This window comes from Mus musculus, chromosome 15, assembly GCF_000001635.26.
Source record: "Mus musculus strain C57BL/6J chromosome 15, GRCm38.p6 C57BL/6J".
NCBI classification, from domain to species: Eukaryota; Metazoa; Chordata; class Mammalia; order Rodentia; family Muridae; genus Mus; species Mus musculus.
Window position 1 is genome coordinate 80,282,114 of NC_000081.6, and position 140,960 is coordinate 80,423,073.

The following is a 140,960-nucleotide window of genomic DNA, read 5'->3' on the forward strand; positions in this document are numbered from 1 at the left end:
CTGTCTTGAAAAGAAAAAAAAAAGAGAGACACCCAGCAAATATTGAGTGCCTACTGTATGCTGGAGCCTAGGAGACTGTGAGGGAAAAGGGACCGATGCCATCTGTCAACAGTTTCGGGGGATAGTTCTGGTGGTTTTGGAGGACTGTCGGTCTGACAGTCCTTCCCTGTCTTCTTCCTGTCCTTGTGGCAGGTACTGGGTGCCAGGTAGTTCTTTCAGTTATGTCCAGACCGGAGATTTTCGTTCCCACCCAGCAAGTTTCTAGGGTATCCACTGTCACCTATGGCTGAATGTCAGGTGTTTCCCACCTGGCCGGACCTGAGGTCCTTTACAGCTGTTCCCATGTGCCCTCTGCTCCTTCTACCTTGCATCCGGAGGAGGTAGAAGACGGATCTCTCTCCCCAACCCTGCACACACTCACCCTTGCTCACTCTGGCATAGAAACCAGTTTTTGCTGCTCATTAGCGATGTGACTCTGGGCAATCCACTTAATTTCGATGGGCTCCGGCTCTCTCAGTCATATGTGGAGGTTCCCAACCCTGTGACTTGGGTGTGTGCACGTGTGTGTGTGTGTGTGTGTGTGTGTGTGTGTGTGTGTGTGTGTGTAGGGTTAAGTGGACTAATGAAGCAAGTGGGCACCTGCCGAAGGAGAAGGGCATTCCTTACTCCTTAGCTGGATGAGCCAGCTGCATCTCATCTTCTCTGGGCCCTGGCTCTGACTCTTTGCTTCGGCTGGCTGGTTCATTTAGGGGTGGGGTGCACTGGCTGGCTCACCCAGAGCTGTTCTTGGCCATTCCAGCTTGGAGGTGACTTGGGGAAAGCCCCACTAAACAGACCCTTTAAAAGCTCCTTGATCTTTTTGAGACTTTGTGAGACTGGACAAGACTGCAGCTACATAGTTTCAAGGCTCTCATCTGGAGCTTAGAAGCCCTGGGCCCCTTTGGGATTCTCTTTGGATGCACCCCTCTATGTGACCCTGCTTCCTCCATCTTACAGCCTCGTGTCCTCTTTTCCCTCCTGTACTGTTTAGACAGTGGATTTTTTGGCCCCTAGGGCCTCTGTGATCTCCATGAGATGTCAGTTCAGCCTTCCCATCCCACATGGGAAGCCAGTCCCTCCCTCCTTCCCTTTCTCCCTCCCTCCCTCCCTCCTCCCTCAGCATCTTGCTCCTTTTTGTTTCCTGTAGTCAGCAATTCCAGGCTTTTCCCTCTGAAGTGCCCTCTACCCTGGCTCAGGCCCAGAGCCCAGTAGGAACTTTGGGAAGGCTGAAGTTCAGTTTCCAATGTGAATTTCTTCCTGGTCGTTCCTCCTGTGATTAGCTGCTCTCAGGGGCTTGCTCGTGGGCCCCAGAGCTCCTGTCTGCTTCTTGTTCTTCTGTGCCAGGGCAGATCTCTGATTGGAGGATAACTTGGGGGACGAGGACTGAGCAGGCTGGCAAGGACAGCCTGTCTTCACATCTGTGCCCCCTTGGGCCAGCTGTCTCCCTTCTTTAGCTGTCAAAGTCTCTCTTGGTTTGGAGTCTTGGAAACCTTGATTATGGGAGTTTTTGAGTTTTGAAAAGTGCTGTTCCATTTCTATTTGTCTGTTTCCCGGATGTGTGTTGTGTCGCAGCATGTGTGTGGAGGTCAGAGGACAACTTGCGAGACTGGTTCTCCCTTATGCCATATGGGGGCCTGGGGATCGAACTCAGGTTGTCAGAATTGGCAGCAAGTGCGTTCACCTGCTGGGACGTCTTGCTGCTTTTGAGGACTTTAAATTCAGAATTCTAGTTAAGAACACAGATGCTCCAAATTTGAGTCCCAAACGTGACCTCAAACAAGACACCTCACCTCCCTGTGCCAACTGACCCTGACCTGTAAAATAGAAGCAAGGGTTTTATAAGACTTTGGCAAGACTTAAAAGTGTGAGTCCTTGCCAGGGGCTCCCATCAGAGCTAGGCACAGATAGATTAAATGATCTGTGAGTATCTGAGACACAAATCAGCATGATAGTGAGGATATGCCCTTATGATCTTTAAGTCCAGAAAGATCCTAATTTTAGATTCTAGGGTCAGAATTTTGCCCCAGCTTCTTCCAGCCCCAGCTATAGATGGCCCTGCCTCTCTGGTTACTACAATTGTGTGAGAAAGTTCTCTAACAGGGTAATGTGTGTGTGTGTGTGTGTGTGTGTGTGTGTGTGTCTGTGCGCGCGCGCGCACGTATGTGCTCTGTCCAGGGGCACTAGAGTACTGAGAAGGCTGGGCTTTGTCCCTGGAAGCCAGCTTGTGCAGAAGCAATGGGGAGCCTGCTGGCTGTCAGGTGGGTAGGCTGGGGACTCCGGGTCTCCATCTACTTCACCCACCTCCTGGCAGGACTTGGCAGACTCAGTTCCCAGGGCATGGTGGGGTCTAATGAGTGTGTGCGGCTGATGCAGCCTTCTGCAAATACCAGGCACAATATAAATAGCAATAATGAATAAATGAAGCTCCCGCCCGCTCGCAGCTAGCGAGGCCTCTGAGAGGGACCGCCCGCCCCAGCCTTGCTTCTTGTAGAGATACAGGAGTTGCACACCCAGCCTGCAGTAGTTGCTGGTTTCTCTCACTCCTCCTTCCTTCCTTCCTTCGGTGGCCTTTATTTGAATACTCCATTACTCTCTGGCTCACTCACTGTCCTGGGGGTGGGGGGTAGGATGGGCTGGGTGCATTGAAGATCAAAGATGCCCAGGGAAACAAAGGAGTTGCCTGGAAGGAAGAGAGGTGTCACCCTGGGGGATGCATTCTAGGGCTGGGTATCCAGCCTTTCAAAGGACTGTGCTGAGGGCTTAGACCTTCAAGCTCACTACCTGGTAGGTTCTCCAAGTCCTGCAGAGCCTTGGGAATAGCCAGTGTGGTGAGGAGAGAATGGCTGGGGTGTTCTTCCCACCCTGAAGTCTGTCATTCTCCATGCCCTGGTCTTTTTAGCTGTGCAGTCCGCTGGCCAGAGCCGGGCATACCTGCACCTACTCCTGCCTCCTCGGTGTTTGCCCTTTCCCTTGCCCCATACATCTCTGACTCAGTCCTGCATAGCTTCTGTGGTCCAGTTCATGTGTCTCACCTCTGATGAGCCATTCTTGGAACCCACTGTGATCTGAAGCCCTCCTGTCCAACCTGGGGACCTCTGGTTGGCTGGCTGGTTCAATTCACACTACAGGAGGCCTCCTAACTTACCACACATTCCCTGGGAGTCTTTTTATAAAAATTGTCTCACCTCCGCAGTCTGGCCCCTCTGCCAGAACAACTGGTTCCTGGGGCATTTGCTACATTTTTTCCTCCTGGAGCCCAAGCCTCATGAAGAGACCCCACCACACACTCTCCATGGAAGTCGGAAGGGCCAGACAGGGTGGCCCATCTTGCAAGGGGGGTAATGATAGTGGGGAGCTGGTTAGTTTTTGTTAACTATTTTTAAAAAGATTTATTTTATTATTCATTTTATGTATGTGAGTTCACTGTTGCTCTCCTCAGACACAGCAGAAGAGGGCATCGGATCCCATTACAGATGGGTGGGAGCCACCATGTGGTTGCTGGGAATTGAACTCAGGATCTCTGAAGAGCAGTCAGTGCTCTTAATTGTTGAGCCATCTCTCCAACTTGTTTTGTTTGTTTTGTTTTGTTTTGTTTTGTTTTGTTTTGTTTTGTTTTTCAGCTCTCCCCCACCAATCCCCTCCCCTTCTCCCTTTTGCTCTGGCCCCCACTTGCTCTGGCTATCCAGCCTGGTTTTTGTCAACTTGACACAAACTAGAGACACCTAGAAGGAGGAGAGCTCAGGTGAGGAACTGCTTCCTTAGATTGGCCTGCGGACACAGCTGTGGGCTGTTTTCTGGATTAACCGAAACCCGCTGTGGTACCACCCCTGGATAAGTGGTCCTGGGTTGTATAAGAAAGCAAGCTAAGCAAGCCACCAGGAACAAGTCAGGAAGCAGCAGCCCTCTGGTAGCCTCTGCTTCAGTCCCTGCCTCCAGCTTCCTGCATGATGGCTGCTTAAAGCCCAATAAACCCTTTCCTCCCAGAGTTGCTGTTGGTCAATGTCCTACCATTCCAGCAGCAGAAAGCTAAGACAAACTGACAGTGGGTATGGACCGGGGAGCACCCACTTCATACATGGGGCGGCTGCTCTCCAGCAGAGCGACCTCTGGCTTAAGGCTCATCTCTAGTCTCAAGTTTTGTTGACAGCAAAATGAGGTGCCCTGTTCCAGGGTCCCAGGGAAAACAAGCAGTTGATTGGCATTTGGCAGGATCTCGATACCTTTAATCTGCTTATATACATAGGAACCAATGAAAAGGGCTCACAATCCTGCACACTCCTTCCTGGAGTCTATAACCCATGCAGGGGGGAGGTGGGGCTACCTGGTAAGAGGGCTGGGATTGGGGAGTTGGTGCTGCAGAAAACAAGAGAGATGGGTGCCCATTTCATGGTCTCTCAGCTGCCCAGGGGTGAGGTGGAAGATTGACCTTGCAGCTGGGTAAAGATGGGCATCTGCTCACCTCGTGGACGGGAGGGGGGCGTGTAGGTCACTCAGAAGCTTTTAAAAGGAGGTAGGATTTTCCTTTTCTTTTTTTGAGATTGGGTTCTCATTATGTAGGCCTGGAACTGGCTTTATGGACTAAGGATAATCTCGAATTTAAAGGTCTGCCTGCTTCTTCTGGGATTACAGGCATGCAACGGCCACTGCTGGTGGTCTTTTGCGTCCATCTTGAAGGGCAGGAAGAAGTGGGACCAGAATGGGAAGCTTGGTGGGAACTTGGGTTTCTGAACGACCTTTGGAGACCGGTTCGAGCATTATGCTGGTGACCCCCTCATTGGGCAGTGGAGCAAGCACCCCAACAGGAAGCCCAGTGAGAATCCGAAGTGTAACAAGACCAATAAGCGTTAGGCACCTGGGCTGCTCATTCAAAGGCTCTCCCGTTTTTACGCATGATGGACAAAGCCCAGGGCCAAAAGGGTCAGGACCCTCCCCAGCGGTGCGACCCTAAATTGTTAGGAGGTGGCTGCACTCCCGGGGGCTCCCGCCTCTCCGGAGGGGACTCAGTCGCGCCACCGTCACTCAGTCTGTCGCCCGCACACCTCCCCCTCCAGCGCCCCGAGCCTGCAGCTTTCCCCGAAGACATTTGGTGTCAGTATAAGGACGGCTTTTCCTCGCACGCGGCGCGGCTCGGTCTCGCCGCCGCCGCACGTCCCCGCACCGCCTGGCGCTCCGGCTCCTCCGCAGCCCCCGTCGCGCGCAGCCCCTTTGCGCCTCGAGTCCGGGCCGGGGGCGCCAGGGGCGCCGAAGCCGGGGACCCGGGTGACCCGACCCCGCGCTCCGCCGCGCCTGCCGCCCCGCACCTGCCCTGCCGCGGCCCCGCGCCCCCGCCCCCGGCCCGGAGCGCCGCGCGCCCGCCGCCCGCCGCGCGCTCCAACTCCGCGCGGTCCGCCGCTCGTCCGCGCCACCCGCCCCGAGCCGCGGCGACCCGCCCGCCATGGCCCGCGCCCCCGGGCCCGCCACCCTGCGTGCGCCGCCCCCCTCGCCCCGGGGGCGCAGCTGATCCCGGAATCTGAGGCGTGGGGCCGGCGGGGCGCGGGGTCCCTCTCCACGCCGGCTTCGGGGACACGCGTCACCCCCGCATCTCTGCCCGGGACGACCCCGCTGCCCAGCCACGTCCATGCCAAGGTAGGGGAGGCAGTGACGGTGGAGGGGGAAGGAGAGGCTCAGCCCCCAGCTTGGTTTCTTGGCGCGTCGGGCTCTTTCTTTATAGAGGCGTTTTTGTTTGTTTATTTATTTATTTATTATTTCTGGGGACTGATCCCCCTCACCCGCCCGCGCGTACCCATCAGGTGGGCGTCACATCCCTTGCTTGGGGGGTGGGGTGGGGGCCCTGCGTTGGAAGGACAGGGAACTTTGACCGGGGCCCCTCTCCAAGGCCACGAAAGTTCTCTTGGTGCCAATACTGAAACCCAAAGCCGGCTCAACCAGCGCTGCAGAAATTTATTCAACAAGTCAGGCTGCTGGCGGGGGCCCGGGCGGTCTGTCCGTCCGTCCTGCTGTCCCTCTGCTGCGGCTCTGCGACCAGCTGGATCAGAGCTGGTGCCAGTGTCCGGCAGGGCTGAGCTAGGAGCGTTAGCTAGAGACGGAGGACGGCGGGCGGGATTGAGTGAGAGAACCCCGGGCAGGGTTTAACTTTCCTCCAGGCCGGGTGGTGGAGGGCCCTTCCTTCGCCAGTCACCCTAGGCGCCCACCTAGGTCGCGCTGCATGAAGCCAGGTCGGGTTGGAGCGGGCAGTCCAAGGGGCCAAGAGGAGTCCTCAGCTGCCAGGGAGAAGGTTATATAATGAGTGTTTGTGATGATTGGGATTTAATTGTCTGTTGGATGGTGTGTGTGGAGTGAAGGGGCAAGAGGGCTCAGCAGGGGGTGGGTAGATCTCTTTTCTGGGAGGTCAGGAAGCCTGGGGGAGGGGGCTCAGAAATAGGCCCAGCGGAGACAGCGGCCAGCCCCTGTGCTCTGTCCTTTCTCAGCAGGATCTTAGGTTTTTGAGAGGAGATCGGGGTCCAAGGAGAGACCCCTGAATGTATTCTGGCCTGTGGAGTCTGGGTTTTGAGTTGTATGCATGTGTGTAGGTGTGAGTGCATGCGTGTGTGTGTGTGTGTGTGTGTGTGTGTGTATGACAGAAAAAAGGAGAGAGGCAGAGAGAGAGAGAGAGAGAGAGAGAGAGAGAGAGAGAGAGAGCCTGCCTCTCTGTGTCTGCGTAGTGTGACAGGGTCTGCTTCGCATGTGACTGCCGTCCTAGAATGGAGGGCTCAGGCTGGCCTGAGCAGTCCTTTCCTCATTGCTCATTGTGTGGGAGATTTGTCTCTGCAGATTCTACCACTGCCTGCAGACTCAAATGCCACACACAAGGAAGGGTATGGGTCCCAGGGCCAGGCTGGGGAAAAGGTTTGCTGAGGGGGTTCAGGCCTGTCTTCTGGTTCTCACTCACTAAACTGGAATCACTTCGTGAATCAACATCCGGACTCAGCTTCAAGGACTCCTTCAAAACTCTTGTCCACCCCTCGGGACAAACTTTCTGTTTGGGCTCCAAGTCCTGGGCCTGGGCAGTAGTGGTTTCCAGGCACGGGGTATCAGTGGGTGAGATGTCAGGATGGGATAGGAAGATATGAGCTAGAACTAAGCTTGGGGCAGCAGATTAGGGGTGGATGAAGAGACAAGAAGGGGACCCTGCGCTGGCCTGGCACCCAACTGGAGAACCTTCCATAACCGTAGAAGGCCTGAGGGAATCACTACGGCTGCTCAGAGCAGTGCCTGCGAGCAGGAGGCTCCTCAGGCAGCTAGAACAGTTTGGGGGAGGGGCTAAAAGCCTGTCTGGAGGCCCCTCTTTCCCTCGACTGAAGTTCTCTACCCTTCTTACCTGAGTTCCTGTCTAACCTCCTTGTCTGCCTTCCCCACTTGGCTCTTGAATCAATAGCTTCTGCAAGACTGGACCAGTGAGGGTATCTTCTAAGTCCGCCAGGGGGCGCCGGCAAGTCTTTATCCCCGCAGGTTGACTCCCCTTGACCTTGGGCAAGTGGGTGGGGTTTTGCTGTAGGAACCTCCCGCTCACTCCTCCACCCTAGTCGACTCTCCACCATAGAGGACTTGCTTGTCATTCACCCATCCTGGGAAGCGGCTACTGCAAGCGGTACCCTAAAACCTCCAAGTGCTTCTGAACTCAAGAGACGTGCTCAGAACACACAGTCTGGCCACATCTCCTGCTCTGTCCCTACCGTTCATCCCCATACCCCAAGTGCAGCTCCCAGGACAGACTCTGGGCCGTGCCCTTCCCCCACAGAGGCCACCCCCAGCAGATTAGAGCTCTCTTGCCGAGGTGATGATAAAGGCTGGTGCGGTTTCACTGCCTCTCATCATTGTCTTGTTCTCCGACTCCCCAGCACTGCATTTAGGATGCTTCAAAACGGCCTGCAAAGAGTAGATGCTGGGTTGGGGTGTGTGTATGTGTGTGTGTGTGTGTGTGTGTAGGTCTAGAGGAGGGGAGATCAGGGCCCATTTCCCACCCTTGGTTTTGGCTCCTCCATCCCTTCTCCCCCCCCCCCCCTCTTTCCCCCACTTCATCTCTTCCCTCCCTCTCTCCTTTCTGGAGAATATTTTCTACCCACATGTTCCCGGAGTGTGCCTTGTGTAGTGCCCTCTGTTCACCCTGGTGTTAGGTCTGGGCTGGGACTCCACAGCTGTGTGGGCGCAGGCTCCTGTGTGAGCATCTGGGAATCCCTGGTCTGCAGGCCTGTGGGTCCTGAAATCTGAGAGATGCGGGGCAAGCCTTCCTCATCCTAAGCTGCCAGCCAGAGAAGAGAAGAAAAATAAACCTGGATTTCTGATTTAGTAAAGCACCTACTGAGTGCCAGGCCTCATTCTGGTCGCTAGAACCCAGAGGTGAGAGAAGGGAGCAGGCCAAATGGGCCTTCTAGGGGGGCTTCAATGCCTTAGGCAGGGTCTGGTTTCCTTGCTGAGGTCATTGTGGAGACAGAGCTGCACATCTCCATATTCTCCTGTGCTCTGGGTGTGAGAATTGGGCTCTGGATGGCTCACGGGGGTGTTGGACACGTGGTCATTGGGCACCCCTAAGCATGTGCTGGCAACTTGGGGTTCTTGAACAGAAGAGAGGGAGGAGAAGTGTGTACCTGAGAGTACAGGGGCGGGGGCTTGGAGCCAGTGTCTCTTCAGGATTGGGATCAGAAGAGACCTTTATGCCCAGGGTCCTCCCTGAGCTAGCTGTCCCCTTCTGCTGGCCTTGGCTAATGATGCATCCTGAGATGGACATCGGGTTCTTGTCCCACCTCCCTGCTGTGCACCCTGACCTACTGAGCAGCAAGGGCTGGGTTAAGGCCTTAGCCTCTCTCCCTCCAAGCTTTTATCCCAGCCAGGAAAGTCATAAGCAGGCCCTTGATTGGGGGCTGGGAGGGGCAGGCCACTCAGCATGCGGAGCTCAGCTTGTTGTAATTGGGATAATGCTTCCACCTTAAAGGATTTTTTTGCGAGACTTAGAAGTATCTCTGCAGTACCTAGCATGGGGCCTTGGAGGGGGAAGCTGTTTTCCTTTCATTAAAGTACTTTCCAAATCTCTCTCCATTTGTTATCTGCTTTGAGAGGGAGACGGGCAGCATCCTCCTCCGAGTTTTTCACAGGTGGAGATGAAAAGGGCTGTGGGGAAGGGGGCTGGGCTCGGCCTGGACTCTAGGATTCCTGGTCCAGTGGGACCCACCTCACTCCCATCAGTGACCACCTGCCCCCGAGTTGTTATTTCAAATGAGACCCTAAGCCCTAATTACTGCAAAGTGGGTGAAGCGATCAGCAAAGGCACCAGCTGGGAGATGTTCAAATGCCCCGTGGAGATTCAGGAGCAACCTTGCTTGCTCAAACCAGCACAGGGCCAAGGGCCACTGCAAGCAAACAGGATGATATCTGGGGTCAGGGACAGGGACAGGGGGACCTGGCCAACTTGCTAACTCACAATCCGCAGTTGGGCTTCCCAGATCTTCTGCTAAGTGGTCTCTGACCTTGAGAGAAACCCTTCCTCTTCCTATGCCTCCGCTTCCCTCCCTGCAGGAGAGAACAAATACGCGTGATTCTCTGGATTGTGATCGGGTGCCTGGCATGCTGTAAGTGTCCACAAATGATGTGGGCTGTGACACTGTTAGATGTCCTTGGAGGGGTGGCCCAGTCAATTCTCTGTGTGTGCTGCAAAACTGGGAAGGCTGGCTGTCGATTCTGTGATGGAGGAGTTTCGATGTGGGCAGGGTCAGCTAGCCAGGCCAGGGCAACTTTGGTGTGAGTTCATGCGACTGGAGGCCAAAGGTAAGCCTTACCCATTTGAGCAACCACACAGCATCTCAGAAGAAGACCGGAAGCAGGTAGTGACCACTTGAAGTGTAGGCGCTGAGGTCTGGGTTATGTTTGGGCTCTAGAGCTCCAATCTGTCTTTAGAGAGGCCTCACCTACAGCATCAGGCAGGCAACCTGCTACCTCAGTGTGAATCTAGCCCTGTCCCTGCAGAGTATGTTGGGTAGGCTCAAGGAAGACCAACAGGGGGTTCTGGGAGGCAGGTGATTTGGAAATTGTCATTTGAGGAATGGTTGAGGGAGCTGGTGACGAGAGGCCTCGGGCAGACGAGGCCTGGGGGTGGGCGGGCTGTCATCATGCGTCAGTGGGGCTGTCATGCAGAAGAGGGAGCAGACAGGATTCTAGGGGCTCTGAGAGGATGCCTGCAAGACTCTGAAAGGCAGTTTTCCCAAAGCCTCAGTAGGTTTCTCAGTGGCCCCCAAATCAAGCTTTGCCCTAGTTTTATATGCATGAGGGCTGTGTAGTTGTGTGAAGCGCGTATGCATGTGCCTGTGATTTCTCTCTTTCTTCTGCTCCCCACTCCCCCTTTTCAAGGGTTTCTCTGTGTAGCCCTGGCTATTCTAGAACTTTCTCAGTAGTCCAGCCTGGCCTCGAACTAAGAGCTCTGCCTGCCTCTGCCTCCCAAGTGCTGGGATTAAAGACATGTGCCACCACACCTAGGGTGCCTGTGATGTCTCTCTGTGTGTATGTGAGCATGTGTCTGTGAGTGTGTGGTTTATCGGTCTGCATGATCATATGGTCTGTATATCTATGATTCTATGTATATGTTGTGTGTCTGTGGAACACATAACGAATGTATTTGTATCTTATGTACATGTGTGATTTATCTGCACTTTATGGGATGCTTGTATGCATCTCTCTGTGTTACCCATATCTGTGGCTGTGTGTGAAGATATGTCTGTATGTTGTATATACACTATTGTGTGTTTGTGGATTGTATAGTTGATCTCTGTGTGAATATAAGTTATACGTGTGAGTATCTGTACCAGTGGGCATTGTGTGTTCACATTGGAGTGTGTCTTGAGTGTAACAATGAACATATGTGCCTGTGCTGTGTGTGTGTGCGCACAGTAGTGGGTTGGGCCATTTTAAGTTCTGTTGGTTTCCAGAGTGCCCCTCTGGAGACCGTGAAAATGTATGAAATCATGCACTCTTTCCAGGACCCCAGACTCCCAGGTCTATAGAAATCTGTGCCTGATGCTGCTGTAGATGAAGGGATGCTGTAGACGTAGGGATGCTGCTGCCTGGGGTCTCACTGTACATGATGCCTGTACTCTGTGCTTGGTGGGGTCACCCCAGCTCACCCCAGTAGCAGCTCTGCCTCAGAACAATCTTCTCATTTCGTCGGCAGGGAGCAAGCACCACCAGGCTGTCATGTGCCAAGGTGGGCTGGGGTCAGAGCTGGCACTCGAACACAGGTTACAGTTCTGAGCTCTATGCTCCCAAAACACCACACTGAAGGTTCTCATTCCATTACAGTAAGGTGAGCCCTTCTTGTTCTAATGAGAGCAAGAGCCCATGATTTTGAGATTCCCGAACTCTCCTTGTATTCCCTGAATGATTTTTATTGCTTGTTTGAGCAGTGACATTGTCTGCTCTGTGGTTGTTGACTGAAGAACAAATAGATTACTTGATAAAAATGCCCCCCCCCCCATTGGCTGGCCAGGATAGGCCTCAGGTATTTACTAGGGCTGGAGAACCCTTGGTGCTATCTGGAATACTCCAGAAGGTAGGCTTCCTACTGCTTTGGGGGACTGAGGGCCTAGTCTGGACCGGCTGTTGTGTCTCCACTGCCTCTTGAGTCTGCCTGGAGGGGAAACCTGTTTTCACGGCACCCACTAAGTTGTTGCTGCAATAATTTGGGTTTTGGACTTGGGCAGACTTGAGCCAGGACTCATCTCTTCCACCACTGCCCCGTGTCAGCTGGGTGACATTGGGCACTGCTGGACTCCTTTGGGTCCTAATCTTTTCCTCCAAGAAGGAAAATATTCATGAATTGTGGGATTGGCACAGGGCCCTTTGATGGTTGCCTGATGATGATGATGATGATGGTGAGGGTGGTGATAGTGGTGCTGATGTTGATAGTGCTGATGCTGATGTGGTAATGGTGATGTGATAATGGTGGTGGTAAAGTCAGTGAAGTTATTGTTGGTGATAGTGGAGGTGGTGATGGTGATGGTGGTGGTGGTGGTGATTTCGATGACAATGTTGATGGTAGTGGTGATAGCAATGGCAGAGGAAGGGCTGAGGTAGCAGCCCCTACACATGGTACACATGGTACACATGGTCACATGCATGTTTAGACATTTTTCCCCCATGGGTTCCATCATGCCTTCCATCCACAGCGCATTGCTTCTTCACAGGGGCTTGAAGGAAGCAGGAGGGAGGCTGAACTTTGTAGAGAAGCTGAGCCTCCAAGAGACCAGTGGGACCAGGAACCGGAATGGGGTTCCAGACATCGTAGATCTCTGCTACTTCTCTCCTCCTGGTTTACCACACCACCACCTGGAAGGAGAGTGGGGGGAAAGTGTGGGGGGGGAAGGCATCAGATCCACAGAGTGTCAAGAGGGAGGTGCTCTGCGGTGGTGGAGGGACTCTGACTCTGAATCTACTGCCATCTTCGGTGGAGTGGAGTGTGTCTCTGTCGTGGTGAGGCTTGACCTGCAGAGAGGCGAGAGCTCAAGAGCTCAGCTGTTGAGTCCTCTGGGATTTCTAGTTATGGTGCATAGGCAGCTGGGGAAAGGAGTGAGGACACAGGCAGGAAGGAGGGGGCATTTTTGAGCCAGAGATGGGAGCTTTAGGAACGGAGGGTGGGCCAGAGAGTGGAGGCTAGGCAGTCACTGGGGGATTGGGGGGGGGGGTAGGTTAGAGAGTGGATGGGGGCAGTGAGGGTCCCACTGAGGACCAAGTACAAGAAAGGTGGCGGTTGAGGCTGGATGAACCCCGGAGATGAAGTCAAAAGGTGGAGGTTGGGTGGATGCTAGAAGGCAGGCCAGAGGCTGGAGGCTGGGCAGGTGCTGGGGATCAAGTTGAGGATGTAGATTGGGTGAGTGTGCGGAACAGGCCAGAAGTTGGCTGGACTGTTCCAGAGGTGGTGGCCTTAGTGGCAGAGACATCTAGCAGGGGGCTGAGGATGGAGGATGGCAGCTTAGTGTGGCCAAACAGGAGCCAGAGGCCCAAGCAGTGGGTGGATACAAGCTGGAATCAAGAGAAGAAGTCGCTGGTCTAGCTAGCTGTGTGCCTCTCTAAGCCCAGCAGCTCACCCCTCTGTGTGGCTGCAAGGAGGGTTTCCACAATGGGAAGAGGCTGCCATGGGGACGCCAGACCCAGAGCCTTCCTTTGTGTCCACCTAGGGCAATGTCTCCAGCCCTCTTTGCTCTCTCTGCTCCCCAGCTCACCTTCTTGAATCACGCTTACCAGAAGAGGGTGTACCATACAGCTCAGGGCAGGCCAGGTCCCAGCCTAAACCCTCCAGTGACTTCTGTTGCACTTGGAGTCTTCCTTCAAGGGGCTCTCCAGTTTCATTCCCTTCTCTGCCCCATTAGCCACACTGGCCTCATTCCTTTTCTCTCTTCCTTAGACACACTCAGCCACTTCAGTCTCCCAGCCTTTACACATGCCATTTCTCTTGCTCGGAGTGTCCTTTCCCCAGAACATGGCTGGCGGTGCCTTTTGATTCTTACTGTTTTGCTCTTCAATGGCTCTTCCTTAAGAGAAGAACTGATTTATTAGGATTCACACATTATCCCCCTTATTTATTTACTTTTCAATACTTTTTATTTATGTAGCCAACAAATATTTATTGAGCATCTAGTATGTTCCAGGCACTCACTGTTCCAGGAGCTGGGGTTATAGCAGTAAATATAACAGGCCAGTCTGTGCTCTTCAGTTACAGTCTCATTGCAGGCTGGGAAGACAAACCACAGAGATAGAAGAAACAAAAATTGTACGCTATACACTACATTTGGAGGGTGACTGGGGTAGGGAAAAGCCAGAGAGGGAACGGAATTGAGTGTGGATCCTTTTCTTATGCTGGCGCGTGGGCTGAATTAGGGTTCACGGAAATTTACCAGCATAGCTGTGGAGCCCGCACACAGTAGGTGCTCAGGACAATCAGGACAAACAGAGATATGGAGGCCAAGGGAGTATCCTCCCTCCAGTAAGAGTCGGGATAGTGTAAGCTGAGGCCTGGAAGAGGCAGTGCTACCCCCAGGGGCCCAGGAGGTCCCCTTTGGCTGGAGGGATTGCTGGTAAAAGGGAGTGGTGGGTTCCAGAGCTGGCTCAGTGATGGGAAGACCTAGAGCCACCCCAGGGAGGGTGCTGCTCTACCTGGGAGGTTGACGCATGGCCAGCCAAGGTGCTTATGTAAGGCTTGTGCTGTTTTTCTGGAATTGGGAGCAAAACTTGGAGCTCAGGAGAAAACACTGCGGCCCTGACCAGCCGGGCGAAGCGGCAGGAAGTATCAGCTCCTGTCTGTTGCCCGTGGGAGCAGAGAAGTGTCTGGATCCGTCAGCTCAGGGTGGTTCAGTTGATAACTCTGCAGCTGCCAGCAGCAGCCAGGAATGCAGGCTTTCCTACCCTCTCTCTCCCCGTCAAGCCTCGATAAATCTTCAGGGATATGCAGCCCCGAGGGTGAGGTTGTAGGGGGCTGGGCTCTAGGAGAGCCTTCTCTTTCTAGCCTGCCAAGAGGTCAGTCAGGCCAGTTGCCACTTGTCCAAAGTAGATCTGGAAGTTCTGACTTCTCATTTTCTTCTGGTTCTACACAAGCCACTCCTTTTCCTGGGCCTTAGTTTCCCTATGAGGTGGGTGAGTGCATCTTAATAAGGCTAGCCTGTAGCACTGTCCCTGAGCGGAGTTAGGACCAGTGTGTGATTGGCAGGCCAAGCATACTTCAGATCAAGGCTCTTGGCAAAGCATCATGGATTTCAGAGAGGCTGGACAGATCTGGAAGCCATGCGGCTGAGACCCAGCTCTGCTCTTACTTAGCTGTGTATCTCTCCTGGGCCTCAGTTTCTCTACCTGTAGAGCAAAGAGATTAGTCTTGTAGAGCTCTGGGTTCTCATCCTGATGTGTGTGTGTGTGTGTGTGTGAGCATGATGTTCCTGGCCTAAGAGCTCACTGGAGGTCACAAATGTCACTTCCTCAGGGAAACCTCTCCTATTCCCTAACTTGTTCCTCAGTGTCTGATTTCACAGTATCCAACTTCTCCTTTGTGACACAAGGCCCTGGCCCCTGAGCCTGTTCACAGTAACATCCCCTCATTTCCCTAAAATATTATTTACATTTGATGATTCAATGTGTATGTATCTGTGTGTGTCTGTGCGGGTATGTGCATGTGAGTGCAGTTACCTAAGGAGGCCAGAAGGGGGCATCAGATCCATGGAAGCCATAGTTCCAGACAGTTGTGAACTGCCAGATGTGGCTGTTAGGAACTGAACTAGGGTCCTTCAAAGAGCAGCATGAATTTTTTTTTCTTTTCAAATAGAATCCAGTGTAATTCATTTCTAAGTTCATAGTAACATAATTTAATACTGTAAAATTGTTTCCTATCACAGATACAACAAATAATTCCAAAGAACTAGCTTTTGACAGCTACTTTAAATCAACACGACTGAGTCTGTGGGTGCTGGGAACAGAACTCTTATATTTTTGGTTGTGAGCCTAACCTTTAATGGCTGAGCCATCTCTCCGGGCCAGCAGCATGCATTCTTAACTGGTCAGCCATACCTTTTAAATATTTTATTTTATTTTATTTTATTTTATTTTATTTTATTTTATTTTATTTTATTTTATGTTTTGGAGACAGGCTCTCCCAGTTATCCCAGGTTGACGTCAAACAGCCTATGTAGTTGAGGATGCCCTTAAGCTCTGGTCTTTTCCCCCTCTATGTCTCTGTGTAGCTGTGTCACTGTGCCTGCTTTATGTGGTGCTAGAGAGCAAACCTAGGACCCCATGCAAGCTAGGCAAGCATCCTATTACTTGAGCTACATTCAGCCTAGACTTTCATTTTAATAATAATTATTATTTTTGGTAGTACTAGGACTAGCACCGAGACCTATGCACACACTAAGCATACCCTCTATCACATGCCACACTCCCAACCAGAACTCTAGCTCAGCACGAAGAAAAGAAGAAAGACATTATTTACATTCTGAGATTTTATTGTATTTTTTTATAGTTGTCATTTGCCGGAACCCATAGTGACTTGGCTTGCCCAGTTGAGTGATACTGACCTAGGTGCCATCTCTCTCTACTAATGCTCATGACCACAGTGAGGGTGACGGGTGACTTTCAGGACCTGGAGCCAGGCTTTTTGAGCTGTCACCCACCATGAGGGAGGTAGGCTGGGGAATGGGTGCTAAGCCAACTCCCACCGTGTGTCCTTCTTGGCTCCCTAGGGCTCCCTGCTCCACGCTGACATGGCTGACAGCAACTTACCACCCTCATCTTCAGCAGCCCCGGACCCTGAGCCGGGAATCACTGAGCAGCCGGGGCCCCGGAGTCCCCCTCCATCCCCTCCAGGCCTGGAGGAGCCATTGGATGGAACCAACCCTGACGTCCCGCATCCAGACCTGGCACCCGTTGCCTTCTTCTGCCTGCGCCAGACCACGAGCCCACGGAACTGGTGCATCAAGATGGTATGTAACCCATATCCTTTGGAGGCTGGTGTGTCTGTGCCCAGACCAGGGGCCAGCGGGGGAAGGCAGGATGGGTAGAGTTGCTTCCTGGCCTCTGGCCTGCCAACATGGTCCAGCAGAACTGAGGTCTGTAGTGCGCTTCTTGGGTCTTTGTGAGTGGGCACAGTTAGCCATCTAGAGACGTGTCGAGGATGGAGGCTGGACCTAGGGTCTTGCTTCTGGAAGCTACTGATGGCTGCGCATTCTGATTTCCTGCTAAGAACCATTTCCCTCAGTAATAATCTGCATAGGGCTCTGAATCCCTGAGCCCTGCTTGCATCTGAGAAGCCACACCTCTCATCACTGTTGAACTGGGGCAAATATTTCCAGCTCATCAACTTTGGGACATAACATTCAAGATCCTTCACTGATTCCTATTACCCCTAGGTTTCAGAAAAATGTCCTAGCCTAGCCCACCAGACCCTTGGAGCCCTGACCAGCCCCCTTCTCCACCCTCTGCATCCCCTGGGTTCGTCCATTCTCCCGGGCTTCCCATAGACCATTTCCTTTAGCCAAAATGCTTTTTTTTTTTTAAAAATATTTATTTATTTTATGTATATGAATACACTATAGCTGTACAGATGGTTGTGAGCCATCATGTGGTTGCTGGGAATTAAACTCAAGACTTATGCTCGTTCAGGCCCCATGATTTACTTATTATTATCTATGTGAGTACACTGTAGCTGACTTCTGACACACCAGAAGAGGGCATCAGATCTCATTATGGATGGTTGTGACCCATCATGTGGCTGCTCGGATTTGAACTCAGGACTTTCAGAAGAGCAGGTAGTGCTCTTAACCACTGAGCCATCTCTCCAGCCCCCAAAACGCTCTTTCTTTCCTTCTTCTCCTGACCAGATCCGTTGCCATATCCTTCAAATGGCAGCATCAGTGTCATCTCCTCAGGTAGCCCTCGATGTGACCTCACATCAAGCTGGGCATTATTATTATTATTATTATTATTATTATTATTATTTGGATGCAAGAGCTCATATAGCCAAGATTAGCTGTGTAGCTGAGGATGTCCTTGGACTTCTGATCCGTCTGTCTCCACCTCTCGGTACTGTCAGAACTGTAGTGGTTGATTTGGTATGGATGAGCAGTATCCTCAATAAAGAATGAGGTGTCAGGAAGGGCTCAGAAGGAGCTGGGGCCCAGAGAGGGAAAACTAGGGGTGTGGCTGGAGTAGGAGGGCAGAGTGAGCCTGGGGGAACGCTGAAGAGCCACCTTGTGTTCTAGGGGCTACTCTCTCAAACACAGGCTCAGGGCTGAGCTGTAGTGTGGGACTGGGTATCAGGGATCCCAGTTGTGGCTCTGTGACCTATGTCAAAGGCGATAGATCTCTAGGCCACCCAGGGCAGATAGCAGGGCTGAGATCATACCGAGTATTAGAGATGTCTGAGAAGTTGACAAGAGCCATGGTGGAGCCTAGGCCTGCTGCTAACCCTAGCTGAGGGCCTAGGTGATGATTGTCCTGTATCCTCTGAGCTCTTAGAAATCAGTGGGGGGTTTTTACTAGAGGGAGTGGACCCAGAGGATGCCCTTGGCTATGAGAACATGACTATTCATGAGAGATAGCTCAAGGGATTTTGGGTATGGCATGCTCTGAAATTTCTCCTTCTCCTTCTCCTTCTCCTTCTCCTTCTCCTTCTCCTTCTCCTTCTCCTTCTCCTTCTCCTTCTCCTTCTCCTTCTCCTCCCCCTCCTCCTCCCCCTCCTCCTCCTCCTTCTGCTCCTCCTCCTCCTCCTGCTCCTGCTCCTGCTCCTGCTCCTGCCCCTCCTCCTTCTTCTTATCTTTGTCTCTGACCATTTTCACCCCTTTGGGATTTTTGAGATAGGGTCTCTCTACATAGCCCTGACTGTTCTGGAATTTATTATGTAGACCAGGCTAGACTCGAACTCACAGAGATCCACTTGTCTCTGCTTCCTGAGTCCTGGGGTTAAAGTTGTATGTCACCATGCTCACCTCTGCTATGTAATTTCATTCACTGACACTTTGATATTTTCTCTGGGGGACCCAGAGGGAGACAAGACTGTCCCAAGGAGCAGGAACTCCACGTGAACAATTTTAACAAAGCATTGAAGGAAACTTAAGGGGATGCAGCATGTGAGCATATGGGGTCCAGGCTAAAGAAGAGGTGACTGCAGGAGGTTCTTCCCTCCCTCCCTCCCTCCCTCCCTCCCTCCCTCCCTCCCTCCCTCCCTCCCTCCCTCCTTCCCTTCCTCCCTCCCTCCTTCCCTTCCTTTTTTTGAAGAAAAATATTTATTTATTTATTTATTTATGTATATGAGTACACTGTAGCTGTCTTCACACACACCAGAAGAGGATACCGGATCCCATTACAGATGGTTGTGAGCCACCACGTGGTTGTTGGGATCTGAACTCAGGACCTCTAGAAGAGCAGTCAGTACCCTTAACTGCTAAGCCATCTCTCTAGCCTCTCCTTTCTTTCTTTTAAAGACAAGGTCTCTATGTAGCCCTGGCTGTCCTTGAACTCACTATATAGATCAGTCTGGTCCCAGTACTGGGATCAAAAATGTATACCACGATGCCTGGTTGGTATTTGAGGTTGTCCAGGAAGAGAAGGCTAGAGGACCAGGGAGACAGCAGGACAAGGCCAGACGGCTATCTTGGCAGGTGACAGGATGCTGTATGACATTGAGTAAGTCACTGGGCCTCTCTGGGCTTCTATTGGTAGGCTGGTCACCATGGCTCTGGCCCTTGGAACACCTTGGCTCAGAGTCTGATTCTGATAGGCTAATTCCGGTAGGGTTGACTAGGCTGACATGGCAATGCTGTCTCAAGTGCCATGTAGGAGGTGGCCCGTGAGCGTCCTTTGTGTCAGCCCTTTTCTCTGACCCCTAGGGCCTCTGGAGAGGAGGGACTGGTGGGAAGTCCACCTTCCAGCTTTGGCTTCCAGTGTTGGGAGCCAGGCCAACCATGCTCAGCCGGTGGGACAGTGCCTACTGGAACTCAGGCTGTCACCTAACTAGACTGGGCAGGTAACATTGCTGACCTGTTGGGTAAATAGGCCCTCCAGCCACTCTGCCCAGTGACTTCACCCTCCCTGTCTCCTCTGCTCACTGAGTCCAGTTTGAGTAGGACACAACGGGGCTGGCTCAGGAGGAGGGAAGGGGCCTGTGGTAGATCTGAGTGAAGGTGACTGGAAAGATGGCTCAGCACTTAACAGTGTGTATTCTCTTCAGAGGACCCACGGCAGCTCACAGCCACTTCCAGCTCTTCCTGGCTAGATTTTTTTGTCAACTTCACACAAGCTAGCATTTGGGAAGGAGGGGACTCAACTGAGAAAAAAACCTCCATCCAGATTGCCTGTACACAAGCCTGTGGGGGCTTTTTCTTTTCTTCTTCTTCTCCTCTCCTTTATCCTTCTTTCCTTCCTTCCTTTTTTCTTTTGTTTTGAGACAGGGTTTCTATGTGTAGCTCTGCCTATCCTGAAACTTACTCTATAGAGCAGGCTGGCCTTGAACTCAGAGAGCCACCTGCTTCTACTAACTGAGTGCTGGGATTAGAGGTGTGAGGCACTACGCCTGGCTGGCATTTTCTTTTTTTCTTTTCTTTTTCTTTTTGGTTTTTCGAGACAGGGTTTCTCTGTGTAGCCCTGGTTATCCTGGAACTCACTCTGTAGACCAGGTTGGCCTCGAACTTAGAAATCCGCCTGCCTCTGCCTCCCGCGTGCTGGGATTAAAGGCATGCGCCACCACGCCCGGCTGGCATTTTCTTGATTAATGGTTGATGTCAGTGAGCCCAGCCCATAGGGGGTGATGTCATCCTTGGCAGGTGGTCCTGAGTTGTATAAGTCAGCCCTCTTCTCTTCCCTCCATCCTCCATCTTCACCCTTTCTCCATCCTCCTCTCCACCTTGCTTCCTCTTCAACCCCCTTCCCTTCCTTACTTCAACCTTCTTCCACCTTCTGTTCCCCTCTTTCCTTCCTCCTCCTCCATCTTCCATCCTTCCACCCCCATCTCCCACCTCCTCTAGCATCTGCTTTCTACATCTTCTCTCCTCCAACTTCCTTCCACTTCTCCATCCTCTTTCCTCCACAATCCATCCTCCCCTTCCTTCTTCCCGCCCTCCCTCCTTTCCTCTTTCCTCCTCTTCCTTGGGAGAGTCTCCTCAACCCTTACCGTCTGCTGCTGTCAGTGGTAGCATCTGCTGTTCTGTGCTGGGGTGGGGACACTTCAGATCACAGCTGGGGTCACAACTGGGTGGTGTCAAAGCAGAGTGAGGTCAGGGATTCCCATGCTCAGAGACAATTAGTCTAGAAGCTTCAACTGGGTCTAAGAGTTTACAGGTAGGATTTAAGGCTAGGCGACAGGATAGCTGGACACTTCAAGAATCCATATTTTGAAAGATTTATGTTCCAGATGTGTGAACTTGGCAGCTGGGATGTTGCCTGTCTGTGGTCCAGGGACCTGGGACTTTGGGCTGTGATCACAGAGCTGAGGCTGAAGTTTCCTAGTAGACTGGGTGGGTGGGAGCCAGGAGATTGCTGTTATCAACGGGGGACTCTGCCTGCGGGACTTGGGGGACCTCAGAGTAGGTGTCAAGTGCTTAGAGACAGCCTCTCTTGGAGAGTTGGTTTTTATTGGCTGTCGAGGATCTGATATGCTTTCCTAGTTGGAAACATCTCCCTCCCACAGTCGGTGGGGTTAGACAGTGTCAGGCGGTGTCTAACCTAGTCCTCTTCAGCGGGAGGAAATTAGGGTAGTGTTTAAAGTGGTGCTCCTTATTGGGTATGTAGTACTGAACTTAGTTCTCCTTGGTGGGAGGGCACTTGGCAGGGGATGTTTAACCTAGCCCTCATCAGTGCTAATCTAACCCTCCCCCTTAACAGCCCTGCTTGGATTTCAGGCTCTGAGGGTCTGGACAGTGTTGCTTATTTGGGATGTTGGTTATTCCTGACCTTGGGCAGGAAATGCTGGTCTGTCCCTTGGTTACCGTGACTACAAAATATAACCCTTTGCATGTGTCATCTTTGCAGATGGTGGCTCACCTCCCCACTAAAAATCGAACATGAGGGTGAAGGCCTGCAGTGTCAGGTCAGGCAGGTGGGAACTACTCCCTCATAACCAGTCCCAGGCAGGGCAGGGCAAGGGGGCCAGCCCCCGACAGTCCATCCCGAGCACACATCCCTGGCTCCTGGAGCCCTGGCCCAGGGTTCTCTGGACCTGGGCGCTCCTGATTCAGCTTCTTACGCAGCTTAGAGCAAGCAAGGCCTGAGTCACTCACTGTCTGACTCACAGTGAGCCACCAGGTGGTGGGGACCCTCGTAGGCGGGGATCCCGCTCACCCGAGCGTCAGCCCACTCCCTGCCTGGACCGGGCCTGGACCACTTGCTAGCAACTGGGAGGCCTCTGGGTTTGTGATGCCAGGAGAAAGACTGGGCCATTTGGCTCACGGGGAGAGAGGTTTGGCTTGTGGAAGTCGCTGGCTACCTGAGTCACACAGTCTGGGACTGGTTCTCCTGCTCATTGCCGGGCAACCGTGGCCAGTGTCATAACCCCTTCGGTTCCCCTGTGGGTAGTGTCCCCTTCACTACTGAAGGCCAGAGTCAGAGGGGAGGGGGATGTAGCAGTGGCGTGCCACAAATGGGAAGGGCTGATGTTGAGAGTCTCGGGGTGAACGGGCTCTCATGCGTGCACGCACGGCTCTGTGAACACTTTGCCTGCAGGAGATTCAATAAGATGCCAGGCGACAGGTCCTTTAGATGGAACATCACACCTTCAGAGGACATTGTTCCCAGGGAAAATCTGATTCAGTCTCTGTGATTCACACGAATCAGCGTGAGTCTGGCTGCTCATGGCCCAGCCAATGGCAGGGCAGACACTAATTGACCACGGCATCGGCCACCTGCCCCCCTCCCCAAGCCATGACAAATAGGGGTGCCCCTGTTTTACCCCTACTGGACTTTCAAAGCCCCTCTTAGGGATAAGTGATTACATCTGCTTACCTTCATTGCCTGTTCTGGAAACCCACATTTTCATCTCTGCGATAGGGCCATGACAGGATTAGAGTTGGTTCCTGCCAGGCCTCCAGTGTATATCCATATGCCATTGGCTGGCTGCAGGGTTCTATCTGCAGCATTACCTTCAGCCATTCTAGTCATCCTTGGAGACAGGTGTCTTCATAACCCCATTTTACAGATGAGGACAATGAGGCTCCGAGACGTTGAGTTACTTTTATCCAGTCAGGTTACATAGCCAATAGGGAGCAAAGCTGGCACGAACCTGCCACTTCTGTTACCCTCTCCTTCTGCGCCCACCCCCCAGCTTTATCCAGAACTCCCAGATAAAGAACTGCCTGAACCCAGTTCTCCACATCCTGCCTTGGGGGCCAGAGTTTGCTTGGCAGTTCCAGGCAGTAGGGTAGATCAACGTTCCCCAGGTTCTTGGTGTATATCCTCAGAAACTTTCTGGCTGTGGCTAGCTGGGTATCCCATTGAGGCTGGAGGCCCCTCCCCTTCCTGTGTGCTCCTGGGCCAGTGACAGCTAGTACAGAGGAGAGCAAGCACAGTGAGGAAGGAGAGGCAGAGAAGGCCTCATCTTTACTTGGGCTCAGGCAGACAACACCATTGCTAGGTGACCTCGGATAAGTCCCCTCCCTCTGAGACCATTCGATCTCTTCCTGCTGGGGCTGATGAAGTGGCCAGTGGCCGGCTCTGGTTTTTGCCCTGGTTGAGATGGCCCATCTCTGGGTAGGAATGGGGCAGGTTTTGCTGTGGTCACAGCACAGCCCTGGAGGCTTATGCTGCTTATGAGAGAGAGACTCAGAGTATCTATCCATTGAGTATGGGAATGATGGGGCCAAGGTCAGCCACTGAGTGCCAGGTGTCTTGGGTCACACAGTGTCTCGGGTCATGTTGTGGCTCTAGTAGCGAGAACCATGAGACCTACCAGAAGAAGGTGCTTGGGGACCTTGGTGACAAGCAACAGATCCTAGAGTGTGTTTCGGGGTCTAGAGGGTGGGGGGATGGTGGGGATGCTGCAGCCTTTGGTGCTGGTGTTGGGCACAGGTGACTCTGAGGTGATGCCACGGTGTCTGAATCTTGGTGTCTGACTGAAGGGAGACCTGAGCTTGGCTCGATGCCTGAGTGGTCTTGGGTGAGACCCTCCCTTCTCTTGCCGAGCCTCTGCTTGTGTGCCTGTGTAATGGGGCCATGGTGGGGAACACTGGGATGGAATGAGAGTTCCAGGGCCAGCAAACTGCTGAGTGCTGAGTTTTGCTGTACACATCCTGGAGAGGCTGGGAGAGCTCACAGGGCCTGCAGCAGCTGGCTAGCTGAGTACTGGTCTATGATGATGGGCTCAGGAACCCAGGGGAGACAGGTGGGAAGTCTGCTGCTCCAGGGTAAGAGAGAGCATAGTGTGTTTGTGTGTGTGTGTGTGTGTGTGTGTGGCTGGGGCACAGGGTGGGATGGAGACCTAGGAGAGAGTGTGATTTCGTTCAAGGCTACCTGTTGAATGTGAAGAGGTGGCACCTCTTACATATAATTATTATATACTATATATTATAACGTATTATATAGTACAAGCAGGCTGCTTAGTTAGAGCTCAGCACCATGGACCCTCTGTCCAGACTTCCTGGCTCAGCTCCTTCTGAGTAGGAGGGGCTCCCTAAAGGGAGCTGTCCCCTCCTCCTCCAGTCCTGGCCTAATGGGACAGTCCAGACGGTGGCGGGTACTGCTGGGAAGAGCAACACATGCCCGGGAAATTGTCCGTTTCCTCCATCTGGTGTGGAGAAAGTTGTTTTTCTCAGAGATAAAAGTCAGAGTCAAGTACCATCCCCCAAGATGCGACTGGAGGTTGGAGCAGAGGCTGCACGCCAACTGGTGGTCATCAGGGTTCCGAGAGCCTGTTAGAGGAGCCTGACTAGGCTAGGGAGATCCTGGCCCCACTGGGCAGCCTCAGGGTCTGTTTTGGAGAGAGATCTGTGATTTGAGAACTGCTGGTGTGGAGGCTGCCTGTGATGGAGTCCTGGGGTACTGGTGAAGCTTAACTGCAGGAAGGGGTTTTTCCCACTGGGTCTTGCTACATGAGTAGGAGTTTTCCGAACTGTTGAAGTAGTGTGTTCCTGATAGAGGAATAGTGGGAATTTGTGGGACAGGGGCTGGAGAGCAAGGTCTGACATACCAGGGCAGGGCCTGTGCTTGTCACACTGGAAGGTGGGGTTGGGGGGTGACAGGTGACCAGCAGGGATGGACCACGGGCATGCCCACTTTTCCTTGTCTTTCTTTTAATTATTAGTTAATGTATTTGATATGTGTGTGCACGCGCACATGTGCATGTGCCCTGGCATGTGTGTGGAGGGCTTCTGAGGGAGAAACGGAGCCTGCAGCCAGCCAGGAGGTTCCTGCAGTGACATTGCTTGACCGCATCGGTTGTTCATCCCATGAGATTGGAACTTGCTGGCTCGGAATGGAGCTGCCCCATGGCCACCAGGCAAGTCCAGGCACTCAGGGTATCTATAGAGCTGCTGGTCAAATGTAAGAGACAACCGAGTCCCAGCCCGTTTGAAGCAGAGTAGAGGGAGATCTGGGAAGAGGAATCCTGGGGCAAAGGGATGGGGTCATGAGGTCAGCTCCTCCTGACTTAGGAGCCCAGCAGAGTCTCACTGTGTGGAACAGGAGGAGGCCGGGATGCTGTTGCTATGTAGGACCACCCAGCCTGGAGGTGAGGGTGACAGGAGGTGACAAGGGGCGGCACACATGAACATGCTGTGGACTGGCTAGGGACTTGAAGGTGATTGGATTCTAGTTTGCGCTTAGGTTCTGTCTGGGAGCCTCTAAGCTGACTCTGACCTGCCGTCTATCCTCAGACCATCAGGGTTCTGTCGGGAGACAAATGGCTTCATTTGTTTTCCCTCAGGGAGGAATCAATAGTCTTTTTAATCAGTCAGAATGCCTTCTGCTAATCCCCCTTCAAGTTGCTGAGGGGGCAGCCTGTCTTTTGCAGCGCCATTGTGATGGCTAGGAGCTGTGTGGTACTAGGCGGACACCTTAACCTCTCTGGGCTTGGTGTCTGTGTAGGGGTGAAGCTGCAGTGGGAGAGGTTCCTAGACCTACCCGGATCACTGGTGGTGATGAGACCTGATTGTCTGTCCTACAGGTCATGTCTGCTTTCTGGAGGGTACAAGTATGGTGACCCTGAGGGCAAATAACTCTTTCTCTGGGCACCAGTTTCCGGACCCATACAATTGGGAGCTGGAGATTGTTCTCAGGCTAATTTTGCCCACAGGGGACATTTGACAATGTCTGGAGGCACACCTCCTCCCATGCATACAGCAGCCCATTTGGAGAACTGCCTGCCCCCAGATCACTGGGGTGAGGGTAGGAAGCCCAGGTCTTGGTGGGGGGAAGGACAGGAACAGTGTGAACTGGGTCTGGCAGAGCCTGGTGATAGATCTCATATAGGTGGGAGGACTAAGCTGAGTCCCAAGCAAAGGGTTTCATATACCACCCAGGCCTCATTCCCTGGTGGAACTGCCATTGCCTTCAATGTCACATGTCCAGCACTTCCAGGAATCCACCTATCTGTCCTCTGTCCACACACCTACCTAGTAATTCATCATCTGTCCATTCAATCACTCACCCAACTACTCATCTATTCATCCATTTGTCCATCTGTCCATCCATTTGTCCATCTGTCCATCCATCCATCCATCTGTCCATCCATCCAGCCACCCACCCACCCATCTACCCACCCATCCACCCATCCCATCTATCCATCTACTCACCCATCCACCCACCCATCTATCCATCTACCCATCCATCCATCCATCCATCCATCCATCCACCCATCCACCCACCCATCCACCCACCCATCTACCCATCTACCCATCCATCCATCCATTCATCCATCCATCCATCCATCCATCCACCCATCCACCCATCCACCCACCCACCCACCCACCTATCATCCATCTGCCTACACATCTGTCATGATTCATTTCCCCACTCACATATCTACCCATTTATCTACCCACCCACCCACCCATCCTTCTACTCACCCACTCACCATCCATATATTCATATACTCATCCAACCACAGGCCCATCTCTCCATTTGTTTATCCATCATCTATCCGTTCATCCACCCACGAACCCACTTACCTGTCTTCCATCTCTCCATCCGTTCACCTGCTCCCCCATAGCCACCCACAGCCTCTCACATGAGTGCAGCATCTAAATAGATGCTTCTGCTTAACCTTCTACCCGTCTCTCACGTTTCCTCCATGAGGAGGCCCCTCCCTTCCTCCTACCCACACTTGCTTCAGGCCTTCCACTCATCTGATGGCTCATATCTGGTGAATGCTAGTTGGCCATGCCTGTCACCATTTTTAATGTCTCCAGTCACCTGCTCAGTGCCTGGACAAGCCTGTGTTGGACAGTTATTCTCCCCACAGACCCTTTTCAGAGTCTTTGATAGGCAATGTATCACTTCCCTTCTGCTAGTTAGAGATCTTCTTGTATTCAAACTCCATATTCTGTTGATGCCTATTCCTTTTCCAGGCCTGGACCCACATTGATGCACAGGGCTTTTGATGGAGTGCCTCTCGGCAGGCAGGGTGAGGTAGCAGAGGTTGTATGGACAGTGGTGAAGGCCAAGTGTTAAGGACTGAGAAGCAGAGGATGAAGGTAGTGATGGGGCGGTAGGGCATACAAGATTGTGGTTTTGGAAAGCTGCTGGGCCTTGTGTGGATGGTGCATTTTAGTAGGCCAGGCTGAGGGAGGGGGGCTACCCAGAGACTCCTAAGTGGGGTGTGAGGAGTGGGAAGGGAGGATGGCTCTGGTGATGTAATGGACATATTTTCAGGGTCACTAACGTGGAAGGAGGCTCAGGGGGCTGTGGACAGGTCTCTGTGGTGAAAGGAGGCTTCAGAGGCGGCAAGGCTGGTGGAAAGCTGGAGAGACAAAGGAATGTGGTGTACACAGAGGACAGAGTATGACATGTCCTCCTTCATGTGTGATGAACTTGGGGTTGACAGAGATCTTTGGTGCAGAATCTGGGGTTCTTGCTTGGCTGAGAAGAGTACAGTCTTGGGATAACCTTGGATTCTATCCCACAGAAGGTTGTCAGCCCTGAGGTCAGGGAGAGGCCACAGGGCCCAGGGCTGGCACCTGAAAAGACCCAGTATTGGAAGATTAGAGTCCAGGAAGTGGGAGGACCAGACTGGGGACTTGGGGTGACTCCTCTGGCCTGGGGGTTCCTAGAACAGAGGGCTTGTGAGCTCTTTTGGGGACAAATCGAGTTTCATGGACCTGTGGCTGAAATTTAGCATTTCTTTTTATAAAGAGTGAAGATTAAATAAAACAAACAGTGGAATTGCCCCCTCTACTCCACCCCCTCACCCTGCACAGCAATGGTTCCTGTCACCTGGGAGAAGAGTTGTCAGTGTTTCCTGTCACACCGGGGACACTGCAGGGCTCTTGGGTTAGCAGGCACATTCTTGTGCCTCGTGGTGACAGACTGACACATAATCGCCGACCTACCACTGGGCCTTGCTACTTATTGTGTTGATAACAAAACATGTGTATTTAATCAATAAACATATTTTCTTGGTATGGTGGTTCATACCTTCAGTCCAGTCCCTGGAATGCTGAGGCAGGAGGATTTCAAGCTTGGGGCCAGGAGCTAGGTACCTTTCATCCCAGCACTCAGGAGGCAGAGGCAGAGGCAGAGGCAGAGGCAGAGGCAGAGGCAGAGGCAGAGGCAGAGGCAGAGGCAGAGGCAGAGGCAGAGGCAGAGGCAGAGGCAGAGGCAGAGGCAGAGGCAGAGGCAGAGGCAGAGGCAGAGGCAGAGGCAGAGGCAGAGGCAGGTGGATCTCTATAGGTTCAAAACTAGCCTGCTCTATGTAGGGAGTTCTAGGACAGTCAGAGCTACAGACAGAGAGTCTTGTCCCAGAAACAAAAACAAAAATCAGAAAACAAAACAAGAACTGTTAAAAGTGTGGGGGCTAGCCTGGTCTAACAAGTAAGACCGTATTACAATATCTATATATCTATACCTATATCTATATCTTGATATTTTTGATAATTATTTTAGTATAACAGGTTCACTTTCTATTCCTAAGTTTTTAGAAAATTTACAATAAAAACTATTCTTGGAACTGGGTGTGGAGGTGCACTTTTAATTTCAGTACTTGGGAGGCAGAGGCAGCTGGATCTCTGTGAGTTCAAGGCCAGCCTGGTCTATAAAGAGAGTTCTAGGACAGCCAGGGCTATACAGAGGAACCCTGTTTTGAAAAACCAAAAACCAACCAACCAAAAATAAAACAAAAGAACCACCATCACCACCACAGTAACAACAAAAGCAAACTGTTCTGGGCTGGTGAGATGGTTTAACCTACAAGGTACTTGCTGCCAAGCCTGGGGACCTAAGTGCAATCCTTAGGACCCACACTGGTGGAAGGAGAGAAGGGACTCCGATGGGCTGTCCTCTGATCCTCACACATAGGCCATGCCACACACATATGAATAAACAAGTAAAAGAAAAATCCATTATTTCTGTGTTTAAGACAGAAAAGATAAAGAACTTGTGTTCTCAAAGGAGTAGGTCAGGCTCATTGCTACTGGCTGGGAGCAAGGGAGAGATGGTTGTGAGCATACCGTCTCTGTGTGTGTGTGTGTGTGTGTGTGTGTGTGTGTATGTACACATGTATGTATGTGTATATGTATGTGTGTACATATGTGTGTGTATGTATGTGTGTATATGTATGTGTGTATGTGTATATGCATGTGTATGTATGTGTGTATGTGTGTATGTGTGTATGTGTGTGTGTGTATGTATGTGTATATATATATATGTGTGTGTATATGTACATACGTGCATGTATGTGTGTATGCATGTATATGTATGTGTGCATGTGTATGTATGTATGTGTGTATGTGTGTATATATGTATGTGTTTATATGTGTGTATGTACATATGTGCATGTATGTGTGTATGTATGCATGTGTATGTATGTATGTGTGTATGCATGTATATGTATGTTTGTCTGTGTATGTCTGTGTGTATGTGTGTATGTGTGTATATGTGTGTGTGTGTATGTGTGTATATATGTGTGTATATGTGTGTGTATATGTGTGTATATGTACATGTGAGTGTGTGTGTGTATGTGTGTGTTGCTGTGGGAGCACACAGGTGAATATGAACAGGCATGTGTTCTGGGGCAGACATGGTAAAGGACAGGTCACCCGAGGAGGAGCAGCATTGCCTCCCTCTGTCTCTACTGGGTTTCTGGCATCAGGAACCAAGTGTCCTCCGTTCTGGTTTCTAAGCACCAGGCATAGAGGGAAGCCTCAGTAGAGGATGGTTGCAAGAATAACGAGCCATGGATGTAGTAGATGTGACAAAGGAGAAGAGACGGGCGTTCAGGATGGGAAACTACGTTGCAGACTCACCCCTCCCCAGCTCCCCTGGTGATTCCTCAGACCACTGCCGACATCCTGGGTGGCTGTCCCAGGGAAGACTTCCAAGCTTGAAGGATGAGATGACCATTCTTGTTCTGTCACAAGGAGTACAGGGTGGCTGGGATGAGGCACCCAAGGCTAGTGGACCCTAGCAGATGCGTTCACACTTAGCTGCTGAATGTCACGGTGACGTCTCCTGCTCTGTAGGTGCGGTTTCTTCGAGGTAGGCTCCCGAGGCCATGTTTGTCTCTTCGCAGCTGTGGCCTTGGTGTCTGCCCCACCCTTTCTTCCCTAGTAGCCAAGTAGCATATTCTGCAAGTCTTCTTGGTCAGAGCCTCTCTCCTGTGGGCCATGGATCCTGGGTTCTCTTCCAGACTGGCATCTTTGTCTGCTCACTGTTGCCTCCTGCTCTCTGGCTGACTGTGCCACGCATCATTGCTTGCTGGGCATAGGGGAATCAGAGACTGGACACATCCACTGCATTTTCATGGGTGGGGACTCTGAGAGGGGGTCGGGGATGGAAAGGGAGGGAGGCCAATAGAGAGAGAAGAGGATAGAGCAGACTTGTCATTATCTTAAGGGACTTCAGGGCTTGTATGCAGAGTCAACCAGGCATGGCTGTCTGTCCTTCAGGACACTTCCTGTCACTGGGGACATGCAAGCTGAGTAGAACCGGCAGCCTGTATGTCAGTTGGCTTCCTAGAGCAGCTTTCTGCACCAGTTCAACTGCTGTGCCGTTTGTACTGCTGGGCCAGTTGTACAGTCTCTAGATCTTCTCTTCTGTGACTGGAAAGTAAGCATGCCTGTCTCCCTGAGGCACAGTGGGGATGGTGAGGCATGGCAGGTCTACAAACACAACCAGAAGAGGGATTGCATGGGGCCAATCCTAGCTGGTAACTTCCTTCGATAGGACTGCCCAGAAGTCACTGAGCAGAGGTACAAGGGCTGCTGGGAAAATCTCACTGGATGCCAGAGCCAGCGAGTGCCCCAGCATGAAGCTCCTGTGTTTTCTTCATTTATTTTTGAAGGATGGTTTTATATATCCTGCCTGGCCTCGAACTCACTATGTAGTCAATGATGCGCTTCCTTGTGGTCTTCCTCCTGCTGGATCTGCAGGGGTCTATGCTGCAGATAGACTCCAGGGCTTTGAGTATGCTAGGCTATCACTCTACTGCCTGAACCCCAGCCCCCTGTTTGTTTAAGGTTTATTTATTTTTATTTTGTGTATATGAGTGTGCCATCTGCATGTATGTCTATGTACCACATTTGTACTTGATATCCACATAGGCCAGGAGAGGGCATTGGATGCCCTAGGACTGCAGTTGCTGTGAGCTTCCACGTGGGATCTGGGAACAGAACCGTGTTCCTCTGGAAGTACAGCCATTGCTCTTAACGGAGCCTTCTCTCCAGCCCCAGCTGGTGTTTAAATGGTTGTTTTTTTATTTTCCCTTGGAGAAATTGTCCTTTTTTTCTCCCCTCCTTCCTTCCTTTTCTCCTTTCTCTCTCCCTCCCTCCCTCCCTCCCTCCCTCCCTCCCTCCCTCTCTCTCTCTCTCTCTCTCTCTCTCCCTTTCTTTCTTTCTTTCTTTCTTTCTTTCTTTCTTTCTTTCTTTCTTTCTTTCTTTCTTTCTTTCTTTCTTTCTTTCTTTCTTTCTGAGATGGAGTCTCTAACTTGAGATCCTCCTGCCTCAGCTTCCTGAGTGCTAGGATTGCAGCTGTGTGTACCCTCGCCCAGCTTCTGGTTTGCTTTCTGTTGACAGGTGAGCTCACATGCTACAGGGTCTAGACAGTTTCCCACAACTTGTCTTCTGTGGCCACCACTGGGATTGAGACTGTCTCAGTCTTTGGAGGTGACCTGATCCTCTTCATCTGCAGAGATTTCCCCGCCTCACCTCTGTTCTGCGCCCCTTTGCCTCCTTTTGAACTTTATAGACTGGGACTCACATGATCTCAGTGTGTTTGTCTTTTTCACCCAACAGAGATCCCTCCATCCTCTTGTGCATATTAGTTGCTCGTCCTTTTTCCTGACTGTGTAGTACGCCGCCGTAGAAGTATCCAAAGAAAATTCTCAGCCTTGACGTTGTTGACAGTTGGGGCTGACTGTTTCTTTGTGACAGGGATTGTCCTGTGCAATGTCTCTGGATGTCACTGCTTGCCTCCTAAGCCTGAGTCTGTGTCCAACTGCAGTAGACATTGTTAAGCAACTCTTTGGGATGACTGTTGCCCATAAAGATTAGTTGAAGGGATTAATAGATGAACGAATGAATGAATGAATGAATGGTCTTTATTCTTAGGCATTTAAATATGGCAGCCACTGTGGAACAGGTTCACACTCTGGGGACCTCCAGGGAACAAAGTAAACTTTCTTTACCTCAGTACACTAATACACATGTGAGGTACACGGCAGGCGTTCCAGAGATGCTTGTTAACCTGGCCTCAGGGAAACAGAGCTGGCTCAAGATCTGAGGTGCGGGGGGGGGGGGGGTGGTGGTGGTGCGGGGTGCGGGGGGGGGGGGGGGCTGAGCTCTTCGCTGTCCTGGAGACAGAGCAAGAGCTAGACAGGGAGACTGTCTGCTGTGCCTGCTCGGCATCATGGAGGACTTGGCCCCAGCTGCCTTCTTCCACTTGACATATTTAGACAACTGAGTAGAACCCTGGGAAATGGATAGATTTCAGGTTTGACAAAATAAAAACAAACGTGGCCACCCCCGCTTAGCCCGGCCGGGTGTCCCTCCTTAGCCTCCCCTCCCCGACTCCCCCACCCCACCCCAAGTCTCTCATCAACAATGCAGGAAGGAGGGTGGTGGTCGCCATGGTAACCATGCAGGCCTCTGGCAGCTCTCTGAGAGGAGGCTGCCCTGCTGGACCTGCTTGGGAGAGTGGCACTGTCCCTCTACCCAGTCACCCTTCTGCTTGGGTCTGGCAGGTGTGTGTGTGTGTGTGTGTGTGTGTGTGTGTGTGTGTGTCCTTGTGTGGTGGTGGAGTCTCTGAGTCCACCCACCTTGACCCACTGCGTCTAGCCTCCTTAGGCCTCAGTACCAGTCTGTGGAGTTGCATATTGATTCAGCTTGATCTTTTATGGCTGAGGTGGCAAACACAGTCCTGTCTTTCTCTCCTAAAGCTAGCTGCCAGTCAAGAAGGGCAAAGCAGGGTCCCTTACGCACTCAACATCTGGGAGCCCCAGGTCTGAGGTGCTGAGCCCAGTATGGTCATGGGGTAGTTGAGAATACAGGACCAGGAACCAGCAAGAAGTGATACAGATTCTGCCGTGTCACTTGGCACAATGCTGGCTGCCTCAGTTCTCTTCTCTGTTCAATGGCAGCAGCAGCAGTATCTGCCAGAGATACCAGCTACTCTGTCCCAAGCTTGGGTTTCTGTAGGCTGCCTGCTGCTTTTCCTGTCTTTGTTTCTGAGACAGGGTCTCTGTAGTTCAGGTGTCCTCTTACTAGTGATCCCCCTGCTGTAGGCTCCTTAGCGCTGAAGTGGTTGAAGTTCCATTACACCCAGCCAGGCTGAGCCTCTTCGAAAGGCTGTAAGGACACAGCTGCCACTCAAAGGGCTTGTAAAGACACCTTGAGCCTCCACTGGAGGCCATAGCAGGCAAGGAGAGAGAACACCTGTGTGTGAGTGAACCTGGCTTTGTTGTCAGGCTCCTCCTACTGAGCCTGTTGTGCTGGCTCTGCACGCTGGGACCTCCTAGCCCCTTACTGCGAGTGGTGGTAACATTCCAGTTTTGTTTAAGGTAGGATGTTTGAAGGCACTCACGTTCTGCCTCTGCCTCCTGAGAGCAGGGTCACAGGCCCTCTTGGCTTGACGTTTGGTTAGGAAGCTCCTTGGCAGATACTCTCGGTCACCTGGGAAGTGTTTGTAATCGGCGGGTATTCACAAGACACCTGGTATACAGCAGGCACTCCATATGTGCCCATTCATCCTCTGTGAGGCCTTGAGGACTTTTGGAAGCAATGGGAATGGGGAAAGCTGAGAGGCGTCCAGGATTCTGGAGGATTCCCTCGCCCCCCAGCTCTGGCTGATGATGGTTTGAGGGTGTCGGAAGGTCCCTGCCACTCACTAGGGTGCTTGCTTGAGTGTCTTCTCTCGAGCCTGCTGAAAAGCCAGCTTTGCTACTAAGGCAAGTGCATTGATCAGATTTGATTGGACACTGATTTGCCCTGCGGGTTCCTCAGGGTGGTCACCATTCTGGGGCTGTTCAGGGAGACAGGTAGTGCCTGGAGAGGCTGGAAGCTGTTCTGACTCAGGGAACCCCAATTGGTCAGGGTGTTATGAGTATTGTCTCTATTCCAGCCTCTCCCTGTCCTTGGCTAAGTCTCTGTTCCCGTTACCCATCATGCAGTGGGGCCGTGGATCCCATGCTGTGGCAGGATTGGAGGGGCTGCTCTGCTTTCACTCCTACAGGACTGAGAGTCTTTCAGTGTGGCAAGTGGTTGGGTCTCGGTTGCACATCCCTTTTCATGTATGTGAGTACACTGCCACTGTCTTCAGACACACCAGAAGAGGGCATTGGATCCCCATTACAGATGGTTGTGCGCCACCATGTGGTTGCTGGGAATTGAACTCAGGACCTCTGGAAGAGCAGTCAGTGTTCTTAACCACCGAGCCATCTCTCCAGCCCCCACTTACACATCCTTAAATGCCTCTGGTCCAGGGCTTTGTTTCTGGCTGAGGGGCAATGGGGAGATATTGATCACTCTATTTTCTTGTGGAGACAACATTCAGACCCCACCGGTTTTATTACCAGACTTCCTCATCTACCTTCTTGGGGTCTCCATCTTCCCTTCCATTTTTCCAGAATTCAGCCCAGCCTGTTTGAACTCTAAGCTCCTTGGTGCATATGAGGTGGGAAATCGGGTATTGGACACGGCCACCAAGCTGCCCAAGGCTCTGACTGCTCTGTCAGCTCCTACCCTCGCTGCATGCATGGCCTGGTTTATCTCCCAGGATGCCTGAGGCCTTTCATCCCTGAGCCAGCGGGAATGTGTCAGGAGCCATGGGCAGCAGTGCCATGCTGGCCTGACTTCTGAGTCTTGGAGCTCTTGGATGGGACCCAGGTCCTGCCATCTGGGATTTCCCCTTGTGCCTGAGGCCAGCAAGAGCTGAGGGGCCCAGGGGCTGGACCTGCTCTGCCTTCAGGGCCTCTGTGCCATGTTCAGGGTGGCTGAGCTACAGAGAAAGCAGTTGGCACTTTGGAGTTGCTCAGTCTGAGAGGTAGTGTGACTTTGTAGAAGTCATAGTGGCTCTCCAGACCCACTTCTTTGTCTCTCTCTCTTTGATGGATGGTGGCGACAGTTAAGGTCATGTCCCTAGGGTGCCTGGCATGAAGCAGTTATAGTGGCAGCCAAGTTCATCATTGTGGTATGTGCTAGACCGGGTGGGTGGAAGGCTGGGCATCAGCCTGAGAGGGGAGGAAGGTGGAAGCTTTTGACTGGGTGGCATGCAAGTGAGATTGTGAGGGGTAGGCAGGGTTTGCCTCAGAGGGAAGGTAAAGCCATGAAGTGGGTATGCTTACACATAGCGAGAAGCTTAGTGTGTGCCAGGGCAAGCAGGAGATTCAGGCAGTGAACTCACTGAGATCACTGTCGCCTTGGGTGACAGGCTGAGGGGGATGGGGAACCATGGATTGAAGGCTCATAGTGTAGCTGAGGATGTCTTCGTATGTCTCTCACTCTTAGTTTTTTTTTTTTTTTTTTGACACAGGATTTCTTTGTGTAGTCCTGGCTGCCCCTGTAGACCAGGCTGGCCTTGAACTCAGATCCTTCTGCCTCTGCTGGGATTCAAGGGTTAAAACCACTGCCCTGGGACTTTCAACTCTTGATCCTCCTGCCTCTGCCTCCCAAGTGCTGCTGGGCAGGACTGTAAGAATTGGCTGCCCTGCCACCACGCTTGGCTTTATGTGGTACTCGGTTCTGGGATTGTGGCCAACTGAGCCGCACCCCTGACTCCACCCCACTTCTGCTTGTTTTGGTTTGAGTTGTGCTGACAAGGTATTACTGGGTAGCTCTGGTCGGCCTCAAACTTCCTGCCTCAGCCTCCCCAGTGCTGGGATTGCAGGTGTGTACTGTCACAGGTGTGTAAATATGTTTCCCCTTTGGATCGAATTTAGTTTTATCAAGGAGTCTGAGGACTCAGTGCTGACATCACACAGGGCCCACTGGAGAGTCAGGAGCCAGAGCTGCAGCCCCAGGGAGGCAGGGGCAGTATTGCAGACACAGGACCAAGGGCCGGGAGGGGACACTGGCCGAGGAACCCAGCAGGTCTGATGTAGACAAAACCCAGCCACGTGATCTAAAGAGGGGTCTTGACTTTCCCCACCTGTGAATGGGCCCATCAGGTGCACTTGGGCCTGGGTCTCCAGGAAGGACAGAGGCAGCAGAAACTGGGCTATGAGAGGGAGGTAATGAATGGGGGAAGGGGGGGAGGGAATCAAGGGGAACGGGGATGCTCGCTGGTAATTAGAACGTTTGAACTTCAAAAAAGTTAATTAATGACACAGCTACTGCTGGAGCAAGGCTAGGGCTCAAAGGGGGCCTGGCAGCGACTGAAATTAATTACAGGCTATGGCGGGAGAGTGGCAGCCAGGCCAGGGACAGGAAGGAGCAGGGCAGGGACAGAGGCCATGGAAGTCAGCTTTCAAGGTGAGCAGGGTCTGGAGAGCAGAGGGGGCTGTTGCCATGGAAACTAGGTCAGTTCTCTTAGCAGGCAGGAGGGGCCCAGTCCACTGTGGTTGGCATCTGGCTGTGGTGGGCTGGTGTGGCTTCACCGAGCTGGGGTTGAACTGGTGTGGCTGGGGGGTGGGGTGGGGGGAGCTTGAGATAAACTCATGTATTCACTCGGCAAGTCTTGGTTGAGCATCTCCATGCTGTTCTGGTTGGAGTTGAGTGCTTGTAGATCCCAGGGACCCAGACTCTGCTCAAAAGTGGGCAGAGAGGATGAGCGTTAGATGGGAGAGAGTCAGGCTGGAGGGCTGCTGGGGGAGGAGCTTGTGGGGCTGAATGGCCTGAGACCAGACAGGAAAAGCAGGCCACCACGGGCTGGGAGGGAGGCAGTCGGGGGAAGGAGAAGAGGGTAGGTCGTGCTGGCCAGCTTTGTGGAGGGCTTCTGATTTTAAGCCAGGAGAAGCTGGGAGCCACAGCAGGCACTCTGAGAAGAGGGGTCGGGACAGCCTCTGTGGACCTGTGAGGTGCCCCTTAGCTCCAGTGAGGAGCTGCTGTGAACTTGCTTGAGACCCCAGAGCCACTCACCGCAGGGAATTGAGTTCACAGGCAGGCCCTGGTCTCTGGCACTGCTGGCTGCTCTGACAGCACATAGCAGCTCTGTACCCAGATGCTAAATGCTGGAGTCAGGGACAGGAATGTGGGTACAGCTGGTGGCAGGGGTTGTCAGTCTGCTTCCTGGTAGATGAGAAACTACTAGAAGAGAGTGAGTCATCAGACAGGCTCCTTCATCTGGCAGTTCACCCCTGAGTCTGACCTCAGTCATTTATGCTGTTGTGTGGTTTCACTTTTTTTTTTTTCTTCACCATGATGCACTTTTTGGGGGGGGGGCACAGATCTCCTTAGCCCCGAGGACTTGTGTATAAGAGGAGAGGCCATTTGGGGGATATGAGCAGGCAGTTCTCTTCTCTCTGGGCTGTAGGATCCCCTTATCCTGCTGGTGGCCTGTGGCTGACCTGAAGGGCTGATCTCTAGATGCCCTGGCTCCAGGCTGCAGGATTCTGCTGGGGCAGAACCCGGGAAGCCAGGTCTCTGGGTTGGGCTGATTTGGGAGCAGCGGTCAGAGGGTGACTGTGAGCTTCAGCCCCACAGAGATAGGCAGATCAGGAGAACATGTCCAGGGATGCCTCAGAAGTGCAGACCCATTCCTTGGATGGGAAGCATGAAGCCACCGCAGAGGGATGGGAGAGGGAGAAGAGAAGGCCGGCATCAGAGCTGTTGAGTCTGGGGACCCTTTCTGGGGGCCACTCCTTCCTGGGTGGGACCTGGAGGCATCCTGCAGTGGATGCTTCAGTGGTTTGATTTGGTTTCGGTTCCCTGCAGGGTGTGGCATGGGTTGCACCTGTGTGGCGGGCCAGCTGCACTGTCTCTGAAAGCTTGGACCTGGGTCACTGAGAGGTCCACAGGGGTGGGGGTGGAGTTGGGGGTGGGGGGCAGAAACGGTCTGCATGTCTGTTCCTGGGGTGTCACATTCAGGAGTGTGGCGCCCCAGGCCGCGCTTCCACCACCAGTTCTTCCTTGACTTGGTGTACGTGGTTCGAGTGTGTGAGCATGCTGGTCATCCTGCTGAACTGTGTGACCCTGGGCATGTACCAGCCATGTGACGATATGGAGTGCCTCTCAGACCGCTGCAAGATCCTGCAGGTGAGCCTCTCAGTCGTCCCCTCCCTCCCAGCCGGGTGTCCTCTTCCAAGCTCAGGGCTCTACTGTAGCTCAGCCCCTCAGCTCTTCTGAAGAATTGCCCCTCCTGTCATCTTTGTTTTCCCAGCTGAGGCTCCTCACCCCATCCCATTCACACAGCGAAGGCAGTGGCTACATTTCTCTGCCCGCAGCCAGCCTCTGCTCCCTGATACCTCCTCCCTTGTGGACTCGTGGGCCCTGATGTGGCATCTGCGTGGTTGTAGGCACGGTGTGAGGTACCACAGAGTAGGGCTCTGGGGACGTATCCATTTTACAGAAGTAGAATATTTGATGCCTGTCCCTGGGAGCCGGACCTGAGTTTCATTTTAATCCTGGCACAGAGTTGCTGTGTGACCCAGGGCAAGTGACTTGGCTTCTCTGGTCTTGTTTTCTTAGCTGTAAAGTGGGCTACCCCATGTGTGCCATTATGAGAGAGATCATGAGGGAGCCTGGTGCTCAGCCCCAGGGTCCTCATCGTTGCCAGAGCTAAAGCCATGAGCAGAATGGGCTGTGGAACCCTGGGCAACGTCACCCCTTCCCTGGGCCCTGGTCTTTTCTCTGAGTGGGCAAGGGACTCTGAGGTTCTCTTCCTGTCCCATGTTTGACCTCACCGTGGCTCTGACTTCCACTCTTGCTCCAGAGTTCACCCTGTCCTGTCCTGTCTTCCTCCTGCTTGACAGGTCTTTGATGACTTCATCTTCATCTTCTTCGCCATGGAGATGGTGCTTAAGATGGTGGCCCTGGGCATTTTTGGCAAGAAGTGCTACCTCGGGGACACATGGAACCGCTTGGACTTCTTCATTGTCATGGCAGGGTAGGGAACAACCTGGTTTTTGTTGCATGCCAGCTTCCGTATAGCTAACCAAGGGGATTCTGGGAGATGGTGGTGATGCTGTGTGAGAATGGAGGGCCTCTGGCCAGGGGTCAGAGAGACAACGCTCCCTGTAGATGGCCCTAGAAGACAGCTGTCCCTTCCGGTGGCCGCTGTAAGCATCTGTTGTGCGGTGGGCAGCTTAGACTGAGTGTTTTATGCTGATTAATTGCACGCCTTTGGGAAAGTCAGTTAACTTTGAGAAGCCTCCATTTCCCCATCTGTAAAAAGAAGTAAAGACATCACCCTGGTCAAAATGAGCATCATGAAGTGTTTGCTGTCATCAGCAGCAGCTGCAGTACTGCCGCCACCACCATTATCATCATTGTCACTCTTATCACCATAACCATTGTCACTGTCACCATCATCATAACCATTGTCACTGTCACCCTAACCATAACCATTGTCACTGTCACCACATAACCATTGTCACTGTCACCAACACTGCCATAACTATTGTTACTATTGTCATTGCCATCATCACCATCATCATTATGATCACTACCACAATCACTACCACCATCATGTTCGCCATCATAATATAGTCATATATTTTCACCACAATCATTCTCACCATCATAACCATTATCATCATCACCACAATAACCATCACCACCATCATTGTCACCATTATCATCATCACCACACCATCATTACTATCAGCTTTATCATCATCATCACCACCCCCACCATCGTGGCCATCACCATTATCATGGTCACTCGGCAAGTCAGAAATGGAGGGCAGATTTAAGCCCCACTTCTGGTCATCTCTAAGGAAGCCCAGATGGTTTTAGGTGGGAGGATCAGTTCACCCCAAAATTTAAGACCAACCTGGGTCATAAACGAGACTTGACTCAAAAGAGAACAAAGCCACACGCCACAGTCAGAGAAACCAGGAGAGACTTGGTTCTGCTTTGCCTATTTGGAGCATCATGCCAGGCTTCCTTCCTGCTTCCCTGGAGTCTATCCAGCAGCCAGGGATACTGAGGGCTCTGTGGAGCATGGATGCTGCCCTGGGGGCCAGGTGAGAAGGAGAACCATACACAGGTCAGACTCACCATCTAGGACAGTGTCCCGCAGCTCTGCTAGGGTGCCGTGAGGTCTGTCTACACGTGGACCAGGGCTCTGGCCAGCATGCTGTGTTTGCCTGAGAGCATTTAACCAAGGAATCTAATGGAACCAGACTGGGGACATGGCCCTTGAGTTCTGTCCTGACGAGGTAACACATGGGAGGTAAAAGACACACCGCACTAACCATGCCTCGCCGTGGCTCAGCAGGGCAGGAGTTAGGAGAGAAGGCGGCTGGTGGCCATGATCGGGTGTGTGCCCATCAGTGTGTGGGGAAGCACATGTCTGTGTTTGTTCTTGAGTATTTGGCCATCCATTAGAGGCAGCAAAGCCACCTGAGAATGGCCAAGAGGGAACTAGAGACACCGCTGAGACCCCGAAGCTGCTGAGTTCTTGGGCTCTGTCCTGAAATGTGACAGTTTGTCCTGTTGCTCTGCTTCCTGGCACTGTTCAGGCTCCCAGCCCCCTTGTCCTTAGGGATTTGGACCCTGCCTGGAGGCAGGAGGATTTCAGATGGTTTCTTGGGTCCCAGGTCGATGCCTTTGTCAGGCCCGTTCTCATTTCGGGCTGGCTGGAGAATACCCTTAAGTAGAGTTTCAAAGAAAAGGTTTTGGATAGTATCATTTTTTTAATCTTGGCTGTGCAAACTCGTCCTTTGATCTTGAAATGGGAAGGACAGTGTGTGTCTGCTCTTTTATAGGACTCTGATTTTACTCCTTTAGAGCCGGTGACATTGTGCCATGTGAATTGTTCACATGGGGCCTCGAGGGACCAGTACCACCCTGCCCCCTTTTCTTGGAAGCTGACAGCTTTGTCTAGCCAAGAAGCTGGTTGTCTTCCTCCTTGTCTCCAGAATTCGGATTTTCTCCCGGGTGCCTAGAACTTGTAGCTCCAGTTTCAAGCTCTCCGTGGGCTCAGAGCGTTTGTCCAGCTTCTTTGGTTTTCCAGCTCATTTTCCTGCTCTGTCCTCCTCAGATTCCTGTCAGCTGGATCCTCCCTCCTCTCTCTCTCTCTCTCTCTCTCTCTCTCTCTCTCTCTCTCTCTCTCTCACTCCTGGGCTCTCAGCAGGGTCCTCTCTCTCTCTTCACTGTCTCTGCTAGAACGGTCCTCTCCTCTACCATTCTCATCCCCTCCCTGGACGCCTTTTTGCTCTTGTGTTTTTCTGGGTTTCAGGACAGTTTGTGCCTGTTGGTGTTTTATGGATACAATGTTCGCCCTCTTCTCCCTGGGAATATTAATGATGCCTCCCTAAAGTCCCTGATTCTGGTAGGAACCTCAGATCAGCACTGTCATTTTCAATTAAAAAAAAAAAACCAACAAATATGAATAAAAGTAGCCCCTGTGTAAATCTTAGCCTGACCGTGCACTGCTGGTTATTATGCTAAATAGGGGACCAGTGAGATGGTTGCCTGGCCTCAGCGCTTTTGGAGGTGTAGAAGAGGGCCCGGGGGACCACTAGAGCTGAGTGTCAGCCTGGTGACGGCCTCCTGTAAAGACACCACAGGTTGGTGATGGCCAGAAGCCTTTCCTGTTGGGCAGAAGTGGCATCTGTCTCTGCCTGGTAAAAACCTACAAATTAGCTTGCAACTTGCCGGTGTCTACACCTTTTAATTAACAGGAAAGAGTAAATCAAACAACAGGATTGTCCCCTAGATACCGAAACACTGCCGGGCAAGTCTGTTAGCTTGTGCTAACAGGGCCTCACTGTGTAGCCTTGGCTGGCCCTGAATGCAGAGCTCGCCTGCCTCTGACTTCCCAGGTGTGTGCCACAGCAGGCAATCCCCCCCCCCCCCCGCCCAATTTGTCTCAGGAATGCCATTTCTTTGGGTCTACCCTTCCCACCTCAAGGCTCTCCTGCCCCTGAGACTTCAAGCTCAGCTCTGCTTTTTGTTCTGCTCCTGTCTGCCGGCACGCCAGGGTCTCCAAGCTGGAGCAGGGGAAGATTGCCAGTCTCAGCACCCAATGTCCCATGGCAGGCTCTTCTGGCCACAACCCTCAGTATCAGGGAAGGCTGGCACAGGGCTGGTATGGAAAGCCCATATCCAGAGCCTTACTATATGAACTGAGTAGGTCGGAGGGCAGGGCCCATACTGTCACTCTCATGGGGACCCCTGATGATGATGCAGCCCATCCATCAGCTACATTGGAGACTTTCTCCCAGAGTCATGAATACCTACAGGTCTAGCCCTGTACTAGATGCAGAACCAAACCTATCCCTGTCTCCAGGGTCTTCACTATCCTGGGCATGGTGTGGTGGAGAGGACAGGGTGAGGGTTAAAGCCCACCCTTCCCACTCCCACCCTGTTCTTACTATCCCCAGAGCTGCCTGCCCACCCTCCAAAGCCCCATCAGTACTAGAAACCTTGTTTCCAGAGTAACAGGCCTGACATCCCAGGGATGTTTCCTCTCTTCCAGCCCCACCCCTTTCCCAAATTACTGGCTGCCTCTTCCAAGCCACAGAGGATGACACAGAACCTCTGAGTTGCAAGGTTCCTTGGAGGTCACAGTGCTATGTCTCCAACTCAATGGTGCTGAACTGAGATCAGAGGCCCCATCCGTATGCTACCCCTGCAGGGAGCTCACTATCGTGCCAGGCAGCCAGTCTCACATTAGAACAGAACAAAGTGCTAGAAAGTTCTTTTCCTGAGCTAAAGTTTGTCTTTCTGTGGCTCCCACCTGTTAGTACTGTTCGTTCCTGGAGTCAGGATTTATTGAGGAGCTTATACACACCAGGCTTTGACCCGGGAAGCGAGGACAGAAGATAACGGAGCCACATGCTCTTCTGATGTCATGGAGCTTAGAGTATAGGGGGGAAAAAAGAAAGAAAACAAAATAGATATCATAGATACAGCCTATGTGGTCCCACAATCCTGCCTAGAAGGACCAGGATACCACAAGAGCCAGTATCCATGAGGGGTTAGAGTTAAGTGGCTCTCAAGACCCAGAGCTGGGCCAGGAGCTGTCCAGCAGAGGGGAGCCAGTGGAATCTCAGGAGGAGGGCTCAGGCTGTGGAAGGAGAGTTAAAGGAGTGTGGAATGTGTGGGTGCTGAGAGGTGAGGCTAGGAGACAGGTCTGTGGCTTCTTGCACGGGTAGAAGCCACAGGGAGGGGTAAATGTACAGACCCTCCACAGCCCCCCAGAAGCCTAGAGATGGCTTCATTTCTCCTTCAGGGTGGAATGTCCCAGGCCCTCCTGCCCCTTGTCCAAGGACAGCAGTTTCAGTGTGACTTGCTGGATTCCCAGCAAGCTGTCTATTCTTGCCTGGAGGACAGGATCCCAGCCTTCTCCCGACAATGGCTTTGAGGCAGATGGGAGAGTACCATCCCCGTAAAGTGCAGGCTACAATAGCTTGTCTCCTGGTCACGTTTGCCCTCCAAGCCAGGTCTCTCTCACCTTGGGATGAACAGCAGATGACTTTAAAACTCACACAGTCAACTTGGCCCCATGGTTAGTGCTTTCATCACCGATGAGTCCCCGGAGGGAGGGGGGCTAGCTGTTTGTTCTCTGTGTTGCTTCCTGTGCTTTGCTTGGCCGGTCTGAGAGCCCTGTCATCCTTATTTCCCTCACTGTGACAGAGCAGGCAGTCGCCACTGCTCTTCAGATGTGGCCGAGCCACCCTACGCCCTTTTCACTTAAGCAACTCTCTTCTGCCTAGTCCATTAGGGGGTCGTGAAATATTCAGTTGTGGTCCTGAATACTCTTCACCTGTATACCTCCCTTGGTACATCCCTGTCTCTGTGCGTGGGCGTGAAGTGGCCAGTGCCGGCAGCAAGCGGGGAATGAAACGCCTCTGTTAATACTTAAAGGCTTGGTTGGTCCTTTGAGGAACAGGGGTCTGTGTAGGGCTGTGGGCTCTTTGGTAGATGAGAACAAGGAGCAGGTATCCATACCTTGAAACCCGAGGACTGTGACATCCCAGGGAGGGCCTCTGTACAGGAATGAGCTGCTGTCTGAGAGACAAGGGCGTGTGCTGCTAAAATTCCTTCCCAGAGGAGGTGCAAGCTCAACCTCTTTTCCTAAGGTCCCACCCACAATCTGAAGATTATCCCAGCTTCCCTCAAGAGCGGGTGGGGAGGGTCAGGTCACAAGCCCCTTTACCTGAGCATCCAGCTACTCTGTACCACTGCTGTATGCATCTTTGCCTTAAATACGTGTGGTAGACTTGTATTTAAGACTTTGGGGGGGGGGTGGCATTCTAACTGAAGGCTACAGAGAAGCCATATCCCCATTGGGTAAAGGCTCTTGGGGGCACTCTGGGTATGACAGGTTGAAGGTGGGGATTAGTCCCTCCTTGCACACAGTAGTGTGCAAGTTGGGATAGGTGATCTCCTCAACCTTCAAACACAACCTTCACCTCTCTACATGCTCCAGAGAGCAGCAGCGTCATGGGGGCAGCCTCTTGGGCCCCACTACAGGGATGTGGGCCTATCAGGTATGGTAGGACCTAGGAATCTACATTCACTCAGGGGTCCTGTGTGGTGGTCCGATGCTCTCAGAGATTCAGAGAGTCATCTCCTGTGACCTGCATAGGAAGCACCGGGAGATGTGGATCATCACTCCTGCCATGCAGGAGCTGACACCCTTGTGATTTTCCCAGTCATTTCTTCAGTGGTCATAAGGCAGTGGCTGGAGCTATGGATATCTGAATTGAAGGCCATATGGAAGGGCGGAGAGATGGCTATTTCAGCCCTGCCTGTCTACTTGGGTCAGAAAGCAATGTGTGTGTGTGTGTGTGTGTGTGTGTGTTTCTCTACCAAATCCCTTCCTTTCCTAATGCTTGGCGAGAGTCAAATCTCACGGCTACTTTTAGCTACAGGAAGGCAAAAGGAAGCAGAAAGCAGGTTTGACTTTGGCTCACCAAGAACAACTACTCTGTGGGGTCAAGTCAGATCAGAGAAGAGGACTCTTGGTGGGCAGTGTCCTTGTTGAAGCTGTGGTCCCTGGCTGCCACTTCCGTAGCTCTGTCCAGGCTGGCTGGGCAGGGTCTGTACTCTGCTGAGGAATCTAAAGTTGGCATTGGTCATACAAGTGCCACAGAGGCCATTGCCTGCCAGTGGGCTTAGCTCAATTCGGTGACCACAGGGTCATTTACTGGACTCCATTCATGGTCTCCAGAAGCCTGTGGAGGAGCCTTCTTCCCGTGTGTCTGTGTTTGTATTCTGTGTGGCTCAGGGAAACTCCAGAGTTGTCAAGATGCCCAAGGGGCCCTGTGGGCTGTGTCACTGACCAAAATTACTTTGGGGCTTTATAGGTCTTCTCTCTGACGGCAGGTCCCGAGTCAAGGACAAGGGGAGGCCCCTGGCACTGCTTTCCTGCCTGGTGCTGAAGAGTGAAGTGAGGATGCATTATTGGGTGGGTGTGGACCCTGGAAGGTTCTAGTGAGAATCTGAGTGTAAATGTTGGTTTTGATTGCATGCGCGGCTGGTTAGAACAGGTGATGGTCACTGTGTAGGCCCGTTTCCATGGAAACAAGATGGTAGCCACCGTGGGGGTTGGGCGAGTTGCCAGAGATCCTCAGACCTGCCTGATGAGTCACACTGGTCAGGTGTGAGTCAGGCAGAAACCTCAAGAGTCAGTGATGGGATTTCTCTCAGCTCTTTTGCTGAAGAGCCTTGCCCTCCATGATGACTGGTGCCAGAATCCTCACGGACGTCCCCGCCTGTGCTGCCATTTCTTAGCTCTGATGTTTCTTCTGTGCTAGCTTTGCTCCCTGGAGTTCACTGCTCTGTGCAGGATGGATGGCATCAGCAGAGACTTTCTCATCTGTCCTCTTCTGCTCTGCCCAGGAGGTCCAGAATGGAGCCTTCTTGGCTTGGCTCGGCTGGACTGGGTGCTGTGTACATTCCTGAGCCAGCCTTGGTGGGTGTCAGCTCCTCCCGTGCCTCATGGCTCGAGAACAAGGAGGGTATATCCCAGGAGGTTAAGAGGGGGAACCTCCTGGCCCTGGGTTCCTTGGAGCACAGCCAGAAGCTTGGGCAATGGGAGCCAGCTTCTGTTTGCTTGCTGATGGGCTGAGCTCTTTCATAGCTGCCGTCTTGTCCCGAGCCCCAGGATCCCAGGAGGTTAAGGCTGCTCTGCAGATGAGTGGACACTCACAGAAACTGGTAGCCAGCTCCAGGTCACTACATTATATAGGGGGTCCTGGGATTTCTCAGATATGGCTGAGCCCGTGTTCACTCAATGAGAGAATGTCACCTTTCCAGAGGTCGAAATCATCCATTAGCCTGTCCCAAGGTCTTGGGAAGTCTCACTGACCCTCAGGAAGCTGTGAGGTGAATCCTCGGAGAGGAAATGTTTCCTCCCACCTTTCTCCCACCTACCTGTAGCATAGCCCCCGTCAGGTGGTGCCAAGACCAGCCTGAGCTCACCTCAGGGGGGGCAGACATTGTAAGTGGTGGCACACATATAAAAAAAGCCATGCACTGGGGATGGCTCAGTGCACGATAACATGCTCCTCTTACGAGTATGGCGATTAGAATTTGGAACTCTCCTTCTCTCTTAAAAGCCACGTGGGCATAGCAGCTCCCCTGTAATTCCAAAGACCTCAAGGCCAAGACGGAATTCCCAGAGAAACCTGGCTAACTAGACTATCCCCGTTGGTGAGCTTTAGGTTCTAATTAGAGAATTTGCCTCAGTGAATAAGGGTGAAGAGCTGTCAAGAAAGGCTTTCACATGCACGCATGCACCTCACACATGGGAACAGAAACACACACTACACAAAGACACGTGCAAAACAAAACAGTCAGGCATCGCTGAGTGGGACGTGGGGCTCAGCTCGGATCTATAAGCCTAACGCTGAGGCTGAGCAGTGTGAGCCACAAAGGAAGACTCTGTCTCCAAAACAAAGCAAACACACACATACATATTTTTCCTGAGCGCTGTGCACTTATCAGGTAACCCTAGCAAAGACGGAGGCCTAAATGCACTAAATGCAGACCAGCAGAGGGAAGGTCCGAGTCTCTTGACCACCTCGGTTCCTACCCTCCTGGGATCTGTATTGTAAGCCATGCTAAGACTTTGAAGCCACCCTTCGCGGTGCAGGATTCCCCGCTGAACTATGAACTCAGGTTGACTCAGTTGTACTCATTCTCCTACATCAGGCAGGCTTACCAACCTCCAGCCTCCTCCTGGATGGGGGAGGCTTCGTGTGAGGAACTGTGGGTATCTCAGTACCCACATGCTGTAAGGGAATGCCACAGGCTGGCTGGGTGCTGGGAGCTATTGTTATGGACCACAGACATGCGTGTGTTCCTAATTCTGGAGGCTGGGAGTCCAAGGTCATGTTTCCTTGGTACATCCTCATGGGATGAGGGGCAAATAGTTGTCTTTGGTTTAATCAAGGGGACCAGTTTCACCCCTACAAACCCCAAGGACCCTGCCACCTCATTCCAAGCTTTTGAGGCTTTAGAATTTTAACACATGACTCCAGAAGGAGTAAAAACCAACTGTAGCATTAACTGTAGCATTGAGTAAAATCACCTCGATGGATGGTTAAGGAACTGAGTGGAGATCCTTGCTGTTGTTCCCATGGCGACTCCACCCTTTGCTCTCCACTTCCCTGCACTCTCTCCACCAAAACCCCTACCGTGTGCTGGGTGTCAGGCTAGTGTCCCAGGCTGAAGGTCTAGTTGCTGACAGATGATCCCCACCCCGCGTTGTGCCTTCCTTGCTGAGAACTCCATGATCCACCGTATTTTAAGGAAAAGCCCCACAGGCCTCTTGCAGAGATCGAGGAGGGAAGCACAGACACTGGCCCTGGATGGGGTGTCTCCTAGGAAGCTGCACCCCAGACACTTCGCCTTGCTTCTCTGGCCTTGCAAGCTCTTCTATTTATTTTGTCCCCCAAAGTGTTCATTTGACAAGCCTGCCTGGGCTTGGGGGTGGGGGACCCCGCTGGGACCCTGAGGCATCTCTGAGGATCTGGGACATGCAGAGTAAGCGAGACAGGATGGAAAAGAGCAGGACACTAAACAGGAGTGCTCAGCTCTGCATGGCAGTGGGCCTGGGAGAGCCAGGAAGGGCTCTTTCCATACAAGGACCAGATGGAAAGGGGCCGGCCTGGAACACAGAGAGAGTTGGAGCTGTTGCCTAACATTAGAGCACAGCAGGGGTGGCAAGTGCTGGGGGTGAGGTCAGAGGGCTTTAAGAATTACAGCCTGGCTTCTCTTGCTTCTCCCTGCCTGGGTATATGTGACTTTCTTCAGGGTACATAGGACTTGTAGATAAGGGTAGACTCAAGAAGCTGAGGAAACGCTGACAGTTCATACTTATCAGCCTTTCCTCATGCCAGATCCTGTTTTAGGCCCTAAATTCTATGTTAGAATTCATTTCCACTGACTGTCTCGCTCAAGGTCACTGGGTGTCCTGGGTGGTGGTGGTGAGCTGGGATTGGAACCCAGGAATGTGCTCTGACCATTGGACCACACAGCCCACAGGGATGCTGGCCACCTCCCACCTGCTGTAGTGGGTTGTGGTCACTGAGCCAGTTGGGCGGGGGGGGGGGGGAGCTCAAGAGCTGTGATGAGATGGGGTCGGGGTAGGTTCTTCCACACCTGGCGTGCCCTTTGGGTATTCTCTGAGCCTCAGTGTTGTCTTCTGCAGATAGTAGGTGTAGTAATCTGACTGTGGGAGAGAGTTTGCCAGGGTGTGTGTGTGTGTGTGTATGTGTGTGTGTGTGTCTACTTGGTGGCTACTGAATGGTTAGGAGGCCCTCCCCAGCATGCCAGGACTGAGTGGCAGGTGGCAGACACCCCAGGCATCAGGCTCCCTACCCCTCAAGCCTCAAGGGAAGAAACTAGGCAGAATGGAAGACAGGCCACTCCAGCCCAGGACCCTGGCCCTGCAGCTCTTGTTTGACCTTCCATGATTGTGCAACCCTCAGGCTACACTGAGGCAAAATGGCGCTCAGCACCTCGGGGTTCCAGGCCAAATATCCAGGGATTGGGGGCTGGGGAGAGGCTTTTCCAGATCAAGGGCTGGATTACCCTCAGGGACAACCTGGGGCTGTATGCCCATTCTGACCCCATGATAATGACCAAGCCCGGGGGACATGACTCCTTCTGAGCAGTCCTGGGCTTCTCCTCAGAGCCAGGGGTTATGGGAAGGAGGCTCTTTAAGCAGGGGCATTGGGAGATGCCCTGAAGAGTCGTCCTTACACTCCTCCCTGCTTTCTCCTGACTTGGCCCCCCACCTCAGCCTATCCACCCAGTGCTTCTTTAAGGCGGGATTGCTCTACCCAATTAGGTGCTTGGGAGCTGGCAGGAACTGGTAGGGCTGTTGATTTTTTTAAAAGAGACTTTTAGCACCAAAGTTGTGTGATAAAGTAACTGTGTAATTAGGAATTAATTTCTCACTCTTGAAACTGATGTCTTACTTGGGGCCTGAGGGAAGTCAGCCCCGTGGTTACTCACCCACTCACCAGCTTCTTTTTCACCTCGTTAGGAGCTAGGACAGTGGCACAGAGACCACTTTCAGTGTGACAGGAGGAGGGGATGGTCTTAGTCATGGCGGGTGGCCTTGGGCACAGAGTGGGTGGTATTATTCACATTTAGGTGGGTTCCCCTGAGTGTCTCCAGGGTGTGGGCAGCAGGTAAAGGTAGACGTGAAGGTCAGAGTCAGGGAGATGGGCACACCCAGTGCCACAGGGCACGTGCAGGCTGCCATTGCTGTCGGCCTACCTCCCTGCACCCCACTCTGAAAATGGATCCCAGGGTCTCCCACACTCATGCTAGGCAAGTTCTCTGCCCCGTGCTGCAGCCCAGTGTTGCTACTTCAGTCCCCAGATAGCCTTACAGTCGGTCTCTCTGGGTTCCTGGATGGAAGTCATACCTGGACCACCCCGAACAGCCCACTCTTACTGTTCGTTTCTTCCCCCCCTTCCCACGTTCCCCGATCAGTTCTTGAGTGATGAGCCCTGCCAGTCTCTGGCTCCATACAGGGGAACCTATCCCCGCCAGGATGTGTGGACTGTGAGGACAGAGTCAGAATAGGGGGTGATGGAGAAATTTTGCACTTGGTGAGGAGCAAGAGGAGCCTTCATGGAAGAGCAGAGGAGGGAGGGGAAGGAGAAGGGGGCTCCAGTACCGGAGAGTGGGGTGTGTGCCTAAGATGCCCTGTGAGCCTGGCTTGATACCTCGAGTCGCTGAAGGTAGGAGCAAGGCCAGGCTGTGGAGGGCCTTTAAGGCTGTGGTTGGGGGTTTGGGTCTTTCCCGGAGAACAGTGGGAGCCATGGAAGGGTTTTAAGCAAGCACACCTCCCTCTGAGGTTTAGGCATGGCGATATGATATGGTTGGGCTAGGGGGAGGGGAGAGCAGGAGACAGGAGAACAGGAGGGAGGCTGTCTCAGCTGTCAGGAGACAGGGATGGTAAGATGCTGTCTCAGCAGGGACAGTGGAGATGTCAGCAGCTGTCCCAGGTTGGACTTGCTGGTGCAAGAGTCTCTGTCAGGACGGCGAGGTTCCCGGGGCAGAGACTTAAACACACAGCTCCAGCCTGCCAGTCAAATGTTCTCCCCTGACACTCCCACGACTGTCCAGCATCCTTTCCAATATCTTTCCCTCAGGGAAGAATGGGAGCCCCTGGGTTCTCTACTGTGCACCTAATGTGTGCTTCTTATCGACCAAGTGCATTTAGATCACCGTGAATCAAATGTGTGCTTCTTGTACACCTAATGTGTGCTTCTCGGGCACCTAATGTGTGCTTCTTATGCACCAAATGAGTTTAGACTGCCCTCCTCTTTCAGTCAGGAAACATGCAGCAGAATGTCCCTGTAGGTCAGGGGACATAGAGGAAGGATTAGGAGATACTGACCCTGTAAAGCCATACAATGTCCAGTTAGTTCCTGTTGCTAAAGAACTCGGTAATATCACATTTCCCCCTTCTCAATTGGCTGCCACGAAGCTTGGAATTCAGATTTTGATATTAAATTCTCCAAGAAGTTCCATGGCGGTAGGCTTGTTTTTTAAATGGAGAGAGGGATGCACTGATGGGGTCTCAGGAAATTTTGCAGTTGGCTGTAGAGGGGGTGTGACCACCTGAAGACCTGGAGGGCAAGGTCCAGGGGGGTGTGTGACCACCTGAAGACCTGGAGGGCAAGGTCCAGGGGGGGGTGTGACCACCTGAAGACCTGGAGGGCAAGGTCCAGGGGGGGGTGTGACCACCTGAAGACCTGGAGGGCAAGGTCCAGGGGGGGGTGTGACTACCTGAAGACCTGGAGGGCAAGGTCCAGGGGTGTGTGTGTGACCACCTGAAGACCTGGAGGGCAAGGTCGGGGGGGGTGTGACTACCTGAAGACCTGGAGGGCAAGGTCCGGGGGGGGGGGGTGACTACCTGAAGACCTGGAGGGCAAGGTCCAGGGGGGGGTGTGACCACCTGAAGACCTGGAGGGCAAGGTCCAGGGGGGGTGTGACCACCTGAAGACCTGGAGGGCAAGGTCCGGGGGGGGGGTGTGTGACTACCTGAAGACCTGGAGGGCAAGGTCCGGGGGGGTGTGTGACTACCTGAAGACCTGGAGGGCAAGGCCCAGGGGGGAGGGAAGGGGCTGGATGACTGTGCAGTGTCTCTAAGTCTGCTCCCCTTGGCTTTGAGGTCCTCATGTACTGCTGGGCTCCAGCTGCTTTGGTTCTTCTAGGGAACCAGAGTATAGGGGTGGCTGAGTCTGAAGCCAAGCCTGTGAATCCACATCAGCTTCCCACCATGAGGATGCTGTTGTTTACTAACTGGGTATTCGTGGGCCTTGGTGATATCCGGCCACAGCCCACATCCCCATCCAGGATCCAGGGAGACTGTCTCTTCTCTTCGGTTATAGAAGACAATGTAAGAGATCGCTTTCTCTCCTGGATGCTGAACCTTCCAGGTCAGCCACATGCCAGCCCCGTGCTTCGCTCAGTGCTGAGAGTCAGGCTGTGGACCTGGGGGTTCTGGAAGGGAGACAGTGGTACAGGTGGCCACGAGGTGCCTGGAGTCAGGGGCCGAGGTGTCCTGAGGATCCCCTTGCTGAGGCTGCTCTAGAGCAGGGCTCACTCCAAGGTTGAAGGACACAGGTTTAGAATAGTGGCTGCATTCAAATATGGGGGCCCCAGGCAGACTGGCAAGACAGAGCCCTCAAACAGCCCCCCACTCTCAAGCCTGCATCGTCTTGTTTTGTTTTGTTTTTGATATTTCACAGGGGTGAGAATGGCTCTATGTCCCCTCTGTCCTGAGCCAGGCAGCTGTGCGACGTGGGCTTTGGCACAGTCAGTGGGAAGCCCCTGTTACTCAGCCAGCATGTACCCTGCACCTCCCCATGACCACACCCAAAGAAGCTGGGTAGGCAGAAAAAAGGTCTCTGGAGTGAGTGAACACCGGAGGGAGGCGGCTCCCCATGCTCCGTGTGTGTGTGTGTGTGTGTGTGTGTGTGTGTGTGTGTGTGTGCATGTGCCGCCCCCACAGTGCCTCCATCACAAGCATCCCCCAGCTGCTGGGGAGAACTCTTCTTCAAAATATGAAGATGCCAGTTTGGCTCACCCACGCGTGGAATCCTCACGCGGCCCATGCCCTACCGCCTGCTCAGCCCTCTTGTCCTCTCCCATGCCCAGGCCTCTGTCTCACCCTCTCTGCCAGCCACTGCCCTGGCACTTCTCCCTCCTCCCCTCCCTTTCTCCAATCGTTGTCTCTGATTCCAATCTCTGAAACATTTTTGAGGTCACCCCTATCTGAATTTAGGCTAAAGTAGGAGAGAGAGAGAGAGAGAGTGTGTGTGTGTGTGTGTGTGTGTGTGTGTGTGTGTGTGTGTGAATGAGTGAGCTCAGGTATGTACATGGGGGTTGTGCACACAGAGAGCAGCCTGTCAGAGAGCGAGGTATGGACAAGAGTTGGGGGGATGGACGGGGCATCTCAGGTGAGGCAGCTTTCGCTCAATTACTCCTCAAGCGACAGGAGGGGGCGGTGGCTCACAACAGTTGGACAGGTTTATTGGGAGTACAGGAAAGCCTTCATTTCCCGCCCACACTGGTGACAGGTGGAGCTGGCAGCCTTGCTGGAGCCAGGGTGGAATTTGGGGGAGGGTCTATTGAGCGATAACTCCCAGTAGGTTAGTTGTGGGGGAGGGGGCAATGGTGTCTCAGCAAGTAGCATCTCACTGATGTGTGGGTCATCAAGATCTGCCCCATGGGAGATCTGGGAAGGCTCCCTGGAAGAGGTGACCACCAGCAAAGCACTACAAGTGGAATGGGGAGGAGGGTGTGGGGGTGAGGCTGACCAGGGGACCAGGGCAGCTCTAAGGCTGTCTCTCTTTTGTTTGAGTCACCCTTCCCCCAACAAGTCTGCAGTTGAGACGTTTTTGAGTCCACAGAATTGGCACCGGTCTGGCACATTCTGGACTCAGTATGGAGAAGCTTCCAGGTCTCCAGGGCCGTGTAGGACTCGAGCATGGTTCCATCACAGGAGCGGGGCGGTTTCTCCAGGCAGAGGAGACCTGAGGAAAGGTCTTTTGTCTGCAGAGCATCTGTGAGCCTGAGGCAGTCGTTGAGCTGTTCAGGGCTTCCTAGAGTCCAGAGAACACAGCACATCCGCCATGTCTTGGGAGATTTGTTACAGGATGTCCAGGCTAGTTCAAGGTGGGGTGGAGAGGAGGCTAGCCCAGTAGGATGTTTGATTCTAGCCGTATCTGAGATGACCTAAGTCCTTAGCGTCATCTGTCATATCTTGCTTTCTTACTGGGGCTTTGGCGCCAGCTGTGGTGGGCCCCTCTTAGGCCCTTCTCTGTGATGGAGGCTTTATAATACATTTTCGATGTTAGTGACACCCAGTTTCAGTGTGGCACCACCCTGCAGTCCCTCACTTCTTCAGGTTTAATTTGATGGCCATGCATCTGAATTGGAAGGGAAGTTTTGGAAGTGGGACTGATACAGGTCAAATGGCTAGGGTCTAGAAGGTGACAGCCACCTGGCATGGTGCTGGCTCAACAGTAGGGACCTGTCTCTGTTCCTTCCATTCCTGCCTTGGACTATACCTGCTAAGTCGCTGTGACAGGTGGGGTCTTGCTTTTGCTAACCTTGCTTACAGAGAAGACTGGGCTCAGGGGAACATCACAGCTGGGTTTTGGTCCTTTCCTTACTCTTCTAGGGACTGTGGGTGGCTGGGTGGCCCCAGCTTGGGACCTGGTCCTGTGTCTCTTCTATGCTGTCCCTCACTTTCTCCTTTCTCCATAGGATGGTCGAGTACTCTCTGGACCTACAGAACATCAACCTGTCAGCCATCCGCACTGTGCGTGTCCTGAGGCCTCTCAAAGCCATCAACCGTGTTCCCAGTGAGTCCTCCCTGCTTACCCATCACCACCCGCCCAGCTTGACCCATTATCTCATTCAGAGAAGACAGATCAGTTCCTTCCATGGCCAGAACCATCCTCATGGCGCTGGACAATGTCACTTTGCTCCCATTGAACTCATGGGCAAGCACGTGGGACCCAGAGGTGCTGGGGGTGGGTGGGTAGGTCTTGATGCCTCTGAGTTCTCAGTTTACTTGTGTTTCAGCACTTGGGAAGCCCAACTGTTCTGGGGTAAAAGGTAACTTGGGTGTGGTCTCCATAGGCTGTCAGAGGGGGCCTGTGTAAGAAAAGAATGTGATTAGCCTAGGTAGGACGAGTTTAGTGCACCATTGGGAAGTCAGTTCTGGCAGGCTTAGACTTTGAGTCTGTCACCTACTCACACACAGGACTATTTATGCCTTTGCCACCTTCCTTCCCACACATCCACACACTTGTCTGTCCATCCACCCATCCACACACACCTATGTATCGCCAGACATCTTGGACCCGTCAGCAGATGAATAATGACAGAGACTAATTTTGTTTTAGCTTAGATGACCTCCCAGCTAGCTCATCTAACTTGATTAACCCTATTATTCTTAACCACATCACACTATGTAGCCCGTTAACCTCTCTCTCAATCTCTCTCCCGGTACATCCGACCTCCTCTGTGTCCCGCTGGCGAATCTTACCCCCTAGATTCTTCTCCCAGACTGGAAACCCCACCTTCCCTTTCCTGTTCCTGCACAGCTATTGGCTGATTAAACCAATCAGCGTGTGAGGAAGGTGTATGTTTACTGTGGCAGGCGGCACACCATAAAAATAACAATACCAAAATCTGGACAGAACTCAGCTCCCTGTCAGTACAGAATTAAAGATTGAATAATACAAAGATGACCTTCGCACAGCACACCTAACACCTACCCACTCACCTGTTCATGGATCTCATTCACTCACCGTTCTATGCATGTGTTCTTGTATCCATCCACTCAAGCATCTACTTACCTGTCCTTCCATCCATCTGTCCATCCTCCCATCTATCTACTCATCTGTCTGTCTGTCTCATTTACTACTTGTTCACTCACACATTTACCTATCAATCTACCTATCTATCTATCTATCTGCTCATCTACCCATTCACCCCACTTTCCCACCTGTCCACCTAGTTATCCATCCACCTCCCCACCTCCCCACCTGTCTATCTACCTCATACCCACCTTACATTGAGAGCTTGCCTTGAACCCACAAGCCCTGAGGTCTGCTCTGCATTTCCTAGACTGTATTCCCTTGATGTTTGAGCCTTGCCTTTACCAGGGAGGGATCTGGACTATTCTTATTTGGGAGGGATGAAGAAACAGTTTCAAAGACATGGTTCCCTCCTCTAAGATGCACTGCTAGAGAGTAGCAGATGTAGGATGCCTCCTCCACCGCCCTATGTTAGGAGTGGGAAGAGGTAGGGACATAGGCTTGGGACTTTTAGGTCTATTTGAGAAGGCCAGGAGATGTTCTTTCTTTCACATGCATGTGTGTATGTGCATTTGCATGTGCGTGTTTGCATATGTTCCCAGTTGCATAGAGGCATGAGGTTGATGTAAGAAATCACCCTTGAACACTGTCTACACCACTCTTTGAGGCTCAGTTTCTTCATTGAGCCCAGAGTTCAGTGACACGGCTACCGTGGCTAGCTAGTTTACTCTGTTTCTGCCTTCCGAGGGCTGTAATTACCGGCAGGCCCCTAGGATAACCTGGCCTTTACCTTGGATCCTGGTGACTGGAACTCTGGTCCTCATGCATGTGAGGCGAGCCCTTTACCCACTGAGCCATCTCCTCATCCCAACACATGGAGGATTTCAGCCATTCAGTGCCTAGAGCTGTGGAAGGAACCCCTCAAACACACGTGAGACCCGCATGCTCGGTAAACATTGATCCATCCTCCCATGAGGAACCACAGAGATGCTAAGGCACAGAGAGTGGTGCCTTGGGTCCAGTAAAGCTCAGGATGCAGGGTTGGGGAGAGCATCTGAGCAGAGACCCTGGAAACCCGGGGATTAGGTACAATGGAGACAAAGAGGAGTGGGGCGTGGCCGGAGCAAAAGTCTAGAAGTCACCAGCCTCTGACTATTGGGGAATCTCAGATACAGGCTGCTTCAGGGGCCAGATGAAGATCAGGAAGTGGGGTTGAGACTGGAGTGACTGGAAAGGTCAACAGGGCAGTGTTTCAGACATGGCCATGTCAGGAGTGTGGGGGGAGCTGGTCACTGAAGCTGCTCTGGTATCTCAGGGAAGCAATGGCTAAGGTGGGGCAGGGCAGAGAGACAGAGGAGGTACTCCGGAGCCAGCTCAAGTCTGAGAGTCATTGGCACTAGCTCTGAGCCACTAAGAGAGATTCAGTACCTAGAGCATAGAGCATGGGCCCATCTCTTATTGCTCCATCTGTATTGCTTCTATTTCTGTCCTGGGGATGGCTGGGGTGGCTGCCTTCATCTCCAGTCGTGTTCCTGGAATGGAGCCTACAGGCCGGGTCACTTTGGAGGTGAGGGGCATGTGACAGAGCATTCTCCACAAGGGCATTTATACAGGATCTTACATCATGGTCTCCGTCAGGCCAGCCCGGGCTCCAACAAGCGTGCCACAGCCATATGAAGTGATGTTAGTGCATGGGCGTAGGCCCAAAGGGACTGGACAGACTTGCAGGGTGTGGGTCTTTCTCCTGCTAGATGGTTTCTGGACAGGTGTGTGGATATAGAGATCTATATGTGTTTTTATAGGAAAACACATGTGCACACATGTGAATGTGTATATGTGTATATGTGTGTAAAATGCATGTGTGCCATGTCATGGTGTCTGTCACTCATGAACACGTATATGAACCCTGGCCACTCTATCAGGTTCCCCAGATCCCTGGCTGGCTACATACAGAGCTTGTTAAGTGACTTTGGGACTGAGGCGGTCTCTCCCTGTCCCACGCACCAGCTTGCCTGTTCTCTGGAGGAGGGCAGGGGTCAGTCCTGAGCCTAGCGTCCCACTGCTCCTGTACGTTCCAATTATCGAAGCTCTGGACACAGATAGCCAAGGGAGGCTCCAAGCCTTGCCTCAGGACCTCTATCAGCTAATGGCGCCCCTGGGAATCCTCAGATGCCCTCTTAGCTGACGGTCACCTCTCTCCCTTTCTCAGAGCTCAGCATTGTGGAGATGCTGAGAATCCCCAGGATCCAAAATATCTTCAGATGGAGAGAGCAACTACATTCCATTGAAAAGACCTTAGGATAAATGATTCTTCCTCTTCCTCCTCCTCTTCTTCTTCCTCCTCCTCTTCTTCCTCCTCTTCTTCTCCTCCTCCTCCTCCTTCCTCTTCTTCCCTTCTTCCTCTTCTTCCCCGTCCCCTCTTCCTCCTCCCCCTTCTTCCTCTTCCTTTTCCCCTCCTCCTCCCTCTTCTTCCTCCTTCTCCTCCTCCTCCCTCCCCTTCCCCGTCCCCCCTTCCTCCTTCTCTGACAGGATCTCTACATAGCCTGATCTGTCCTGGAACTCACTCTGTAGATCAGGCTTCCCAGGTGCTGGGATCAAAGGCATACCTCCCCACTTCCCAGCTTAAACGTACCTTCTTTAGTAACTAAACCCCAAGAGTACAGGACAGTTAGAAAATGGAGATCCCTGAAGTCCAACAACTCAGCCCCCGATTCTGAGGGAGAGGCTCTTTTGTCCTTGGTTGTCCTGTCTTCCACTAGGAGTCACTAGGTAATGAGTGACCTGACAGGGGGCCTGGGCTCTTCAGCTGTGTCTGCCTTGGGATGTGTTCAGCAGTAGCCTGCAGCTCTCTGTTTCACCACTAGATGGCAAGCTAGAGAGCCAGCTCTGGACAGTCAAATTATCAGTGATTAATTGGGAAATCAAGGAGTCAGGGTGACCTGAATCTTAAAAAAATGCAGTGTAGGATAGAGTCTTAACATGATTGTCCAGAAAGACCCAACTAGGGGCCAGAGAGTGCAAGTCCTGTTCTCCACTTTGTTGCGACATGGGCCTCGGTCTCTCTACTGGCACAGAGCAGAGGAGAGGTTGGATTGGCTATGTGGCTCTCCGCTTCGTATAGTATAGGAAGGGGTCCCAGAAGCCAGGGCTCTTGTTATAGAAACTCTCAAAGTATGTCCATCCAGCCCACCCCTGCAGCTTCGTCCTTAGCTCCGGCCTTTAGTGGATAAGGGGCAGGAGACAGAGGAAGGGAGAAGGTCGAGAAGAGAGGCAGGGTCTGAGTTCTGTTTTTTTACTGCTCAATCTGCTATTAGTTACTCCTCCTCTCTGTGCCTTGGCATGATGGGACTGGATTATCTGTAAGGCTGTGTCCCCTGCTGGGTCTGCCTCTGTCTATACCCCCAGCCCTGCGTTATCACAGTGTTTTCCTGAGCCCCATTGGTTGAGTCCTTTCAAATTGAAACGTTTGACTTCCTCCAGTTAGAAACTTGGGCAGTCACTAGAGAGCATGGAGCCAGCCCGTGCTGCATCTAGCCGGCTGTTGCACTCCAAGCTAAGCTGTTAAAAGGATGTCTGCTTGGAGGACTCTGAGCAAACTCCAGGGGGTTGAGTTGTGCCTGGGCTTAGCGTCACCAGCTCTATCACAGGGAACCCTGGGTTGGTCTGAGTTGTCTATACAGAATGGATGGAGTGGGAGCAGTGTTATGTTGCAGCAGGGAGCTCTGAGCTACAGGTCAGCCCAAGGTTCTAATTCAGCTCACCTGTTCTGGGATCCCAGCAAGCCCCGCTCCCTCTTGTCTTAGAATCCTCCAACTAGAAAGCGGAGTTGATATTACTGATCTCCGTCCTGTTGCGTGGCCGCAGTGGCATAGTATGCATGAAGAACTTCCTGCAGAAGGTCAGGTGTGAGCAGTAAAGGGCAGGTTTTGGGTTGAAGATGTGGGGACTCAGGGACATCTTTGCAGAGGTTGGTTTTAGAAGAGTCCATCAAGGACTCAGAGGGCTCAGGGTGTGGGCGGGTATTCCTGAAGACGGAGCATCCTGCTGATGTATCTGGAGCTGGTGTGGCAGGGCAGGGAACTGCACGTTGTGAGGGGTGAGGACTCACCTCTCACCATTCCCTGTACCTGACTGCTTGTGTTATTACCCACCATCCACCTCCACGAGCACCACGTCATTCTGACCACGGGACAACATGGCGATTGCTACAGTTAACTCTGGTCCCTTTTGGGATTATCTGAAGACAAAGGAACATGGTGGGAGTGGGTGGCTCACGTCGGGTTTATTGATAAGTGGCTGGAGTTCATCAAGCACTTTGGCCGACTCCATCACAGTCTCACAGGGCTATGTCACTCCCTCTTCTAACCAACGATGGGATGTTAGGATTGTGTGGCGTCCACTTTATAACTGGAAATTGGGGTGCTGACTTGAAGTGAGGGGCAGTGGCAAGTTTGGGGAAGGTACCAGCCCTGGTACCCAGGTCTGGTTTGGCCTTTCCTATCCAGATAGGAATCCACTGTCAGGCCAGCTGTGTTGAAAAGGGACAGGAAGACCCAGGGATCTTTCCTGGAAGGACCAAGGGAGGTTTATTTGGGACAGGGTCTGGGAGAAAGAAAAATTGTGGAACAGAGCTGACATGGACATTTTGTTTTCTTCCTTGGGCTTGAGTCAGAAGGAATGCTTTGAGTGAAATGTTCCCTGGCACATCCGGAGTTCCAGGGATGCCTATCCTTGATCCCCACCAGAACTGTCTCTTCCTGGGGGTTAAATAGTCCCTGTGGCCTGCAGGAGGGAGGGAGAAAGGAGGAGAGAGAGTGAGTGGGAGAGATGAAGCAGGGACTGCTGCCAAGAACTGCTGTCTTCTCTGAAGAGTAGGGTGGAGAACATCTGGCCAGATGTCTGCTGGGAAGCCAAAGGGATTGTGGGACACGCTAGGGGGTGGGGCCAGGGCAGTCAGTTCAGGTCAAAGGCTGAATCGTGTTCTAGGAACCTGGGAGGTTGCTGGACAGGACACAGTGGGTAGGAGTAAGACTCTTGATGGCTCTTCATCTGAAGTAGTATTGCCTGGGTCCTTTACGCCAGAGCCAGGTCTGGGTCAAAGCAAGGATTCATCTGTAGCCCCTCACCATCAGCTGACACCTGAGCCTCAGGTGGTGGGTCAGCATCCAGGGGTCAGGGCTAAGGCACTGCAAACGCTTTGAGGAGACCTCACAGAGGAGGGTGACAGCACCTTGGGAGAATGAGTGTTGCTTGGGGCACTGTAGGTTGAGAGCATCCCCAGGACATGGGCACTACTGCTTTGGTGTAGGGACTCAAGGCCTGTGGAATGAAGAAGACAGGGTGCTCTGGGACTCTTCAAACTTCCAGGCTGGGCTGGTGCCAGTAATTGTGACCCTGGCAGTCCGACCGTCTGCTTCCTGGCCCGGCCTCCCTGACCCCTGTTGTGCCTCTGATTAGTTGGCTTGGCAACAACAGGGCAGCAGACGGCTTCTCCTTGAGCTCAGCACTTTCCTCTCCTGGCTGCTCTCTGCCCTCCACCAACCTGGCTGGATCAGAAAGCATGCAGCCTTGGGGGCCAGGCCACAGCCAGGGCACGCCTCTTTCTCTGCCATCCCTCCTGCCCCCGGCAAGTGGGTCATGCCCCGGCTAAGGCTGGCACATGTCCCATGATTTCTGCTTGAGTTAGCCTCGCAGAGTGGCCGAGCTAATCTGGGTTGACAGCCCCTGTCTGCGGAGCTCCTTGGGCCTGGGGAGGAAACGCCTACTAGGAAGTGAATCTCCCTCTCGCGCCAGTCTCCTCCATGGCCACCACGGGGCCTCTCAGGATCTCTGGCAGCCGAGGGTCTGCTCTGGGATCTCCATCTCTTAGGATTGGGATGGAGATGTGGTATTTACTTCCCTGCCTGGCATTTGCCATTATGGTGCCAGTTTTGATGCCATCAAGACCCCCCCTCTCCCTGTCACTACTCATATCACACTCCTAGAGCAGATTCTTCTCTCCTGAACCGATTCTTCTCTCCTGAACCCCACACTCTTAGTCCCAATGAAGCAACTCTACAAGGATGACCAGGGACCTCAAACTCATGTCTAGATGGATTCCTGTCTCCACTGATGGATGCTCTGTGACCCCCCCAAACCTTCAAGCTATCCCTGACAATCCCCTTCCTCCCACATCTATGCCACAGCTCTTGATCCCTCCTTCTCAGGATCACCCGGATCCTCCCCGTGTCTCCACGCCACTCTGTATCATCTGGACCTGGCGCTCCTTCCTTTAGCTCATCCCAGTGGCAGGTGTGGACAGGCAAGGCACACAGGGACAGATGGATCAAACACAAAATACCCAGTGGCAAAATACCGGCAAGCCATGAAGTAGGCCTCAAGTGGCTGGGGCAACCTCAACAGTGGGGCATAGGATGGGGAGCCCATTCCTCCTGGCTCCCATCCCAGCCATTATACGGCCACCACTGCCTTCCTGGTCCCAGAGCCTACCAGCCTGTCCTCTATATGATGTGGGCTCTGTGATGGTGTTCAGTGGGCATTCACACAGGATCTCGTGAGCTGTTTTTCAGCGGCCTCTTCTGCTGTGGCCTGCTCTGTTCTCTATGTCTGGCCTTCTCTTGCTGCCTGAAGCTCATTAGTGCAGACATGACTCTTCACCGCCTCTGCTCAGCATACTCTTGCTTTTCTGGTTCCCCGACTCCGTCTGGCATCCCCCCTTTCCTGGCTTGCCCACCTCTATAGTTAGTGACATACGGACAGACAGACAGATCTACAGACTCAGGCTGTTCTCATGTCTTTTGTTTCATGAAATTTGTTTGTTTGTTTTTTAATTCCATTTTATTATTTTATTTTAATTAATTAGGTTTTAAAAATAAATCTTTTCTTTTTAAAAGATTTATTTTATGTACATGAGTACACCACCATGGCTCTGTTCAGACACACCAGAAGAGGGCACCAGACCCCATTACAGATGGTTGTGAGCCACCGTGTGGTTGCTGGGAACTGAACTCAGGACCTCTGGAAGAGCTCACTCAGGGCTCTTAACTGCTGAGCCATCTCTCCATCTTTTGAGACAAGGTTGTCTTCTGTAGCTCAGACTGGCCTCAAACTTGAGGCAATCCCTCTCCTTCATCTGCCCTAAGTGGAGGAATTACAAAGATTCTTCACCACGTCTGACCTTACCGGATTTGATTTGTAAGGCTGATGAGTCCCTGGGGCCCAGAGCCCCGTATGGTGGTGACAGGCTTCCTGTTTAGTCACGGTGGAAGGGAACATCTATTCACCTCTCAATCTCTCTTTAAATTTTTATTTGTTCCTTTTGTTTGTATGGGTGTTTTGCTTGCATATATGCCCGTGCTCCGTGTGTGTGCCAGATACCCATAAAGGCCAGAAGTGGGTATCAGATCCCACGGAACTGGAGTTACAGATGACCGTGAGCTGCCGTGTGGGTGCTGGGAATCAAACCCTGTCTTCTGGAAGAGCAGCCATGTTCCCAACTGGTGAGGCATCTCTTGAGGCCCTTTTGTTCTGTAATCTGTTGTGTCCTGAGGGGCTGTTGCTCTGGGCCGGCCCCCGGGGCAGGACTGGAGAACGTGAGCCTTGCGTGCAGACTTGTCTGGGTCAGAAGCTACATTTAGGATAGTGGAGCCCTGAACCTACAAGAGTCCTTCAGGGTCATAGGTACTGTGACAGAGGGAGAGTGGGCTCAAGTCAGACACCAGCCCATTCCCAGAGGCCAGAAGAGGAGAGCCCAGACCAGGAGAACAGAAGGAGTGAGATGCCTTTCTGACTGTGTGATGGCTCAGAGGGATGCAAGAAGCTGGGTCTGCAGAGAATACAATGGTACAGAGGATACAGTGGTACAGAGGATACAGTGGTACAGGCTAGGGCTGCCTCTGGGAGTGGACCCTGCGCTGTCCTGATAGGGATGTTTTGAATGGACTGTGGGCAGAGTTGAAGAAGAGGAGGAAAAGGAGGAGGATGAAGAGGACGAAGAGAAGGCGTAGTGTGTATGCAGTGTATGTACTTAGTGTAGTGGGACCTGCCTGCCTATACGTGAGGCTACTGAGGCCCTGGGAGGGGTATGTCTTGCTGCCCAGCTGGGACTAGAACCTAGACCTCTTCATTTGGTCTGTGCTGGCTGCCACCAGGGGTGGGTCTAATGTCCCCTGTCCCTTCTTGTGTCCCCTGTCCCTTCTTGGCTGGGGAACAGGCCCTTAGCTAGACTCTTGGGGCCATTGACATCATGGTCCACCTGGCTCCTGACCTAGTCTGAAGGCCCCCAGAGTAAGCCCAGCCTCAGAGAAGGTGGCTGTCAGGGGACAGCTGGGCTAGAGGATGGGCACTTTTGACTAGGTGTGGTGAAACCCAGGAAGGCTGCTTGGAGGAAGAGATAGAGCACATAGAGAAGTCTGGAGGTGGTACTTCCTTCCATGCATGTACTCTTGCCTCTGTCCCTTTGTCCCCCTGTCCCTCGGTCCTGTCCTGCCCCTGATCTCCCCATCTCTATCTCCATTTCTTTCTACGGCTCTGTCTATGCCCCTGCCTTTTGCCCCTTCCTACCTTGACCTCATGCGCCTAGCGCCAGGGTACTAGAGAAAGAGCATCAACATCCTACCTGTCTTGGCTACCTTACTGTACCAAGTATGTAAAAGAAGGCTCAGCTAGGCTCTTTGGGGCCTGACTCCCAATCCCATGGTCCCAATTCCCTGGGCAGCCACGGATGAATTAAATTTGTGCTAAATTCCTAGTTTCCTAATTACACCTTGGCTCTGTGGCCCCGGGATTCCCCAGGCCCTGGAGAGAGGAACCCAGAGAGAGGGGCTGGGCCCCTGGGTGGGAAAGAAGCAGAGGGAGGGGGCTGCCATTCAGGGAAAGTAGCTGGCAGCTCAGAATTTCAATATCCTGGAGAACAAGGGAAATGTAATTAATTGAGCAATAAAGGCCACCCCTGGGAGCAGCCAGGAGCAGCCGGGCTGGCGTTGAGCTGGTTAGTGAGCCACGCGTGGAGAGGAGCCTGCTGCCTCCTTGAGGTGGTCTGGTCCAGCGCCTGGTCTTCATCCACTGCCTTTGCGTGGATTCTAGGATTGCCACTTTCCAGACCCCAGAGCCACTCAAGGACGGTGGCTGTTTTGAGACCTGCTGGTGACAGTGACACCAACCTTTGATTTGTCATCCTTCCTCCCAGACCTGCCCTACTCAACTCATTGGAATCCTCTACAGCAGCCCCAGGCCTGGCCTGGCAGCTCTGCATGCTCTCAGGCTACACTTCCCCTCAGCACCTCTGGCAGATTTTTCATATCTTGTAGGGCCCAGCTCCACTTCATCCTCCCCACAAATGTGTCCTTCACAACAGTCCTTCTGCTCAGCACCGCTGCATCTGGACCCCGCTGCTGGGCTGGGAGCTCTGAGGGGGAATTCTCAGTGCAGTGCTGGCAGGCAGTCTACCACTCGATGAATGAATGCATGCTTGCGAACCATGAATGAGTGATTGCAGCCCTGGGAAGGCTTGCAGTTGGTTCATTTTGGGGATCACGTGAGGACACGTCTTGTTTCCTTGCCTCCCTCCTTGTTCCCATGTTGGAGGGTAGATGTTAAAGCAATGTAAGGTGCTGAGCCCTGGGCCTAGATGTTCTCAGTTGGATGACGCAGCTTGCCAGGGGAGCCCCGTTGCTTTCCCTGAGAGGACGCTGACCTAGTTTTGTGGGGAGGGAAGATGGGGTGGACATTAATTATTGATTGGAAATCACTCCACACCAAGCTTGTGATGCAAATCCATGATAATTATCCTCATTAATAACCACCTCAGCATCACGCTGGCATCAACCAAAGTCCAACAGGACCAACTCTTCCTACCTGTCATCATCACTCGCCCCTCCCTGCCTCCAATCTTCTCCTCATTCCCAGTCAGTCATCCAGCAAACGTTGGTTAAGCTTATCTTCTAGGTTAGGCCACGCTGGCTTCTGGGACTATTGAGGTGGCTCAGACACAGACCCTGTTCCCCAGGAGTTCACAGCCCAGTAGATAGGACAGGAAAATATACAGACGGATGGGTATTGATTAAGGTTAGATGCTGATGCAAATGGGATGCAAATCTCTTGGGCCGCACAACATACAAACTGTAACTGTACAAGGTAGCCTAGGCTAGGAGAGGCTGAGATTGCCTGGAGTGGAGGATTGAATGCTTTGGTGAGAGAAGGTTGAGAAGGCTCCACAGAGCGAGGTTTTACTAGGCTGAGGCAGGCGATAGGAGGTTGTTAGGGTGAGTAAGCCGTCTAGGGAAAAGAATTGGCCATAGAAAGAGGAGGAGACTCAGTACCAGGCAATAGTTTAAATTCACATCCTTCTGCTACCCAGCCAGGGGATGCTGAGTAAAGAGGTCCTGTTGGTCCTTGGGAATGCCTGTCTAAACAGAGATCAGATTGCCAACCTCAAGGGGTTACTATGGAGGCTGAAGGAGAACACTCAGCACCTAAAAGGGGGCTCCCTAAGTGTGTGCTCCTTCACCCATGATCTCGTGGAAGTGCAGCAGGGCCCAGAGCCATTTTCCTGGCTTTGTGGGCCTAGGGGCAGACATGGAGGAGAGAGGCTCCCAGAGGGAGTAGGAGACCCCACAGCCTCGCGGCCCATTCCTCTTGCTTCTCTGATGCCACCTCCTCCACCCTTGCTCTCCCAGGCATGCGGATTCTGGTGAACCTGCTGCTGGACACGCTGCCCATGCTGGGAAACGTGCTCCTGCTCTGTTTCTTCGTCTTCTTCATCTTTGGCATCATCGGCGTGCAGCTCTGGGCAGGCCTGCTGCGGAACCGCTGCTTCCTGGAGGAGAACTTCACCATGTGAGTCCCCTCCCCCACCCCCCAACCCCATCTTAATTAAGGCTTGTTATCGCTTTGATAAAACACCGGGACCAGAAGCACCTTGTGGGAGGAAAGGGTTTATCTCATCTTACAGCTTGCAGTTCATCATCTAGGGAAAGTAGGACTGGAACTCAAGCAGGGCAGGAACCCGGCGGCAGGAGCGGAAGCAGAGGCCAGGGAGGGTGCTACTTACTGGCTTGCTCCTCACTGCTTGCTCCTCATGGCTTGCTTAGCCTGCTTTTCTTAATAGAATCCAGGACCACCAGCCCACGGGTGGCACCACCCACATTGAGCTGGGTTCTCCAACATCAGTCATCAATAGAAAATGGCCTTGCAGATTTGCCAACCCAAGGGAAACATTTTCTCAATTAAGATTCCCTCATCTCAGAAGACCCTAGCTTCTGTCAACATAAAAACCTGGCCAGCACTCCCCATTTCTACCCCACCCCCAGCCCACTCTGTTCCTGCTGACTCTGACCTGCCTCTTGCTAACTCATTTGCTAACTGAGAACTGGGCCAACAAAGCAGGAACAGCCAATTCGGGAAGGCTGGATATGAGGAGAGAGGGAGGTTTGGACACTGGAAGGAGAGAAAGTTCTAGAACCCAAGGAGGGATGTGTGGGAGTGCCATAATGGGATCAGCTCACATCCTGCTGTTGGGTCTAGAGTGGGAGCCAGGCGCCCCTCCAGGCAGAATGTCAAGAGCTGCTTAAAAGATGGGCTTAGTTTCTCAAAATGATGCCTTTAGCATCCCCTCTTCCCGGGTGGTGACGGCAACCCAGGGCATACGCACACACTATGTGTTTGGAGGTAAGGGTGCATCAGCTTCTAGTCTCCACGAGCCACTTGGCTGCTACTGTGTACCAGGACCCACAGAGGCTGAAAGGGAAGAGCCATTTAACCTGTTTTAACCTGGCTGATGTATCCAGGGCCTGCCCTTCGTTGAGCGAGGACACATACAGCTAGGGTTGGTTGGTTGTCAAGGCTGAGTGTCTCTTCTGAATGCGATGGTGTAGGGATACTGCATGAGCTGGGATGAGTCTCCCTTTTCAGGGTTTGGAACATTAGGGAGGAGGACCTCCTTAACAGGAGGTCAAGGTTGGGTAGGGACTGGCCTGCCTACCCATTGCTGTGCTGTGGGGAGCACTGGGCACCTGAGTAGGTCAGAGAGGGGGCACTTTGTTGAGTGAAGGCCCCGTGGATAGGGAGCACGGAACCTTTACACTGTGTGAGTGCTCAGTAGAGAGCAGTCCTGAGCTGTCAGGGGTAGAAAGAGGGGAAGCCCTTCAGAGAGCAGCATGTGTGTGAGCTCTTGGCTTTGGGGGCTCACCATCTGTCCGTGTCCCCTCTGTCATGTGTATTTCTGTGGCTGGCCCTGTCTCACTATCTAGGCTCAGCCCTCATGTCACCTTCTGCTGGAGGATTGCTGCCTCTTCCCCAAGCAGCAACCACACTATCTGCCAAGCTTCCTCGTCGGCCGACCTTTTCCTGCAGTGGTCCCATTTATCAGCTTGAGTATTTGGGGACACTGGAGAAATTATACATTTGGCCTTCAGGGACCCTAGGATGTGAGCTCTCTCCTAGACTAGGAAAGATTGGTCCTCACTCTTCTCTCAAGACCTACAACAGTGCCTTTTCACTATGAATGAATGAATGAATGAATGAATGAATGAGGGTATGAATGGGTGAGCCGTAATCCTGCACCGAGGCACGTAGGGAAGAAGGCTGGTTCTTCTCAGCTCTGCAGCATGAGAATTTATGTGCTGTTTCCTGATTGGCTGCTCCATTGTCCTATCTGGACTCTGAGAGGTGGCTCCAGCCTTTCCTTGGGTGTGGTGAGGGCAGGTGGGTGCACAGTGCTCTGGACATGCCTGGGCCCCACTTTGGGCCAGTGTGTACCTGACCCACCCGGAAGGGGAGTTCCAAATGTGAGAAGAGCCAGACAGCTTTAGGGGCAAGACATAGCTGGCAAGGTTGGATGACTCTCTCCAGAGCTCTGAGTCTCACGCTGTCAGGGCTAGGCCCCACTTAGTCAGAGGATGACTGTACTTCAGGGAGAAAGAGGTTGCTAAATTCCAGGCTCCGGCAGGGAGCAAGGCCAAGGTTATCCCAGGCCTGCAACCCCCCATAGAGGGAGGCAGGGTCAGACCTCAACTCAACAGACCTAGCTCAGAGCAGGCCGCAGAACAGCTGGTAAGGAAGGCCAGCAAAGAAGTCGGTCTTTCCTGGGGCTCAGACAGATGTGCTCTGACCAGACCTCAGTTCAGGATCTGGTGAGCCAGGCCTGGCCTTAGGCAGGAGCAACAGGCGCTCATTGGGGGGCAGGGGGGATTCCCCTCATCCTCTTGGCTTCTTTACCCACGAGCTTGTTGTCTGGAGGCTTCAGATCACACCCCCAGCCCCTGGCCAGACACTCTGTGAGCAAACTCCTGAGCCATGCAGGCTGGGCAGAACAAGACCAGGGAACATGGGGTGCGTGCTGGGCCCTCCAGGGACCTCAGTCCAAGCTATGACTCTACAGACAGGGAACACAGCAATGTTCTCTTTCTGCCGGTAGGAGTCTCAGAGCATGGATATCATAACAGACATTTGCCTGCCACTTCTAAGGGCAGGCTCTGCACTGTCTCTTTGTCTTGACCCTAGGAGGATAAAGGAGCTAAATGTTAATTTGGATTTAGGGTGCTGGGCTGAGAAGAAAGGACTTCTGCGATCCGAATGCAACTTTGACCTGAACCTGAAAGGTCAAGAATGGTGTTTGCTGGATAATGGGTGGGGGCTGAGGTGGGAGTTAATTTTCGACAGAGGTTCCCAATGCTGCCATGCAGGCAGGGGCTGGGGCAATGGACTTCAGGGTCAAATTCTGCTTCTGTCACTTGCTAGCCTCATGACTTCAGCAACTTTGTGCCTCAGTTTCCCTACTGCAGAGGTGGTTTGAGAATGACTCAAATTAGAACATGCAGAACCTTAAGCCAGTGCCATTATGTGGCACCATGTGTGTTCCCCCAGACTGGGATGCTCCTGGTGGGAGGGAGTGCCCCTGTTCATTTATTGAGATGGCGCCCTTGATAAATGCACCCCAAAGGGCACGGTGGGCCTGAAACTGGCCCTGAGAGAAAGACAGCTGGTATTCACAGGGTGGCTTGTCCATGCGGGGCCTTGTTCTCTGCCGGACTAATTCCGTTACCTTCCCAGCATCCCGTAGGAGAAGCATGTTGTTCTCACTTGTTGGTTTGCGGGAAATGTGTATGCGTGCTCGTGTGTTCATATGTGCATGTGTGTGCAGGCCAGAGGCCAATGTTTGGGGGATCTGCCTCAATTGATCCCCATTTAATTAATTAATTTTTGAGATAGGGGTCTATCACTGAGACCAGAACTACCCAATTTGGCTAGACTGGCTGGCTAGCAGGCTCTAGGAGCCCTCATGTCTTTGGCTTCCTGGTGCTGGAGTTATAGGCATGTATTATCATGACTATTTTTTATGTGGGTGCTAGGGATCCGAACTCAGGCCCTGATGCAAGGCAAGCACTTGACCAATTAAGGCTGGCAACAGCAGAGCCATGGGGAATCCCAGCAGGGGTTCAGCCACACCCCACTACAGTGGAGGAAGGGTTGGGGGTGCGTGAGTGTGGGAACTGAGCTGGGCTGTCCGTGTTATTGGCCGGTCATCTGAACTGGTGCCTGGGTGCAGGCTGGCCTCTGGTTTCTGAGTTCATGGAGTGGGGCTGGCAGAAGAGCACCAGGGCAAAGGCTGGCAGGAGGGTCTCCGGTAATGACCGATGGTCATCAGTCATCCCTCAGCACTACCTGCAATGACCTCTGGGTCTCAGGTCTCCTGAGTCTCTCCATCCTTCACTTGAGGAGCTGGGAGACCACCTCCCATCGGGGTTGATGTCCACAGTGAGCTGGGAACCTCCAACTATATTGTGTGACTAAGATGTCTGTAGGTTTGCAGGAGTGATTAAATCTGAAAGAGAACAGCTTGAAACAAAAACTCTGCAATACTTGTATCCACCAGAGATCTCAAGTCCGGAACATATAAAGAAGGACTATAAGCCAAAGATGATCTCATAAGAACTAGTCCAAACTACCTTACTAGAGACCTCTGGGTGGGGGTGGGGGGGGGCGGCTACAAGAGTGGCAGGTGAGTTATTTGAAAAGGCTCATCTTCTTTCAGGTCTTAAGGGAGTTGTAACAGAAATGGCAGCGAGGCACCATGGTGCCCCAGCAGGATAGTTAAAATGAGAAGGGCCAGTAATTGCCGCAGACGCAGAGCAGGCGACGTTCCACTGTGTTCTGGGAGGTCCCAGTGGATCTTCAGGGTGGTTTCAGGATCCGTTGTGGGAGGCTGAACAAAGCTAATGCCATGCACACCCTCAGCTTGTCAGGAGTACCCTGGGGCTTTGCTCAGAAGAAATGCTGGCTGAGCCGGGCATGGTGGCGCACGCCTTTAATCCCAGCACTTGGGAGGCAGAGGCAGGTGGATCTCTGAGTTCGAGGCCAGCCTGGTTTACAAAGTGAGTTCCAGGACAGCTATACAAAGAAACCCTGTCTCGAAAAACCAAAACCAAAAAAAAAAAAAAGAAATGCTGGCTGGCTGGGACTGAGGGTGTAGCTCAGCCAGCAGAGCAGTATCTTGGCATGCACGAGGCCCGGATTCAGTCTTCAGCACTGCAAAGAGGAAAAAAAAATCAGAGCCATTGAGCTTTAGCTGTGAGTGGTGGCTCCCTTGCAAGTCCTGTGCTCAGGGTGCTGTGGCAGGGAGATCGTTAGAGGTCACCTTGGGTTGGAAGAACAAATACCATCCCCCACACAGAAGAAAGAAGGGTGGTTTGTACCCACTCAAGCACGTAGGCAAGAATCGTCCTGAGTCATGAGGACCCCATACCTAGAAATGACCCAAATTGACAGTTGAATAAGCAATAGCAGTGTGCTTGCTTATAGGTAGGAGTCCTAAGGAGTGACTGTTTAACTCTGCTAATGGTGTTTGGAGCTGGAAAAACTTGGCCCCCAATCCTGTTCAGCATATATATATATATATATATATATATATATATATATATATATATATACACACATATACATACATACATATATATACATACATACACACACACACACACACACACACACACACACATATATATATATATGGCATTGCTATTGAACACGTCTTAGAGCCTGAAGTCAGAAAAACATGCTCTGTTTCTGGCTTCTTCTTTCTGTCTGGTCTATTCCATCACAAAGAATTTTGCGTGCGGTATGTGATGGACCAATTGACATCAAGTTCGATTTACTTAATGGGTATTCAGTCTCCCACAACGATGGGTGGCCCAGTCCAGCCTTTCCGCAGGGGATAAAAGTGATGTCTTTATTGGAAGCAGGTGGTCGTGAGCCTTTGCGTGGTTGGCTGTAACATTTTGACTGTTAAAGGATGTTGATGAATTGTTTTCCACAGGGGTGGTGTAGTTTGCGCTCCCACCAATGGTGCGGATGTCTGTTTACACCCGCTCTTCCCACACCGTGTTATGAAACCTTGAGGTGGCCATTCAGATGAGGGAGGCAGTGTTGGTGTTACTTCTAGATGCTGGGGTTTTTTTTGTTTTTGTTTTTGTTTTTGTTTTTGTTTTACAAGACAGGGTCTTTCTGTGCATCCTTGGCTATCCTAGCACTTGATTTGTAGACTAGCCTGGTCTTGAACTCAGAGATCCACCTACCTCTGCCTTCTAAGTACTGAGATCGTTTTTGTTTTTTGTATTTAAGTGAATTATTATTATTATTTTTTTGCTTTTCTGTGTTTTTGACATATCATTTCCAGACAGGTGTACTGGCATGCATCTATAGTCCCGACACGCAGGAGGTAGAAGCCATAGGATCTGGAGTTTAAAGTCGTTGTTAGTATAGAAAGTTCGAGGACAGCCTGGGCTACATGAGGCCTGTCTCAAGCAACCAGCCAGCCAAGCAAACAAATAAAAGAAAAGACAACATCTTGTTATTCAGTCCAGGCTGACTAGGAACTCAACACTTAGCCTAGGCTAGCCCCAAACTCACAATCAGACTCTGAGTGCTGGCTTCTGTGTTTGCCTTAAGACACAGGTCTGTCTCTATGTGCTGTGGTCCCTACTAAGGGTCCTAGTCCTGTAAAACAGCACACTAGGCTCCTTACTACAGTCTCAGAGTCCTCTGTTGTAAGGTTTGTTTCTTCTCATCGTTTCAGGGTTTTTTTGTTTTTGTTTTTGTTTTTTCGAGACAGGGTTTCTCTGTATAGCCCTGGCTGTCCTGGAACTCACTTTGTAGACCAGGCTGGCCTCGAACTCAGAAATCTGCCTGCCTCTGCCTCCTGAGTGCTGGGATTAAAGGCGTGCACCACCACGCCCAGCTATCTTTTCAGTTTTAAACCCTCTCTAGGTGATCCCTCTTTGATCCATCTAGCTGGCTTCCATAGATAAAATCACAATGGGGATTTCACTTGTGATTATGTGGTGGGCAAAGCAGAGCTTATGAACAAATGTCATAAATGAGAGAGTCCATGTCCAAGGAGGGAAGAGATTTCAGCCCCGGGGCCACACACTCCCTCACCTGCTGGGCTGTCAGAATCCAGTGGCTACTAACTGAGCCCTTGGTCTGTCTTGTCTAAACTGTGTGTCCTAGGCCACAGTGTAGCTCAGGGAGCCCTGGCTTAGTTCCGTGGAAGGGAGGCTCCTCCAGGAAAGGTTCTTTAGAGGAGGGAACCTTGAAAAGGGATCCCAACAGACCTGTCAGGACCTTTGTGATCAGAAGTGGGAAAGGGTGTCTCAGGAGGGGACTACGTGGGCCTGGAGGTAGTGATGTGGCCTCGGTCTAATCCCAACACCCAAAACAGCATGGCCTCTCTATGCGGTACACCTGGCAGTGACCCTTCCCTGTTGCTCTTTGACCTGCTCTTTTCTGTGGCAGACAAGGGGATGTGGCCCTGCCCCCTTACTACCAACCAGAAGAGGACGACGAGATGCCCTTCATCTGCTCCCTGTCGGGGGACAATGGCATTATGGGCTGTCACGAGATCCCTCCACTCAAGGAGCAGGGCCGAGAGTGCTGCCTGTCCAAAGATGACATGTACGACTTCGGGGCGGGACGCCAAGACCTCAACGCCAGCGGCCTCTGCGTCAACTGGAACCGCTACTACAACGTCTGCCGCACGGGCAACGCCAACCCTCACAAGGGCGCCATCAACTTTGACAACATTGGCTATGCCTGGATCGTGATCTTTCAGGTGAGACCATTCAGGCCCAGGTCTGGTCAGCCAGCAGCGGCTGACATGGCCGGCATCCTCACTCAGTAGGTAAAGCCTTGAGCCAGGAAATAGGTAAAGCAGGCAAAGCCTTGAGCCTTGGGCTTTGTCACCTACCTCCTGAGAGTGTCTGCTCCCCGCCTGCCTGGCAGTGTGATGGGGGTCACTGGCATCGGTATCTCTTGGAACCTTGGTTTTCTTACTGGTGCTGCCCCCCCTACTCCAGCCCCTGTTGGGGTTTGTCTTAAATCCCGGTGCACAGGAGGGCCCACGTCTTAGCCTCTGCCCCTGTCCTCGTGCCCGCTGCAGGTGATCACTCTGGAAGGCTGGGTGGAGATCATGTACTACGTGATGGATGCACATTCTTTCTACAACTTCATCTACTTCATCCTGCTCATCATAGTAAGTATCAGGGCAAGTTCAGGACCATGGACCATGGCGCTGGGTGGGGGTGGGGAGGGAGAGAAGGGGTGGACAGTCCCCCAAGGGAGCCCTCAGGGCTAGGGGAGCCTGGCAGGACAGGAGGAGCAGAACAGGAGGAGGAAGAAGAGGAGGAGGAGGAGGAGGAGGAGGAGGAGGAGGAAATTCATCTCCAAGAAAGGGATATTTTTAAATGCAGTCAACCAACCCCAGCCTGTGATTGAAGTGGCTTATCAGGGCTGTGGCTGGAAGCATCTATCACATCTGCCTTCAGTTGTCTCTAGCCTTTAACATCTAACCCGCTGGTTCTGCTTGTCTTTCTCTTCCTGAATCCCTAGGAATACAATCTTTCATGGCCTTAGCTGGGGGTATAGTTCCAGAATGGAGCTTCTCAGGGGTTGCATCTGTTCCCCATTTTTCCTGGGGTAGACAAGATGCTCTGTTGCTGGATATGACACGGGATAGGAGGTTGGCCTTGGTAGTGGCCTGGTGGCGCTCTGGGCAGATCTTTGAACTCTGGCTTTTCTGCAGCTGTGCGTGTGACCAGGTGATAGAGGCAGGGATCTCTCTGCCTCTATAGGCCAGCACTTCCTGTCTGTGCTTTCCAATGTCCACCTTGTCCTGCATACCGGTGGCTTTCTGCCTCAGCACAGTCCACAGAGGTCAGGCTTCTGGCAGAGCTGTGTTCAGTCCCCAACACAAAGGCTGGGTTCTCTAGCTTCCTGGTGGTGGGCGAAGGCAAGCTTGAGTGGCTGCTGACCTGCGCCATACCTGCTGGGATACAGCTCCAGCAATTTCCCGGGGAAGCCTAGGACCTCAGACTCAGGAGAAACCAGATGAAAGAGAGAAGGGTCCAGATTCCCAGGCTCTTCATTAAGTTAGTTTCAACAGAACATCCAGACAAGATGGATTGAGTTCTTGTGGCAGAGCAGGGATCCAGTCTCTGGGAAAGAAGAGCTGAGAGGTCACAGTGACACACAGAAGCTTAGGTGTCATGATAGAGAGAAGCTGTAGGGGCTGGAGGGGCCCTTTGGGGGAGGACAGGTGTGTGGGTGACTTCCTACAGGAAGACAGAAGGCTCAGTCCTCTCCCACAGGAAGTCATTAAGTAGGACTTGAGGCAGGCTCCTCAGATTCCATGAGATGGATCACTGGCAGCGATTAGTTCCTAGGTGATGAGGAGGGCTGGCCAGGAGCCTGCATACCCTTGTTCTTTAGTAAGTGTTCAGTAAATGTGCTCTGATGTTGCTGGGGACACTTGGTGCCCAAGTGCCCCTGTCTCAAGACAGAGGATGCCATCAGGGGGCTGCTGGAGGGTTTTCAGTCTTTACACACAGCTTCCAGTCTCTGGTTAGAAAAGTCTGGGGCCCATTTTACTACAGCCTCCCAATTTACAGATGGGGAACAGAGATCCAGAGAGGTTGAGACCTGTCTGGGTCACCCAGGGCAACCACTGTTGAACGAAGGCTAGATAGGAGCCTTACAGGGATGAGCCTTCAGAGCGCAGGGTCTAATCTTTCTGTTTTTTGCATCCTTAACCAGCCCAGGGAAGAACAGTTTTCTGGGAAATGCTATGGAAATGCTTTTTGTCTAAGAAGCAGTCTATTTCCCAGAGTCCTCTGGGCCATGAAGCCCTGTACCTCTTTAGCTCTTCAGTTGTATGTAATGGGAAGTGGGCAGCCATCTGTATGTACCTGTCGGTGATATCCCAGAAGGCTGGAGGTCACATCTTTCCTGCCAGGCCAGAGGAGCTCTTTCAGGGTTAGTGAGGACCAGGGGAGGTGACTGGTACTGGGCTAGTTAGATGGGAAACAGAGGGGAGGGACCTGGCTCCACCTCCCCTTCTAAGCACACGGCCCAAGTCCAGGCTGGTGAGTAGGACGTAGGACCTTTGTGACTGGAGGGATTGTGGCTATCCTCTTGGCTTCAGTATCTCTGTCCTACATGGGTTAGTATAGTTGGGTCTTGGTTCTGATGGGGCCTGGGCTTGGATACAGTCCCAGTCTGACCTGGGAAGTCACCTAGGCTGTGGCTTCCTCTGCAAGGACTCAGTCATCTTTTCCTGTCCCACCTGTGTATCTGTGTCCGTGTTTCTGTCTCTCTGGGCCCCTCCATCTTCCCTGTACCTCTGTCTGTCTATTCCTGCCCCTGACTATGACTATTCTGGTCTTTCTCTGTCTTTCCCACTCCCCTTTCCTTCTCCTTTCTCTTCTTTTCTCCTCTCCTCCCCACATCCTTTCTCCTTCCTCCTCCATCCTCTTTATGTCTTTGACTCTCTGTACCCTGGTTGTCCTCTGTCTTGCTGTCTTTCTTTCTGCTCCATCTTCTTCCCTCTCCTCTGCATCGCTGATCTGTCCCCTCCCCTTCCCCTCCTCCCATTTCTCCTGTCTTTCTCTGGCTTCCCTCTCTGTCTCCTGCTCTTGCTAACTCTTTCTCCATCTCTTTGTCCCCTTCTCCCATGCCACCCCCCTCTTGCTGGTTCTACCCCTCTGTCTCCTTATCTGTCCCCACTGTCCCTGTTCCTGTCCTTTCCTCCTGTTGGTTACAGGTGGGCTCCTTCTTCATGATCAACCTGTGCCTCGTTGTCATAGCGACCCAGTTCTCTGAGACCAAGCAACGGGAGCACCGGCTGATGCTGGAGCAACGCCAGCGCTACCTGTCCTCCAGCACGGTGGCCAGTTACGCCGAGCCCGGCGACTGCTATGAGGAGATCTTCCAATATGTCTGTCACATCCTTCGCAAGGCCAAGCGCCGTGCTCTAGGCCTCTACCAGGCCCTGCAGAACCGGCGCCAGGCCACGGGCCCCGGGACACCAGCCCCTGCCAAGCCTGGGCCCCATGCCAAGGAGCCCAGCCACTGCAGTAAGTGGCCTTGACTCTGCAGCTCATGTGCCATGACGTGGGGGTCTCAGAATGGCAATAGTGCAAGTGGGTCATGCCTGCTAGAACAGGAACTGTCCATATCAGTCAGAGGTGGGATCCCAAGGGTTCACTTCAGGCCATACTGCTTCCTTCATGGCCCATTGGAACTCATCTGCTTCACTCACTTCTTGCCACCATCTCTGTCCAGCCTGTGTGGGCTCATTCTCTCCCCGGAGAAATTCTTCCAAGTTTTGCAGGCAAACCAGGGCACCATTCCCTCGAACCTATACTTAAAAGGCAAGCGATTATTTCAGAGCTTTGCAAGACTAGCCTCCCTCTTTGTGGGTACACATGTCATCTTTCACTCTGGCTCCCATGGCTGTCCCTGCTTACCAGCACACCTGAGTAGTGACATCAGGTCCCTGGCACATGGGACAGTATATACCATGTCACATTGGGACCCTTGTCTACATACTCTGCTCCTGCCTCCTGTTTGAGTGGTGCTAGGTTGTTTATGTAAGTTTAGTGTTTAGCTTAGAAAGGATGCTCTCTGGGATGGGTCTATAGTGCAGTTGCTAGTGTGCTTGCAGAGCATGCTTGAAAACTCTAGTTCAAGTACCAGCATGGTGGTAATCCTGGGGCTTGGGACATAGAGTAGGAGGATCAGAAGTTCAAGGGTATCCTTAGCTATATAGTGAGTTTAAGACTAGTGTGTGCTCCATGAGACCCTGTTGCAAGGAGGGAGGAAGAGAAGGAGAGAGGGAGAGAGGGAGAGAGGGAGAGAGGGAGAGAGGGAGAGAGGGAGAGAGGGAGAGAGGGAGAGAGGGAGAGAGGGAGGGAGGGAGAGGGGAGAGGAGAGGAGAGGAGAGAGAAGAGAGAGAGAGAGAGAGAGAGAGAGAGAGAGATTCCTTAGCCTGCTTCTTTCAAGAAATAGCCCTGAGAAAGAGGCAGACTAGAAATCATGTCTCCAGTTTTCAGATGGGAAACCAAGGCCCAAGGAGATGAGAGAGTCACTTAAGTGGTCCAGTGTGTCTGTGTAAGACTCGGTCATATGGAATGTCAGAGGTGGCCTTTTCTCCAGAGTGTTTGTCTCTAGCTGCAAATGCACAAAACCCTAAGAGGAGACAACCCAGAGCTCCCAGGAGCTCTGCTTTCTCCTCGCTACTATAGAGAAGTTATCAGGCCCCAGGACTGTTCCTCAAAGCAGCTGTGGAACATGGCATGTCCTGTTCCCCTTGATCACCCTGGTGGGGCCTCCTGTCTCCCCCTTCCAGGGCAGGGCTCAAGGATTCTATTAGTTTGTGCCTGTGATTGACAGTTGTTGTCTGAGGCCCTGGCTAGTGGACTCCATGCTCCTAGCTGTCATAACCTGTCAATCAGAGAGACCAGCAAAGATCAGACAGTTGTCCACTGTTGTTAGTTGTCCACTAGTCATCTAGATGTGGTTCCAGGCGGCCTGTGGGCTTGGCCTAGCAGTGAAGAGGAGAGCTGGGGTCTGGGCAAGGCTAGTTCTTCCCTTCCTAAGGATGTGGACATAGGGACAGCTTCTTGGAATGCTGTGAAGGGAAATTTTATACTTTTTAGTCCACCGACTTCTCAGGCCTCCATCCCATCTCTTTTCCTGGGTCGAGTGTTAATGCAGTCTGAGAAGGAAGGGCTTTGGTCCTCCATGGCTGGAGTAGGATGACCCAGGTATCTGGTTGCTTTGCCGTGCTCAGAGGCCTGTGTAGGAAAGTGCAGGCTTTCCCACTTCTCTTCCTTTACTGTTTTTTCCCCCTCTCTTATTCAAGCAAAATGTGTTTATGTTACTATAATATAGGGAAGTGCAAAGAAGAAACCAGCCAGGCAGTGGTGGCACACACCTTCAATCCCAGCACTTGGGGAGGCAGAGGCAGGCAGATCTCTAAGGCCAGCCTGGACTACAGAGTGAGTTCCAGGATAGTCAGGGCTACACAGAGAAAAACTTAAAATTAAGAGAAATTAAAGAAGAAAAGCAGCAGCAGCAGAAGAAGAAGAAGGAAGAGGAGGTGGAGGAGGAGAAGGCAGAGGAGGAGGAGAAGGCAGAGGAAGAGGAGGAGGAGGAGGAGGAGAAGGAGGAGAAGGAAAAGAAGAAAAGAAGAAGAAGAAGAAGAAGAAGAAGAAGAAGAAGAAGAAGAAGAAGAAGAAAGAGGAGGAGAGGAGAGGGAGGAAGAGGAGGTGGAGGAGGAAGAGGAGGAGGAAGAGGAGGAGGAAGAGGAGGAGGAAGAGGAGGAGGAGGAGGAAGAGGAGGAGGAGGAGAAGCCGCCAAACCAGCTACAGGGAACCCTTCCCAACACCTCTTTGAAATGGTTTATACAAATCCAAGGCCAGTTGGGGGTTGAAAGTCTCAGGCCTTATCTGCTGTCACCCTTCCTGTCCCTTGTCCCCAATCTAGCCTGACTCTCACTGTCGTGGGGTGAATTCCTGGGAGCTCCCAGAGTCTGCCTCAGTCCGGTCTTCCCCACTTCACACAGCTGGGCAAAGTAAGGAATGTCAAAGTCATTATAGCTTCCTCCGAGTGGTGTCCACTCTCCATCCAGACCTGCAGTCCCCAGATCCCCATACCTGTGCCTGGGAACATTTGCTGTGTGACAGGTCCAAGGTCAAGGTCAAAGGTGACCAACCATTAGCATGACTGAAGTATGATGAGCCTGTGTGTGGGGTCAGCTTGTTTCACACAGTGTCCCTGGGGGAGGTGGGGACCTAGTTTAGACACTAATGCTGCCCCCCCCATTTGCTTTTCAGAGCTGTGCCCACGACACAGTCCCCTGGACACCACTCCCCACACACTGGTGCAGCCCATCTCTGCCATTCTGGCCTCCGATCCCAGCAGCTGCCCTCGCTGCCAGCACGAGGCAGGCAGGCGGCCCTCTGGCCTGGGCAGCACTGACTCGGGCCAGGAAGGCTCAGGTTCTGGCGGTTCTGCAGAGGCTGAAGCCAATGGCGATGGACCCCAAAGCAGTGAGGATGGGGTCTCCTCAGGTTTGGGGAAGGAGGAGGAACAGGAGGACGGGGCAGCCCGACTGTGTGGGGATGTGTGGCGAGAGACACGGGCCAAGCTGCGGGGCATTGTGGACAGCAAGTACTTCAACAGAGGCATCATGATGGCTATTCTGGTTAACACTGTCAGCATGGGCATCGAGCACCATGAACAGGCAAGTGGGGATACAGGGTTTGGGCTGAGTGGGGGATGGAGAAACAGGCTGGCATGGAGCCCTGGGTTCAGGTTGGGCAAGGGCATACCCAGGTCTCCCTGAGCCTGGCTAGAGTAGAGTCTAACCCTTCCATATGGTTTCAGCACTTTGCCCAAGGCCACATTCAAGGGGTCAAGATGGTCTGAGGTATCTGCAGGGTGAGCGGATTACAACTGAGGCTTGACAGCATAGGACTCAGGGGTTGAGACTCAGGGCCCATTGCTTTTCCTCCTAGGCTGCCTGAAGTCAGCAGTCTATAGGCTACTCCTGGGGTAACAGCCTGTCAGATCCAGGCACCATTTGGAATGACCCAATTCCCTGGCTCCTGTCTGCTAGTCTTTGTTTTTGGAGGCGTGGCTTCCTTGGCCTGTTCTTCAGCCTGGTGGGGCACCCCCACTTGCCAGCTGGCTATGCCCAGCCTACTGACTCGAGGTCCCACAGCTAGCCAGCAGTCTGGTTCGAACCCACTTCCCGTGGCAACATTGATACTCTAGCAGGATTTAGAACCTGGACCCCCTTGGCTTTGGAGTCATCGTAGTTCAGCTAAGCCCTCTCCTGTGCCTGGAGTGGGCCACACTCTTCCTGTCTCTGCTCATTAGCTCACCAAACACAGGCTTCATTCAATTTAGTTAAATGCAGCCCCTGGGGCGGGCACCCGACACTCAGTTGGTACTGCAGGCTTGCCAGCTATTCTGACTTAATTAACAAGATCTTTGGGGAGGGCTGCTGGGTGGGATTTCTGCAGGGGGGAAGCTGGTGAGAGGAGAGGCCTATACTTTGCCTCAAGGCCCTGGACTGTCAGAATGCAGAGACTCAGCAGGGTTTTCGCTCTTGGGGAAAGGCTCTATGGAAAGAGCTGCTTTGGGGCATCTGGCTCTAGTCTCTGCACCCTGCTATACCTGAGTCAGGCACTGTCTCTGGCTTGTTAGAACCAGCTGGTGAGAGCCAGTTTTCTCACACTTGGGAATCTAGCAAGCAGTTGTTAAATAGTTGCTTGCTTGAAACTATTATGGGGTTATGGGGAAAGTGTTTACACCATGGAAATTGGCAGACACTAAAGATCGGGGCTCTTTTGGGTTTACCTGAGCTTCCACTGGTCTCTGAATTCTTGAGACCAAGTCCCCCTCCCAGGCAACACCATAGCCAAGGCAACTCTTCCTTTGCCCTCCTGGCTTGACCTCCAGCCAGTCATGGTCCCCATGTGAGTCTGCTCAGGTTCTCCTCTAGCTCCTGTCCCTTGTACCTGCCACATCCCACTTGAGCAGGCTTGCTTTCCTTAAACATTTGCTTTTGGCCAGACATGGTAGTGCCTACTTTTAATCCCAGCACTCAGAAGCAGAGGCAGGTGGACCTCTGAGTTTGAGGTTAGCCCGGTCTACAGAGCAAGTTCCAGGACAGTCAGGACTACTAAAAGAAACCCTGCCTTGAAACAACAACAAAAACAAACAATAAAACCATTTGTTTAATTACACGTTTACCCATTGAGCACCTCTGTATGGCTGCCAGAGCCTCTTCCCTTGGGACAGCAGAAGTCATGTGATGCTGAAGTCCCCACCCACCTGGAATCCCCACCTGGTTGGAAGAGGCTCTAGTCAGTTGGAGGGTCTCCCCTGATCTCATCTGTAACTTCAACAGAGCGATGTCTTCCCGTAGGGCTACCTTAGGGCTTCCTGGGAACCTACTAAGCCCCAGGCCTAGAGAGAGCAGGGTGTCCCTGAGTCCTCATGTGTGTTTCCTAAGCCAGTGTTAGTCACTGCTTCCTGTTTTCACACTTGGAAGGCCACTGTTCAGAGGCCACGTTGTTTGTTTATGGCCTGAGTTCCAACCCTGGTTCTGCAGCTGACAGACAGGGTGGCCCTAGGAAAGTCACATGCTTATCTAGCCGGTGTCTCTGTCTACTGATAAGCCAGACCCTCTCCACTGCCCCTGGAAGGGCAGATATGTGAATTCCGGTGTCCTGTAGGCACCTAGGACTCTGCCATTACTAGCAGGTTTTTTTTTTTTTTTTTGTATGAGCCTTCTGCCACCAGCCTGGGTAAGTTTACCATCCACTGTCTGGAGCCTCAAAAATTAATTAAAGAAGAAGCCAGGAGGAGGAGGAGGAAGCATTTTTAAACCATTCTTTTTAAAGCAGCTCCGAGTGGCAGCCATTGTTCAGCGGAGCTCTGCGCAGGGCCTGTTGGTATTTTCGTTCCTCGCCCTGGGCTCTCAGACATCTCTCTGCGGGGAAACTGATCCGCCCCCAGGTTTATTTTGAGCGTCCCCCACTGAGGTGGCACCCACAGAGAGAGGTGGCCCAGGGTTGCAGATGGCATGCAGGAAGGAAGGGGAGAGTATCAGAGGGTCCTTCCCTGCCACCTCCACTGGGCCCTGTACCCCACCCAGGCCTGCAGAGAACTCTGATCACTGCAAAGGGACAGGTGGTGACATTCTGCCTTGTCACCCCTGCCTCCCTAATTATAGGGAGCTCAGTCCAGATGCTCACGGCCTTTAGCATGGTCACTGCTGCTCAAATAACGGAGAGCTGTCACCAGGAACAATTTGTTCAAGGTCCCTATGGCTGTGGATATTCCTTATCGGGACTGGCCTAGGAGGAGGTGGCAGGTGAAAGAATGTCAGCCAGTCAGGGACCGACATGTGTCTCATGAAGAGGGAGAGAATTCCCCAGAAGGGCAGGGCATGCCTTGATGGCAGAGCACTTGCCTAGCATGTCCTAGGTTCAGTTCCCATTCCGGAAAAGAAGAAATCTCCAGGGGACTTTCGGAGATTTGAGAAGTCCACACTCCTGGGGTAGGTAATCTCTGATTGAGTTGTGTGACCATCAAAGGGGTCAGGGCCACTTGGCTGCTGGGCTCTGTCTTCATAGAAGCCATGGAGGGCAGGCAGGGTATGTGTCTCATCCCCACTGGGAAGATGGGCAGATGGGGAAACTGAGGAAGGTGCATAGGCTGCCCACGTGACCTGACATGCAGCTAGCAGAGCTGGCTCTGGGGTGCAGAGGGCAGCCGTGGACAATGACAGTAGAGGTGGGACCCAGGGCCAGGAAGATACTTAGAGTAGATTCGGCCTTGGTATCTCTGACTAGAGCTGGTGCTCCTCTCAAGCTGGGCAGGGCCACCCTGAAGCCTCACCTTGGCCTCAGTGAAGGCTGGTCAAGGTAGAGAGTGAAAGGAAGAACTTTGCATGGAGTGGGCAGCAGCAGGGATCCCCTGAGTCTCCAGGCTGCTACCGACTGAGACTCCAGGATGTAGGACCATTTTGGTTCCAGCTCCCAGGGGAAGGTGTTCAAGGTCTCGCCAGTCATGGGTGACTCAAAGCTCATTGTGTAGCCCCCACCAAGTAACCTAGGTTTAAGGTGACTCTGGGAAGAAGATTAGGAGATGGTGTAGCGCCTGACATTTTAACTCTGTGAGGGTCTTATGAGAAAGACAGAGAGGTACCAATATGGGTCACAGCCAGGGAGGAGTTCCTGGAAGAAACAGCACTGAGCATGGATCTTAAAGGATTAACCATAAGCCATCGTTAGAAAGATGAGGACAAGGGAGGGGCAGGATTCAGAGCTTTCAAGAAGGATGCGTGCAAAGGGTGTGGCGGACAGTCCATGGGACAGGAGGGCTGCTTGTCTACTGAAGGCCTCAAGGACATGTCTCAGTGCAGTGGAGAGCCATGGAAGGTGTGTTAGAAGGGAACTGATGTCTGAGCAACACACTTCTTCTAGAACATGGCCAGGTGATGGCACATGGTTCAGAGCAGAGGGAGGGGACATGACTCCAGAGTGGACACCACCTTGGCCTGGTCAAGAGCAGTAACTTCTGTCTGAGCCACACATTTCCTGTTAAATGCAGACAGTGTAGGCAAGATTGGAGCTCACATGACTGGTACATAGAAAGTGCCTTGCACGCCTGCCCTGGGGAGGAATTTAGCTGACACCTGCCATCTTTGTCACCAAGGAGCTAGGCTGGGATCCCTGTAGAGGTGGCCTAAGACTGGACAGTCTAGGGCCACTAAGCCCAGCACTGGGCTAGAAGAAACCCCTGTGCCTTCTAGACATAGGCTGGTATTTTCTGACCTGGACACCTGCTTTTTCACAGGGTACATGTTGGGCATCCCTGTTAGACTTCTTACTGTCTGTCATCTGTCTGACTGTTTGTCTGCTGTGATTTTTATGACGTCTCTCCTTTCCTGAAGTTCTCTCTGACATCTGTCATGTCACTTTGTCTCAGTCAAACCCCCCTTTCCTTCCTAAAATAGGATTTTATGTAGCCTAGGCTGGCCTTGAACCCAATATGTAGCCAACAATGACCTTGAATTTCTGATCCTCCTGCCACCAACCTCTGGAGTGCTGAGATTACAGGTGCATGCAACCAGATTAATGGGATGATGGCAATTGCACCTAGGACCCCCATGCATGTTAGATAAGCAGTCTACCCACTGGGCTACATCCCAAGAGCACTGTTCCTATGTCTATAGCAGGGCTTTTGCTCACCATCATCTGTCTGTTGGTCCACCTGGCCCCCAGTCCTGCCCCTGGCCCCTCCCCTGGCCATCCCTCCATATGCCCCACCCCTCTCTCACCCCCCCAGCCCCCGCCTCCCACTTGTCTATATTCATCTGTCTGCCTCTCTCCAGCCTGCCTCTCTCCCGGAAAAAATGCTCTTGGGAGTGATGGATGGTCCATTAGAGAAAGATTAACAGGTGTGCGCTGCCTGGAAAAACAGCTGTTGCGGGGGAGGAGGGAGGCGAGCTGCTGACCTTTACGAAGAGCGGTGGCTAGAGCCCGGTTGGAGGGAGCACGCACACATTGTGTGTGGCTGAGAGCCAGCACATGGCCAACTCAGGGCCGTCAGCCGCCATCAGCCGCTACCCTTCTCATCTTGGATTATCTGACTCGGGTGGGCCGCGTGAGCCACATCAGAGTCTCTCACACCCACGCCCTCCCAGGGCCCTGCTCCCTTTGCATTCTGAGAGTCAAATGTAATTACAGATAGAAATGGGGCCCTCTCCTTTAATCTGGGCTTGAGAGGAACCGGCGGTGGCTTTATTGGATTTCCTAGGCACTAGATGGGAAGCTGGTGTCTGGATAATTTTTTTCTTCTTCTTGTTAGCCATATGGGATCAAAGTGAGACCCCTGGGGTTCTCTGTTGCTCAGCAGGGGAAGGGCCGGGTGTGGAGTTAGGGTGCTGATGAGCTGGGGATGGGCTGCTGCTGTGGTACCCTCCTGTCACCCAGCTCTTATCCTGGCTGGGAGTTTGGCTCTGTCACCCTTCTCTGCTCCCCTGTGTCACCAGCTCCCTTCTTTCACTTCCTCCAGGAGGCCACCTGGCTCCCCAACACTGTCCCCCAAACCATCCTCAGCTTAGTGAGTGTTAGGGAGACTCTGCCACCGAGAGGGGACATCTCTCTTGCAGGAATATAGGCCCTGCCCAGTGCCACCTCTTGGAAGACCTGTGTGATACATTCAGGAGTGAACAAATGAATGAGTGAGTGAGTGAGCCAGTTCAGGCAGGATTTCTGTGTACTGCAATGGAGTCTGCTATTCTTACTGGGTGGGTCTGCTCGAGCCAGTCCCACCACCCAGCCAGTTTCCTAACTTGTCCAAAGGTCTATCAAGCTTCCGGGTTCAGGGAAGGGAGGGATAAGTTGCCGTTGTTCCTTTTTCAGGATTCAGGGAGAAGCCATTGCTGTCCTGTTGAGCATAAGCCAGACCCTTCAATTCGGGAGAGGAGAGCAGGGAGAAGAGGTTCCTTGCCTCACACTTAGCCGGAGGCTGGGAGTCCATGAGGCTATGCACTCTGTAATGTGGATAATAAGAAGCAGCATCAGAGGCAGGGGCCATGCCTGGAACTATTCTCTTTATCCCCATGGCACAGTCTGTTTCAAAGCAGGGTTCTCCATGGTGCCATATACAAGCTCTTGTCTGCCTCTTAAAATCCCCATGGAGACAAATCCAGAGGTAGAAAGAGGTCTATGGCTGAAAAATGGGAGGTCTGGGGTCACCGGCTAGTGACTTGATCTTCTTGGTGTTCTCCGAGAGCCACTGTGGGGATGTCCTTCCTGTTCCTAGGGCTGTTTCTAGCATGCAGCAGGTACCCTGTCTTTGTCCTCCATTTCCTGGCAGTGTGTGAAAGGCTGGCACATCTGTGACACGGGTGGTATAATGACTCCTAGTGTACAGTACCAGCACCATGCTTGGGCTGCCTCACTCCCTAGTAGACCCCCCCCACCCCCCACCCCCCACCCTGGTCCTTGAAGGGTCTAAAGGTAGCAGCACAGTTGTGAAGTCTTGTAGACCATGGTGCAAGTCTAAGGGACTCACCAGGGTCTCTCGTTCTCCGTCCCCACCTCCCACAGCCAGAGGAACTGACCAACATCCTGGAGATCTGCAACGTGGTCTTCACCAGCATGTTTGCCCTGGAGATGATTCTGAAGCTGGCTGCCTTTGGGCTCTTTGACTACCTGCGGAACCCTTACAACATCTTCGACAGCATCATTGTCATCATCAGGTAACAGCACTGTCACCCTGGAGCTGGGGGGCAGGATGAGGACTTCAACCCCAAACGGCAGGGGAAGCCTCGGAGTGACAAAGGAATCCATTACCGGCAGGCAGTTATCAAAATACTGAATAAACTGGTGATTTAGTAATATCTGCTTCTGCATGAATGTGCTCAGTCGAGGAGGCAGTGAGTCTGAGGCCACCGGAGTTGCAGGCGGGGGTTGGAAACACAGAAATAGCTATGTAACACGAAGACATCAGCTATTTTGATTGCCCATGAAGTCATGGCTATGGCTGCTTCTCTGGTTTGTTGTTTACATTCATGATCAAAAGAAGTGTTCGAGCTCAAAAAGAAGTTAGTGACATTGAGACTTGTGAGACTAGACAAACTGTTATCCCCTCTCTCTCCTCCTTTACGTGCGCGTGCACACACATGCGTGACTGTAGGCCAGAGGGTAATTTGGCAGGAGTCACTTCTCCTACTGTGTGGGTTCTGACGATTGAACTCAGGTCATCAGGCTTGGTGGCAAGCTCTCTACCTGCTGAATCATCTCACCAACGCTAGCCACGGGCTTCTTAACGCCGGGTCCATGGGCTCATGGCTGAGAAACCCCGTTTTAGGGGCTGATGTGAAGTAGCGTCCAATGCCATTTGTTAGACGGATGGATGGATGGATGATGTAAGCTGTCTCTATTCTCCTTACTTTCTCTGCTTCTTCCATCTTCCCGTTCCCCCCCCCCCATCGACCCTTTCTGCCTCCCCCATACTGGCTGCAGCATCTGGGAAATCGTGGGGCAGGCTGACGGCGGCCTGTCCGTGCTGCGCACCTTCCGGCTGCTGCGGGTGCTGAAGCTGGTGCGCTTCATGCCGGCGCTGCGGCGCCAGCTCGTGGTGCTCATGAAGACCATGGACAACGTGGCCACCTTCTGCATGCTGCTCATGCTCTTCATTTTCATCTTCAGGTGAGCCCCACCCACCTGCTGGGGGGCTGCAGGTGTGAGCCCGGGGCACGGTGACTGGTGGAAGAATCTAGAGACAAAGTTGCCAGGATCTGGCTATGAATCCTTGCATCAACCTCCAACCCAATGACTCCGGGAAAGTCCATCCTCCCGGCCTTGGCATTCCCCTCTATTTAACATGGACTTGAGATTTCCCTCTATCCTGGTACTGGGTGGTCTTGGGAGAAGCAGAGAGCTGAGTGTGATGCGTCCCTTGAGCTTCCTCCTTTCTCTTCCTAGCATCCTTGGGATGCATATCTTTGGCTGCAAATTCAGCCTCCGCACGGACACTGGAGACACAGTCCCTGACAGGAAGAACTTCGATTCCTTACTGTGGGCCATCGTCACCGTGTTTCAGGTGGGGTGCAGCTGACAGCTCATGGATTTCAGTGGGGGAGACATCTAGATAGCAGGTCTGGGGAGGCCCTGAGGCTGATGGGAGGGCTGTGCTTGGGAGGGCTGGGCCTGGGCCTGGACCAGGGCTGAACTGCATCCTCTTAACAGATCCTCACTCAGGAGGACTGGAACGTTGTCCTGTACAATGGCATGGCCTCCACCACCCCCTGGGCCTCCCTCTATTTTGTTGCCCTCATGACCTTTGGCAACTATGTTCTCTTCAATCTCCTGGTGGCTATCCTGGTCGAGGGCTTCCAGGCTGAGGTAAGTATAACCCTGGGCTAGTCGCTGGGAAGGAGGCAGGGAGCCTGGCAGGAGGATAGGATAGCTGGAAACTTCAGCAGGTAGTAGTTTCCCAGGAATGGTTGGGCGTTGAGGAGTGCTGGAAATCAAGGAGACTGGGTTTTGTGGCCAAATTCCTCACTAGCCTCTCACCCCTGTTTCTAACCCTGTTTCCCCACCCGTAAAAGGAAGATGGAAAGGGCCATAGAAAAATCCCAAGGGCGGGCTAGGAAAAGGCAGAGCTGACCTCTCCTAATACGAACTGATCTCCCAGGGTGATGCTAATCGCTCCTACTCAGACGAGGACCAGAGCTCATCCAACTTGGAGGAGCTTGATAAGCTCCCAGAGGGCCTGGACAGCAGCAGAGGTAAACACACCCACACTTTCCACTCAGGGTCAGGAACTCTCTGTGGATTCCCAGGTGGCACAATGGCTTCCCCATGAAGCCTAGGCCCAGGGACCCAGGGACTGCTACTTGTCTGGTTTTATTTATTTATTTATTTATTTATTTATTTTTAACAATTATATCTGAAAGAGATGCTTGGTCTCAGACACAGACAATCATGGACCTGCCGGGTTCCCTTAGAAGCCCGCCTGCTTCCCTTTCTACACAGGGCTCTGAGTTACGGCCACAGTGTCTTTGGATGTGGCCTGGGTTCAGGTCATGTCTGATACCACTAGGTAGCCTTTTCCAAACAAGCCCAGTGTCCATGGTAACCCAAGAGGACAGTCCCTGTTAAGCATGGGGGTGAGGTGCTCCAGCATGGTGGAGGTCTAGGCTGGTCCCAGAACAGAAGGGAAGGGTCATGAAAAGAGAAATAACAGCCTTACAGGCAGGAAGGAAGGAGGCACATGACGTAGGCGCCAGCCTTTAGGATTTCCTGGTGGAGAACATCACACCAGAAAAGTTCTCCATCTATATACAACTACTTCTGAATATTTTATGGCTTCCTCTGATTTTCTGTCTGTCTATCTGTCTTTTTGCTGTCTTCATCTCACACCTCCAGATCTCAAGCTCTGCCCAATACCCATGACACCCAATGGACACCTGGACCCTAGTCTCCCTCTGGGTGGACATCTGGGTCCTGCTGGTGCCATGGGTGCTGCCCCCCGCCTCTCACTGCAGCCAGACCCAGTGCTGGTGGCCCTAGAATCCCGGAAAAGCAGTGTCATGTCACTGGGCAGGATGAGCTATGATCAGCGATCTTTGGTGAGTCCTGTGATGGATGCTCGCTGCTGGAGGTGGGGGGCGGGGGGCGCGGCACTGAAAGACTGTGGCACCAGATGCCCTGATAAGGGTACCACACTAGTCTGAACCAGGTAGGGGTCAGTGTTAGTGACAATCCTAGGTGCGCTGTGTTAGAACAGGTCTTTGTAGCTGGAATGCAAGTGTGGGGTCTGGTGGAGAGCCCTGGGATTTCATCTTGGCAACAGTGTATAGACTTTGGGGGCGGGGCCAACTAGAGCTTTAATCTGGCTCTGAGCTGCGTAAAAGCAAGCAAATTATCACCTATCCCCGAGCCCCAGTTTCCTTACCTGTAAAGCTGACCCTTATTTGCTATATGTTTTTCTCAAGAGACGAAGGGGCCTTAGTTTGAGAATGGATGGGCTCACTCTACCATGGTGTTCCAGATGTCTGGGTCTTGGTGCTAGATTATCGTGTGGGTGGCTGCTGATCCAAGTCCGGGTCTTTCCGCAGTCCAGCTCCCGGAGCTCCTACTATGGGCCCTGGGGCCGCAGCGGGACCTGGGCCAGCCGCCGCTCCAGCTGGAACAGCCTGAAACACAAGCCACCCTCAGCTGAGCACGAGTCCCTGCTCTCCGGGGAGCGTGGTGGTAGTTGCGTCAGGGCCTGTGAAGGCGCCCGGGAGGATGCGCCACCTCGCGCTGCACCCCTGCATGCCCCGCACACCCACCACGCGCATCATGGACCCCACTTGGCACACCGTCACCGCCACCACCGTCGGACACTGTCCCTTGATACCAGGGACTCTGTTGACCTGGCAGAGCTGGTGCCCGTGGTGGGTGCCCACTCGCGGGCCGCTTGGAGGGCGGCAGGCCAGGCCCCTGGGCACGAGGACTGCAATGGCAGAATGCCCAACATAGCCAAGGATGTCTTCACCAAGATGGACGACCGCCGCGACCGTGGGGAGGACGAGGAGGAGATCGACTACGTGAGTAGGGATTGCCTGGGACACCATAGAAGCTGTAGTCTATAGGGCTAAAAGAGGTGGATCCAAGGGACTTGGCTTTGGGTGGTCCAGGCGTGGTGGGTGGGGCCGAGGGCGGGGCCAGAACTGTCCACATCTGACTTACTCTGCCACCAATCCTTCCTTGTTGGAAACTGGGAGAGAGGTCAGAGTTCATTCTGTGCCCCCAGTTTGTTGGCTGGCAGAGTGGGAAGAGATGGGCCGCTTTGCGCGGCACCAACCCCAGGGCCCGGTTCTTTGCCTTGCCAGACCCTGTGTTTCCGCGTCCGCAAGATGATTGATGTGTACAAGCCTGACTGGTGCGAAGTCCGCGAGGACTGGTCGGTCTACCTCTTCTCCCCTGAGAACAAGTGAGTAGTGGCTGTCTGGGAGTGAGGGCCGGAAGAGGAGGAGGAGGAGGAGGAGGAGGAGGAGGAGGAGGAGGAGGAGGAGGAGGAGGAGGAGGAGGGTGATATGGCTAGGAGGGAGAGTTCACTACCAAGCTGGGCAGGACACCTCCATATGACAGAGAGAGGAGGGTCTCCAAGGGAAGGGATGGGTCTAGATGTTCCTCTGGAGCTTCCCTGAGCATCTTTCTTGTTTTTAAGCTGACCCCCCCCCCCTCGTGGTAGGAACAAGGCTGGACAGATCCACAGGCAGCCTGAAAGCTCAGATGGAGTCCTTTCCGTCAGAAGGCTTCCAGGAGGATGCTTTGGTGTTGGTGTTGAAGGCAGATGGCTGACCTCATTACCTAGGTGTATGGTTGGGGAGGAGGCTCCAGTTGGGTGCCTTAGGCAGATGGTGAATGGCTATAGGAAGGGAGAGAGAGAGAGAGAGATCCTTTCCTTTAAGCCATTCTGGTCCCTGATTGGGTACCGTGGTCCTGTCTTTCTTCTGGTCAGAGTGGGAGGCAAACTGACCCTTCCGGGGGTTCCTTGACTTCCACACAGGTTCCGGATCCTGTGTCAGACCATTATTGCTCACAAGCTTTTTGACTACGTGGTCTTGGCCTTCATCTTCCTCAACTGTATCACCATTGCTCTGGAGAGGCCCCAGATCGAAGCTGGTAGCACTGTGAGTGGCTGCGGCCCCGAGGCTGGGCAGAGGGCCAGATAATAACAATGGTGGGGGAGCCCAGGGAGAACCCAGCCAAGGCAGACACACTTAGCATGCAAAGAGAGAGAGGGAGGGAGGGAGAGAGAGAGAGAGAGAGAGAGAGAGAGAGAGAGAGAGAGAGAGAGAGAGAGAGAAAGAGAAAGAGAGAAAGAGAGAAAGAGAGAAAACACAAAGCAGGGGGCTTGCCTGTGGGAGGGGAAGGCTGCTAGATCTGAGAAATGGTGTCCGTAGTGGCTGCTCCTGGCTGAAGCAGAGGCCAACAAGGCTCATGAGCAGTTGTGGAAGGCTTGGACTCAGGGCTTCTCCCACTCTTTCAGGAGCGCATCTTCCTCACGGTGTCTAACTACATCTTCACAGCCATCTTTGTGGGCGAGATGACACTGAAGGTTGTTCTGGGCCCCACCAGGGTCTTTCTCACCCCCACCTGGAGCCCCTGGTCTAGGCCTCACCTTTCCTGCTGGCCTGGCCCTCTGGAATATTCCATAGGTCCCAGAGGTCCACTCCTGATGGGCTCTAGACCCTGGCCAGAGCTTCTGGGACTAGAGGGGATCAGGGTCTCCCTCTTCTCCAATCACCAAGCCCAACTAGAAAGGCGCATTGGGGCGGAAACATTGTTCTGGGATGCTTCCCAGTGTGGGTGGCTCTGGGTTAAGGTTTCATGGTCATGCTATGAGACCATAGCTTGCAGACTTCTCTGGGCCCAGATCCCTGCCTATCACCAGCCCTCAGAAGAACCGTTGTGAGCCATACCTCATCCATCACTTCTTAACCTCCCTTTGTCCTGTCCCTGGGGGGAGTCATCTGGCCCCATCCCCCTCCCAAGGCTTGACCCTAACCCCACCCCCCAGGTGGTCTCTTTGGGCCTATACTTCGGTGAGCAAGCATACTTGCGTAGCAGCTGGAACGTCCTGGATGGTTTCCTGGTCTTTGTGTCTATCATCGATATCGTGGTATCCGTGGCCTCTGCAGGGGGAGCCAAGATCCTGGGGGTCCTCCGGGTCCTGCGGCTCCTGCGTACCTTACGTCCTTTGAGGTGCGGGCCCTGCCTAGTCAGTGCATGGTGATGGGGTGGGAGAAGCTCATCTCTGAACTGAATAGGGATGAGCATGGTACCCAGCATACCTTGCTGCAGGGAGGAGGAGCCAAAGAGCCTAGGGCAAGGGCTAAAATTGCCTCCACTACGTTCCCTCCTCTGTGTTCTGGGCTGCTCACTGCCATCTCTGGGTGCCATCTCTTGGGTGTGGGCTGCACTCTGTGGGGATTGGTTGAGAGAGGTCACGTGCCCTTCTGTGTATTGATTTAGGTAGAGATTGGTGCTTAGCCCCTGTCTTAGCTAACCTGGCTACAGCATCTTCGTTTCCTGTTGTAACCTCCCTCCTTACCCCCCCCCCCCGCCCCCCTCAGGCCTGGTGACTGTGGGCTGAGTTGGGGCTGTGGCTCACGGTACCCTGGCCTCCCTTGCCTGCCTGCAGGGTCATCAGCCGGGCCCCTGGGCTGAAGCTGGTGGTAGAGACGCTCATCTCCTCCCTCAAGCCCATTGGAAACATTGTCCTCATCTGCTGCGCCTTCTTCATCATCTTCGGTATCCTGGGGGTGCAGGTGAGGGGTGCCCAGCCTACCGCAACCCACACGAGTGCACTCACCTGGGGACCTGGGGTGGCCTGAGCAGAGCCAAGCTGGGTTGACAGAGCAAGGGGCAGGTTGTGTGGGTCAATTCCTGGTTCTTTCCTCCTCTGATTGCACCCTCTTTACCCTGAGCATCGCTTTTCTCTCCTTTCCCACAGCTTTTCAAAGGCAAGTTCTATCACTGTCTGGGAGTGGACACCCGAAACATCACCAACCGATCAGACTGTGTGGCCGCCAACTACCGCTGGGTGCATCACAAATACAACTTTGATAACCTGGGCCAGGTGAGCCTTTCTAGGGTCACAAGGGTCACAAACCTGGCTCCAGTCCTGCTCTGTCAGGATGGACACTTCCCATCCTGTAAAGTGGATATGGGTGGAGCGCTGCTCACAGGAGAAGTAAGGCTGAGGATCTGGGTGCCGTCTGCCAGCACATGAAACTTAAGAGGTACTTCACAAAGCACTGCTTCTGACTTCCCACCCAAGGGACAGTAATGAGAGGTTTAGAGCCATCCACACCTGGGTGTATACCTCAGCTTTTCTTCTTTATTTTCCTTTCCTTTTCTATCTCTCCTCTCCTTCCTTCCTTCCTTCCTTCCTTCCTTCCTTCCTTCCTTCCTTCCTCCCTCCCTCCCTCCCTCCCTCCCTCCCTCTCTCCCTCCCTCTCTCCCTCCCTTCCTTTCTTTTTTAGTAGCAGTATCTCTTTAAGTCTCAGTTTCTTCCTCCGTCAAATAGAAATATGGCAGCCCAGTAGGCAAGATCTAGTCTGGGGAAGGGGCCTTGCCCTGGTGGCTTCTCTTTCCCAGCACTTCAGTCAGCATGCAGGTTCCTGCTTGGCCTTTGATCCTGTCTGCTGGGCCCTGATGTGTTTGCATAGCTTTCCAGGGAAAAGCTGCCTCCAAAGGGCTTCCTTTCCCTATCCCCACAAAAGCCTCCAGGCAGCTGTTTGCAGAGAGGGGACTATCTTTTCCCCCAGGATATGATGCAAGAAGAGGCAGGGTCCAGGCTGGTGGTGGTAGATTTCCTGGAGCTCACTCTCAGGTCCGCACTCTCACACCTGAGTGAACAGCAGGGGCTGAGTGGAGACCCAGGGTGCAGGAGCTCATCCTAGGAATGGCCTCCTGCTGGGCATCTTTCAGTTACTGCTAGAACTGAGATGGTAACTCAGGACTCTGGCTCCACTTCTTCTATCCCCACAACAGCAGCCCCAGGTCTCCCAACAGGCACACAGTAGGTCCTCAGAGAGGCCTCATCAGATCTACTACTCAGGAAGACCTCTTTGTCTTGGTCTCCTAAAGGCAGAACAGTGGAGGTCTGATGAGTCCACATCTCTTACGCCTACCCTCTTCCTTTGTCTTCCAGGCTTTGATGTCCCTCTTTGTCTTGGCCTCCAAGGATGGCTGGGTGAACATCATGTATAATGGATTGGATGCTGTTGCTGTGGACCAGCAGGTGGGCATGACTTGGGGCCACAGCAGATGCAGATGGTGGGGAGGGACCTGGAAGTCACCTCTGGTTCTTGGTCTCCCAGAATCAACCTGGTTCGATCTGGGGCTAAGGGTGATCTGTGGAGGTCAGGGGTGATGAGTACTCTTGTATGCATTTCTCTACTCCTTGTTTGCCTATCCCCCATTCCTAGGAATGGACTCCACCCACTCCTCAGAGCTTGGCTGCCTCCTTGTCACTTTGGTTTCTGCTTTGTTTCTGGATGGATGATTAAATGGGAATGTGGATAAGCGGCAGGTTGAGTGGATGGTAGATGGGTGGATAGAGTATGGATAGATGGATAAGTAGATGGGTGGGTGGCTGGGTGGCAGGTTGAGTAGATGGAAGGTTGTGTAGATGGATGGAAAAATGAATTAAGTGGACAGGTGGGTGGGTGAATGGGTGGATAGATGGGTATAGGTGTGGATGGGAAGATAGATAGATAGATAGATAGATAGATAGATAGATAGATAGATAGATTGATTGATAGATGGATGAATAGATGATAGATAGATGAATAGATGATAGATAGATAGATGAATAGATGATTGATAGATAGATAGATAGATAGACAGACAGACAGGTGAATGTGTGGGTGGGTAGATATAGGGTTTATGGATGGAGAGATGTGTGGGTGGCTAGATAAATGGATGAGTGGGTGGGATGATGGGTAGATATAAATAGGTTGGATAGATAGTGGGTGAATGGATGGTGGATGGATAGGTGAGTAAGTAGGTGGATTGGCAAGTGGATGGATGGGTGAGTGAGCAGATGGATGAGTGAGTAGATGGATGGGTGAGTGAGTGGGTAGATGAATGGATGGATGGATGGATGGATGGATGGATTGATGGATGGGTGAGTAGATGGATGAGTGAGTAAGTGGGTAGATGGATGGATGGATGGGTGATAAGATGGGTTGGGTAGATAGTGAATAGACAAATGCTTCCATGGTTGAATGATGGGTTAAGTCACTGAAAAGACAGCAGACCAATGTGTCCAGGAGACGACCAGAGGAGCAGGAAAGGAGAGGGCAGGGAAGTAAGGCTGATCTCCTTACTCCAGTCAGGCCCAGGCTGAACAGTTCCCATGTTGCCCAGGCTAGACAGTTCCCATTTGCTATGTTGTTCCCACCTTAGGCTTCAGAGGCAGGTTGTTCTAACTCCCCCATTACTCCACCAAGGCATGGTGAGATCAAATGCCCGTGACCTTGCTGTGTGTGTAGACCAGCCTCCTCAGCCCTCACTCTGCCTCCCCCGCAGCCGGTGACAAACCACAACCCCTGGATGCTGCTGTACTTCATCTCCTTCCTGCTCATCGTCAGCTTCTTCGTGCTCAACATGTTCGTGGGAGTGGTCGTGGAGAACTTCCACAAGTGCCGGCAGCATCAGGAGGCTGAGGAGGCACGGCGGCGTGAGGAGAAACGGCTACGGCGCCTGGAAAAGAAGCGCCGTAGTGAGCAGATGGTGGATGCTGGGATGGGCAGGGTCTCTACCCACCAATGTGCGTCCTGGGGCAGATCTGATCCAGGCCCACTAGGTCTTTGGAACTGGAAGAGAGCAAAAAATTTAATCCATCCATTGCCCATGGCTCAGCTCCTTTCCCCAGCATCTGCTTGTCCAGGTGACCTGAGCCCATCAGTAATGATGCCACTGGCCAGCCTGGGTAAAGCCTAAGGGCTTTGGTGCAGGCAGAGACAAAGGCAGACTTTCCTGTGGGCACCAATGAGTGGGAACTTTTAGAACACACCCGCCCCTTATGTTCTTCCTCATGAAAGTACTTTGTAGTTTTGGGGTCAATCATCCACCCCTGTATGGTCAGCCCTGGGACCCCCATCTCTGCCTCTCAGACCTTGTCATGGACCTCTTTAGGGGGTGTTTGAGAATAACATGTGTCCTAACGTCCTGCTCCCTACCACCAATATTTCAGGGATTTCCTCACTGTGTCCTAGCACTGGGAGAGGAACACTCTCACCCAGGACCTGGTGCGGGCCAGCATGCTCCTCTCTTGCTTCCTCCCTACCCACAGCCTCTCTCCCCTTTGTGTTCTTCTCTTTGCTTGGTCCAATCCTGTATGGCATATGCCACTCTCCCATGCTCCCTACAGAGGCTCAGAGGCTGCCCTACTATGCCACCTACTGTCCCACAAGACTGCTCATCCACTCCATGTGCACTAGCCACTACCTGGACATCTTCATCACCTTCATCATCTGCCTCAACGTGGTCACCATGTCCCTGGAGCACTACAACCAGCCTACAGTGAGTCTCGGGGTCACCGTCTTGTCTAAGGCCACGCGGGGAGAACCAGCTTTAGCTGGATCCCACCTCAGGTTGAGGATTGAGTAGAGGGTCAGCGTCCATGAAGTCCCTCTGTGATGGGCTTACGCCAGGCCCTTGTGGGGAAGAGATGCAGGGCAGCTGGAAAATGAGAAGCTGAAAAGAAAAGGGTCACTCTTCCCAGGAATGTGAGGGAGGTGGCATTTGTGAGCAGCCCAGCACATGAGTAGCAGTGACTGTGGTGTGATAATGTGGATGCTGCAGGGCATGATGTGTGCATTAATATTCATTGTAAAGTTGATGTTAGGAGGACCCTGGTCGGGTTTTCCAGGTGAAGAGGTTGAGCCTCAGAGAACAGGCAGCGGAGACAGAACTGGAGCTTAGATTTGTGTTCAAAGTCCCCCCCCCCCACACACACACACACACTGCCCACTGAGTATCCTGGGTCTAAGGGATGACTTTCTTGGGGCAGGCCCATGGCTAGCAAGCATCCTTGGGGTAGATGCTAGATAGCATGTAGCAGAAGAGTGTGAGGGGCAGGTGCTTTCTAAAAGACTCTGCTTGGCGGAGTTGACAGGAAGGGTGGCACCAAGCCTCCAGGTGAGGAATTAGCATCTTATTTCAGTGGACAGAGAGGACGATTAGGAAGTGAGAAGGAAGGGAACCATGGCAGAGCGAACAGTAATTACAGAATTTCCAAGTGAACGTGAAGACATGGGATTATTACAGTTTCCAAGCACCAATTATTTTTCTGGTGCCCAGCCCTGGATACCTCATTTAATTATCGCAGCAGCTTTTTGACAGGCAGGAGGGATTGTTTTTAAAAAAATTTTTTTTTAGTCGAAGAAACTAAGTGTCAGAAAGGTCAAGCACTTTCCCGGGTCATGGACCGGATAAGGAGCAAGAGTTAAGCAGTATTCAAATCTATGAAATGTGGTTTAGGGATCCTTAACCACACCTCATTCTGTCTCCAAAGAGGAGCAGCTGGGTCAGGCTAGCACAGATGAGGGAATAGCGATGTGAAATGACTTAACACAAGTGAAGACATAGGAATGAAAAGGAATATAAATAAATAAATAAATAAATAAATAAATTGTAGCAAAGCATTATACTAAATGTAAATGGACTAATCTCTCCTCTTAAAAGACAGAGTCTCTGGTTGTAGGAAGGTCCTGGGGCAGATAATAGTACTGGACCATGCCTCTCTTTGCCCCCGTAGTCCCTAGAGACAGCCCTCAAGTACTGCAACTACATGTTCACCACTGTCTTTGTGCTGGAGGCTGTGCTGAAGCTGGTGGCGTTTGGCCTGAGGCGTTTCTTCAAGGACCGGTGAGTGGCTGGGTCATATACTAGAGCGGCAAGGTTGGGAAGAAGCCTGAAGGAGCCAGTAACATCTGGATATTGATAGTCAAGATGTCCGAGCTGTTGACTACATTCCCAGACAAGAGGCGATTAAGTCACAGTGAATGGATTCAAGCTGTCTTAGCTCATCCCCTGTGGGTCCACTGTAACCTGAAGACAGAGCATGGTCTGCCTCATGCTAACTTTTCTTTTCAGAGGAAGGAACCAAGGCTTAGAGAGCTTGACAGACTGGCCAAAGGCTACTCAAAGGGATCAGATAGTTTAGGATTTAGACTTAGAAGTCAGAGTCCATGCCTTCTTTCTTACAGGAGGCCAGAGATGTTTCTTCAGCTTCAACAGCTTACTGTAGAAGGGAAAAAGTGGGCCAAACTCACTGGTACCAGAGAGGGTGGGTAGAAGGAAGGGTATTTGCACATTCTAGTGGGCCCCACAGGAGCGTGAAGCGCTGGGAGTCTGCCTTCCGATCAGGTGTGTCTGAGCCACTATGCTTCTCCCTCACCCCTCCCCCGCCCCTATTCCTGCCTCAACTGCCCTGCTGTACAGATGGAACCAGCTGGACTTGGCCATTGTGCTGCTGTCTGTCATGGGCATCACACTGGAGGAGATTGAGATCAATGCGGCCCTGCCCATCAACCCCACCATCATCCGTATCATGCGTGTTCTGCGTATTGCCCGGGGTAAGTAGGAGACAGGACAGGGCCGAGACAAGCAGGGGTGGGAAGGGGGCTCCCCATTGGTTACCTACGGGAGAGCATGTAAGAGTGGGGTGGGTCGGAGACGCGGAACATGTGAGCAAGAGGGACCCTGCTGAGTAGGGCAGAGCAGGATTCAAAAGAAGTGTTGCCCCTGTGTGTGCACAGCCTCCTGCACACCCACCCGCACACCCATGCTTGTGCAGACCTGCCTCTGCTTCCTCATGACAGCATAATCCATGTGGTCCAGTCTCAGGATGTGGCACAAAGAACCCAGTTCCGGCTCCACGTGCTACCTGGCATTTCTTTAGCTCTGGAGCAGGGACGCAGACCTTAGCACGTCTGACAAATCTTCCTTTCCTCCCCAGAATCTCTCATCCCAAATTTTTCCCCACTCTTTCAAAACTCTTACTGCCACAGCAATGGCAGGGTGCTTCTTGCTCCTCTGCCCACCTCCTGCCTCCTGCTTCCATGTTCTCACAGGACCACATTAATAGATGGTTGTGAGCCACCATGTGGGTGCTGGGATTGAACTCAGGACCTCTGGAAGAACAGCTAGTGCTCTTAACTCCTGGGCCATCCCTCCAGACCCTGCAGCCATATTCTTCTGTAGTACCCAAGAGGGGACTCTGATCATCACCCCCTGCTCTGTGTTCCCTCTCCTCTCTGAGTTCATACACATGCGTGCACACACTCCCGTGTACATATCCATAGCCTGGACTGACAGTTGGGGTTGAATGTCACCCACAGTGTTGAAGCTGTTGAAGATGGCCACAGGAATGCGGGCCCTGCTGGACACAGTGGTACAGGCTCTGCCCCAGGTAAGAGCTACACCCTTCCAGAGCCCTGCCTTAAAATGTAGGGTTCATTGTGTGGGGGATGTGAGCTTCAATTTTCCTTATCTCAGACCTGCCAAAACCCAGGACAGTCTCTTCCCTGGGGAGTTGTTTGAACCTCTCCTGCTTGTCTTTGGGAACTCAAAACATTGTCATCAGTATTCACTCTATGTCTAGTTCTGTGAGTACTCTGAGGATATATACAGTTCTTTGGGGAGCCCCTAGGCTGGTGGGGGAGATAAACACTTCAGGGTCCTGTAGGAAGAGGCCTGTGTTATGTATGCTTCGGGGGGGGGGGAAGAGCTACAGGTTATTTATTCCCTGGGAATTCAGGGAAGGTGACTTTTGAGCTGGACCTGGAAAGGTGGCTTGACGGTCAGTTGTCACGTGATGGACGGTGAGGTTTCCATACAGCATTCCCGGAGGGGAAGTACAAGCCTCAGTCTGAGTAGGAGGACACTAATCAGGTCGCCGGTAAGCTGGGGTCTGGCTCACAGAGGCAGGTATTTTTATCCTTGTAATACTTGGGCAGTGTTAGTGCCCTTGACCCCACCCATCCATGTCTGAGTGCTCTGCTGAGCTGACCCTTGCACACATCCACACTCATTGTGATTCATATGGGCAGCTTTGTGCTTCATAAAAATCACAGGCATATACACAGTACCCAGGGAAGAAGGAGGTGGGTTCTGTTGGGAATCTCCACTGAGGACACCAGTCAGTCCCATTCTTGAGTTTGGTGTGAGCTTTCCAGTGTTGCAATGTAAGGCCACCAGAGACCAACACAGAGACGCTCTTAACGTCTTTATTGCTGGCTGGCAATTGCATGGGGAACATGCTCAAATCACACAGCCCCGAGTCTTACAGCTCTTGGTTTTTTTTTTTTTTTTTTTTTTTTTTTGTGTGTGTGTGTTTGATTTTGTTTTTGTTTTGTTTTTAATGCACAAAAGCACATCTGGTTGACACATGCCATAGTTATCAAGAACAATTAGCAAGAAGTGGGACTCAGAAGCCATAAAAGAAATATTAGTTCATCTAAGGACTTCCTTGGGACTCAGGATCAGGTCTTTGATGTGTTAGGGCTTTGCTCCCATTTTGACAAGTGCTGGGGTCCACATACTGGGTTTTCAGGTCAGAATGGTGCCTTTAATGTGGTCTCATTGTGCTGAGGTCCGGGAGCCTGTGACATCCCTTACTGTTTCTATGGGTATGTGGAGTCATCTCGGGGCAGGGAGTTACATTGTCCCCTCAGCACTTGAACAGAACCTATTCTCTGTCTTACATAGTTAAGTAGACAGCTCGAACAAGCAGGATCTTATAGTCAGGCTTAGGAACAAAAGGATCAATGGCCCAGCAATGGCCATAAGCAGAGTAGTTAACCAGTGGGCCCAGGAGAGCAAAGATTGATACCACTGGTTAGATTCTTGGCATCTCTTTTCTCTTTTCTCAGTGTTATTTCTGACTATGGCTAAACACTCTCTAATTACCCCTAACTGGTTGGCATAGAAGCAACAGGTTTCTCTCAGCGCCACACAGAGACATCTTGTTTCATGAAGAAAAACCTCTGCTCGGGAGCCTACCTGGGCTTCCAGATGGGAAATAGAATGTTCCAGATGGCCTAGGTCTATGTTTACTTGAGTACTGAGTTCCTTAAATTTTTTTTTTATCCCCCGCAACTAAGGCTGAAGTTCTAACTGCAGCAGAGCTTGTGATGTCTGCCCCTACCCATAGGGGAATGAGAATGGGATGGTGCGCCACGCACAGGGCAGCGCACCATCGAGATTTAGGTGGGGCTGGCTAATTCTTCATTATAGGCAGTCATCTGTGGTGTGACACACATGAGGACTCCAAGGAGTGGCATCTCCTCCGGTGCAAACAATTCGGAAGATGCACACGTGGTTAAGCTGTTATTTACTGTAAGCGAGCCAAGTAGTGCCCGGGGCCTGGAAGTGTGCTTGTCTGCCAGTCTCGGAGTTAACCTGCTGTGTATGGCTACAGGAATCTGCATAGGGAGAACAACCTAGGGGGTTTCTTAGTGACGTTAAACAGGCGCTCTTTTCTTGGTCAACTCTGAGGGTGAACTTAGGATGGTCCCATTTACAGTTTTCAGGATCGGAAGTGGAGAGAATTGTTTGATAGTATGGGGGTTTGGGACCCAGGCATAGCCAGCAGTCTTTACCTATGTCTGTAGGGAAAGAGATCAGGAAGTGATGCCCCTTCTAGCATCCCAGACACTGAGGGGCTGGCTTCCTCTAATTCTTGGACCTTTACCATTCATGCTTACCAAAGGGGATATTGGAGATTTGGGGCTTCCCACCTTAGGGAGCTCGTATCACCTAGATGGGCCAGTTTGGGCAGATAGGCCAGATGACCCTAGGTGGAGGTTTCCTTTGGATAGTACGTTTGCAGCCTGGGTCTCAACCACTCACATACAGCCTGGCTTTCTGGGTTCTGCTGGTTTCCCAATAAAGACCTTCAAGTTTCCTGCTAGGGTCTAACCTTTATAGCCATGGAACTGGGTTGACCACCGAGGCTGTCTCTGTTCAAGTAGGATAGGCTTCCACCCCTCCAGAGGAGGCGACTATGGAAACGAGCAAATACTTGTACCCACGAACCATGGGCTTTATGGAAATCTGCCTCCCATTGTTCTCTGGGGATGCTTCCTCGGGTATGGATTCCTTTGGGGGCTTTTCTTCCTTCTTTAGGGTTCACGTGGGCACAAGTAAGACTTCTAGATACAGTGTTTTTTAACAAGATTGTCTAGTTGAAGAATATAATATCTGGGCCTCAACAGTTTTGGATGCTCCCAAGAGGGTGGCCTGGTGGGGCTTAGTGAGCGTTTGTCTCCTGATCAGCAGGGAGAACAGAGTACAGGTCTGCCGTTCAGCAAGAACCACCAGCCATCTGCATCCTGTCTGGCATCTTCTCTCTTTTCCTACTACATTTCTTCCTGTGTGTAGTTTGGGTACGGGAGAAGTTTGGGTTCAGGCAGGGTAACCTGGAGAGCCCCCGCTGGCTCTAGGCTCACCTTCTGGGGGCCACGTCTGCTGCCCTACTCCCTTGGGCTTCTGAAGACTTCTCCTTTCTGATGCCTTATACAGTGGACAATGGCTACATTTTTGGGCAGCCATATGGCTGCTTAGTAAGGCCACAATTCCTTTGTTTTTGATTTCCTTTCTGGCCAAGGTGAATAGTCTCCTTTCTTTTCTTGATGGAGGGTCCTGTGGACATGGGCTATGGCAAATGGCTTTGTCCTTCCCCGAGTGAAATGCCTGGGTCAACATCAGAAGCTTAGCCTTTATGCTGAGGTTCCTCAGCTGAGGGACTGGGCTCACACCACACTGTCCAAGGTGACGACTACACCCCAGCATACCTGATTCTGTCTTTAACAAAACTGTTCCCATAATATACAGTATCTCTCCTGCCTTTCACAGCAGAACATCTGTTAGGTCTGACAGACTGGACCTCATCAGTCATTTCCAGGCAACCACAGAGGGGCTCGGTTGGGTTATCGCCTGGCAGCAGGCTGGCTGGTTGATGGCTGAGGTTCTAAAGAATCGGATACAGGGCTGGTCCAGAACTGCCTGATGATGTATTATTCAGGCACTGGACACCCACTTCTCTGAGGTTCCCCTCAGGAGGAGCTCTACAGAGTGTGGGGTGATTAGGAACACATTCCTGGCCCAAGTTCAGCTTGTAAGCTTCACTAGTGTGGCTGTAGAGACATCTGCTCACAAACAAACTAGCCAAGAGGCAAAAACAGAATCAGATCTTTTGGATAGAGAGATTACTTCTTGGCTTCTAGATAGGCTTCTGCCAGGGTCCCAGTGCCAGGGCAATACCCTGGACCTCACTCACATACAAATAGAGATGTCTACTAGGGCCAGTGCAGAGATGAGGGCCTTCATCAAAGCCTCAAAGGTCCTTGTTGAATCATCAGTCCATTGCAGTGGCTGGGTGCTGCTGCCAGTTCTAAGGGCTCAGCTATCTCTACGATCCTGGGTATCTTCTAGCGGCAACACCCAACCTTCCACCGAAGTTCCTGTGTTTGTTTCCTTGTTTTAGGTATAGGGATTGGTAGAACTTTTGAAATTTGGCTCTGGGTTCTGCTGGTTTCCCAATAAAGACCTTCAGTTTCCTGCCTGGCTCTGGTCTTCCCTGTAGAGGGACAGGGTATGCCCACCCAGCAGCCCATTTCCACACGGTTGGAGTCAAGGAGCTGAAAGATCAGACTGGGAGGGTGGGGGTGTCATGGCAGGCCTTTAACTTCGGGACAAAACAACTATTCTTTGTGCTTTGTGCTGTAGACTCTGTACTCCATAGGAGTATTTGGGTAAGAGGGCTCCAAGCAGAGCTGCCTCTGTGAGGAGACTGGAGGGAAGGCTGGGGGCAAGGAGGCAGGTGAGGAGAAGGCTGCTGGGGCTCTCAGGCCCTAAGGGGCTGAGGGTGAAGGTAGGAGATGTAAGGGGAAGATGGGGGCAGTATCCATTTCACTAAACGCTTGCATCCTTGATGAGTAGGGTGCCATTAATTAGCCAGGCACCGCAGTGCTGAGTGGCTGTCCTCCCTCTCACAGTCTGTGATCAACTGGGTTTATTTTACGGTAATTACCTCAAATGCCTCTCGACTCAATTCGCAGGAGCCTTTGGAGGGTCAGAAGGGATTTTCTTTGTAGGGCAGGAACGCCTTCTAGCCTCCTCCATAGCATGAGGTAAAGGCAGTCTCCCACTGGTGCATGGATTTGAACCAGGCTTGGAATCTGGGGCAATCTGTCCTACAGGAGCCGTGGGGACAGGGGTAGTTGCATTTGCAGGAGGCTCCTGAGATCATGGGCATGTGTGAGTCCTCCACTCCTTCCTTCCTGTGGCCAGCCTTGAACTGGTCTGTGGAGGCAAGTGGTATATCATCCAGTCGTGTCCCGGGCCAGCAATGGACAGTTTGCTGGGCTTGAATCCCGGAGGCGTCCTCACTCACGAGAGTGGTGTAACTAAACAGGCACTTCCGCTCTCGGTCTGTCTCATTTTCACTCAAAAAACTTTAACTCAAGAAATGGGAAGAGAGATGGCACATGTGTGTGTGTGTATTCGAGTGTACTCAAGTGTACACGTGTGTAGGGGTGGGTGTGTGATTGAATGTTTTTTTTTTGTTTGTTTGTTTGTTTTGAGGCGAGGTCTCTCCCTGAGCCTAGAGCTCATGAGTGAACTCCAGGGATCTGCCAGTCTCTGCCCACATAAGCAGGGCATATCCCTGTACCCTGCTTTTATGCAAGGCTGGAGATCTGAATCCAGGTCCTCATGCTTACACAATGAGTCACCTACTGATCTACTGAGTCACCTCCCCAAACCCCTCATAGGTTTCTGGGACAAGTGATGCACTCATGGCAAAGACATTAGGCATCCAATTCTTACCCAGTGACCTATGCTGCAGGAGTCTTGCCCTTCAGGAGGTTACAAGGGGATAGGGACATGGATACTTAATAACAATGTAGCTAACAATATAGCTGTAACAATATAGCTGCCCCGAGGCTGGCCCTGCCTCTGTCCCCCTGGCCTGAGGTCCTTCACTTCTATCCTTCTGCCCCAGGAATTCCTTTCCCTGCCCTCTTCCAGTTCTGGAACTCCTATTCCTGACTCTCCCCAGGCCTTCCCCTTCTCCTCTTGCACACCCCAGGCCTCCAGCCCCCAGCCCAGCCCACCTCTCCCCACAGGTGGGCAACCTGGGCCTCCTCTTCATGCTGCTCTTCTTCATCTACGCCGCTCTGGGAGTGGAGCTCTTCGGAAAGCTGGGTGAGCGATGCTGCCACCGGAGGCTGTGGGATGGGGGAGATGCCTCAGTAGCAGGACTTCTCATTCAAACCCAATCTTAGCATGGGGTAGTTTCTGAAGCCAGGCTCATGAATGTACATCAGACGTGTATTGTGGAGTCCTGGACTTCAACTTTTGGTCTTCTGGGAAGCCTTTCTCTGCTTCCAGCCACTGGCTGTTCTGAGCCAGGGCTACCTCAGTAATAGCAACCAGGGCAAGGGAGAGGGCAACACATTCCATGCTGATCCTAGCCCTGCATATAAGGTAGGTTTCAGAAATCAGGGGTTCTCCCAAGGGGCTGGGCCTTTCCCCACCCATCTCTCTCAGCAGTTGATTATTGGATAGAAGAGCCAGATGCTCCTGAGACTGAGCCTTCAGCCAGTGCAGTACTTCCTTGAGCCTCAGTTGTCCTATCTGTGGGCTGGGCCACAGTCCACATACACTGTTGAGGGTTGTAGGAGTTACTCAGAGAGGATACTCAGGGGTGGCAGCTTGGGGTGCCGTGGGTGGACAGGCTGACCACCTCTCCCCCTCTCAGTCTGCAATGACGAGAACCCGTGTGAGGGCATGAGCCGGCACGCCACCTTCGAGAACTTCGGCATGGCCTTCCTCACACTCTTCCAGGTCTCCACAGGCGATAACTGGAATGGGATTATGAAGGTATTCACGGGCCAGCTGAGGGGAGATCAGATAGTTTCAAGTCCTGGATGCATGGTGGCCCTACTGATCCACACACAGTACCCTCTGCATGCCCAGTGTCCCATTGTACACAGGAGGGGAGTCAGGGACCAAAGATATCCAGGGACCTCCTTGCAGAACTTTGGTGGGTTGGCCAGAAAAGCAGCTGTGAATGCTTGGGAAACGCCACACCTCTTCTCAGATTTGCCTGTGGCTCTGAGAGGTGGAGTTGGCCACCATAGGGAGTGAAGAGGACTAGAGCAAACCAGATAAGGAAGTTGAGGCAGGCTCTGGTTCATTCATCATAAGCTAGGCAGGCAGGAAGGCAGTTAGGACTCTGGAGGGGCATTGATCTAGGGCCCATGGTGTGCCCGCACATGTGTGAGTGTGTGCTATGCATATGCCTGACCTCTGGTAGCCTTTTGCGCCCTCTGTACTAGGGAGGTGGGGTGTGTGGTTGGGCAGGTATGTTGGGTGGCATCGACTTCACCTGCCTGTCCCTTGGTAGGACACTCTGCGAGACTGCACCCACGACGAGCGCAGCTGCCTGAGCAGCCTGCAGTTTGTGTCGCCTCTCTACTTTGTGAGCTTCGTACTCACAGCGCAGTTTGTGCTCATCAACGTGGTGGTGGCCGTGCTGATGAAACATCTGGATGACAGCAACAAGGAGGCCCAGGAGGATGCAGAGATGGATGCTGAGATCGAGCTGGAGATGGCCCATGGCCTAGGCCCCGGGCCCGGCCCCTGTCCCTGTCCCTGTCCCTGCCCCTGCCCCTGTCCCTGTCCTGGCCCGAGGATGCCCACCAGTTCACCGGGGGCTCCAGGCCGAGGATCAGGAGGGGCAGGCGTTGGAGGCGACACTGAGAGCCACCTGTGCCGGCACTGCTATTCTCCAGCCCAGGTGGGCAGGGGCCGAGAGGTGAATGGGACTCAAAGGGCGGGAGCCATGGGGCCAGATGGGTAGCTGGGCTGGTGGGGGGTGGGTACCCTCCATCTTCTGGGCTCCCTCTGTGTTCAGCTTCAAGAGAGGGCGATCCTGTGGTGAGGAGCTCAGGCCCAGGCTGTGGGCACAGAGAATGGGAGGGCAGCTCTGCCCACCCACCCCAGAGTCCAGGGACCCAGCCGATAATCCCACCTGTCCCCACCCTGCCCCGTCCGCCTAGGAGACCCTGTGGCTGGACAGCGTCTCTTTAATCATCAAGGACTCCTTGGAGGGGGAGCTGACCATCATTGACAACCTGTCTGGCTCCATCTTCCACCACTACTCCTCACCTGCCGGCTGTGACAAGTGTCACCATGACAAGCAAGAGGTACTGACAGCCTGGGAGGAGGAGCTGTGGGCTCTCCGGCAGTCACCCGGAGGGAGCGAAGTGCTGGGGGAAGCCATGGCTTTAGGCTCCTAGAAACAGGCTGATCCCACTGCGCAAAGTGGTTTGTCTAGGAAGGGCATCCCTGTGGTGGGGCCTAGAGAGCCCCAGAGAGAGTCCTAAGCACCCTTGGTTATAAAAGATGCTTAGATGCAGTAGTCATTCCACCGTGTGCTGCTGGAACAGCTTTTGTCCCTTCCATGGCTGCCATTTTGCCCTTTCTGAAGAAGGAAGGGGGGTCTCTGGTGTTTGCTTGTTGTTGTTCTCTGATGGTCATGGCCACCCCCACCCCACCCCCACCCCAAGTATCTCGGTGCATCCCTCGAGAGCCTCCTTTAGGCTTCGTCTCCGTGGCAGCTCAGACCCACTCTGCTCAGGACCCATCTCTCAAGGCTGTTTGCAAGAGTTCCTCCAAGGCCCCTGCGCATCTAGCTCCTGGGCTCATCCCAGGGAGGTCTAGGCTCAGTGGCTGTGAGGTTATCTCCAGGAGCCGTGGGCAGGAGCTGATCACGTGGGCTGCTCACTGCTCCTACCCCTAAGGCGGAGACAGATTTCTCAGGGTAGCAGGTCATGCAGAACCCCTTGCAGGGACATCTGCAAAGGACACAAGTGGTCCTCAGAAAAGTCACTCAGCCCAGTTCTGTACCATCGCTCACTGTACCATGGCTACTTTTGTGCTCAGACACTAAGGTGGGCTACTCAGACCTGGTTTCCGTTCGGGGTGGCCCCTGTGCCATTCTCATATGTCACCCAGGCTGGGATCCTACACAGAGTGGGCCCACCACCCATGCCCAGCAGGCCCGTGAACCACTCTGACCACTGCCCCATGTCCTTTCAGGGACCTGTTGCTCAGCGCTCCAGGCCCAGGCTGCCCCATCCCAGCCCCAGGGTGACCCGAGGCCACCACCTCCCCCCGCAGGTGCAGCTGGCTGAGACAGAGGCCTTCTCCCTGAACTCAGACAGGTCCTCGTCCGTCCTGCTGGGGGATGACCTGAGTCTTGAGGACCCCACGGCCTGCCCGCAGGGCCCCAAGGAGAGCAAGGTAAGCAGCTAAGTGTCTACTTACATTGTACTTCATGTGTGATGCCAGGGCACACAGTTTCCCTGGCCCAGGTTGGGCTCAGGCTCAGGTTAATGGAGGCCGCTATCTTTATGCCAGACACAGATAGCAAGTCACAGGTTGAGGTAGCATGAGCCCATCAACATCAGCGTGGACTCGGGCAGCTCTCAAGGAACTTGTGGGGCTGGGAAAACTCTAGAAAGAGATGCTCCAGCCCTTCGCTCCTCACGCAAGACCCCAGGCAGTGGCCAGAGAGGAAGAACTCTTCTCCCCGAGTATGAATGTGGAAACTGAGTCCTAACAAAAGGAAGGGCCCGCCTAATGTTCTAGTACGATGCTTTCATCCTGAGTGCTCACCACACTGAGTTAGCCTTTGATTATAGACATTAGGAGGACCCGGTCCTGTCTCAAGGCCATTAGACTCAGGAAGGCAAGGGCGGGGGAACCACAGCTGCCTGGGGCATCCGACAGGGCTTCCTAGAGGTGAGGACCTTTCATTTGAGGACTGGAAGGTGGCGACTGCTGGCCAGGTGGAGGAGGTAAGAGAAAGGACTTCCTAGGTAAGGATGGGGATAGTTATGCAGGAGCCATGCCTCCGAGTCGCCCAACTTACTGATCTTTTCTCTCCTCTGCCTGCAGGGTGAGCTAGAGCCTCCGGAGCCCATGCAGGCTGGAGACCTGGATGAATGCTTCTTCCCCTTTGCCGGTGAGCCAGTGTCTGCAGGCCCAGAGAGCCTGCTGTGCGAGATGGGGGCCATTCCATTCAACCCCGTCCAGTCCTGGCTCAAACATGAGAGCAACCAAGGTGAGGGTCGATGATGCCCTGCCGGCTCCCGCACCCTGATCCCGAGAGTCCGCTTCATGGGGAAGGTGGAGCCAGGGCTTCTCCCACGAAGAACCAAATAGGTGTCTGACGATTCGAGGAAAGACTCAAGCCTGATACAGTAGTGACAAAAGACAGAGAGTCAATGAGCTAATGATAGCCGCAGCAGCCTGGTCTAAAGGAAGCGCCACACCCAGATTCTCATGTTCTGGGATGGAAAGGGAACTGGGCTGCCGCACACAGCTCTTAGTGTCAAGCAGAAGGAAGCCTTACAGATGGAAGGCCTTTGGGTGGAGTCTAATCGGAGAGGCAATCCCTCCCCACCCCCACCCCCAGATATTCACACAAGGCGACACATAGGGCGGAAAGATGTCTCTCAGCGGCCCTTTGATGAAGAGATGTCTATCCCCAAACCTTCCTGAACAGTGGGGTTTGTGTTTTGGGACATGGGCAGACTGTGGGATCAGGGCCAGGGACTGAGCTAGCTTGCTTGCCACTTGGGCTCCCTCTTAGAAGATGACAGGAATCTGGTTGGCAATACTGGCTAGGTGGGGGCAAAAGGAGACAGCCCAACAGAATGACCCCCCCCCTACCCCAGACCCTGAGCTCACTCCAAGATGTCTTCTGTGCCGTCTGGGTGACTGGCTTCTCCACGGACCCTCCGTAAAGCCTCTCGTGGACATGATGGCTGGGATGTCAAGGGTTTCTTGATCTTAAAAAACCAGAGCTCAGGGTCTAATTGCAAGCACATTCTGATGAAGTGTTAAATTAACCATTATTTTATATATTCCTTCAGTATACTAGGCAGCACAGATCGAGAACCTTACCAGGACTCTGCCAGCATAGCTGCCTGGTGTCTACTCTAATATCTGAACCCTATATTCCTTCCCCATTCTATGAAAGCAGAAGCAGCTGCTGCTGGTCCTGGCATACAAAAGTCTGTCTTGCCTCAGGCTTCCCAGCCTGGCCTTGTTCCTTTCTATCTGCATCAGAGCAGACCAAGCCCATCTGGAAGTTTCTGTACTATCAGTACAGGGCCTGGCCCTTGCCTGGAACCCTACCCCACATTGTCCAAGAGGGGCCCTCAGGCCTGGCCAGGCCAAGTTAGATAGTCAGAGCCTGAGGGACGAGTCTAAGTCAGAGTTTTAGTGATTGAATACCTACTGTGTGCATGGTGCTGGGCTAGGTGCTCCATACCTGCTGTTGTCTCCAGAGCACTCCTCTTGTGTTGTTTACATTGTCACTACTGTGACCAAATACCTGGTAAAAGCAACTCAAGGAAGAGTCTGTTTTGGCTCACAGTTCTAAGGTATAGTCCATCATGGCAGAGAAGGCATGGTGGTGGCAGCTCAAGGCAGCTGGTCACATTTGCATCCCCAGTCAGGAAGCAGGGATTGATAAACACTGGTGCTCAGCTCATTTTCTCCTTTGTGTTCAGTCCAGGACCCCAGCCTGTGCGATGGTGCCGCCCACAGTTAGCAGGACCCCAGCCTGTGGGATGGTGCCGCCCACGGTTAGGGTGGCTCCTTTCACTCTCAACCCAATCTAGAAACTTAAACACACACACACAGAGTACCTCTCCTTGGTGACTCTAAAACCTGTTGAGTTGATTGTGTCAATAATCCCACCCCCCACTGGGTGGATGTCTGTCCCCATTCCCTGAGGAAGAAGGCCCAGGAGTCAGGCCTGGAGTCTGGCCTGCTGAGCTCTGAAACACCAAAAATGTTCCTTGCTCTCATAGCAAGGAAACCAATGCTTCAATCTGAAGACTTGCCCACAGTCTCACAGCCAGTGTTAAGTAGCGCAGGTGAGGGCTGGTGCTCTGTGCCCACCCCCTGGGCTGTCCCGAGCATCTCATCTTCTTCTTCTGTCCCTCCTGCAGCACCCCCAAGCCCTTTCTCCCCGGATGGTTCCAGCCCTCTGCTGCAGATGCCTGCTGAGTTCTTCCACCCTGCTGTGTCTGCCAGCCAGAAGGGGCAGGAACCGGGCATGAGTTCAGGGACCCTGCCCAAGATTGCACTTCAGGGGTCCTGGGCATCCCTGAGGTCACCGAGTGTCAACTGCACCCTCTTGCGCCAGGTACAGGCACCTCCTGGATTCTGCAGAGTGTCCTGGAGCCATGGGGAACTGGGGGCAGGGGAGGGAAAGAAAATCACACAGCCATGGCATCTGAGTCTGGGGAAGTTGGGGAGCTTCTGAGACTTGAGAGGAGAGGTGACCCGAAAGATGACTATGAGCAAGCCTACCTCCTGAGGAAGATCTAGGTTGCCAAGGCAACTGAAATGGGGGACCAAGCTTGGAAGAAGGAAATAAAGAGAGGCACTGGGGAGACTTTCTCAGGTGACAGGATGCTAGGGTCAGGGACTGTGCCTTGAATGATATGCATGGGTGGTAGGGGCACCATTGTTGGGCTGCTTGCATACAGATTATAGATTGCTTGATTGCAGAAGGGCAAGTTGGGAAATAGGAAGACTTGGTTATAGTGTCTCCTGTATCAGGATGGCTGGAGCCACAGCCCCCCCCCCCCCCAATGCCAGCTGGGCACAGAGGGCCTCTGGAGGGCTTCTGGGGAAACCCAGCAGTACCTTCAGTGGGCCATGTGTAATCCTAATACAACAGTGGAGACTGGCTTGCAGTCTCCTAGCAATCATTATCCAGGCATGGCTAACCTCGGGTTTCATCAGGCTGTTCATTGCAACAGTCAGTAGACCCAGTCTCACTGCCTCCCATGAAGGGCAGTGTAGGGTTTAAAGTGTGTGTTGTGTGTTGTGTATTGTGTGTGTGTGTGCGCGCGGGCACACACACACACGTGGTATAGAAGGAAAGATGGCAGAGCGCATGAGTGCTGGGAATATAATGTGTGTGAGGGGCATGGCTGGGAGAGCAAGTGGAGCTGGAGGCTTACCTGGGAGAGAGGGTGGGAGCCACTAGAATGAGGCAGAGCTATGGGGGACAGGCAGAAGAACTTGGGAACAAGGGGCAGTGTTGGAGATGTGGTGGATGAGAGGTGGGGGCTCTGTGAAGGCCAGGCTTGACCCAAGCTGTCCAGAGGGGACAGGGAGCCCATGTAAGGCATCTGTGGTCACTGCCCCGAGAGACCCCAGGAATGCTGGTGTGGCAGAGGGGATGCTGTGGGATCCTGGGTCCCATCATCAGACAGTCCACTAAGGACGTGCAATGGGGAAAGGAGATGGTACAAGCGGACTCATCCCTTCTTACCTCCCCGCAGGCTACTGTGAGTGACACGTCTTTGGATGCCAGCCCTAGCAGCTCAGCGGGCAGCCTGCAGACCACACTGGAGGACAGTCTGACCCTGAGTGACAGTCCTCGGCGTGCCCTGGGACCACCAGTCCAGGTGCCAGGGCCACGGGCTAGCCTGTCACCTGCCACCCGGCGCCGCCTCAGCCTGCGGGGGCGTGGCCTGTTTAGTCTGCGTGGGCTGCGGGCCCATCAGCGTAGCCACAGCAGCGGTGGCTCCACCAGCCCTGGCTGCACTTACCACGACTCCATGGACCCCTCTGATGAGGAGGGCCGCGGGGGCGCAGGTGGTGGGGGCGCGGGCAGTGAGCACTCCGAGACCCTCAGCAGCCTGTCACTCACATCTCTCTTCTGCCTACCACCCACGCTGCCACCACCCGGTCTCACCCCAGCCAGGAAGTTCAGCAGTACCAGCAGCCTGGCTGCTGGACCTGGCCGTCCTGGCGCCACTGTCTCGGTCCGCGGCCTGGCCAGGAGTCCCTCATGGGCTGCAGACCGCAGCAAGGACCCACCAGGCCAGGCACAGCTGGCCTCCGGCTTCGGCTCCTCAGCACCCGAGCCACAGCCACCTCCCGGGGAGTCAACGGATGCGGCGAGCAAAAGGAAGAGATGAGGGGCCGCAGGGGCTGTGGGGGGACCTGCTACCCGCTGTCCTCCCGCCTGCCCCATCTTGCCTTCTTTTAACCTCAGGAGCCAGGGAGCAGACAGCAATACTTTGCCCACACCTGGGAGTGGCATAGGGGCCAGCCAGCGCCAGGCCACCGGGCAGGCGACTGAGAGGGTCTGGGTTAGCCAAGGCTCAGATGCGCCCCGTCTGAGGCCCTTCCAGTGCATATGCAGATATATACATATATATATAGAGACAGACATATATTTATTTATTTTTTTTACTGAGAGCTTATGAATTCCAGAACGTGCTAAAGTTGAGGGTGCAGGCCAGGGCCTAGACAGGGGTCTCGTCTGTTGGTTTAGCACACAGGCCTTCACAGCAGAGATGCTCCTACTAGGGCATCAGTGGCTGTAGTTTTAGGGGTCTCCCCGAGTTGAGAGCAGCTTGGGAGAGCGTTCGGGGCCCAGGAGACAGAAGAGAAGCAATTCAGGGTGCACTTTTTTTCCCTTTTCAAGAAGAGACCCTACTAAGTTCCCCAACCCCTACCCCACACATCAGGGTATATCAGTCTTGTCCCTCTGACTATTGTGGTGTTGTGAAGTCTTTTGTAGACACTCTTGACACAAACTTTCTTAGCCGGCTAGATGTTCTCTTTAGAAAAACCTGGCGGGGGGGGGGGGAGGGTTAGTCATATTTCTTAGAGCAGGGTTGGGGGACAGAGCAGGAGGCTCAGGGTGCAGTTTTGACTTTCGTGAACACTTTGGGGGACAGTTCACACCCCCTGAAGGCAGCAAACAATTCATGAAGGGGGGACAGGTGAAGGGAGTCAGCAGTACTTACTTGGTTCACACGGATGCCCTGTTACTGGTACTGTCGGGTACACAGGAACTTTCTGTCCTGATCCACTCTGAAGGCCTCATACTTCAGCTTTCCTGGGGATTATGGTCACTCACCCTGAGCAACCCTATCCTCGCCCCAGGGGTGTTTGGGGTAACAAATCTAAAGTGGGCTCTGAACACCCACCCAAACCCTGGCTCCAGCCTTTCCCCACCCCCGACACTCTTAGCCTCCTCGGACTCATGCTTACCCCTGAGTATGTCTCGCTGTCTCAAGCTGTGGGCTGGGTCTCGCTATGGTCCTGCTTCCTGAATTAGTTCAGGACAGGTAGCTTTATCTGAGCTCTAAAGTGGATGGGTTTAAACTCAGCTGAAAGAGTGTGGCCGCCTGCTACTGCTGGCCTGCTGTTGTTCAGGGGCAGTATCATGGGGTGCTTGCCCGTATTACCAAGGGTCACCTTGGACCCTGCGAAGAACATGGGTGTCTCATCTCTGCTCCTGAGTCCCAAGTTCTCAGAAGTGGCCTTCTAGCCAGGCTAGTGGGCAGCAGCTGCATTTGTGTTTGTAGACTCTGAGGTGTTCCTGTCCATCGCTGGGATCCTGGGGTCAGGGCTTTGTGAGGAAGTGGGGAATATTGAAGGATGCTGCCTGTAAAGCCCTTCTTAGAGGTGAGGAGTGGGACAGTAGTTGTTAGACCCACTTTACACATGGGTAAACTGAGGTTCTCGGTAACAGAAGCAGCCATTTTACCCTGGCAGTAAAGAGCCCGGGTCACCTGTGAGGGGGTCCTGGCCTGAGCATCTGGCCTGTGCTTTTCAGAGGTGGTGGTTGATAGCATCCAGCACCCTCTGCTTTCTGGGTCCAGTCAGGCAGTTATCTCAGCCTTCAGGGGGCCCCTGTATGATTATGCTGCTCTCCACAGCCAGCGTTTCTCCCTATCAGGGCTCTGAGGCTGGGGAGGGATGTTCAGGCATCCATAATTCTACACTGTGTCCTCAGAGCAAGCAGACATGTTGAAGGGTGTTCTAGGGGGTGGGGATGAAGGAAGCTCTGAGCTCCTGGTAAGATGAGCTATAAAGGGCCAGGGTTGGGCAAGTGTTCTGTTCCTTCTTTGACGCTGTAGCTTGGGGCTGTGGCCTGTCCATCATCAAAGCACAAATGTCTCCAATCCACATGGGCCTGTCTATGAGGAGAATGGGGACCTCCGTACCAATGCTCTAACCAATGCCCATGTGCCTGACTGTGTGGCTTGGAGGCTGGAGGGTACCACAACATCTGTAGAGAAGGGTCTGGAGCTAGTTGGGCCTGCCCTGGCTTATTCCTGTCTTCGGCTCTGGTCCTGGCTTTCCCTCAGAGGAGGATGAACGAATCATGAGCAGTACTTACCTGTCTGCTTGTCCCTAATATTTCTTTGGGAGCTCCTAGCTCCCAGGGTCACCTCCAGGCCCTTTTGCTGCTCTGCGGAAGGGCTTGGGGTCTTAGAAGCCGCTGTTTAGCCCAGACACATTTTTTTCCCTTTTGGTCTTTGTGCAATAATCAACGTCCCTGGCAGAGCCAGGGCTGAACTGGGGCCTGGGAGGAGGCAGAGGCCGCCTTGTCCAGCAAGTCCCTAGCCCGGCTCTGCTGCTGTGACTCTAACTTCCGGTCACTGTACAGTTTCTACAGTGTGAACGAACTTCCCTCCTAGTTGCTGAAGGCGCTGGTCCCTGCTGGCCCAGATGGCCCGGGCATAGAGAAACCAAGCCGCACCGCCAGCCAGCGTTGTTTTGAATAAAACCCCAGAAACGTGTTTAGGCCTTTCGCCATGTCTGCTCTTCCTTCCCTGCAGGATTGGGGTGTGCTGTTTATTCTCACCCACAATGGAAGCGTGATGATGTCATCATATTTTGCAGCTGTGGGGTCTGAGGTTTTGGGGGATCCAGAGACCCTATGGTAGGATCCTCTTGTGGTCACGGTCTGGGTGGGGCTTCAGAGCTAGGGATGAGGCAAGGGAAGGTTAATATGCTCTTCCATGGTACGAATTCCTCAGTTCATAGAAACGGTATCATCAGAACTTATGGCTACAAAGGACAAATTTCAAAAACAAAAAGAAGAGGGCTAGAGAGGTGGCTTACTGAGAGAACGCCTCCCGCTCGTCTTTCTTCATCACTGTGCTGCTGCTGTGAAGAGACACAACGACTCTTACAAAAGAAAGGATCCAACTGGGGCTGGCTTACCATTTCAGAGGTTTAGTCTGTTATTACCAGGGTGGGAAGCATTGGGGCACACAGGCAGACATGGGACTGGAGAAGTGACTGAGAGTTCTACACCTGGAGCCACAGGCAACAGGAATAGAAAGACAGTGGGCTTGGTTTGGGATATTGAAACCTCAAAGCCCACGCACAATGATAAACTTCCTCTAACAGGGCCACACCCCCCAATCCTTCTCAAGCAGTGCCACTCCCTGATAACTAAGCATTCAAATACAGGAGCCTATGGGGGCCATTCTTATTCAGTTCCCAACACTCACATCAGGTGGCTCGCAACTGCCTGTAAGTCCAGTTCCAGGGATCCAGCGCCTATTGTGGCCTATGTGGGTTCCTGCATGCTTGTACGCTTAGATGCAGGCCAGACACTTAGAAATCTTTAAGAAGAATAAAAACACAAGAGAAGGGAAGACAGAAGTGAGAGGGAACAAGGAAACAGGAGGAAATGATTTAGAGGTTCAAGGTTTTAGGAAGCCCTGATGTATGTTGGCTTCAGATGTCACTGGACCGAGGGCTCCAGCCAAGTCACTAGCACAGTCTCTCTTCCTCCTTGACCTCATTGTTTCCCTGTTTGCTTCTTCCTCTCTGAGGCCACCAGGAGTCCCAGGCTTGGGCTGCCCCATCCCTGTAGCACCTGACTCTGGAAGCCTGGTAACAGCCTAGGGCAAGATCCTTGTTCAGCCTTCCTCTTGAGTTGACTAAGATCCACACCATGCCACAGAGACACTGGTCTGGTATTGGCCAAGCTTGACTATGTTCTCACTCTGGGATCCAGGGCAGAGATGGCTGCTGAATGTAACTATGAAGTAAGGTTGAGGCCCTGTATTCCTGATTTTAGCAACAGTGTTTTCTAATCTTTGCCTTCAACAGGAGGCCATGGGGCCCTCTGACAGACTGGTCACCTAGATGTTGCCAGCAGGAAACATAAGAACTGCCAAGCTGCCAGGTGGAGGGCCAGGGAGAACACCTGTTTTTTTTGTTTGTTTGTTTTTGTTTTTGTTTTGTTTTGTTTTGAGCATCCCTACCCTAGCATGTGTCCATGCCTTAGGGGCTGATCAAATCCGGGAGGTGGGGCAGGGGGAGGTACTAGGGAGTCAGGCAAGGCCTCCAACAAGGCACCTCCTTTTCTTGAAGACGCTGTAGACAGAGGTGACCTGGGACCAGGACTCCGGTCCCATCCTACTTCATTAGCACCCTTGGTCTGAGCACCTTCTCGCTGCACATTTGGAATTCCATATCTGTTGACTATGGCAGCTTTCCGAAAGAACAGAAACCTGCATTGTGACAGGATGGGTGGTGACAGCTGAGGCATGTGACTACAGTGTCACCCAGACCACCAGGCTTCCTCTCTAAGCCCAAGAAGACGGAACCCCTTTAAAGGCCTTCCAAGCTTTGGGCATCTGCCATCCCTGCCGGGGCAGGGTTGGTACATGCGTAGGGAAATGTATGTTTGCCTGTTTGAGGATCTGTGTGTATCTGTGATGGCTGACAGTGTGTGTCTATGTGGGCAGGTACATGTATGTGCAGTACAGACACCTGCTTCAAGGCCTCAGGTTGACAGGACCTGCTATAGCTTGAGCCTTGTCATTTCATTTACAGATGAAAGAAAGCAAACACACTCTCCAGCAGGCTGGGCCCTGAGTCCCCGTATGCACTCTTGGGGTGTGTGATTCAGGGCTAGTATCCCAGTCCTGAGCCTTGTTCCTGGGGCACCTACCTGGTACAGGGCACCGTGGTTGGGAGAAGAACCTAGCAAACCTTTCTCCAGCAGCCTTTTTCTTGGCCTGTTGTTGTGGACCTGCTGATGACGCCTCCAGATGCTCTCTGGGGGGCCTCTGGCCAGTTGCAGCTTCTCCCTCACACTCCTGGCCCTCTTGGGTCCTTGGCTTCAGAAAGCACACCAATTGGTGAGGTTCCTAGAACTCTTGAATGTGGCCTTAATGCCCTTCCACCTCCTTGGATGTCAGCCCATGGCCAAGTTAGCATTTCTCTGGAGTGGCTTTCCCCTCCTCTTGTCATTGCTACCCATTCAGGCCCCACTATTCCAGGTGGTCCTTATGATAACACTCCTTTCCAGACCTGCTCCACCAGGTCTCCTGGCTACTTCCCTTCTCACAGCCCTGAGCTATTACCCTGGCACCTTCCTCCCTCATCCCCTGCCATCTCCTCTCTCCCATCCACCCTCTCTGCCCCTTGAGTTCCTGTGCTCCAGACTTCAAGGAGACCTCTTACGGTGAATACGAGGCTGTGTCTTTGCTCTCTGATTTGTACGGGTGCTACCATGCTACAATGGGACTCACTTCCTCTAGCTGGAAACATCTAGGGTGGTTTGTTTCTGTGCCCTGGAGGACAGCTTGGGCTGGGCTAGGTGAGAGTCTAGATGGAATTCAGATGGGTAGATGGGTGAATGGGTGGATGGATGGATGGATGGAGCAGTAAAGGGGGAAAGAACAAACAGGGACAAAGGGATGTGGCTGCCTGGCTGAGGAAGGGTTGGTGGCAGCATAGCCAGCTGTAGGGCCAATGCTCCAGGCAGCAGGGGCAGTGTAGGTGGAAGGGAAACTGAGGAACTGGTAGTTGGAGCAGTCCCATGGCTGGGTGAAGTGGGCAAAAGGGAACGTTAAAGCCAGATGTAGGAGAGCCTGCCAGGACTCTTCAGAGCCCTCCTTCTGTTGAGAACCCAGAGTGGAGTTGTGGACAGAGAATCACTGTGTGCCACTGGCTACATTGTATCTCTCTCTCTCTCTCTCTTTATCCCTGACGCTGCTTTTGGCTCCACTTTGTCTCTATGGCTTCCATTGTTTGATTTGGCAGCTACAACACTGCCTGCTCCCTTACTTTTCCACCAGTGCAGGGACAGCTCATTGAGCTGCCAGGGCAGTAGCACATTCAATGTCTTCTTGTTACATATTTACCAGTCAGCGGGAGGAAGAGGGACAGTATGAGAGCTATAGCAGCTGCTGGGGCCATAGCAAAGCCTTTAGTAAGTCCTGCCTCAGCTCCACCCACCCCAGTATGGAGACTGATTGACAGGTGAGTGTGTGACTCCACCTACTGTGGCAGGGGTGAGCATACCTGAAGCCTGGGCAGGTGTAGCTCCTGGCTGAGTGTCCTCTTCATCCTGTCCCAGCTCTGTCCCAGCTCTGTCTCTTCTACCCATTAGCCATGGGATTAGAGGCCAGTAGCTGCCAAGGAGAGACTGGCTTAAAACAACAATCCAAGACCGTTTTAAGAGAGTGACAAACCTTAGCCATCAGCACTTTCTTTTTTATTTAGACCTGAATTCATGAATTTTAACCACATAAACACAGGCGTGTTAGGTATTAATATATGTACCATTATGCAAAACCAGTGTTACGGCTGTAATGAAAATTAGATTCTGCCTCGGTGGTGGTGTTCCGGGAGGGCAGGCATCCTCCGGTTTCCAGCGCTGTGACCTCTGGTTGCTGTTGCCATGGTAATGGTGCTGCCATGAGAATGTGTGGACCTGAGGCTGGGCTTGTGGGGTGGGGCGAGGGCAGACCTGTATTCAAGCCACCCCCCCCCCCATCAACCCTGTACCTCAAAAAAGAGAGGGCTAGTGGCCAGTCTGAAAGACTGGGGCAGGCAGTAAGACAGTAGGAGTGCAGCTTGGTACCGCCATGCTGACCTTTCTCCTCCCCTCTGTGTTAGGCAGCTCATTCATAGAGTCAGTCTTCACATCTTTCACTAAATACTAGTTGAGGGCCTACTGTGTGTCAGACCTGTGCTAGGTTCTAGGGATATAGCAACAGGTGCCAGTGCTTTGGAATTCGCCCTGTCAGCCCGCCTCTCAGAGCGAGGGGCAGGCCATAATCAAAAAGAAGAGCAGGGCCATCTGGGATGATGCGGCAGAAGAGTGACTGTTGGTCCATCTTTCTGCCAGCATGGTTTGAAGGAGGCTAGAATGGAGGCACCTGCAGGATGGAAGGAGGCGGACTTGGAAGACAGCAGCTGCCCCTTCCAGATAAGGGATAGGAGAATAAAGTCAGGATAGCCTATTCCATATGAATTTCCTAGGAGCTGGGGGCGACCTCAGCCGTAGAGCACTTGCCTGGCATATGCAGGGCCCTGGGCTCCAGCCTCCATAATAGAAAATAATGCAAGCAACACTCCAATTAACCACAGAGTGTGTCTCATATAGTGAGAGATGCACACTGACAAGCCACGTGCTGCCCACCTGACATTTGGATGTAACAGGCTGTCCTTTACGCTCATTCAAATCCAGGTAGCCTGTGAGAGAGCAGAAGTGTCCTGCCCAGATACTGAGCTGCTGAGGTGACCGTGTCTGTTCATGTGGCTGTTACCTCTGCCTAGGTCCTGTTGGAGGCAGCTTGTCTTATGTTCCCTGTAAGCCCTCCTCAGTCTGAGCCTGGGTGACATGCCACTTGATAGCATTTTTGTCCCTCCACGGTTGAATGCTATGGCTCTGGTGGCTCCAAAGACCTGTGTGATGCCTGCCAGGCCCAGAGGACACTGGTCCTTACCCATAGTCCAACGGAATTTCACCTGGACCTGCTCTGCCCCCACCCCTAGCCCCCAGCCTCTGCTATGGCTTCCCTGAGCTGGCACACTCTTCTCAAGCCTTTATGGCTCAGGCAGGCATTGCTGTCTGGAGAAACCTGTCCACGGCTCCAGCTTAGTACCATGCCATGCTGACCTTAGCTCCTTCCTTTGCAAAACCTTAGCCACACCTTCAATCCCCAGCACCACAAAAGCCAGATATGAGGGTGCACCACTGGGATCCTAGCACCCGAGAGGTACAGACACAAGAATTAAGAGTTCAAGACCATCTTTAGCTATATAATGAGTTTGAGGCCAGTCTGGAAATAGATGAAACCGCATCTCAAAAGACAAAAACAATGAAACCATATGTAGTTTTATTGTGTTAAAATAGACAACACAATAGGATGTGCCATTTTAACCATCTTAAATATCACATTAAACATATCTCTGGTATTTCTACCATAGACTTTTCTACCATCCATACAAAGCCTTTCATGTTTTACAAACCGAGACTCTGCACCTCTCAAACACTAGCTACCTAGTTTCTACCCACAGTGTTCTGTGGCTCTATTCCTGGGGAAACTGGACCAAGGCCTACTCACCCCTGACAAAGTAGTGATACCACCAAAGTTCAAATTGCTGAGTCAGGCTCACTCACAGGGGTACGGACAGCTCAAAGGCAGCTGTGCTGTCAAAGCCCACCAGCTTACCAGAGCTAAACCTCTGGAGCTCTCTGCAGCTTGACAGGTCCAGGGATCTCCCCTCCCCCACAGTCTTTCCAGCTTCTATAGCCTTGGGGTGGGCCCCCTACCCGTATGCATCTGGTGAGTGTCTGAGACTTGTGAGTTGATGACTTCTGAGCATCGGTTCACCCTAGGACAGAGTTTTCATTCTGAGGAAACCTTGTAGCTGGCCTTTTACTCTTGTGGGTTCTCTCTCCTTTTTCTTACCCTTTATTCCCCCCTCCCTCATTTTCACACCCTATCACTAGATGGGGAAGAGAGAAGGATAGAGGAGGGAGGGAGGAGGGGCGGAGGGAGGGAGGAAGGGAGGGAAGGGGGGAGAGATCTGAATTGTTTCTTCTTTGAGCACAACTACTAACAAACCACACCAACCTCCCTGAATGACCACCAACCCCACCTATTGGAGTCTACCTAGTATTTATATATCCTCTGATAAATTCCCAGAATTCCACACATCACACAATCTGCAGAAACTATCTGCAGCTGGCAGAACCACACCTCTCCTAGAGCACAAGGCAAATCATAGTCAGCTGCTGCGAAGCAGCCCCATATAGCTACACCTGGTTTTAAAATGAAAACAGAGTCTTATAATATTTCTGTGTGTATGTGTGTTTGAGAAACCAAAATCCCATTACAAAACCGCTACACAACACCCAGGACCTGAGGACCACCCTCTCTTCTTTTTCTAAGCATCTTTTCTAAGTACCTCATACTGTGGAATCATAGTGTCTTAGTTAGGGTTTTACTTCTGTGAACATACACCATGACCAAAGCAACTCTTATAAGGACAATCTAGGGCTGGCTTACAGGTTCAGAGATTCAGTCCGGTATCATCAAGGCGGCTGGCAGGCATGGTGCAGGAAGAGCTGATTCCCAGGAAGTTAGGAGGAAGGTCTCATTGCCCATCCCCACAATAACACACTTCCTCCACCAAGGCCACACCTCCTCCAACAAGGCCACACCTCCTAATAGTGCTACTCCCTGGGCCAAGCATGTTCAAACCACCACACACAGTGTTTGCCCTTTTTGGGCATCCTGTTTTGAGGTTGATAGAGACTGAGGAGCAGCCTCCTGTAGATGTGCATCCACTATTAACCCACTGTTGATTGGCACCTAATTTGCAGCCACCTTTTGCCTGCGGTGCTCAGAACAGCCGCACGTGTGGATGTACAACTCTCCGGTCAGTTCCTACTTTCCCTTCTCCCATGCACATCACTCAAGTGGGATCATGGGATCATGAGGTCAATGGCAAACCCTGTCCATTTCAGCACAGGATTGCTGTGCTGTTTTCCATGATGCTGGCTCTCCTCCTCACCACAGCACCATAGCACCTCATGGGGGTATCTCTTCTGCCCTTCCCATCTCTCTACTGTCTTAAGCTGGTTTTTGCCTGCTTGCCTCAGGAAGGTGAGTGACTTTGTCAAGACTTCCTGGTGTTTATTTCCAAAAGTCCAAAGGAGCACAGGGATGTACAGAGGAGGGAGACTCTGCCAGCTGACCCCAAGGGAATGCAAGGACACAGTGGCCATCCACCTACCCAAGGTCTCTGGGGCCATGTCTAGCCTGAGAGGAATCTGCAAGCAGAGGACTCACAGGCTTGTGCCCTGGGACCTGAAGGACTTGGTGAATCAGCGACTATGCTTCAGAGCTACACCACGGGGAACTCTAAGGAACAGCTAATCTGTCTTTGGGAGAGAGATAAGTGGGTTCATGCCTCTTTGACTTCCCTCGTGGGTTGAGGTGCCCCCTCAGCAGACAGCCCTGGGTGCATCTCAGTTCTCCACACAGGGTGGGTTTCGGTCTCCTCAGGGCAGCAGTCCCAGGCTGGGCCACATGCTGTTATTGCCTGCTTGGCAGAGTCTCCTTATCTCCAGGACCAGCCATGAGCACCTGAGGATGAGGCTTTTGTGCCCCCACCCCTGCAGATGCGGAGGTGGAGAGCAGCGAGGAGTCCTGCTGGTGCTGACATTCTGATTCGCCCCACTGCAGGCCCGTCAGCCTTCCCTGACCTTTCTCTGTTTTTGTCAGTCACATCCCGGGATCTCTCCAGCCGCAGCCTCTGTCTGACTCCCTGCCCACTCCTGACCCACTCTTACGTCTGGTCCTAGTATGCTATCCTGGTCATCATACCTTAGGGCTGTCCACCCTGCTCCAGTCACGCTCCACCCAGGGGCTCCCTGGGCTCTTTCTCCTCACAGTCTCTAGCATCTCCAGAGAAGATCAGGACTCAGGACCAGTCCTGGTGGATCAAGGGTGGCCTTCTCTGGGTAATACAGGGACAACAACATGGTATACTGATGTTGCATATGTGTGTGTGTGTTCTCCCCATACACAGACAGCACGTGGAGGGAGGGCCCTCAGGCACCCTTTTACCCCGGCGCCTTACTCCACACTTTACCTGGTGGAGTGTACTCATAGGGCTGGTGGGAAAGGTCAGACACTCAAAGCCTCCATAAGCTTTAGGCTTGGGTCCAAACCCTATGGATGGGAGATCTTCCCACCAGATACTGCATGGAGGGACACTAACCTGGGTCTGTTGCTAGAGATTCTGTTCCTAGCTGGTGCTACTGAGCAGAGAGGCTTCACTGTGGGGTTCAAGGCAACGGCTCACATGGGTGCTGTCTTAGTCAGGGTTTCTACTGCTATGATAAACACTATGACCAAAGCAAGTTGGAGAGGAAAGGGCTTAATTGCCTTACACCTCCACATCACTGTTCATCATCCAAGGAAGCCAGGAGAGAAACCCAAGCAGAGCAGGAGTCTAGATGCAGAAGCCTAGAGGCAGGAGCTGATGCAGAGGCCACGGACGGGTGCTGCTTACTGGCTTGCTCCTCACGGCTTGCTCAGCCTGCTTTCTTATAGAACCCAGGACCAGCAGCCCAGGGTTAGCACCACCCAGAGTGCTAACTCCCCCATCACTCACTAAGTTAGAAACTGCCCTACAGCCGGGTCTCATGGAGGCATTTTCTCAACTGAGGTTCCCTCCTGTCAGATAACTCTAGCTTGTTTGCAGCTGTGTCACTTCAGTCTGCTCCCCCCCCCCTCCCTTAAAGGCTTGGTCGCATGTAGCCAAGGCTCACCTCAAACTCATCACATAGCTGAGTGTGCCATTGAGCTCCTGATCCTCCGACCTCCACTCCACATGCTAGGATTGCAGATCTGGGCCACCATGCCTGTTGTAGGTGGCACTGGGGATCGAACCCATGGCTTTGTGCAAGCATTCTACCAACTGAACTACATACCTAGCTCTGTCTACTTCCTTCTCACCTGCCCTTCTGCCCACACTTGCTTTAGCAGAAGTGACTTGTCAGTTTGGAGCCACTTGTCCCTTTGGACAAGGAATCAAACAGTGGCTTTATCCAGTCAGCGTCCGGTGAAGCATTGAGGCCTCGAGTGAGAAGCCTTCAAGCAGCTGCCCGCCAGCAGTGTTGGTGGTTGGGAACAGAGATGAGAGGCACCCGCGGCTAAAGTCAGCTACAAGTGCCCTGCTTGAGGAGGCTCTGTGTAGGCTCTGAGGGATGGGTGAATTGTGAGTGAGAAACAGGGTGGTGCTATTCCCTGTAGCCATGTCCTCTCTTTGAGGGTGGCCTCTTTAGGGACCTGTGGTTTGGATGTCTGGCTTGGCTTGGAGGTTTCTCTGGGATCCTCACTTCCACTTCCTCTCCCCCTCCCATCCTCCCCTCCCTCTCTCCCCCTGTCCTCCCCCCCTCCCCCTCCCCCTCTCTCCCCCTCCCCCATCTACCCTCTTCCTTCTTTCCTCTCCTCTCTCCCTTCTCCCCTCAGGAATAGCTTGGCGAAGAAATGATGCTTGTAGCACCACCCTATCTCCGGGCTATTTACAAAGATAGAGACCATTCAAATGACCCCAGCCCATCCTGAGGGGACATTCCAAGGCTGTGGCTCCCCAGTGGCATGGGGAATCTGTTTTCTCATTTCAGCAGTTAGAGAAGCAGGAAGGAAAGCTGGACTCTCCTGGCTCTGAGCCTTTGCATATGCTGTACCCCTGTCTTACTCCCACCCCACCCCCAGTCTGGAGTCACTTCCTCAGACCTGCCCTCTTTTCATACTCTGGTATGTCCCATATCCCTCTGAGCCTGGTGACAGAGCCAAACCGATGCTAAACCCTTCCTGGCTAAGGGCCTAGCAGTCAGGGAGTGGAAGGAACTGGGCAGGGTCAGATGAGGGACAGGAGGGGACAACAGGAGGCTGACCATGGGTGAATTAATGTCCCTTGACAACTTTTAATGTGCTGGGCTTCACAGTCCTCACATGAATGGTAAATGTGTTCGTTTCCACTGCTGGGCGAAGAGAATCAGAGACTCATAGAAGTGGATCATCCAGGGCCTGCTGTGCTGGAGGCAGCGTCAGGAACCCCGCCCTGCCTCGCTGTGTGCTTTCTGGGTGGCTGCACAGGTTATAGAGAAAGTAAGGGAGTGTGACCTACCCTCCCAGATATCTGGGGGCTTCTGGATATGCCTAACAGTGAATTTCTGGTGATCCCGAGTTTCTAGTTTTCCTGTTATTCTTTTATCCTGGAATCCAGAGATAAAAGGTCTTAGCTGTAGTACCCAGAGCAGGAGACAAGCGGATCCTATCAGGGTAGGAAATCCAAGGACTGGGAAAGAGATGCTGTAGGCTGTGCTCAGCTCCCAAGGGTCTCTGCTTCAGAGGTGTTGAGAGGCAGAGGATCTCGGGTGTGACCTCAGCTCTGACTTGGTCTTCCTGCTGGGATCTATGTCCTGTGGAACATGCAGTGGAGTAGGGCATGTGTGAATGGCTTCGAAGTTGTACTTTGCTTCCAGAGCAGCTGGTCACTGGCAGCCACAGGCAGAGTGGTGGGTAGCATCCAAGCAGGTAAGAGCCATAGCTAGTTCTTCCTCCCCACCTTGGCAGCCGAATATAGCACGTCAGGTTCTCGGAGCATCTCCTCTCAGCAAGAACTTCCTGAAAGAGGTCTACCTAGGCTCGTTACTGCTTCACAGGGTCTCCCATAGTGCAGTTCCTGTATTCTGAGTGGATAGGGGGTCAAGCTGGGATAGACTTGTTATGCATGGTATGAGGAACATAGAATTCAAGCATGGATTCAACCCATAATTCTAGGTTTGTTCCAAGCTGGCTGGAACTCTCTTGGAATTTTGGTGCTTCTTGCCCCTGTTCTAGACTCTCATGTCCTTGGTCTAGGCCAGGACCTGGGTCTGGGCTGTGGTCCCAGCCTTTGCAGCACTCCTGAATCTCATCCTTCCCTGAGTTCTGAGCCTTCGCTGATTGGCCAGTGGAGTCAGATGTCCCTCCTCCTGACCCCCACAGCTCCCCCCTTGGCTGATATCATTTGAATCCTTGAGACTCTTCCTGTCAGCTCTGGCTGATGTTACGCAGGCCACAGATGAGGTGCTGGAGACCATGGGGGTGTAAAGCAGTGGGTATTTTTCTCTCACACAGCTTGGGAGGCAGGGGTATCAGGCAGATTAGGGTCTCAGTGCTTGGTGAGATTTATCATCCTGACTTACAGACACAGTTCCTCCAGGCCTTGTGACCTTGGCCTAAATGGAGCATCTCCTGAGAGACATCCTGTGTTTACTTTGGGTCCTCACATCTTCTCCTTTGTGCCTGGGGGTGGGGGGTGGAGACAGCCAGATCTAATCTCTTCTTGTTCTCATAAGGATGCTATTCCTACTATGAGCACTCTACCCTCCTGCTCTCATCTAGTCCAAATCAAAGGCTCTACCCAGAGAACTCTTGTTTTGGAATGTGAGCCCTCAATGTGAAATTAGGGCATAAACATTTACTCCAAAGCAGAGACCAGGCACAAACTCCTGAAGACAGATGATCTGGGGTTTGGCATAGAGGAAGGACAGTGGTATGTCACCCAGGACTCTGTGTGGGGATAGACAGGTTATGGTTTGAATCTGAAATGTCTCCTACTGGCTTGTGTTTTGAACTGCTTGTCCCCTAGCTGGCTACCCTGTTTTGGGAGGCTGTGGAACCTTCAGGAAGCAGGGTCTACCTGGTGGAAAGAGGCTACCAGGGGCCTTTGGTTCCTATCTCCTTGCTTCTTGAGTCTACCACAATGGGAGAGTACCCACCCCATACATTTTCACCTCCATGATATCCTGGCTAAGCACATAGGGTAATTGAGAACCAAAACTGTGAGCTAAAATAAACACCTCTTCCCTTGTGTCGTTTCTGTCAAGCTTTTTAGTCACAACGACACGAAAGTATCCAATATGATGCGTGTATGGCATGAGCCACCGAATAACTATCTAGTCTTTGATGGACCGTGCTCATGATGGTGGCTGTACTGTATAGTCTGAGTGTGCAGCCAGATGTAGACAGGTACATACTGCGATATTTGTACAATGACACAACCTCCTAAATGGTGCATTTGCCAGAACTGATCCTCATTATTCGGCAACATGTTTCTAAATATTGGTGTGGGATTGGCTGGCAGGAATCGCATTCAAAAACTAAAGGACGGGGTGGGGCGGGGCCGGCCAGGTTGGAATTGTCTTGTCACAGGTTTAAGCAGAATCTCCATTTAAGGTATGGGATGGAGTTATCCCACCACCAGGGAACTCAGTGAGGATGAAGACATCGACAAAGCACTTCCTAGAATACCTAGATTTGTGTTTGATTAAATAATCAGGCCCAGTAATCATCATGTTGACTTGTAACCAAGGGTCACAGCTTGGCTCAAATTCCAACTCCAGCCTTGCCAGCAGCAACCAATTTGACACATTTGGATGTCATCGGCCAGAGGCTGTGACACTCCCAGGAGGCTGCTGGGGAGGGCAGCGGAGGGTGTGAGTGTCGGGTCCTAGCTGGGTCTCCTCCTGCTTGCCTGTCACCACAGACACTGTTCGGGAATGTCACCAGCAGCTGGAAGGCAGTCCAAATCTCCACAGTGATCAAGGGATTGATGGTCTCTTGACACGTTTGCACAGGAGGCTCTGGCTGCTGCCAAGCAAGCTGTCACCTGGACTGAGACCGTGGACTGAAGTTTGTTTTTGCATAGATCAGGCCTGCCAGCTCCAGCCCCGAGCCTATCTCCAGAGTATGTTATACCATTTCCAGGAGTAGTCAGACTAAACTTAAGGGTCCCAGCTGCTCCAATCTAGGCAGTGCCCTGCCTGGTTTTCTGTCCCTAGTGCTTTTGCCCCAGGGATCATATGTCAGACACAGACCCACCCAAGCCTCAGCTTGAATGGGCCATCTCCTGAGGGACAACCTCTATCCTGAGACCCACAATGGCCATCACCCTTTTGTCTCAGGTCACCTACCTGTTCACCCTTGTCTGCCCAGAAACTTCTTGAAAGCAGAAAACTGTGTAGGCTAACATAGGGCGTAAGGTAGGGGCTCTAAGATCCTAGGAGGTATGGAAGCCTTTTAAGCTCCATCTTCCCCTTTGCAACAGCAGTGGAGTGGGCCCCTCAGGCTCTGTACCCAGTCCTGTCTCTGGATCTCTAAGCCTTGTGAAGATTTTAGCTAAGGTGTGCTAGTTGCTATGCCAGGTACACAAGAAGTTATTCCTTATTCAAGCGATATCCAGCATTGTGTGTGTCTCCCATGTAAGCAGGACCAGTGGCCTATGAAGCTCTTATTTCCAGCATGGAAAAGTCTGTGTGGGAGGCGTTTGTAGGGAAAGGCTGGAAACAGCACCCTTCACTTGTACTACAGTGGCCACACATAGCTGCAAGGGAAGCTGGGAATGCAATCCAATTGGGATCCCCAAATACAGGAAGTTATGGAAGGCAGATGAGGTGCCAGAAATTTCTTTATTCAGTGCAGGGCTAAGTTTTCAAGGAAGTAAAAGGCATTTCTAAGAGTCAGACACAAGCAGGGAGCAAGAGCTGACCTCTCCATGCCCATGGAATTGTCGAAAGAGAGCAGCATCCCTGGTTTCATTGTGGATTTTTATATTTGTTAATTCTCTCTCTCTCTCTCTCTCTCTCTCTCTCTCTCTCTCTCTCTCTCTCTCTCTCTGTGTATGTGTGTGTAATGTGCATGTGCGCATGTGTGCATGTGCACATGTGAAAGCCAGAAGCTGACTTCTAGTATATATCTCAATTTCTCTCTACCTATCTTCCTCCTCCATCACTTTCTCCTCTTCCTCCTCCTCTTCCTCCTCCTACTTCTTCTCTTCCTCCTCCTCCTCCTCTTCCTCTACTTCCTCGTCTTCTTTGTCTTCCTCCTCCTCCTCTTCTTTTGTTAGATAGAATCTCAATACATAGCTTTGGCTGGCCTTAAGCTCAGAGATCCCTCTGCCTCTGCCTCCACATGGTGGGTTTAAAAATGTATGTTACAGCACCCAGTCTTTTACCTTATTTTTGAAGATAGCATCTCTCAAATGAAGCTGGAGTCCATCAATATGGCAAGAGTGGCTGGCCTTCGAGCTCAGAGCTCTTCCTGTCATCACCTTCCCAGAATTGTTGTTGCAGGCACTCATCTCTGCACCTGGACTCTTGCATGGGTGCCCGGGGCTGAAGTCAGGTCTTCACACTTGTGCGGCAAACACTTGACTAACTGAGTCACCTCCTCAGCTCCTGTCTTATAAATCTTAAAGAGACTATGGTTGGAGATAGAAGTTTAAGGCACTTCTGGGCTTCTCCATCTACAAGGAAATTACATATACACATATGCATGCACATACATTCATTTGTATGCACACACACACATGTGTACACATGCACATGTTTGCATATGCATGAACATACACATACACATGTATACCCATACACATGCATGAATATGCATGCACACACACAAACACATAAACACATGCATGCATGTGCATGCACACATGCACACATACACATAAACACATGTATGCATATGCACACACACACAAACACACACATGTGTATGCATGCACCCCCTTTCTTCTTTCCTAGTCAGCCCCTCTCCTCTTCTTCAGTTGGAAAATTTTGCAGCCTTTTAGTAACCTCCTGATGCCCACCAAAAGCCAAGCCGGCGCTGACTCTGCATGGTCCTGCTGCCCTTTGTTTTGGGCTTTTCCTAAAGATCCAGTCAAGGGACCAGTAAAACATCTTTGAGCTTCTCCCGTGTCCTTCAGACCCCATCTCTTCCTCCTCTATTTTCCACTCCAAACCCTCATTTCTTGGATCTGTTCAGGGTCCCAACAAAGTCCTTTCGCCTCTCTGTTGAAGCTGTCAGCCACCTGGCAGAGGCCGTAATCAGAACACCATGGGCAATTGATCCCAACAAGCTTAAGACATCCTGTTCCAGGAGAAGGCCCTGCTGACAGCAGAAGCAGCTGCTGTGGCTGCTGGCAAGCCTCCTGTAGAGGCATCTGCCAGGCCCCTCCACCCCTCATTCGAGATAGGCCCTGGTAGAGAAGCTTGCTGGGTGATCCGGGGATATGGCTACCTCCCTCCCCAGTCAAAGAGCTGGGACCTGGGGGCATCCCTAAGAGATATCCAGAGGATTTGAGAGTTCCAGGGTAGTAGAGGTGGGCAGCCTGGGGTGCTCAGGTGGTTGATTTATGAGGGCAGATTAAAAAGATGGATGGTCTGTCCCTTAGCCAAGAAATGAGTCTTGTTGTAGTCCTTTGAAGGGCATGAAGGTGGAGGAGGGAGACGCTTGCCGAGGAGTGCAGTGGAGTAATGAGGAATAATGGTTTGAAACAGGGCTGAATACCAGGAAGGTACTTTGTCTCTGAAGCCCGTGAGGGATCGCAGTGTCTCCCACAGCAGGAGCAGGGCTTGCCTTCTTGGATCATGGATGCTGATGGATCAGGCATGGGAAGCCCATAGATGAGGCAGAATCAAGCTCTCCCAACAGTGCTATCTGCCGCCTCGGCTGGTCCTGGAGTTGTCCTCTTCTCACTGAATCCTGAAATGGGCCAGGCTCAGTCTGCAGCCCCATTGGTGGGAACACCTGAGGCTATCTGTGGGTGGAGGCCATGATGGCTCTCAAGATTGACAGGCATGGTGGGAGGAAAGCTGCCAGTGTGGCTTGAGTCTCATCTATCCTTGGTGATCGGCCTTAATCTGGATCCTGTGGGAGGGAACCGTGGGCATGAGCACCCACGACAGAGACCACCTGGGGCTCAAGTGAATGTTAAGGAGGGGGAAATGCAGGCACCATGCAGGCCCATCTCAGAGCTCAGCATTCTGCTTAGAAGTCCTTCGAGGAAGCCCTAAACAAACAACTACAGGGGACTGACCTGCTTCCTGCTTGGCGCATGCCCAGTGGGCAAAGCGCCAGAAGGCTAGGAGAGCTTCCCTGGCCACTTTGCTGTATTCATGGAAAGCATTTTGTGAGATGTCTGAGATACATTCTGGAACTGAGGAATCCAGACCATTCGTAGGGGAGCGGAGGATATCTTGGAACTGACTGCAGCCACCATGAACGGATAGTTGAACTTTCCTAAACTAATGGCCCGCCGGCACGGTGCTTGTGCCTTCCTTGGGTTCAGATACCACCCCCAGCCCCGACAGGGTTCCATACATCTCTGAGTAATTGGGCCATGCGTGCCAAAGCCAGTTCCTGCCTGGAGGAAATGGCTGTGACTCAGTTCTGATTCAATGCCCAGCCCGTGTATGTGGGCTGTGCTGGTTGAGGTATCTTCCCAGGAGATTTGGGACCCTGGGATGTGTGGGCTGCAGGGTATGCCCCCCTCGCTCATGCCCTGCTGTGCAGTCCATGTTGACTGGGTGTTTACTTGGGCGTGGGATGCCTTGGGAGACAGAAGTGAGTCTTCGAAGAGAGAAAGGAGGCCTGTCCAAGACGAACTATGTGGCTGCTACGTGGGCTTGAGCCCTGGCAGATCTGACTCCAGGGCCCATTCTCACATCCATCTGCTGCTGCTCCCCAAACTTTGGGAGGTGGGGTGCAGACCTCACCAGGAGAGAGGCAGATCTGCCTGGATTAGCTGCCTTGTGGTCAGTCATGAGACCTTGTGTGAATTGCTTCACCCATGATCCCAGCCTCATTTGGGAAGAGGAAAACCTTCCCTACAGCCTTCTGCCTATATGGATGGGCTTCTAGACAGTCAGTGCCCTTAGGTGACGGTCACATGTGCCTCTTGCCTTATGAGAACCAGCATGGGTATGGTTCCCCCCCCCACCTCTGCCCCTCAGTCCTTTCAAGGTCCCTGGGCTACAAACCAAGGATGCTGAGCTCCTTGTGGAAAGCCCAGCCCTACACAATGTCAGTGTTATCCCAGTCTGCCCAGAAGGCCCGTCCCCACACTTAGGTGCCTACTTGTCTCAGCCTTGCTCTGTACTTGGCTTCTTTCTGGATGGCAGAGAGCAGCTGCCGGGGCACCAACTCATTTGTCAGCTTTTAATTCCCTGTGGAAGGTGGGGTGTGACAGACTGGATGAGCATCGACAGCCAAAGCAGAAGGTTCACCCTGCCTCCGTGCCTGTCTGCCAGGCCCCACAAGCACTGTTGTAAGAGTCTTACTTCTCAGGGTGACCTTCTGGCTCTGAACAGATACAGGGTGAAATGTTTAGCTGCAGGGCTACTGGAAGAAAGTAATAATATTGGAGAAAATAATGATGATGATGATGATGATGATGATGATAGTAGTAGTAGTAATATAAAATCAGGAGGAGGCAGAAGCTGCCCAACACACCCAAACAAGATTTCTCATTAGTTTGAAGGATGGACTAGGAGTCTAGCCCATAATGAGAAAAATGGATTGAGTCCTGATTAAGTTGTCAGGGGACCTGAAGCCATCCTGCAGCTCCAGCATGTGCTGACCTTCACAGAGGCCCCCCAATACATTCAGCTTCCAATCCAAAGAGTCTCTGCCCAGGATGGATGATTTTGAAGTCCTCTGTTAGCCTACTAACTACCTACCAACTATCTGTCGGCTGCTCCAACGTAGGATTTGATCCCCCTGCCTCACAGATGTTGTGGGAAGCAGTATACTGGTTGGAGGCACGGTGTCTGCTCCTGTGGCTGTAGCCCTTTGACTGGTCGGTGACATTGTTATTTGGGACCTTTGTGTTGTGGCTGCTGAATGACCATTAGTGTCCGGCCTGTACAGTGCTCTCAGGGACACTCATTGTGAGCCAGTTGGGCTCTTCCTGAAGCCCTGTGTTTTCTGTTGCACTGGGGCAGCTGGTGACAGGCCAACTTCCCCAAGACCAGTCGTCTGGCCAAACTTCTGGTGGATCCAGGACACTTGCTTCCCTATGGGATACTACGGGATGGAGGCAGAACTATAGCTCATCTGGAGCACTGCCCTCACCCCCCAAAGTGTGTGTGTATGTGTGTGTGTGTGTGTGTGTGTGTAGATGTTCATGTCCACGTGTGCATGTGTAGAGACCAGAGGTGCATGTTGAATGACTTCTTCCGTTATCGTGCTCCATCTTGTATGTGTGTGTGTGTGTGTGTGTGTGTGTGTGTGTGTGTGTGTGTGTGTGTAGATGTTCATGTTCACGTGTGCATGTGTAGAGACCAGTGGGTGTGTGTGTGTGTGTGTGTGTATCCCACTGAACCTAGAGCTCACCATTTTGGCTAGGCTGACTAGCCAGGGAGGCTAGGATAGTCCTTTCTCTCCCATCAAGCCCCTCAGAGTTTCAGATGCCTGCCACAGTGTGTAGGTGCTGAGGATCAAAACTCTGAACCTCACGCTAGCAAGGCAAGCACTTTATCCCCTGAGAGCCATCTTGACTTGGGACGCCAAGGCCTTCACATGGGTACCACAGAGATGGACTCGGTTAAACAAGACCTGTGTGAGTAGCCCAGCTCCAAGGTGGGTGGTGGGCAGAACCATTTCTCAGCTCAGCTGCATCTTCTTTGTGCAGAACTTTTTTTTTAATGCGCCCAGTAAACAACACACACACACACACACACACACACCACACACACACACACACACACACACACACACACACACACGATTTTTCATTTGAAGCTTCTGCAGTGACATTAGCATCATAAAAGTGATCAGGGCCATTTATCCTGTCTTCAGAACATAAAAACAGAATCCCAGGGCCAGGCTGTAAGATGCTGATGGCATTTTTGTTACCTGCAGCTGACAAGCAGCACCCAGCCTTCCAGAAGCCTCTGGGGACAGCCCATGGCTATTATTAGGGAAGGTTCTACTCCTTAAATTAATGACTGGGTTTAATGGCCCCAAGAGGGGCCTCTCCTTTCCCTGGGCTCTGCTTAATGGTTTCGGCCTGCTGCTTCCTCAGGCCTCTTTCTCTTGACTGTCACTGCTTCTCCAGTGCCGCCAACAGGCTGATGTTCCCCTGGGCTCTGGGACCAGGTCAGCCCTGGCCTTCAGCTGTCTGTGCTCGGGCTCTGAGCCAACGGAATCTGGACATTATGCTCTGAGAACTTCCTAGCCTCAACCACTCGGTGGTAAAGTGGCTCACTGACTGAGTGGGGAAAGGGTTAGCTCCCTACCTGCCTCCCCTACACGCCCCCCCCCCCCCCCCCGCGTCCCCAGCATCTGGGGTGAATACGAATGACCTGCTCCACCTGTCTCTTACGTTTGGCAGATCCTGATGCCATCAGAAGGGGCTTAACATCTTGGTCGTCTGTCCACTCTTTCAGGTCAGTCAGGGTGACCTCTGTTGTCCCCTGCCCCTCCACTTAGGGAGCCTAAATGCTCTATTTCACTGTTTTCAAGGTCTACTGTAAACCAGGCTAGTCTTGAACTCTCTCTCTTTTTCTCTCTCTCGTGCCTCTGTTCACCCTGCCTCTATGTCTAAGAGCTGGGATTATAGGTGTGTATCACTATGCCCAGTTTATCCAGTGTTGGACCCTAGGATTCAGTTACAGCAGACAGGAGCTCTACCAACTAGGGCACTACATCCATCAAGGGGCTCCTCAGCTCTTGGAACCTGCTCCTTGGAGGCCAGCTGCTCTGCCCTGAGGGCATGAAGGGACCTTGCCCCCATGAGTTCTCTATTAAAGGAGAAAAAGATCTGAGAGCAATGCGGCCCATCCAGCCGTCTTTTGGGCTTGAAATCTGCTGCCATCAGTGGATCATATCTGTAGAAGGGCCATGCAGCTCAGAGTCTCTACTCAGCCCCCAAGAGAATGATGTCATTTTGGTTTCAGCATGTTGTCACAGCAGGGCCGTTGGGGGAGGACCTCGAGGTGCTGGGGTGGCATGGAACTGGAAAGCTCTCAAGTGACCGGGCAAGTGTACCCCACATTCTAGGAGTCCATGAGGATGTGACAGGGATGCAGATGGCCCTGTCAGTTTGAGGAGGAGGGTCATGGAATGCTCCTGTCCCCTGACTGTGTCCCTGCTCATCATGATGATGGGGTGGAGCAGGGAGCCCGGCAGGCTGTGCAGTGTCACTGTGGGAGGAAACCCTCCTACTGTCTAACTTATGTAAGCCTCAGCCACTGTGCTCTGGGAGACACTGTGTTCTTGTCCCCTGCTGCAGGAGCTGCCTAAGGACAGTAAACTTGTGCTGGCTCTAGAGCAAAGCTGTCTTCATTACCCACTGCCTCCAGGGCTCAGCCCAGAGCTCAAATGTCAGTGAAGGGAGCCATACCCAGGTGGCTTCCCACATCTGGGCTCAGCTCGCATAGACCCTGCTGCCATGGGTGGTGCAGCCTATGCAGCTGCCCTGTTCAATGAGTTTCCAGTGCCTTCCATTTCTCAGTAATAGTCCCGTTCAGACCCATCCTCTTGGCTGCCAGAGAAACAGAGATTCAAGACTTTTTTTTTTTTCCCTGAATTTTTGAGACTTCATAGCTCAGGCCTCATCCACGCTCCCTCCCCTCTCCCTTCCAAGAGCTGAGATTGCAGATGTGCCACCATGCTTGCCTAGGACACAGGATTAAGGGCTACATCAGGGACTTGCACTCTGGCTTTGAGAACTTTCTAGAAACAAAGGCTGTGATGGTTTGTATATGCTTGGCCCAGGGAGTGGCACTATTAGGAGGTGTGGCCTTGTTGGAGGAGGTGTGTCACTGTGAGCATGGGCTTAAGACCCTCATCTTAGCTGCCTGGAAGCCAGTATTCTCCTAGCAGCCTTCAGATGTAGAACTCTCAGCTCTTTCTGCACCATGCCTGCCTGGACGCTGCCATGCTCTGCCTTGATGATAATGGACTCAACCTCTGAACCTGTAAGCCAGCCCCAAATATATGTTGTCCTTTATAAGACTTTCCTTGGTCATGGTGTCTATTTACAGCAGTAAAACCCTAACTAAGACAAAAGCCACGAAGGATTCAATTCAGTGGCATTGGAAGCAGCTCTATGGTGAAGATGGTGTGTTATGTGGCTTCCTCAATGGCCTGTCAAGAACCGCGTGGCTCTTGCTTGGGGCTGACAAGAGTCTCCAGCACAGCAGGATGGGAGCAGAGGAGCAGGAGCTATAGACTGAGCTGGAGGGGCCTTCTGCTGGGGAGCAGAAAGGTTGGAGAGAAACATCAGTTTTTTGGGAGGATTCAGGGGGCTCTCAGGGAGGGAAGGCAGCTCCTGGGCCTTCTAAGGCTTTTGTTTCTAGCACTGACCCATCTCTGAGGCAGTCTCAGCCTCTAAGCCATGGGCTGGCTTGCCTACCACGGCTGTCATTACCATCCCACAGCCTGTCATGGTATGTGGGCCTAGGCTGATCTCTGTACCTTCTGAACCCAGAACCTTCTGCCTGACATCTCAGCCTTTCCAAGTGCCCAGGAGGAATCCCCATAGCCCTACCTCCATCAGGGGTGGACAGGGGTGGTTTCTGGAATGGAGGGAGGGGTTCTGTGAGCCTGGCTATAGAACAGATCTCCTCAGAGGGCTCCTTTGTGGGTCTCTGTTACCCAGGTGAAGGTATGCAGGTTATCTGTAGATGGCTTTGTAGGGCTTGGAGAGGAGATTGAAGACCACATAGGGACATGGAGATTTCATGGAGGAAGAGGATCTAGGTCTATTCTGAAGGCTCTGAAGGCTGGGTATGGCCTAATGTGAATGCTCGGCACTTGGCCCAGGATCTGGACCAGAGGAGAGAAGGGATGGATGAATGAATGAATGAATGAATGAGTGTAAGAGTAGTTGTCAAAGCCTGAGTGGGGTTGGCTATGAGGCTTACCTGGAAGCTTAAGAGAAATGGAGAGGTGCTGGGGCTGACAGGACATCCCAGCAGGTTGTAGAGTTGAGCCAGTAGGTGGTATCCAGGGAGGCCTATGACCTTTGACCCAAGGACTGCATTCCCAAAAAATTATCGAACAAATACACAAAGCTACTTATAGCAGTTATGGAAGCAACCCAAGCTTCCATCAAGACAGGGTTGAAACTGATAATGCGGCATTCCCCCTGGGTATCCTGGAATTCCAAGAAACCACCAAAGGGGACAGACTCCATCTGTGTGGCCTGAGAGAGAAAGATCTGCAAGGGGCATCTGGACCATTCTTAAATGAGACATGGCACATGCACAGCCAAGTGTGGCAAGAGATGGAAGGAAGAAAGGGAGGGTGGAGAGAGGGAGGAGGGAGGAGGGAGGAGGGAGGAGAGAGGATGGAGGACGGAGGACAGAGGACAAAGGAGGGAGAGAAGGGAGGAAGCAAAGAGGGAGTGAGGGAGAAAAAAAGAAAAAAGGAAGAGAGGGAAGGAGGAAGGAGAAAGGAGGGAAGGAGGGAGAAAAGAAGAAAAAAGGAGGGAAGAGGGAAGGAGAGAGGGAAGAGGGAGAGAGGGAGGAGGGAGGGAGGGGGAAGGAGGGAGGACTTAGAGTACACAGTTGATGTGTCTGCTTTGGTAGTTTAGGCAGAAGAACTGTGGGTGGGGGTTTAGAAAGGAAAACTGACAGTATAAACCTGTCTTCGACCCTTTTTATTTGATATCTTGATTTTAAAAAACCATTATTAAAATGGGAAACAACATGCCATGCTTGTCCACCACCTTTCTGGTAGGCTGGTGCAGGGTCCTTGCTGATAAAAGATGAACTTTAAGGCAACTTCCCTCAAACGCAGAGGTTCAGACCAGGTCAGGCTAGTGCTGAGAGAGACAGAGTTAGGTCTATGAGTATCCAGGAAAGAGCAGCTGGAGGTGGGCACGGCCCAGCATGTGGGCACAGGAAAGATTCCTCAGGGCAGGGTGAACAGATACATCAGGGCTACTGGGGTTTCCCTGGGGCAGGAGAGCCATGCTAGGGCCTGACAACACAAGTAGCTGTCCCGGTGTGGACATCAGAGTGTGATAATAGAAATATAACAGCTGGGGTGTCACGGGCCATGCTTTAGGCAGTTCTTACCCAGAGTATGGAGACGAGATTGGGAAGGCTGAACATGCTGGGCAATGGGGAAAGAGCATACACAGCAGACTGGTTAGAATTTATTTAAAAGAATCTTGTAAATTTGCGATTAAAATGCAAATAAAATAAAACGAAATATTTATTTATTTATATAAATATATGAGTATATTTATATTTCTAATTTACGTCCATGCTTGCATGTATGTATGTGTAACCACATGCATTCCTGGTTCCCCTGTGGAGACCCAAGAAGAGAGTCAGGTCACTTAGAGTTATAGACTGTTGTAAGCACTATGTGGTTGTTGGGAACCCAACCCGGATTGTCTTGAGGAACAATCAGAGCTCCTGATCATGCAATAATCTCCCCAGCTCCATGAATCCCTTGCTTTTAATAAAAAGTGGCTGAGAAGAGGCATGACCCAGAGGCCCTTGGGGAATTCCTGTACAAACACCAGGGGACTGCCCCCTCCCCAACTGCTCCCGTTCGCTCAAGTTCTCAAGAACATTTGATGTCCCATCTGTCTCTAGATGGGTTTGGTTGGATTTAACACGGTCAGTGAATCTCTCTGTGGCCAGCCATTGAGATTTCCTATGTGGTCGTAGAACTCAGCCTGGCATTTCCCATAATCCATTTCACTTTCTCCAAATGTGATACCTTCAAAGTCATTATCCTGCTGTCACAGATGAGGAAATGAGTGACTGACGTCTCATTGTAGTCACAGCCTGGCCTGGAAGCTGTTGGCCTTGAAACCCCAGCCACAGCTCATAAGAAGCCAGATGCTGGTCCTTGGTTAGGCCTCTATCACTATCCCATGGCTCAAACTCATCCCAGGTTTTAACAGCTTTCTCTCTTGCAAGGCTCCCAGAGACAGGCAGAGCAACCGTCATATCTGAGGAAATGCCATGTTGTGTCCTGCCACAGCAGCTCTCTTTACTCCTTGCCTTGTCCCCAATGCTCACTGACCACCCAGAGCCTCTCCAGACTGTCATTGCAAACCCTGCCTGCCTTTCTCAGAGTGTCCCAGTTCTCCTTATGGGAATAGGTCCAAGATCCTGAGCCAGGGTTCTCATACGAGCTTGAGAAAGGTTGCTTCTTCCTTCTGAACCTGTCATATGTGGGCAAGAACAGCCACTCCTGAAGAAAACAACAGAGCTAAACATCCCTGTATGATGTCTAACATTCTAGCAGTCTTTTGCAAACATCAGCTTTTGCACTGTTGTAAAGACTTCTTCAGGCCCCAAAGCAGGACTGCCTGTTCCTCACCTCTGGATTTCTGGTAGACACAGCACCAACATCCTGGTCCTCATTGGGTCCTCCTGCCTGCCCTCCTGGACCCTATCAAGGGTCAAACACCTAAGGTCAAACACATAAGGCCACACACTGAGAGGATCGCCAACCCTACCGTCCCGTCCATCTTCCTTTCTAGTCTTGAGCTCATGCTTTTGGGAAACTGTGCCCTTCCCCCATCCAGGACCCTGCCCTGGAATTTTCAAGAGATAATTATGAACGAATGAATGAGATGCTACAGGCTGACCTGGCATCAATTATGCTTTGGGAGGTCCAAGTAGGGCACTGGGGTTGAGTAGGCAGGGTCAATGATATGCGATACTCAATGAGCAACAAGTCACAATATTTTTAGGCTCCAGGTGCTGCTCCCAGAGTGAGCAGAAGACAAGACCCTGATTATTTTAAGCTTGGTGATACCTCAGCTATGCTCTCAGCTAGGCAGGAAAGCCTTAGAAGGCAGTGATGCTGTTGTAACTGAAGGTTCCTGGAAAAGCCACATCTGTGTTGGAAATCCAGAAGACTGACGGATTGCCTGGCTGTCCTGATTGTGGGGAGATGAGGTATTGCTGATTGAGAAAGAAAATTAACTTGGGCCACCTAGAGAGA

The 140,960-nt window shown here is 52.5% G+C and overlaps 1 protein-coding gene and 2 long non-coding RNA genes across 6 annotated transcripts; 1 reads left to right on the top strand and 2 right to left on the bottom strand.

The window, feature by feature from the left end:
* The first annotated feature begins 5,124 nt into the window (after nt 1-5,124).
* On the top strand, nt 5,125-116,179 carry Cacna1i (calcium channel, voltage-dependent, alpha 1I subunit). 4 transcript variants are annotated; one of them, NM_001044308.2, is made up of 37 exons: nt 5,125-5,664; nt 16,281-16,531; nt 38,246-38,357; nt 39,074-39,207; nt 54,522-54,619; nt 66,259-66,418; nt 73,373-73,688; nt 74,016-74,108; nt 76,674-76,986; nt 79,750-80,159; nt 86,551-86,702; nt 87,469-87,654; nt 87,931-88,048; nt 88,195-88,350; nt 88,643-88,736; nt 89,377-89,579; nt 90,069-90,542; nt 90,828-90,928; nt 91,508-91,631; nt 91,991-92,059; nt 92,522-92,706; nt 93,146-93,272; nt 93,458-93,583; nt 94,661-94,750; nt 96,043-96,235; nt 96,887-97,038; nt 98,276-98,385; nt 98,962-99,095; nt 99,861-99,931; nt 105,651-105,729; nt 106,286-106,407; nt 106,934-107,326; nt 107,589-107,735; nt 108,712-108,834; nt 109,492-109,657; nt 111,558-111,754; nt 112,905-116,179. In NM_001044308.2, the coding sequence occupies exons 2-37, from the start codon at nt 16,302-16,304 to the stop codon at nt 113,544-113,546; spliced, it is 6,600 nt and encodes a 2,199-aa protein (NP_001037773.2). In that variant the 5' UTR covers nt 5,125-5,664; nt 16,281-16,301; the 3' UTR covers nt 113,547-116,179. The 4 variants fall into 4 exon arrangements, with proteins under 4 accessions (NP_001037773.2, XP_006521012.1, XP_030104418.1 ...); XM_006520949.2 differs by having other exon boundaries at nt 5,130-5,664; nt 108,631-108,834; nt 112,905-116,168; XM_030248558.1 differs by having other exon boundaries at nt 5,130-5,664; nt 107,628-107,735; nt 112,905-115,648.
* Nucleotides 5,755-7,618, bottom strand: Gm31319. The gene is made up of 2 exons (XR_384257.3): nt 7,397-7,618; nt 5,755-6,299 (listed from the first exon to the last, which is right to left on the bottom strand). It is a non-coding gene; the product is annotated as a predicted gene, 31319 (long non-coding RNA).
* On the bottom strand, nt 116,174-118,506 carry Gm41363. Its single transcript, XR_003951555.1, has 4 exons — nt 118,343-118,506; nt 116,889-117,002; nt 116,494-116,538; nt 116,174-116,353 (listed from the first exon to the last, which is right to left on the bottom strand). It is a non-coding gene; the product is annotated as a predicted gene, 41363 (long non-coding RNA).
* Between the last annotated feature and the right edge of the window lie 22,454 nt (nt 118,507-140,960).

What these genes read in the sequence shown, in the direction of transcription:
- Cacna1i (XM_006520949.2), top strand. Translation starts at nt 16,302, where the DNA reads ATGGCTGACAGCAACTTACCACCCTCATCTTCAGCAGCCCCGGACCCT. An exon ending in CCTGGATCGTGATCTTTCAG is followed by an intron (nt 73,689 to 74,015) that starts GTGAGACCATTC and finishes TGCCCGCTGCAG; the next exon opens with GTGATCACTCTGGAAGGCTG. An exon ending in ACGAGGAGGAGATCGACTAC is followed by an intron (nt 90,543 to 90,827) that starts GTGAGTAGGGAT and finishes TTGCCTTGCCAG; the next exon opens with ACCCTGTGTTTCCGCGTCCG.